Consider the following 111,315-nt stretch of genomic DNA (forward strand, 5'->3'; position numbering starts at 1 on the left):
GGTTCAGTGATCACAGCTTCACAAGACGGGAACCCAGCCCAGTCCTGCTCTGGCGTTGCATCGGCAGCGCCACGGCGTCGCGCCTCCGGTTCGCTCGGCCATCTTCGCGACGCCGACGGCGTCCGGCGCGGCGGCGCGGTATCCACGCGCGCCAGACCATCATCTGCACCAGCGCCACCATCTCCTCGTCCTTGCTCCCGGCCCAGCCGCCGCACTAGCTTGGGTGGTACACCTCCGCCATTCACTCCTCGCGCCACCGCCGTCCAGAAGGACGTGCCCCGTCAGGCGTTCCCAGGAAGAGACCCGAGCGAGAACACTCCGCTGCCGGCGCCACTCCGCTCCAGGATCGCCTAGACCCCAGTCCGTCGTCTTCCGGCCCGCGGCGTGTCTCCCCCTGGGATAATCACGGGAATCGGAGCATCTCCGACGGCCGTTGCCTCAAAAGCCCAAGTTGGATGGATCGTCCTCCTTCACCGACAGTCCGACAACATGAATTGGCACGAGGAGCGTAACCCCCGGCCGCGTATGGAGAGGCGGCGGAGAGTGGTGGCCGCAACCCGCGAGAAATCCTCCGTCTGGCGACGGCAATGGTGGAACTCGGCCGGCGAACTGGCGGGTGGCAGAGGAGGAGAACCAGGGGGCAATATGCAAAAAAGGGATCGCGATTAATAACCGTGATCCAAAAAAAGGGGTTAATGTGTAAAACTGGGATCCAATATTTACCAAAACCCCCTAATTCGGATCGCGACTATTAATCGCGATCCAAACCAGGGAGCAATGTGCAAAACACTGGATCGCGATTATTAATCGCGATCCAAAATAGGGGGTTATTCGTAAAAAACTAGCACGCCAATTTGCAGATAAACCCTATTTTGCTATTCAGTTCTTGACCAGGCTCCCCTCGCCTTCTTCCTCATCTCTCCCGCTTCGAACTCGACACGCGGCGGCGGCGGAGCTTCGGAGAGCATGCGCCCCGTCAAAGTCGAACAGACGAGCGCGGAAGGCGCCGGCACCAAGGGAGAAGCAGCGATCCGTGACCTATAGCGTCACCGCCTCCGGAAATCTGGATAGCGATGAGATGTTTGAGCGTCCGGCCCTACCCTCCATGATGCGATGGTCCGCAGGAAGGATTCGCCTGACGCCCGCCATGGATGGTGCTCTCATGTTCCGTCTGACAGCCTCTTCTCTGTTTGCGGCTCCGTGAAATTTTCACTGCAATGAGGTCTCATCTACATGTTCCAAGGCTGAAGAGCGTCAGGCGACGGCCTGATCGAGTTGGAACGATTTCATTTCATCATGCCTTGCCCGGACTTCATGATTTGGGGGTCGAACGGAAATCGGCGATTATCCCGGAGAATTCAAATTCAGAGAATTGCCTGTTCAGCACAGCAGCACAAATGATTTTAGCTATGGACTGGTGGGTTTTGGAGCAGACACTTCGGATTATTACAACTTGGCACTTGACAGAAGTGAACAGGACTGGGAGTTGGTGCAAACAACGGCTAATATGATACTATCAATATCCAATTTGCAGTCCAAAAGTTCTGAAGCTCAGGCTGTCCAGGCAAGATCAGACACTTCTTGTGGCGTTTTGCGAATGGAGCTAAAGAGGAGAGGGATGGACATTGACACGCGATGTGTAATGTGCTGTCGCCAGAACGAGGATGGAGGGCACTTGTTCTTTAGGTGCAAGTATGCGAGGCACTTGTGGCAGGCACTAAATTTGAATGATCTCAGGGAGCTGTTGAGGGAGAAACAATCAGCCAAGGAGGTGGTCAGGGAAATTCTTAAGCAGAAACAAGAACGCCAACTGCTGGCCGTCGTTCTGTTATGGCTATGGTGGCAGGAGAGGAACAGCGTAAGGGAAGGAGACAAACGGAGAGAAGCAGTTGACCTGGCGTTCATTATTCAGAAACAGGCAACTGAGTTTGGGAAGATCTCACAGAGTGTGCGGAGGGGAGTGGAGCTCGGAGGAAGGCAAAATGGTGCAGGCCGAGCAGGGATGTCCTGAAGATTAACACAGACGGCTCCAATATATCAAGTACGGCGCCGACTACTATGCAAACAAGCCTTAAAGCGTGCAAACAAATCATTAGATCCCTCAGATGGGCTGTCAATGGTGGATTAATTTTTTCCTAATAACCCCTCCCACCAGCAACCACGTTTTTTAATTAGCCCCTGCAGCCAAGCCGATCGAAGCTTATTAGCCGATCTCCATCTCCAGCTCGATCTCTAGGAACCATCGTCTTCTGTGTAGTACCCAGGCTGCCGCCCTCCAGGGAAGAAGAACGGAAGGCAGCGCCGCGCACCGAATCAACTCGATCAAGATGACCAGCGATGGTGCCGTTGAACTAGAGGAGCTGGACGACGTCGACTAAATCTCTATACAGAAGGTAGACGCTCTGGGGCTCATGAGTGCCGATTTCGATAGTGGATCCTCTCCTATACGTGAAGAGACCTTCACGCAGCAAGGTAACTGTTGCGAACAATGTACAAATTCATTATTATGCATTTATGTTTACACTGGCCTAATTTGACATCATGTCTTTCATTAGATAAAGAGACCACCATCGATATCAATGATGCATTTGGGACACCACAGAAGAAAAATAAACATGTTCTAAAGGTGACATATATTTGTATCCAGATAACCATTCATTGAAAATATGTTTACATGTTCGAAAGCTAATATGATGCATGTTTTCAGAAAGGCATGTTGTTTGATGATATGCAAGCTGCTAAAAAATTTTACAAAGAATATGCACATGATCTCGATTTCTCCGTTAGGACGGGCCAACAGAAATTAGAAGATAATGGAGTGGTTATGTGGAAGCGATTCCTGTGTGCAAGGGAAGGATATAAAACAGAAAAAGAAGCAGGTTCCAGTGGTTCATCATCAAAAGGTCGCAGAAGTAGAGAGTCAAGATGTGGATGTCAAGCTTATATTTATGTTAAGCGCACTCCAGAAGGCAAGTATATCATTGCAGCACTATTTGAGGGACATAACCATGCCTTCGTGACACCTACCAAACATCACCTCCTTCGATCCAACCGTTATGTCAGTGAGAAGGCAAAAACTATTCTTTTCAACTGTCACAAGTCTAGCATTGGAACATTACAGGCTTACAGATTACTTCAAGTTGGTGCAGGGGATTTTGAGTATGTTGGATGCACAAAAAAGGATTTGCAGAATTACTATAGTGATTTCAGGAACAAAATAAAGGACGCAGATGCTTTCATGTTTATTGAGAATTTACGTACACTCAAGGATTTGGACCCTAATTTCTTCTTTGAATATGAAGTGAAGGATGGTCGGTTGTTTCGAGTGTTCTGGGCTGATACAATTAGTAGCAAGAACTATATCCATTTCGGTGATATACTATCTTTTGATACTACTTACAGCACAAACCAGTATGACATAAAATTTGCACCTTTTACTGGGGTCAATCATCATATGCGTTCTATTTTCTTTGGTGCTGCTTTCTTAGCTGATGAGAAGATTGAGAGCTACGTTTGGTTGTTTCAGACCTTTTTTCGAGATATAAGAGGGAAGGCTCCCGCATTGATTGTAACAGATGAGGATGCTAGCATCAGAGCTGGCATCGCTAATGTTCTTCCTAACACGGTACACAGATTGTGCATGTGGCACATAATGAAAAAACTGCCTGAGAAAATTGATGCCAATCTTCTAAATGAAGACGAATTTAGGAAGATGATCAATTCATGTGTACGGGGTTCAGAAACTATAGAAGAATTTGAGAGCAGATGGCAAGCTTGGATAGCAAAGTATCACTTGGAGAACAATGACTGGTTAGATGGAAGGTATCAAATTCGGGAATCATGGATACCTGCATATGTCAAGAAGATATGGCTTGGAGGCATTCTTCGAACAACGTCAAGATCAGAGAGTGCAAACTCTTTTTTCATTCGTTTTATAGGTCGTAAACTTGCACTTGTTGAATTCTGGTTAAGGTTTGACACGGCATTAAAATGTCAGTGGCAGGAGGAACTCATTGACGATAACACTTCCATGCATACCAGCCCAAAGCTATTTACATCCTGGGAATTAGAGAGACATGGTGGTTCTGTATTTACACATGAGGTGTTTAGAAAATTTCAGGAGGAGTTGTTAGCAGCAAGGGAGCACTGTGATGTACAAAACAGAACTGAAATGGAGGATAGAACAATTGTTAAAGTAGTTGACAACTCAAACAGAATAAGAGAGGTCATTTGCTTTACTACCAAACAGGTACATAAGTGTTCTTGCATGTTATTTGAGTCAATAGGAATACCATATCGCCATATAATACGGATGTTAAGATGTGCAAGGATTCGTGAACTGCCCATGTGCTATATCACCAATAGATGGACCAAAAATTGTAAAAGGTACCTTTTAATATTTAACCCTTGTAATTTTGTAGTATGACTGATATTTCTTGAAAACTGATATGTTCACATTGATTCATTTTCAGAGAAGATGCATATGATAGTGAAGGGAATTTATTAATTGAGAAGTCCACTAGTTACATGGAAGATACTACGAGAAGGAAGATGGCAAGTGCCCATAACAAATTTGAAGATGTTTTTCAAATGGCGAAGACTTCTGATGAAGGCCTGGATATTCTTATTCAGAATTTGGAGTCTCTTTCATTGTTGTTTCAGCCTTCATCTCGCACAAGACAAGAGGAACAAGAGACTTTTATTGGGATGTCCATTCCAGAAAATGTGCAAGTGCATCCACCTAGTGACATTCGTTCAAAGGGGAAGTGCAAGAGAATACTAGGTCATGCTGACAAAAATAGAAGGACTCAAAGTTCAGGTCCGCGCAAATGCACAATATGCAAAGGCGTTGGACACGATAGGCGCAATTGCCCAAATAAAGATGCAGACACAGTTTGAGTGTTTAAATTATTGTAATCTATTTCATTTCAAAGACTTGGAAATTTTGCATGATACATACTTTTGTCAGTAGCAGTTACAATTGAAATTACAGAAATAAAATTGAACATTATTGTTCATTTCATTTGAACACTGGTCATTGCTTTGCTAATTGAAACAACAATATCAACGTTATCTTCAACCATTGCAACCGTCCTGGTCCAAGGTTCGGATGCCCGGAGTAGCGGCCCGACGCCAAGGCCGAGGGGGCATGGACGAGCATGGAGGGGGCGCGCACGCCCGGTGGGAATCATCGGGGGCGGTGGGGCGGACCTCCGCCGGGGAGGACCACGGCCAAGGCGCAGACGGGCAGCGAGTCGACAGAGCATCATGGTAGGGCACCTCGACGGCGGCGTCCTGGGGCTGGGAGGGCACCTCGATGGCGACGGCCTGTGGAGGAGGGAACCTCGACAGCGGCAACCTGTGGAGGGCACCACGACGGCGGCGGCCTGGAGATCGAGATCGGCTTGATAACGCTTCGATCGGCTTGGCTGCAGGGGCTAATTAAAAAACGTGGTTGCTGGTGGGAGGGATTATTAGGAAAAAGTTAATCCACCGTTGACAGCCTATCTGAGGGATCTAATAATCTGTTTGCACGCTTTCATTTAAGACTTGTTTGCATAGTAGTCGGCGCCTTGGCTGCCAGGTAGTAGTAGTAGTAGAGGAGTAGCGAGGAGTCGCTTTCGTCGAAGGAAGACGGAGACGCCGTCCGGCACGTTCAAACCGAAACTGCCCACCACGTTGTTCTGGAGGCCGTGGACATCTCGGCCCAAGAACATACGAGGCGGCAGCCCGGCGAGAATTTCTGCCCACGGGCCTCATCAGAATCCATTCATCATCACTCAGAGCCGTTGTCGACGTCTGAAACTGTCCATGCGATGCCTTGGCTTGAATCCGATCAGAGTTGGTGGCCATGGAGCCCATGCCTCCATGCTCCAACACTTCGGTTCCACGAGAAGATGATTGAAGCAGCAGAAGCAGCAGCTTGACAGGTTTGCCTAGCTTGGGTTCTGAACTGCATGCAAGTCTGAACGCCGGCTTGCCGGCAGGCCCACCCAACCGCAGCGGATTGATGGCTTCAAACGTGTCCCACATTTTCTTTACGTGCTCCGGTAATGTGTGCCATTCACCTAATAACCTGGTCTACTTCTTCTAGGATAGAGCTTTTACTGATTCGATGATGGCTGCCATTCAGCACAAGCACACTAGCAGACTAGCGACTACCTTATCGGCTTATCCCCAATGGCCAGTACAAATCATTTCGGATTATCCCAGCTGGCGAAACCTTTTCGAATTTCAACTTCCACACCCAGCACATATAACACATAGACTGATCATGAAAAAAAGTTCTATAATATGTAATTATTTTAATTTATACGGACATAATTCTACAGAAAACGAAATGAGCTTGGGCTAGTGTGGAAGAAGACGACGACCTTTGAGCATGACATGACTGAGAGTGCAATAATACATTGCTTCTTTAGCTTTTCAGTTCCCAGCATAAAACAAAGCACGGAGACACGTCGTTGTGGATGATCTTAGCTTGCGGCGATGGTCCATGACTTTTGGCCTTAAAAAGGCTACTATATTAAAGCAGAAATTGCAGGGTCAAAGACTAAAAAGGAGCATCTTGCCACACGTCCCAAGTCTCTCTCACTCTCGGTCTCAGCTCTCCAACCCAATCATGAAAGCAAGACTACACCAATACACACCATCCGTTCTTTTCACTAGGGAAAGCTCTATAGCCTTTGTCCCCAACCGGAAAGGTACGGTCTGAATGAAGTTTGAATAACACATGGAAAAAAAAGAGAGAACAATCCCTGTAAACAATTAACTTGGACCATTATTTTTTAACACATACTCCCTTTGCCCCCCCCCCAAAAAAAAAAAGCAATTCTTGATTTGTCTAACTTAAACTATTTTCAGTTTCACAAAAAAAATCTACAGAAAAGACTATCAACACTTATAATGCCAAATAAGTAAATATTTGATTTACCACGAATCTTATTTTCATGGTATAGATCTATCTGGTGTTACAAATGTTGACACCATTCTCTATAAATATGGTCAAATGTAAGATAGTTTGACTTAGGATAAAAGTATAATTACATTCCTTTTAAAGGGAATGGAGGAGTATACTGTTAGATGATCAAAAAGATATCTTCTTGTGTTTAAAAAACTAACTAAATATTGTCGTAAATGCAGGTGGTTAAAAGTAGTATGAAATAGTAAAAAACAAAGTTATAACTATTTTAGTCGGAATTCTTTTATCTTGCATTATCTCAAACTTGATAAATTTTGTATAAGTGCTTTAGAGCAACCTCAGCAATAACCCCTAAATTAGATCCTACAAATGCTAAATGAAAGTTGCTTCTACTTTGAGGGGATTTTAAATTTACTTTAGCTCTCAATTCTAATTTTAATAGAGAGCCTCTCTAGGAATGGAGGGTGGAGGGTAAGATTTGGATGTACCTTCCGAAATAAAAGGTCCAATAGAGTATGTGCTTGAGTGTATTTTTAAGTTTACCACTCTAAACTTATTAAACTGAGGATAGGGTTGTTTAGATCCGCGACAAGCGGCCCTATATCGACGGGCCTCGCCGTCCGTGTCCGTGTAGACGTCAATGCGTCAAACTCCATCGCCAACCCTCCGATGCGTGCGTCCAGTAATGCCCCGCGCCAACCCCCCCCCCCCCCCCCCCCCCCCCCCCCCCCCCCCCCCAACCGACGAATCCAATCTCAACTGCGAAGAGCACAGCGCGCGCGCCCGGGCTGCCTGTTAGAGAAGAAGAAGATGGGTCGGCTCTCGGCTGCAAATCTTACGAACGGGCAATCAAACGGCTCAAGGTAAGATGAAGAGTTGCCGGAGTTAAGGTTTTTGGCTCAAAAATGCATACGCCCCATTTGCAACCTGTTTGCAACAACACGGAGAATTTCTCCAAAATTTGAAAATTAAACTAACATCTATTTTCATCATTTTACATAGACCGCATTTAGTACGAGAGTCAACTACTTCTGAATTTTAGACAAAATGGCATAGTTGTGAAAAAATTGACCGGTGCAAAAAAAAAGACGCGCACAAAAAAGTGTCCGAATTCTCAGACCGAATCATTTTCATTCAAACTGATAAGAGCCGGGATGAGGGAGCAACTTTGTTCATTCATAACCTTTTTTCTTCATACGTATGCACAAATGTTCATGATCTCATATAGTCATGTACTCATGTGGTCCTGTCCTGCCCTTCACAAACTGAGCACAACTTCTATCCACCATGTGTGCCTCTCGACAACAGAACGCCTATAATCTCATCTCTTGGAGGTGCTCATACATAGATAGGATATGTGTTTGTGAGTACGATTGGATAAGCATATATACCTTGCTAATTTAAGCAGGAAGGAAACCGTGGCATCATGCGGTTGATTTTCAGCAAGAGTACCATCAAAACTGAGCAATTCTTAGCATTCCCTAGTGACCAGTGCCCCTCCAACCAAAACCGAAAGGGAGGGAAACTTGGAGAAGGAACTTCATGTGCCACTAATTATGATGTTACTGGTGCTCCTCTTTATTTCGCCATATACACAAACTCAACACCACAACGATTCACTAGTGAAGCTCGAATATTTGGAAGAAGATGGACAACTTTGAGGCATTACAACACACTTTAAACCTGGCTACCGGATAATTCAGTTGAAGTTGGAATGATCATCCAGCCCTGATCCTTTCTCGTCGTTTGGCCCAGCAAAGGCCTTTCTCAAGATTGTCTAAAATAGACACTGGTGTCTAGTGCTCTTGTTGTCGCTCAATACCGTCTCCTCCGACGCTTGAAACCGGAAGGGACAGCGAATTGATTTTGAGAGCTCTGTAGGAAGGAGATTTCAGGAACAAACATGGTGCTGTCATATGCAGTGAAATGCAAATTCCCATGCCAATTGAGCCCCGATGCTGTTGGGGGTGAGGGAACCTCAGGGACTGCCCATGAATTCTCAGGTACTCGGCTCATATATTCATCGGTGACCAATCCAGGCACCTGGCCTAATAGTTCCTCAGCAACGAAGCCTTCGGCTAAACGGCATTGTGGAGATCCCCCAGCACTCCCCAGCTTAGCATTGTCACTCTGTAAAACCAGAAATGGACAGAAAAAGATTAATGTCTCCATAAAACAGTTTATCCAGTGAGAAGATGACATTTAATAGTCTGCCTTTCAAGGATTTCAAGTGAATGAATAAATGTAGATGCTACATCAAGACCTTGACGTTCACCATGTCACAAAACACTCAACCTAGACTATTGCAAAGAGCCAGTCTTCTACATTAGAGTAATGGTCAACAAATCTAGCAACTAAGTCACTAAACTAGCTGTTTGGTAGCAGAAGCCTGAACCTCTACAGTTCATCATCAGTTAATTATCAAATGGTCAGATTAAGCTTCAACCTAAACAATCTTATGCATTAATGTTCTTCAGGTAAATGACAAAGAATGTGACTCTTAAGCTCTTAAACATGATTATAACAACAATCTGCACTATTATCACAGTAAAAGATTCTAGATTCAAATGCATCAAGCTAGTCAACCAATGGAATAAACAATTGGAATTTTTAATATCATGGAAACAAGAAATGTTCTCTATGTTCATCTGCAGTCCAAAAAAAAACTGAAAAATGAAAAGAAGATTCTAATGACATTGAGAGAAGAGAGGCAGAACATGAAGTGTATAATATGGTAACTTGCCTTAGAAGAACCATGCTCCGCAAAACTGAAGTTTGGGCCATATTCTGAGTTAGTGAAGAACTCATCCACAGGCCAATCTGGTAGGCTGTCTGTCCCATTACCACCTGAGAATGGCAAGTTGTAGGCCCGATCACTATCGCTGTTAATTTGACTGGAAAAGGCCACTGTGGCCTGGCTAGATTGCTGAAGTGTTGGACTTTCCTCTGACATGTACTTAGGCGGAGATTCTACGGATTGAATTGCACCATTGTGCATTGTCCAATCAACCACTTCCGTCCTGACTGTTGGAACAGAATTCTGTCTTGAATAGTCTCCATTTATTAAACTTTTGCAGGGAACAGAAGCAGTGCCTTCACCTGAAAATTGAACTGTTGGGTTTCTCCTTGGCAGATGTTTTGCTGGTTGATATACCAAGCCACCAACGGCATTAACATGGTTTTCAGCAATGGGTGGAACTGGATCAGCAGGATCAAGGCCCACCTGAACTCCAGTTAGCAGGAATCTCTGATGCACCGAAACAAATGAATTTACCGTGTGTATAGCAACATCACAATCTCTACAAAGTAGTGCACGGTCTTCTAGGCAGAAGAAGTATCCAGAAGCCTCCTGCAATAAGGATAAACATGAGAAATCTCTTGCAGCAGGAATCAATACAGTACAAGAAAATTATGTTGCAGTAGCTAAGTACATCACACAGTCATCAGTATCCAAATAATCCAGACTAGACCATACCTCGAAGAACTAAAAGAGTAAAATATAGTTGACTCAACATTCATACGGCGATTCAATCCTCATAGGCACAAAAGCTATGAAGTATAAAATGAAATGAATAGAAGGCACCCAGCAACAACCCTTAAGTGTTCCCTATGATTCAAAAAGCCTTTTAAGCCTCATTCTTCATGGAGGCATTCATGATCGTCTTCTGGACCATCCGGAAACATAGAAATGATCACGTTTTCAGACAGATCAGGCCTATATTACAGAAGTGGAAAGGTGATTTCATCAAGGAAATACCTCTACAATTACATAGCATGAGAGCTGTTTAAGATCTCTCCTATTCTTCTTGGTCCAATGCCCTTGTATAGATTCTAATTTTTCCTATTTTTTATTAAAAAACATTAGCCCACCTGGGCCGAGTACAGCCTTTCTTATACATATTTATACAAATATATAACAAAGTAAAGGTTTCCCCTAATGTAAAATTCAAGAAAACTCAGTGCCAAGGCTTCTCTAGCCACCAGTGAAGTGAAACAATTGCAATTTGCAGAAACAGCCACCCCGCAACTCCATTTATCTTTTCTTTAGACAACGCAGCATAATTTATCTTTTTTTAGGATGAAGGCAACTTTAACTGCTTACAGCACTCACAACTTAGGTCAATACAGAATAATGAGTATACAGGGGCTCAAAATAGAACCTTTACCATATGCCGATTGCTGCATTTACTAGGTCCTATTCAAATCAGCTAATGTGACAGCTTACAAGAAATGACAGGGCACAACGTGTTGTGATTAGAGAAAACACATGATGTTACAATTTGGCTTCCTCGAAGTAGTTACAGCTCGCTTAAGTGCACATGTGCATGTAACTGCATCTTTTCATGAACTCGTGCAAGCAAACGACACACACACATGAGCATGAGCTTGTGCATGTGCATCGTGTGGTGATGCTTTTTTCGTCTGAAGAGTTGACCAGTTTCTTCCACTGGTCATAAATAGGGTGGTGGTGAAAACGTGAAAACTTGTGCAAGCGCAATGTAAAGCCTATCAGGGTTCACTCAAGTAAAATTTCCCATTTGCCATGACCTGTACATATTCGTACCACTTCAATCCTCTTCTAAAATGGTAAGCAGTAATATTCAGGTCAACTAGATAGAATGAACAAATGGAAAGAAATCTTTTACAAATGGCTGCATTTTCATTGGTCTTCATCATTGGCCGTTCATAAATGTCAGTCCCAGTAACAATTACATTGTGGCCTAATAAAGCTACCCAGTAGGCGTGGACCATTTCTAGTGCAATATTTTCATCTAGCAAAAAACACTGGATTGAATGCTTATCCATTTCATTGAAATAAGGCTGGCCTAACAAAGCTACCCAGGTGGGGTGGACCATTCCTAGTGCACATTTTCCTCTATCAAGAATCACTGGATTGAACGCTTATCCATTTCATCGAAACAAAGCTGGAAATACAAAGCGAAACTGCATGTGCATACACATGCACAGTAACCCAGACAGTATGGTGAAGTAAGCATGCTCATACCTGGGCCCATGCAGGACAGCATGATCAACTCTGGCCAACACTAATAATTCTCATTATACTTTTAAAAGTTTTTCCTTTTGTTGGTGGCTCATGTTGGGTTTCATCTCTAGCCTGCTCCAACTTGATTGGGATTAAAAAGTTTTGTTGCTACTGGTGGTGGTGGTTATAAACCGATATGTGTAAACTTTAGAGCATAACAAGATTGATGCATAAATGAAGAATTGGACTGCTTTCTTAAACGTGCAATTACCAAAAATACAAGTATATGTAAATTTTATTGGGACATGATCAAATCAGTAACAAAATGAGAGCATCAGTCTATAATAGCATTCATCTTCGAAACCACAACCTCACCTTAGGATTAATACAACCACAAGCAAGTAGCACATCATTCCCTATTTTGTTCGTTTGAGTTTCTAATTAACTAGTCTGTACAAATATGCCCCAAGTGATAATTCGCAGTGCTCTCGATCAACAATTACATCTTCTAATATTAGATTATCATGGGTGGGAACGTAATCCCCTTGGCTGCGGGCTGCGGGAAGATAAGTTTCACCAAGCGCCATGCAGTAGCATGTCACCACAATTCAATAATTTATACCACCACAACACAACCAATCCCTTCTAAGCTCAACTCGAATGAAAGTTAATAATGAGCGTCACAGCCACAAATGAAACCAAATGGTAGTGGAGGGTTTTTACTTAAAATGTTCAGCGCAGCGTCACTAATCGCAATGTTTAGTGTAACAATCACGGTTCAGTTTGAAATGTTTCCGGATATATGAGTGGATAAGTGATGATTTGGGACCTCGGGAATGGCACACCAGTACAGCATCCAAGTCAGTCTGTTCAAAATCATAAAATCCTAGAGGAACAGCGGGAGATCAGATCATGATATCTTCCCTGGGAATTGGGATAGAGAGAAATGACATAGAGTTGCGCCACCCCACACCCACCCACCCACCCAACCCAACCCCCAATCGAGCACCAGAAACGGAGCGACCCCAATCGATCACCACGAATGGAGGAACAGGTGAGAGAGAGAGAGAGAGAGGGCAGGGCCCGGGGCCTGACCTGGCAGATGTCGCACTTGGGCACGGCGGGCGTCGCCGTCGCCACGGCGTCGGCGTCCGAGAGCAGCGGCACCCGCTGGTGCTTCCCCGCGAGCTTGTTGGCGGCGTGCACCTCCTCGTCGCAGGCCGCGCAGAGCGCCGCCTCGTCCGCGCAGCACAGCACCCGCGCCTCCGCGGCCCCGCACGCGTTGCACTGGATCTTCATCCCCGTACACGCTAGGGTTTCAGAGGGCGGCGGCGGCGGCGGCGAGGGGACTCGGCTGGATGGGATTGGATCGGGCTCCCCACTCCTCTTTTCTCCACCAATACGGCTCGCGCGAGCTTTTAAGCGAGGGGAGATACGGTTGCGAGGTGCGAGGGCGCCGCTGCGTTGATTGGGTGCGCGCTTTGTTTAATCCGTGGTGGGGTGTGGTTGCTTTCGGTGGCCGGGGCGGGCTGGTGGTGATTTTAGCAGCCGCTGGCGAGCGACTGCGAGAGGGGGCAGGCAAGGGGGGACGACGAGAATGAGACGAAGCGGTGGTCAAAGCGCACAGCAGGACCGGCGGCGGGTGCGCGGGGGAGGCGTCAGTGCCGAGAGGCCGACGCGGGCACTGGCGCAGGCTGCTGGTGCTGGACAGAGGAGGGGAGGAGTGGCCGCGTGGAACCGTGGAGGCGCTCCGCCTCCGCGTCTCGCTCGATGTCGGCACCTCACCGCTCCCGGCGGCCAACCTGACCTGCCCGTTGGCGCCAAATTTTGCCTTTTCCGGGTCGAGGGCCGGTGCCGTCTCGCCCCGCGTCTTTGATGATCTTTTCGGGACGCAATTGGCATGGCATTTGCTATGGCCTATGGATCATAAAAATCTGGATTTCGCGATCATTTTTAAGTCCCAAGTGGGCAAGTGTTACAGAAAATGCATTACGGAAGTTGTGTCATTAGCTCTACGACGGTGGTGGTTTTTTGGGGGGGGAAATCAAAGGTCGACTGGAGCCAGCATAGATATCGAGGGGTGGTAAAGGATCTCTGGATAATTTAAGTATCGTTCTCTAATTTTATATAATTTTAAATTAAAAATATATAAATATCAACTTGGATCGTTAAAAGATCTAAGACCACTAGAATTATAATCCGTTACCATCCTTAGATATCAACCATATATATTGGACTTTCGCTAAAGATATCAACATTTCCATGGTCATATATCGCACTTTCTCTAAAGATACACACATAGACCCTTTCTCCGGTGCCTTTTAAAACCTGTCGCAGCTGTTTTTGAGATTGCACGAAGGTGCGAATGGAGAATTACGCTATTGCTGGATAGCTGAAGTTGTTCCTTCGACAACTAGTCAAGTTCCAACGACCTACAGCCAGCTCAAACGCCAAGACGCGCGCCTTCCAGAAAAGAAAAAAAAAAGAACTGCGGGATTTAGCACGTGACCACGAGGGGCTATCGTGCGTTCCATCCAGGTCTCCTACACACAATATATAGCGTTCTCTTTCCACATCAAGGGCTGAACGGAGATCTCAATCTCACGAAGGCAATTGCAATGTCCTTTTCTTTTGTTAACTGCTCTACCTGATCACTGTTCTAGCGCGAATAGAGTGCGACGAGAAAGAAAACCGAGCTACCGGAAGAATCCAACAGCAAGCCGAACACATTCGGTAAAATGCACTCATCTACATAAAGCAGCAGATTTCACAAGTAGCATGACCAGGGAAATGTACATTACTCAGTGAAACAGCAGCTGAGTTTGATATGACGCGAGGCCAAACATAAACCCCAATTCAAATCCTTTTCCAACATTGTCACCGACCAACAAACCCAAGCTAATTATTCACTGCATGCATATAATGCGATTCGCCAAGTAGATGCGCAAGCCCACAGATTACTGAACCAAATGAGGTGCAAACTTAAGTGCCAAATGACCAAAATAACATATGACAAACTTAGAAACCCTGCTCGACCAGGTAGTCGCCGAGCCTCTCCACTATCATGTTGCATTGCCCTGGAGTCATTGGCTCATCATAGATACCAATGATCAAGGCTAGGGTCGTCTTCTTGACAGTGATGCCTCCAGTGCCCTGAAAGGAATGTGAAAACAACAGCGTAAATCAAAGAGCAATTCAAGTTTGTGGTTTTTACATGTTTACTGAGATCTGGGAGGAAAGTGTAACACTTCTTATATGAATAGGAGATAACACTTCAGAGTAGATTGGAAAACCACTACAGTGACAGTCCAAGGATTCACTGCTAACAAATGGTGTGCCATGCTGCATGTTCATTTGCTTAGTTAATGGCTGCAACCCTAATTTAACGACAACAAACGGAACCGCAAAGACATTCAGCCTACAGAATAAATTACTGCCCACTTCATAATGAGATCTTAAATACATGCTACATAATAGGGCTTCTACATGCAAAAAACTAACATACTTCAGCAGTAATATCAATTATGCCCGAATTCATCATATAATAGACCACAACCATGAAAGCAACATGCTCAGCATCCAGGGCATCTTTGATACAGTATAGCTCCTTTGATACTTCTATAGGTTGATCCATATCATATATAAGAACTATGGTGTTGCATACATGAACTGAGTTTGTCTCTGGTAAATTCACACAAGCATACACAAAGGTATAAGGCATTGCAGATATAACAATCTGTTTCAAACCATACCTTCTTTCCTCGGATGACAACACCAGGTTCACCTTGGATCACCATGTATTTTGTGCCTCCAAGGAAAAGACCAGTTGGTGCAAGAGTACCAGGATCATCAAAGTCCTTCATGATGGCAGCAATCTCCTCAGGCTTGTACTGGAACAAGAAGCAGGAAACATGAACATGAGAGCACAGGGCTGGGAAAAAGTAGGTGGGTCAGAATGTGAACCCAAAGATGTAAAATTGACAACACTAAGACACTCTGTATATAAGGATACCATTGTAAATTCAGTCTCTGCTAGAATAACAAATCAATTGTACAAAGCATCACACAGCCCAAGTACATGACAACACCATGGTGAAGCCTACGGGGTGAGTATCGCGATACCTTGTTTCCAAATTACATGATTTTCCTTGGCAATGGAAGAGTCTACAAAGCCAGGGGCGAAGCTACGTGCACCATGGTAAAATAAAAATCTACTTGGGGATGACTCAATTTTACCATCTAAGGTGTAGTTTTCTTCTAAAAAGTAGAGTGTGCACGAGGGTCATTTTTAACGCGGCTTCGCCCCTATACAAAGCTGTGATCGAACATGCAATGCAAAACACCAATTTCCCAACTGAAAGCCGCTTTTGATTTTAATAAGTTGCACACACGAGAGGGGGCACTACAGCACTCAGCAGCAACTATATCATCATCTAACGAAAACTAAAAGTATGTGCTTCGGGTGGGTCACACTGTTGAGACTACGTAGACTGAAATTTATGCAGTGTGCAGTCTTTGGTGACCCTCTAGCAGCCACTCTCTGAAATTTCTCCAGGCTTCCTGTCGGACCATTTCGACTTCTGAGAATAGCATAATTTCATGAGTTGAAATTCTAATCGAGCGACCAACCGGATCATACTCACACGCCAGAGAACACGATCCTGCCATCCCTAAATCTACTATACACCCAACATCAAGCTTAAACTCAACTATATTCACATCAAACGCCCACAGAAACACCCGCGGCAACAACTATAGCGAGCAAGACTTGGATCCGCATCTCGCCTCAGCGACCAAGATCCGGACCCGCCCCGATCCGGCCGGTCCCCGCGGCAAGCGGATGGCGGCGGAGGCAGATCTAGAGTCGCGCGGATGCAGATCAGCGGCAGGGGCACGGAACAGAGCTCAACAAGCAGAGCGGCCAGGGGTGGGTAGGGGTGCTACCTGGGGGAAGTTCGGGGACTGCGCCCAGATGCTGCCGTCGTGGCCTACGATGGCGGCGGAAGTGAGTTGCTGGCCTTCGATCTCGCACATGAGGTGCTCGTCGACGTACGTCTGCCACGACATCTTGCTCCGGCACTCTTCCTCCTCCTGCTCCGGCGACGACTTCGCTTCGCTGCTTCGGCTCGGGACTGCTTGGTTCGCACGCGGTCTCTCGGCTGGACGGCTGGGCTGGGCTGGGTGGGGAATATATCGGTTGCGTGTGGGCGACTAGCGTGAGGGCGAGGCCGTGGAATGGAATGGAACCCTACTTTTCCTCCACTTTTCGTTTTTTTTTTATTTTTTACAATTTATTTTGCTGCTTAAGTTTCTAAAAATGGGAAATGAACTTTTTGTGTTGGTGGGTAAGGTATAGGCGTGCTGGGCGTAAATTAGAATCTTGTATATTTTACATGTGAGTTGTGAAATAATTTTAGGTAGTCATTATTGATGAATGAGTCATAGAGATATAGACCGACAAAGAAATATAAACCATGTTATACTTGAGATGATTTAGCCGTTGGATTTGATGCAAGGTGTTATTCCTCCTCCAAACAAAGTTCTTATTTTCCATTATGTTTCTTTATTCCATCACTAAATCTAGGAATGAAAATGAACATGATCCCATCCCGCTGTCTACATTTATCTCACTCACTTTCGTAATTTGTGAAAAAATATAAAATGGGAAGAAAAGGACTAGTGTCTTTCCGAACACTTTTGTATATCCAGTATTTATGCCGGTATATCTTTTTTTACCACTTTGCTAACTTCCAAACCAAATACTGAATTGTGTCTATGTGATGTGAGTAAGTATATGTGTGCGCTTAACTATTCAAGTAAGAGTGGCTTGCCGCTCACTTAAGAGTTATAAACCGTGGTTATCATTATATCACGTTGGACACGTGGTGTGTTATGTTGACTAGTTATTACTTGTAGTTACTATTCTTGTTTTTTATGTGTCGTATTCCTTTTTTTTTCTTTTCGTTCGTGTCGGTTACCTGTGTGTTTCCTTTCATATTTGTTCTTTCTATATCCTGTTTCCCGTCTTTATTTCCAGAACAAAAATGTGTAGATAAAAATAGGAGAGGTATTTTCTCGAATGCTTTTATTCATATTCCCCACTATAATCTTGTTTGTGTCATGCTATCTTTGCCAGTCCCCTACTACAAAAGAAATCGTCAACCCCCGTTCTACCGCCACTAATCAATATGATCCAGAGTCCCCACCGCCGACATTAGGTGATCTTTCCACCTCCCCGCTATTCTCCGCCTCTGCTAAGCTAGGCTAAACTTACAGCAACAATACAGAATACTATCCTGAAAGGACTTACAGTGACAATAGTACAGGGCTGAAAACTAAAATACAAAATCATAAGGTGTTACTTTTTATTTCGGTTGCTTGTTGAGACCTTTCTGTCATCTATCAATGACATCAGACGACTAATCCGCGGATCTATTCAATGTACGCCGTATTATTTTATCTTCAGATCCGATCAGGTGATCTGAAAATCGGATGGCGACTGGACGAACAGGTGGCCAAACGTGGCAGCCGCAGAGCTGGAGAAATCCAACTGAGTAGTTTCATAGTTCAAATTGACCCTTTAGTCGTGCTGCGCACTCAAATAATACCTTTTCTGAATACCAGTCCAGAACAAACTCTATAAACAAAACCAGGTGTTTCGACTGTGCATTTGTAAAACAATTCCACAGGGAATTGTTCAATTCAATTTTCAGCTGTCCTGCAACCATTTTGGCTCATATACAAAATCGTCAGAGGTCCAAACAATGAATTTCTCATGATGAATGTACATATCGTTTCAAAATAAAATGATGAAGTATACACAGGCAAAGTGGACGAATATGGACAAGGACAATTTTATGACTCCCGAAATATTATGCCGATGCCAGCTGCCGTCCTTACAGATCTGCACACCACTTCACTCATAAACTGGTCATGGGGAGAACATGCACGCACCTCGAACACCCAATGTCCAGTGATCATTCATCAGATCCGAGAAGGAAACAAACATGACAGCATCTTAATCATTGGCCTTGACGGGGTAGTCTTCTGGCAAGACAAGCTGGCATCCTCTGTAAGAGCCACTGGGGCATCAATGCCATCCAAATCTGCTTCTGTTACCGGTACGGCGTCCCCTGCTGGAGATGCTGTTGCGGAATTGCTTGTCACAGCAAGAACCTCAGCGTTCTTCTTGCTGAATTCTTGAACCACCTGCGACAATCAAATCCGGCTAGAATACATAAGAATTTTCGTTGAATAATGAGTTAAACTGTCTTGCACTCTTCTTCCACGCGAATAAGGTTTGCAGAGGCTTTCAGGACCTTCAAGAAACATTCAGAATCCCCAGCGATAACTCGGCATTACATCTATCTAATCAATGGGATTTATTTGGGTCCATTAGAAGTAATTTGGTCCCAGCTATATAAATTGGTGCATTATCACTCACCAGAAAAGAGTGGCTGAATGTCACAATCCAAACAGCTAGCAGATTGCAGCATTACTCTGCAAATATGAGTGCCATGTTTACATCATCTTTGAATCGCAAGTAGAACGTTCTCTTCCATTAAGAGAACATTTTAAATACAGGTAGTCATGCAGTAAGAGTAACAACAATAGTATTCATGTTCCGAATGCAAACCGGATTATTTCCTTACTGAGGAAGAAAAGGCCATAGTCAGTTATATCATTAAGATAAACTGGGCAAACTGCAATTACCACAAATAAGTGTGCATCTTTCAGTGCATATAAATTATTTAAAGGAGGCCCATTCTTGCAACTACCCAAGCTCAAGAAAATCACAGCAAGGGGAGGAAGTGAAATCAGAAAATCTTCTTAGTGCAAAGAATTGGCATGTTTTAAGATGCAAGAGATGAGTCAGTGTGTGTTCCCTACCTTCCATTGCGAACGTGTCAACAGCACTCGAGCCCTTTTAGATTGTACATATTCAAAAGCTGTTTCAGGTGTCATCTTCTTGTACTTCACCTGGTGAAACCAAGAACCATAAAAATATCATGGATTGCACTAAGATGCAATTTTAAATCAATTCCAAGAGGTAGTATGTTATAACTTCATTCTAATTATGACCTGGAGTTCTCAGCTCAAATTTTGACATCATATTATTCTTACTAAAAGATAGATAATTAAATTTACCAGATAGCACAAGACAATTGTTGTACTTCGGCCCCTTCCAGCTTTGCAGTGAATATATGTTACTTTCCCAGAAGATGCATTTCCTAATTAAAAGGTGCAGATGTGTTAGTAAAAGTTTTTATATTGAAGAGAAGGAAAGTTGCTGGAAAAAAAGGAAGTGACGTCACAGATGGCCAAAAACTTAATCAGTAAATCTGGGTGGTCGATTCATAAACTACTATTAAATTGAAAAGGATCACTTTGGGCATAATCTGTGTCTCACTTACTATGAATGAAATCAACAGCTTGATTAATATCCACAAGTGAAGGAGCAAACATATAATCTCTTGTAGGAATAACAAGGTGATCAATCCCACATGACTGTAAATTTCAGCAGAGCAGCATTTATGTCACAACGTGTTTCTGATTGATTAACTTAGATTGGAGCAATTCTGTTCCCAAGTGGCATATGCTAAGATTAATGAAACTTCAAAGGACCATAGGATATGTGAAATTGCATATAACTTTTAATATAAAACGGTAAAGAACTTACAAGCCACTTGCCTGATACATTGATGATGGTACCAAAGTCTCAAATGGTTCATTTAAGGTTATCACACCATGTACCCCAAGCTTCTGCAAGCGTGAAACATCCCTGCGAAACGGAACCGCTCCAAGCAAAATGAACTGGCACAAAGGTCAATATTTGCATCTGTATAGTCAGATCAAAGATATCTATGACTCATCAAATGGAAATATCTGCTCAATCACAAAGGAAATAATATAACTCCATAACAATATGTAAACACTAAACCAAGACTAACCATAATTTAACCCCAGATACGAAGCTAAATTAATGCATACAGAATTACAGATACTGCAACTATGACATTCTTTGGAGCGGACAATAATGAAGTCAGCACCATCTGGAAAACCTAGCATGCTGCAGCTGCATTTCATCCATGATGGGCTATGCTTTACAGGTTACTCCATTTATATGCTAACGCTAAAATTGTTAAACTTAATAGCAACGAAAAGCATGGAGCAGGCTCCTAATCCTACCGGGTCGAGAATCAACAATTCTTTTTTTTTTATGAAACAAGAATCGACAATTCTAGATACTAGATAGATGTTCTAGTACTGAAACAAAATGATGCTGCATTTGCATCTGAAGTATAGTTTGACTGGCAAAAGTATTACTCATCCTTTAAATACTACCTCTTAATCGCATGCCTAAACTCCGCAAAAGCACAGCAGACTGCCCGTGCGTGTGGTTATCTTGTAACCTGAGAAGCATAGCCCATCAGTCTGCTGTGCTTCACAGGTTACAACAGAACGCATGACCCGCCACTGGAATCCTCCTAGGGTCCTAGCCTGCAGCCAGACCGCTGAGCTCTAGTTTACTAGAGAGCCTAGCAATCTAAAATTAAAACCTCATGTTAATCACTCGCTCGCTGTTAGGGGGGAAACGGAAACGATGATTCACCTGATCGACCTCGTCCCACCACCGGAACTCGGCCTGGGCCTTGCTCCGCACCACGTTGTACAGCAGCGTCGGGTAGAAGAGCACCCTCGCGGTGGCGCCCACCGCGGCCTCCTTCGCCTTCCTCCGCGCCGCCGCCCCCCGTCGGCCGGCCGCCTCCGCGGCCATGGCGAATGCTTGAACGGCAGACCCAGGTGGGCCGATGGCTTCCAACGGGGACGAAATTGGGCTGGTAGGAGAATGATAGGAGATGGTGGCGGGTTGGGATGAGACACCACCTGACCAAGAGTAAACAGGTCGGGATTAACGCTTAATTGGGAGGTCAGGAAGTGGGGGAGTTGCCGGAGGAACCAGTTTCTCCGCCAGCTCACATTGAGCCTGTATCGGACCCACGTGTCAGTGACCATGTCATGTATCCATCAACATTAGACGGATTGGGTGATAAAGTGAGACTGTCAAAGGGATGAGTAGAATGATTGGAAACAGGGTGAATACAAGAAAGGGATTGAGAGATGTGTACTATTTTTCACAAGTCCACTTCTATGAGTTTGAAAAAACCAAACACTTACTGCTACACCCTCAAACTTTTAAAATAGTTCATCTTAACGGTTGATTCTTTTCAACTAATGATTCGTTTTATACTCAATGGAATTGAAGGATTATGTAACGTTGATGTATAAATCTTCCATGCATAAATAGATAAGCCTAAAGGTGTTGGACTTTCTTCAAACAAATTTACATGTGTGTGTGTGTGTGTGAGAGAGAGAGAGAGAGAGAGAGAGAGAGAGACCAGGTTTCTCCTAAATGAACAATGGATACACTACTGCAGTAACTCTATTTTCTTGCTAGGAAATTCCTTCCAATCTTTAGAGGGTAGATGGCAACAATGTATTTGTGTGAATGTTACCATGCTTTTTATTGTGGAGAATAGAATTTGGGAAGAGTGACTTAGATGATGAAGTGGCAAATTTTGGTGTGGGTCTTTAACATTTTGTCATTCTCAAAATTCGTGTGGATTATTTTTTTTCCCCACCTTCACCTTGAATTTCACTTGTGAAGTGGCAAATTGCTATAAAGTTAGCTGACACATAAGCAAAGCTGTTGTGGTTTTGATCTTGAAGTGGTAGCGTGGACAATTTCCAGAGTTAAAGACAAATGTCAAGTTTCATCCTCTCGAGAGTCCGAACTTTTAAAAGACCTTGCTCTCTCAAATGACTTAGGCATTGGGTGGACATTATGATATTGATTTTGTGAATTTTGTTATTATGAGATTGATTTCAACAAGTGGACATCTTCTTACAATAAAGGTTAGAATGAAAAAAGTAAAAGAAAAAATGTTTTTACTTCACTAAAAACTGTATTGTTGGAATCTGGTAATAGTATGCAACTGCAAATGCTCATAAGTCATACCCAAGCATTTACGCTGTCAAGGCCTCAAAGGCTTCAAAAACTGCATGCGAAGCACATCTAGAAGTTCAGCACGAGCCTGTTCATTTTCGTAGCAGATTTGAAGTTTTGATCGGAGCCTCGGTTCAGACTCGGGTGACTACCTCTGGCTGAACGGCGACCGTCGGCAAACAAGGAATCAGGAATCTGTCACGTGAGAGGAGTACGTGCAGGTCCAGCAGCCAAGAGGGAGAGAACACGAATCTCGGGGCCCGGTCCCACACTACCTGAAAGACACGCCCGGTCCCATCAAGTGTCAGGCCGGCCACCTCTCCCAGTTCCCCGTCTCCTCCACAGGCCTCGTCGTCCTCGCCCAGTCGCCCGCCCGCATCCCATTCGCTCGTCTCCTCCTCCGGCCGCCGTCACCCCTCGTCGCCACCCGCACCCCGGCCGCCGCCGTCGCCGTCGCCGTCACCGCTTCCCCCCACAAAGCCACCCGGACGCCACCCGCAATGGATTTTTCCACCGCGTCCTCCTCCAGCGCCCATGGCGCCGCCGCCCGCGTCGCGCGCTGCTGACTCGGCCCCTGCTGATCCCAGCAGGCCCGCCGCGAGCGCGCCCGAGCCGATCACCGTCTCGAGCCCGCGGGACCACCTCCACCACCACCTGATCGATCGCCGGGACACGCCGCGCGGCCGCGCGTGGGAGCCGGAGCTGAGCCGGAGCGGAGGGGCGATGGACGGGGCGGCGGCGGTCAAGCTGGTGTCCGGCGAGGCCGGGTACGTCCTCGAGGACGTGCCGCACGTGTCGGATTACCTCCCCGATCTCCCGGTGAGTGCCGCCGTCCCGTGCGGAGGGGGTCGATCTGGTGGGTTGGCGCGGGGAGCCGCTAATCGATCGCTGCTGCTCGAGGGTGAGGTTGCTCGCTGCGTGGCATCGTGGCGGTGCGGCCGAATCGTGCGAGAAGCCGAGAACGTGGAATCTGATGATGATCCTTGCGATCTAAAGTTGTCAGCCACTTTTGTTATACTTAATAATGCTTTTTGTTCGTTATTATAGTTATTTGCGTTATGGACTTATGGCGTGGGCTTTTTTTGTGTGATTGGAACAGCGAGTGTTTTTTCTTAGCAAGCGCCTTTTCGAGCGATCCCATACACTACATTTTACTCTTTCCTAGTTTCTAATTTGGGTATTTAGATTTAGTGATAGCGATTTGCCATTAGTTATGGAGGCTACAGATGAAATGTGGAATTTGAGAGATACCCATAACTGATTTGTGATCATGACAAAATTTCATTTGATGTTGCAGACCTACCCAAATCCATTGCAAGATAACCCAGCATACTCGGTTGTGAAGTAAGCTTGAACTTACTGGCTTGATAAGCTCAAATTCTTCCCTTACTAGTTGCCGCTAACTTGTCTTTTTCTTTCTCACCTTCAGGCAGTACTTCGTAAACCCAGACGACACTGTCTGCCAGAAGGTGAATTCTTGAGGAACTTGTTGTCCACTCTGCAGCTTTTTTTCTGATACAAATACTTCACTTCTACAAAGTATTTACACCAATGCTGTGATCCGAACTATTGTTCAATGCAGATTGTTGTTCACAAGGATGGACCCAGAGGGAACCACTTCCGTCGTGCCGGACCTCGCCAAAGAGTATATGAACCTTGTGCTTTTCACTTTATGTATGCTAACAAAGCAGCAAACAAGGGGAAGATAATATTTCTAACCTCGTAAGCCTTTTTGTAACCTCGTGCTTGCCTCTGCTAGGTCTATTTTGAACCAGATGAGGTCCATGCATGCATTGTTACCTGTGGAGGATTGTGCCCTGGACTTAATACTGTGATTAGGGAAATTGTATGTGGCTTATCTGACATGTATGGTGTCACCAAGATACTTGGGATTCAGGTAAAAATCATTACATCATTCCATGAAGTCCACATAAAGCATGCAATCAATCATTCTCCTCCTGGAGTTCTTCAAGCATTCATTTGACATCCTCATGTTTATTTTCTCATAGGGTGGGTATAGAGGCTTCTATGCTCGCAACACCATCACCTTGACTCCAAAGAGTGTAAATGACATTCACAAAAGGGGTGGGACTATTCTCGGATCATCCCGAGGCGGCCATGACACCACGAAGATCGTTGACAGTATTCAAGATCGAGGCATAAATCAGGTAAGTGAAAGAAAATGGCATTTCTACTCTGCACATTTTTGTCTCATTCCTGTTACCACTCTGTACTTATCTTAATTTATTGGCACCATGACGATTCGTTTACCAACCTGAGACAGTTAAACCTGCCCATCAACTCAAATCTTTGATGCCGTGTTCAGGTCTATGTAATTGGTGGTGATGGTACTCAAAGGGGAGCAGGAGTGATATTTGAAGTAAGCACAATTTTAGACTAGCAGAAAGTGTTTTCAGACCTGCTTGAATTATAGCCTTTCTTGATGGCGTATTGGTAGCCAGCTGATCATATATTATCACATCCAGTTACTGTAATATGTTTGTAAGTTACACTTTGCTTGAATCTTCTTCAGGAAGTTAGAAGGCGTGGTCTGAAAGTTTCTGTTGCTGGCATTCCAAAGACTATTGACAATGACATCCCTGTAATACGCTTCTCCTCATTTTAGTGATATTTTGGTGGAATATGAAGTTTGATGTGTGCCCTATATTCACAAACCCATTGTTACCTATGTTTAGGTAATTGACAAGTCATTTGGTTTCGACACAGCAGTCGAGGAGGCTCAACGTGCAATAAATGCTGCTCATGTGGAAGCTGTAAGTGCTGAGAACGGTATAGGTCTTGTCAAGCTAATGGGACGACACAGTGGTAAGCTTCTATGAGAGAGCAATATGTAGTGCTGGTAACTTATGATATACTTTGTTGTACACTTTTCTGCTATTATCTTATTCTGTAAGCGCCTAAGCGGTACCTAATGAAAACTCTTGTGCCTCTATGAAATTCTTGGATGTCTGTATGTTATATGAGTTTCTCGATGAACTTCTATGGAAATTTAAATAACAGTTTCGAATCTCTTTGAATTTATATTTGAATAGATTAACATGACTGCTGCTACTATGGCTAATTGTTGCTTGTTATGTTTCGTGCTCTCTTGAGTAGAAATATTGCAATAGCTGGCATATGCGAGCTTATTGAGTTGTGGGCTTTCCACTTCCTTCTAGGCTGCATTTAACTCACTTCTAGATAACATGGATAGATAATCAACTCGATGTGCCTATGTTCCTTCCTTGAGGTTTGACTGGAAAAAGGGGGAATCCTTTGAACCTAGTTTCAAATTTGAAGTAAATCACATAATTTCTTATCCATACAGCCCTTACTGATTTCTAGATTAACCAACTTGCTCATTCATGTTTTCCTCATATGTCTAATGACATCTTTTTACTGATGCAGGTTTTATCGCGCATTATGCTACTCTGGCTAGCAGGGATGTGGTACGTTCACATCTCCATCAAGCCAAAACTATTTTTGGTTTATTTCCATGTTTGCACGCACGAATAAAGGGATCAAATGTTCTCCTTTTGTCAGGATTGTTGCTTGATTCCAGAGTCACCTTTCTATCTTGAAGGTGAAGGTGGACTTTTCAGATATATAGAAAAGCGTTTGAAGGATAATGGTCATATGGTTATTGTTGTTGCTGAGGGTGCCGGACAGAAACTTATTGCTGAAACCATGCAGTCAATTGGGAAAGATGCCTCAGGCAATGAGCTGCTTCTTGACGTTGGTCTTTGGTTATCTCAAAAGATAAATGTGAGACATGGATATTCCACTTGCACCTCCCATCTACTGTCTAGATGTTGCTCTTATCTGCAAGGGATCCCTATCTGCAATATAAGCACTTGCTTAATCAATGTTTTACTTGTGAATTCAGGAGTACTTCAAGAGAAACAAGATGACTATTAATCTGAAGTACATAGGTCAGTGGTTTTCTTTGATATTATGTTTCAGGGTCCAGAATTCCTAGTTTCACAGTAGCAGATCTCAGATGCTGTCTTCTATTGCAGATCCGACGTACATGATCCGTGCCATCCCTAGCAATGCATCAGATAACGTCTATTGCACACTGTTGGCTCACAGTGTGGTCCATGGAGCCATGGCTGGATATACTGGCTTCACCATTGGTCAAGTGAATGGTCGGCATTGCTATATCCCTTTCTATGTAAGTCACCCTCTATAGGACAGGGAGTTATCTTTACCGCATTGAGAATCACAAGCTAAGTTTAAAGCCTATTCTGCTTCAATGCCCTCTGTACTGATTGTCTGCATCACTCACTCCAGAGGATAACCGAGAAGCAGAACAGAGTTTCGATAACCGACAGGATGTGGGCAAGGCTGCTCTCCTCGACCAACCAGCCAAGCTTCCTGTGCAACAAAGTTATCGAAGAGGCGAAGAAGGAACAGGAAAGGGCGGCCCAACTTATAGATGGCTCGCCTTCCCATCGGAAGCTTGCCGGGAAGGTTGCAGGTCCCAACTCTGGTGATACGAAGTGAGGTCAACGTCCGCTTATATGGTGCGGATAAACCTTTTTTTTCAGCCTATTTAGTTGCTATGGCAACTGATGATGCCATTTTTCCAGTCCGCTTATATACCCCTGACCAATTTTTCCAGGGGGAAACCCTATCTCTAACTTAGTGCTAAATAAATATATCTTTGTATAGTTTGGCTGGCAGACTATCTGCTGTTTCTTTTGGAATAAGTTCAGGAACACCAGGGGATGTTTGGTTTGGAGGGATTTATTATAATCCCCACCAATAAATCCCTAATAAAGCTCTTTTTATCCAAACATGAAGTTTTATATATTCAAACATGAAGTCTTATAGATGAGATTTATGCTCATAAAACCCATAAGCCCCTCCAAGCGATACTTATGGGGTTTATTTTTTTTTCCATCAAAACATCCTCAATTTCCTCCTCCTACCCTTATCTCCCTTATCTACGCTACAGGAGCATTAATGAGGGTAGAAAGGTTATTAATAACTACAGGCGTTTTTTATAAGCCGCTGCAACCAAACACCATTTATCTCCCTTATCTACGCTACAGGAGCATTAATGAGGGTAGAAAGTTTATTAATAACTACAGCCGCTTTTTATAAGCCGCTGCAACCAAACACCATTTTGGGTTTACCACCTTCTCCATATGAGTGAAGGGCTCGTAGTTTTTTAATAAGTCCCTCAAAACCAAACACCCCCTTAGACAGGGGCGGACCCACAGTGGGGGCAAGGTGGGCTATCGCCCCACCTCAAATTTTGAGATCCTTTTATAGTGCACTGCAAAGTTAGGAAAAAATTAAACATTAGGTGGGGCGAAACAGGCTCTGGTGCTAAATTTGGCCTAGCAGACCACCCGGCCCACTTCTTTCCCGCGGTCCCGCCCACGGCCCATCCTCGGCCCACCATCCGGCGGCGCTTCGCCCCCCGCCCCACCCCCCACCCAGCCAGCCCGGCCCAAAACCCCCCGCCCCCGCCCACTCCCGGACTCCACCCGACCCCCGCGCCGCCAGCCGCCCTCCCCCCGACCCCCGCGCCGCCGCCCCACCCCACCCCCCCCCCCCCCGCGTGCCCCCGCCAAGCGCCGCCCGCGCGGAGCCCCCCCCCCCCGCCCCCGCCTGCCCCGCCCGACCGCCGCCCCCGCCCCCGCCCCCGCCGAGCGCCGCCCGTGCGGAGGGCCCCTCCCCCCCGGCGCCGCCCGCCCCGCCCGAGGGGCCCGCAGAAGGCCCCCCCCCCCGCTCCGCCGCCGAGCACGCAGAGCCCCCTGCCCCCGCCGAGCGCCGCCCGCGCGGAGAACCCCCCCCCCCGCGCCGCCTGCCCCGCCCGAGGCCCCCCCTCCAGCGCCGCCCGTCCCGCAGGAGCCCCCCCCCCCCCCCCCCCGGAGCGCCGCCCGTGCGGAGGGCCCCTCCCCCCCGGCGCCGCCCGCCCCGCCCGAGGGGCCCGCCGGAGCGCCCCCCCCCACCCGGTCGAGTGCCGCCGAGCGCAGCCCGCAGAGCCCCCCCCCCCCCCCCCGCCCGAGCGCCGCCCGCCCCGCCCGAGGCCCCCTAGCGCCCGCCCGTCCCGCCCCGCAGGAGGCCCCCCCCCCCAACCCCCCCCCCCCCGGTCGGGCGCCCGGCCCCCCCCCCAACAAAAAAAAGGCACTGAATCTCCCCAATTCAGCACAATTCACAGCAGATCGCCGTCCGTCGACCCCAATCCGCGATCGAGGTTAGATTATTTCCTCGCAGCCTCACGTTTACGTAATTAGAGCAGCTCTAATTTTGTTATTGTTTGTACAGGTAAATGAGGAGATTGTCGTGACCGGTCTTTTTCGCCCCACCTAGTTTGTCGTCCTGCGTCCGCCACTGCCCTTAGAATATTATGGGCCTGTTTAGATGACCTGTAAACGCAAAAAGGTGTAAACGCAAAATTGGGGGTGTAAAAGTTTACAGTTTTTTGCGTTTACGGCTCCCACCCCGTAAACGCAAAAAAGCCGCAAAATTTTCGAAGGAATCTTGCCAATTTGAAGTACTAAATGAAGTTTATTTACAAAACTTTTTGTATGGATGGGCTGTAAATTGCGAGACGAATCTAATGAGCCTACTTAATCCATGTTTGCAACAGTGATACTACAGTAACCATCCGCTAATTATTGCTTAATTATGGATTAATTAGCATCATTAGATTCGTCTCGCGATTTACAACCCATCTGTGCAAAAAGTTTTATAAATAGACTTCATTTAGTACTTCAAATTGGCAAGATTCCGTCGTAAAATTTTTTTGCGTTTACAGGGTCCAGATGAAAAAAAAAATACGCCGGTCCGTTTAGATGCGTAAAGACAGAAACACCGTTTTTGCAAAAAATTTTTGCCTTTATGGTCTGATCTAAACAGGCCCTATATAGAGAAGCTGCAACTGTAAGAACACAGTTCATGTTCATGGAATGTGATTGCGTCAAACTATTGCCGGATTTTGGATTGTGCTCCTTGCGTGTCTATGGCTCCGTACCCCCCGCCGCCGCTGGAACTCGCCGCGGAGCTGGAAGAACGGCAGAAGGAAGCCCACGGGCCGAACCACAAAAGGGCAGCTCGGGCAAAGACAGCAAGGGGCGGCCCTTCCAATGCACACATTTAGCCCAGACTGGCCTACGTGCGTGGCCCGTTAAAACTCTAATCGGCCCAACTGGAAACGCCACCCACCCGAGACTTGCGTGAAGCCGTGAACGCTCGACGGGTGGGGGGATGCCGGATGTTTTGTCCCACCTCGGAAGAGGAGAGATGCGTGCGCGGGGGAGGTGGGTATAAGATTAGGGGGTGGCCGGCCTTGGCAAACCATCTTTGCGCTTGGGGCAATGACGCAGCTAGTGAGGTAATACCGAGGCGCGTCAATTGCTGGTTGAAAACTATTTCCAAACCCCCTCTTTGGCCTCTGTGCCACTGAGAATTTCTGGAAGGGCTCCCTCTCTTCGGATAGGGGAAAGCCCTACAAATCATTTAAAATTTACTAACATTAAGAGTTTTCTAAGTTAATATATCCTTGGGCGTACCTATATGGGTTTGGAAATCCTGCAGATCAAAGAGAAGTTCTTGAAATTTATTTGTTTCGGATGTAAGGAATTTGTTGGAATTTTGGAATGCATTTGCTTTGAATGTTGGGTGCCAAAATATGAGCAAGATCATAAATTTTGGTATTTGTTTGGTTGATTTCTAAAATATTGGCATGATTTAGCTGTTTGTGTCAATTCCCTCCTCTTCTAGTACTTGTATTTTGGCAATTGTCAAAATTTTGGTAATCATATTTTGGTACCCAACCAATTGCTATTCTTTCTTGTCTACTTTTTGGCAAGTAAATTTGATATGCCCATATTTTGGCATGCCTATGATTTGGTAGGGCAAGTTTTGGAACTCAACCAATCAGGCTGTAAAACTCAAACAGCCCGCGTGCCGTGATGCAAAAATCAAAGAAGGCTTAGTAAAACATTTTATGCTATGCTGAAATGAAAATGAGTGGAAACAAATCAACAGATTACACTAATAGCTAGAGACACTTCAAATTTACACGAAAGAATAACGATAACCAAATTCACGGCAGTTTAGGCTTACTAGCAAAATGGAATATATATCGGCTGGAAGCTCAACACGGAAGCCCGTCCACTGTTAACTGGCACTATGCTACACCAATTAAGGCCTTGACCGACAATACTCTAATGTCTAACCCTAAATACCTACGGTCAGCTTTGGTAAAGCAGGCATCTTCCACGCCGGCATCAGGCTTGGGGCCTAAATATGGCGTTTATAAACTGCTTCAGGTTGTTGCAGGGCAAGATCTCGATATCCAGATTAAGCGGTTTGAGCAACTTCTCGGAGGTCTTGGGAACTACACATTTCTTGTATCCCAGCTTCGCAATAGCCATCACCCTCTTGTCCATTCTTGGCACCTTTTAAATAGAAAATTGAAAAAAAAATATTACAACAACTAGATACAGTTATAACAAACTTGATAGGGGCAGAAGCATAAGATACTGTCTTGGGAGTATGCAAGAGAACGTTATCCCGTTTGGAGTATGGCAATTTGGCCTCTTTGCTTACTGTCTTGTGTCTACTCCACAAATAAGTGACCTTTCGGGGTTGTCTTAGGTAAACGATCTTGATCTTTGGTTTCCAATTTTACACTCTTTCTAGCTAACTTTTTTGGGGCCAGGATATACGCGCGATTGACAGGATATTGGCTGGGATATAGCTTATGGAAAACTGTATGGGGATCAGAGATATAGTTTGCAGTCACTGATTACTTGTTTGGACAGTACATTTTAACAGCACAATAGACATTTGAGAAGGCCTGGAAGAATAAGATAGGCAATTCTTTTTAAAAATTCAAACATTAATCTCCGCTATTCTTTTCACCAGCACATGTTATGTACTTCCTGTCAAGTGTCAACTCAGATTACGGATAAAGCAAACAATGGAGCAGAAGAAAGCTTACAGTCCTAAGTTCACCGCCAAGACCGATCTCTCCAATAAATGCAACATCATTTGGGATAGGAAACTCCAAGAAACTGAAGACAACAAGAAAAGAGGCTTCCTTAAAATGGACAAACAGTGAAAAAATAGACCAAAACAGGTCTCCCACCTGCTTTTTATGCAGAAAAAGAATGGCAAGAGAAATCATAGAACTATACTTTGTGGTTCACCAATCTGCTTAGTTGCACAAAGTTTATCAGTCAGTTATCATGTCTAACTACACCCCAGAAATCACAAATGACTGTAGCAACATATCATAAGAACAGCAGGCTGCGAAATAGTTGAGTGACTTAGGCACCTATACTAACTAAAACGAAATCTTGTACTGGTAATGATTCTAAAATAAAGCACTAAAATTACTACCTGCTGCAAATTGAAGCTGCTATTGCCAGATCTCCTGCGGTCTCAGTCAACTCGAAGCCACTGACAACATTCAAAAAAATAGCCTGCAGCATGACCAGAAATATAGCACCAGAAGAGTATGGGAACAAACACAGAAAATAGTCACTAGTGCATTTCTGTATTATTCCCTAATCCAAAAGTTGGTAACTTAAGAGATTTAGTGAACATGGTCAGAGTTATGCCATTACCATATCACATACTCGCTTAATACAACCAGAATTCGAATGCATCAAACATGTAAGGACATCCACATATCACCTGCTCTAATGTTGATGCAAACTAGGTCATCAGACCACACTGATGCAAATAGTAAGCCTATACATATGACAGCCAACTGATTGTATCTCAGAATTAATACCAACACAATGTAAAGAAACATATATTGTATGACATAGTAATAATAGAAAAACAATCTCTTCGAACTTACATTATCCTGAAGTTTTAGGCTTGCTTGCTTCATAAGAACCTACAAAATAACAAATGAGATTATTATTTCACAAAATATAGGGAAAAAAGTATTGGTCAATTGGTTGAGTTGTGGTTCTGGGTGTACTAGGGATCAAATCTTGGTTGTGCAACTTAGTGTGAGCATCTCTATGGAAAGTGTGCGTCCGTGCTCCTTATATCTGGTTTATGCTACCCCACAGACGTGTGGAGGCATGTGTATTTGTGTGTCAATGGTTATAATGTCAAAGAACACATACTCCCAAAACATCTCATCCCACACATATATTAATGTAATCTGGAAACCACAACCTTATTTTTCTCTTATTCCAGCAGAAATGCAACAAAACATGCAAAACTAAGTCTACGAGAGGGCTAACATACATAGGCAAACTTATCAGTGTCCACATTCAAAATAAGCTACAGATATGCTGTCGAGATGACATGACATCTAATGGTATCTCAGCTTAAGGTGCTATGTTTGCAGAGGGTTATAAGCAAGCATGATCAAACTAATGTGAATTCGACTGCGACAGAATGATCTAGAGCTGAATAAAGAAGTCAGGTCTGGCACTATTTATGCAGCTCTAAAGCCAAAATAATGGTGTATCAAGCTAAGATAAACTAGCAACAATATTCATTTCACAGGATCCCATTTTTACAAGTCACCCTGCTGGAGCTTATCCATAGATTTATACCCTAAGAAGTTAACATGCAAATGGCAGTTTATCAGAGGTGTGGTACTTTATTGGCTGGATATGTTAACTTCACGCTTACAGAGATTATGACATCAGCCCTTCTTGTTGGTATGCCAACTACTTGTCCAGAACGATGAGAGCCAGAAACACACAATGCCTGCAAATGGAAGAAATTTCACCTCACGGAAGTCCATTAGTTTTTATACCAGAGCTACTGACAACTCAAGTATATGACACTATAGAACAAAGATACAATATGAAGTATTGGAAGGAAAATAATTTAGCCACTCAATAAGACCCAGTGACCTTACAATGAAGACTGCAATACCTGAACTTCGACAGCAAAAGTCCTAGATCCATCTAAAATAACAGCTACAGCAACCCCGGCCAGAATTTCAGAATCAGAGTCATGCTCGGTTAAGAACATCTGGCTAGGATTCAGAACAGCTTGCAGACCAAATTCAGCCATCTCAAATACACCAAGCTGGAACAATAAGAGGAAACGGAACAAGTGAATACATGTTCTTTAATATCTTCCATAAAGAATAGTTTGATGTCTTATGAACACAAAAAATACCTGAAATTAAAGATAAAAAGAGAACAGGTACACATATCAAATGGCAGGTTTACAAACAGCTATTCGCAACAGAAATTGTAGCAGGGTTTCTGATAGGACATTCTAAATTATGGAGTTACATGCAGTAAAGCACTATGCTCTCCTGACAGAGGATCACACTCCTGTAACAAGCAATCACTTTGTTGGCAATGGTAGATGCACTAGGATGAGTCTTATTTTAGAAGGATAAAGATGTCCACGAGCAAGACTAAAGAAGGCATCAACTGACCTGGAAAGAGAATTGGCAGAGCTCTAGATGGGCATGACAGCACATGAAAGAGAGAGAAAGGATGGATTGATGGAACAACCATGAAAAGGAAAAAAAAAACAAAAGGTGGCAAATGGGGAGGGAGGGGCTAGGGCAACGCAGCAGTCAGATCGGAAGGGGAAAACTTAATAATTATTGGTGGGTTCTTTTTTTTCACGAAACTAGGAATCGTATTGCATTTTTTTATCCATGAATAGGATAAAATCATGATCTGGGCAATTCAAAAGGAAGTCTGGCACCTCATTAAGTCATGTGCAACATAGCCCTGCGCTAGAAGATTGTTTGGTACATAAGTTTGCAGCTTCGCTACAAGCACAAGGGCACAAACAAGTTTGAATTTCTGAACGTTTAAAACAACAGAATATGAAAAATAAGCTATGACAACGATTACAGTTTACTCCTGCAATCTCTAGTAATTTGTGCAGTACGATGGTCTAGCCTTAGTTCAAATACATTAGCATTATCACAAGTAAGGGGGTGTTTGGTTCCTGAGGGCTAAACTTTAGCCCTATAACATCAAAGAGAATCTTGTCAATTAGAAGTATTAAATAAAATCTAATTACAAAACTAATTGCAGAACTCCTAGGCTAATTCGCGAGACGAATCTAATGAGGCATATTAATCCATGATTAGCGGATGGTTACTGTAGCATCACTGTTGCAAATTATGGATTGATTAGGCTTATTAAATTCGTCTCGCGAATTAGCACCCATCTGTGTAAAAAGTTTTTTAGGCAAATTTTATTTAATACTCCTAAATGACAAGATTCTTTTTGATATGACGGGGCTAAAGTTTAGCCCCTGGGAACCAAACAGGGCCTAAATTATACTAGATGAACGACTGAACTGTATCATATAGGGTTTGTCAAACTACTGCAACCATTTATCCATATAAGAATCAGGCAACAGTGTCCATTTTTAACATAACCGTGTTGTACCCATTTTACAGGTTAGTCCGGTATGGCAGTGTTGATATTTTTATACACTTGTGGAGCAAACTTGATAGTTGATAGACGGCATAGGAGTATACCTCATCTGTTGGACCGAAACGATTCTTAACCGACCGCAACAGTCGATGGGATGAGCACCTCTCTCCCTAAAATAAGAAGACAAATCTTTCATCATGTTTAACATCTATAATAAGCAGCACAATTTAAAGCTTTATTGTGTTAGCATTTTACATGTTTATCATCTTAGAGATTTACAAACAAGTATTACATTTCTATTTTCTGAAGATGATCTAGTTTTATGAACTGGATCATTCTACCTTCCATGATACAAATGACAACACATAGAAAAGCACTCGAAAGTTTCAAGAAATGTTCATATTTTCCTCCAATATTTGGAAGAGTAATTCACCAACCTCCATATACAGAACAACATCCACTATGTGCTCTAAGAGGCGAGGACCAGCGATATCACCACTTTTTGTAACATGTCCAATCTGAAAAATTAAAAAGTGACAAGATGCTACTAATGAGAAGAAAATAAAGGCAGGAATTGGTCTAGGATGTGTCCGCAAACTTCTTGCATGGTGGTTAGCTTACCAAGAAAACAGGGATATTAGTCAGTTTTGCAAATCGTAACAAGGCAGAGGTGCATTCCTTGACCTGTTGTCCACAAAAGGCAGAGATTTACAGCAACAGGCAACATAGATATGAATTATTCAGAACCATATAACATAGTCTAGTTCAACAATGTGGACTTCTATCCCATAGATTTGGCACAATCTCAAGCTCAAAGATGTAAACTGTGCTCGTTCGAGAAAAAGACGTAAACTGTGCTAGATTCTGTAATAAGACTGAAAAATAAGGTCGATTCCTACACCAGTGTCCATTGTACTAATACATATCCATGAAATAACTTTTGCTTGAATCGAGACATGTTCAAGATTATGAGTGGCGAGCCAGGCACTGTAGCACAAGATGGCTCATCTCATGTGCAATCTTGAGCCATTATGCTGCAACAGCAAGGTTGCCTCTTACGTCATTTAGCTGCAAACATAGCTTATGGTCTGGTTACTCTGCTAGTCAATCATGTCATTTGCATATTTTACATCTCTTGCTTAGTGCTAAGTTTCTTAGAGGTCAAACCATCCCAACTATATAACTCTACAAGGATGGGAGTGCATCTCTAAAAGATTAAGAACTAAGAACCCACTAAGAAGTTCTGTACTCTAACCAAGCTTCATAGATCGAACAGAGAGGCATGGAAGAAAAAACTCCCAGACAGCTCGCCAAGGCCGAAAGTTCCCCTCCCCCAGGGCCCAGGGTCTACAAAGTCAGGACCACACCAAATTATGCTCATAATATAAAGAAAAAGAATATTCCATATCAAGCTCAACCTAATGGAAAGTACTGAAAACAATGTAAGCCCTTGAATTCAGTTTGAATTGAAGAATGAACTTCATTGCCCGAACATATACAAGTTCCACGACACTAACTGTCATTATTATGGCAAAAGCAAATGAACTGATCAGTATAACAGTAAATAAATTTAACGTAAACAACTAGCCAATAATGGGAAGACATGACATGTTGACATGCAAGTCTGGTCTCAATATAATCTGAAAATTATAGGTGAACTAATAGAGGTACCTGTGCTAAATTGCCAGCACTTCCAGCGAATGATTTGACATAAACTGTTTGAATGGAATCGATAATAAGAGCCCTTGGAGACAGCGGTTGGATTTTGTCCAAGATATCCTGTGAAACAAGATTTTTGATGAATATAGATGGTATATCAGAATCAGAGGGGTTGTTAAGGTTTCTTCTGAGAAATGTTTTAATTAGGACAGATGGTAAAAAGAGATCCTATTATAACTTTATTCAGGGCCATTGTCATCTATAATAAATACATTTTAGATAACATGCAGATTGCTCAGTTTTATAAGAACAAAACAATATTGTAGAAAATCTTTGAAGCATGTGATTCTCAGGCTGCTAGTTTTGCTTTGTTGATACGAATTATGAATTCGAACAGCAGGAGTACAGGACATTAGCAGCTTTATAGATAATTACAGATGATGGTGGAATTGATGCATGTGGAATCATAAAATGGTAAAAACCAATGAGTAGATTAGCCCAGAACAAAATACCTATCTATCAGTAGTCTTATTAGCTGGTATTAGGAAAGCTCATATAGGTGAAAAAGGAGATCTGAGATGAGCAAAGAGTTTTACTACATATTTTTGGCACTCCAGAACATTATGTTACAGTAACTTTGTTCACTGGAATTATAAGGAGTTTCCCAAGGTAATAAAGACTAGCAAATGTTCACCTTACATAAAAATGGGTCTATGATCCAAAAAATAAAAATAAATTCAGGAGTATGCACAAGTGGAACCACATGAACAGATTACCTCAATATCCGTACCAGAGTAGAGGTACAACTTGCTAGACGTGATACTCATCCGATCAGCCCTGTTTCCAATTTGCTCAATACTCTGGAGCATAGTTACAAAGTTAGAAAATATAGTGTTCTAAGATTCTACGAAATTCAAATCAACAAGAAATAATCAAACGCTGAAGGCTAACAGAAAAAAGCATCATACAGATCAGTGAATAAGACAAATACAGGTGTAAGCTACGTAGATTGGATAGGCCATAAAGATTTAAGAGACTGTAAATGTCAGCCACAACTAACCTCCTCACCAGAAACATATACAACAGGAGAAGACTCCTCGACCATGAAACTCTCCAATATATTCGAAGCAAGCTACAGATACAGAAAAAACATTTGTCAGATTCCAGAGATGGGAACATCTGTAATATTCCAAAAGCTAAGGAATAAGGTTACAGAAAACTACATAACTCAAAATGTAAGAAATTAATTAGAAATATATTAAACGGTATAGTGTGGACAAATGAACACAGCGATCATATTGAATTGAATGCACCAAGACAAAAAAGAAGGTCAAACTAACACTGTATAGCCAAATGTGTATATATTTTACCTGTAACATCAATGAACTTTTGCCAACACCTGGATCCCCACCGACTAATATCAAGGAGCCTGCATAAGTTTGATGTAATAGGTGAAGCATTGATTCATGGGATAAAAAGATGTTTGTGACTTGGCAGTTGTCACATTTACTTTTCTGGAAAATAATGACCGGAACAGTGAATGCTTCTTTTTGTATCGGAACTCTCCTATGATAGGTAGTTTGCCAAATAACACATTCAGAAGAAATGTGCAAGAAGTTGTGGCATGTAGGGCAGAAGAATTGTATACTTTAAGGTGCAGCAATGAGTCCTAAGTTGACTCAAAGCAATATTGCAAGCAGATCAACAGTCTGGAATCACAGATGCAATTATAAGCATGTTACTTACTAGCACATAGCTTGCTATAGATTTGCTATGTGATACTGTAAGCTTGATTCAGTACCGTTTCAAATAGAAGAACAACGTAAAATTCTAAATAAATGACACTTAAGCAGCAGCATTTTACTGGCACATGATTCCTATAAGCAATTTAAAAAGCTTTAGTACAACTGAGAGTTTATACAAATACAAACCCTGATCTGTGCCTGGCAGATGCAAGCTAACTATCAACCTATACCATAAAAGTTAAGAGATGGTTTACCAGGAACAATGCCACCACCAAGCACTCGAGCAATCTCCACTCCAAAGCTCCCCGACCTACAAACAAGACAAATCCATATATGTCATCAGCTAATAATGAAAGAATAAAATTCCTCAGCAAGTTACCCAGCAATCGAATTGCATGGAGATAATATATTTGAAGGTAACTCCCACGTACATATAGAATAACAGCAAATTCTAACACGTACATATAGAACAATAACAAATTTCAAGATGATAGCTTCATTTATCTATACAATTACTTCCCCCCAATGTATTGGATAAGAAGCCACGGAAGATTACTCTTAATTTCTCATAGTAACACTATATTGAGCTGGGTGAGAAATGTTACAGGGGTATGCGCCACTCAGCCTGATTGACCCCCTTGTTCACCTCCTGAAGGCTCTGCGGCACAATCTCCTTGCTCTTCTGAGGAATCCACGACCGGGCGATATGGTGCGACCCCTCCGCAGAGGCATTGCCATCAGTCCCCAGGACGTACCTCTCCATGGTCCCCGCCGCGTTGCAGTGGCGGCAAAAGCCCCACCACTGCGAATCGGCCTCCTTGCAGTTGCTGCACACGAACGAGAACCTCTCCTTGCCGCCCTTAACCGCGGGCTTCCGCGGCGCCGCCAGTGACGACCACGAGGTCTGGGCCTTCGCGACACGCGCGCTCGCCCGTAGCCTCCCCTTCTCCTCGTCCTCGCCCGCACCTTCCCCCTCCTCCTCCTCCTCCTCCTCCTCCTCCGCCGCCGCCGCCGCCGCGGTGGTGGACGACGAAGGAGGGGAGCGCTGCTTGACGATGCGGCCCGCGGCGGGGTCGAAGACGGCCCAGGCGTGGGACTCCACGGGGGCCTCGGGGTCGGAAGCGGAGGGTGAGGGGAGCGCCGCGGAGGCGCTGAGACTGTCGGTGACCGGGTCGTAGGTGGCCCATCCGGCGCCGCCGGTCGAGGGCGAGGAGACGGAGGACGACGACGAGAGGAAGCGAGGGCGGGCGGAGAGCGGGTAGCTGGGGAGGCGAGGGTTCAGCGGGCGTGGGCGGCGAGGGTTCGGAGGGCGGAGGAGGCGGCCGGAGAGGTGGAGGAGGGAGCGCAGGGAGGAGGGCGAGCGCAGCATCGCGGCGGACGGGTGGGGCATGGAAGGCGGACGGGTTTCGGAGGGTTTTGGCCGGGGTTTTGGAGGAAAATGGAGCGCCGCGTGCGTGCCGGCGCGGGAGGAAGGGGAAAGGGGGCCGCCGGACTCGGGCGGTGGGCCGAGTGCGCCACGGGTGGTGTCGGGTCGGACTGGACGAACTGAAAACGCTGCGGCGCGACGAAGACGTGACGACGTCCACGATGAAGTCTGGGAAGCTAATTCGAGTCCACGTGAGATATTTGGGTGTGACCACGTTGTAAGTTGCAGAGAATAAACATTATTTTCAACAAACGTAAATGTACGTATCATTAGGCCAAGGTCCAAATTGGTCTACATGGAGGAGAGAGGGAGGGAAAAGGCAGCTCGCTAGCTGATGGTCGCGAACGCAAACCGATACAAAATATGGTTCTACCATCTCTAACGTGCACAGATCAATACTCTGACAGATCACTAGTCACGATTTTTTTTCATTTTTGAATTATTTTGAACTCCACGTATGCTAGCAATGTGGATAGCTCCTTTGGACAAGGCCTTAAGGTCACCCGAAGTTTCATATTTATATTTTCAAAATGCCACAATCAAGAGGGTATCTAGTTCACGAATAAAATAGCTCACACAATACATATATATTTGTTGTTTTCAAATCTATATGCAAGGCATAAACTGCTTGGAAACAGTGTACGCATGGTTTTCATCCTATGGCACTAATTTCTTCTCTCACCTAGTAAATTGTGTGTTATGTCACTCGCTACAATTCCTACATGGCAGCTCATGTATTATACCCATAAAACTGCTGTTGAGAATGACCTCAGCGGGGAGCCAGGGGAAAAGTGTCGATGCACATATTGTCTTCGAGAGCGAGGAAATAAAAAAAAGACCAAAGCACAATTTTCTGTTCCACAAAAAATGCAATATTAATATTTCAAAAGTGGTTGTTCCTATATTACACATTTGTAGTACAATTTTTCTGTTCCACAAAGAATGTAAACTGGTTGTTCCTATATTACACATCTGTATGCTACATTTTGCTTAGCAAATGCTTGTTTTTTTAATTAAATCTTAGTCCCCCGATTCCAATCTTTTTTTTTAGGAGGAGGTCCTCAGCTCCGCATCACTAGGTTGCAGGCTCGCAATTTTCACGTGAAAACATAATATTTTTAGAACAAAGACTAGCTTGGTTCTGCTTTTACTAAAAGTACGTAAAGTTTCTTTTGGGATTACCAGCTTACAATAAAGCAGCACAAACATGTCCAGAACATAGGCAAAAAAGTACGCACTCCACCTCACAGCCTTCAGCCTAAAGATAGAACAAGCTAGAGCACACAACACAGGAATAGAGGAGAACTAGACCACCAACGCCTCCTTCAGATTTGTTCGAGCCCTTCCTTCAGTTTGGACAACACGTCCTCCATAGTCCGCGCTTTCCTGGTCGATAGCGTACTCCACTGCTAAAGAAAGCCCAAAGATTTGTAAGCAATAACTTTAGGGTTACATATCAAGAAATCACAGAAAATCTAATCATTCCTGGTGCGCCAAAGCGCCTAGTTCACTCCAGCAAGAATAAAAATCAGGATCGAGTTGGGATAGGAATTCTGTCGAGCTCGAAAGCTCTTAAGAAATTAGGGCTACACTCCCAGCCCAAGCTCTCCCGAACCCAACCCCACACGAAAACAGCCAGGGGGCATCTGAAAAGCAGGTGGTCACTATCTTCAGCCCTGCTACACATTTGCAAGTTGGTGACCCATTCCAATTCCTCCTACAAAGTTGCACAGCTGTTTTTAGTTTGTCATGCTAGACCATCGAAAAGAAGATCTTAATTTTCAGAGGGGTTTTCAGCTTCTATATATCCACCATCCTCGTGTCTACGCATCCGGGATTGACAATGAACTTGTATAGTGATTTTGTAGACTATATTCAGTTTCTCTCCAGCTTCCATATTTGAGAGTCTTCCTGCTCATCCAGCACTACAGTCCCCAGATCATTGCGCAGCCTTTGCCATTCGTCAACCTCCGAGGTAAGGTTTCTTATAAAAACCATGGCTTCCTCATCGTTCACTGCTCGCTCAACTGTTATATCAGAACCTCCCACAAATTGTGTGTAGGTTGGGGTACCTCACCCTTAACGGGCAGTCCCCTAACCATACATCATCCTAAAACCTGGTCCTCTTCCCATCTCCAACGACCTCACCACTACCCTGCTGAACTTAAACCAGCTCTTGCACTTGTTCAGACCAGACCAGAATTGCAAGCTGCCTCTAGACTTGTGTTGGAAGAAACTCTTGCCGTTCAGGTATTTCTTTTCTCAGCAATTCTATACACAGACTCTGGTCTCCACTCTCCAGTCCATGTATCCATTTCCCTAGTAAAGCAGTATTCATAGCTCGTGTCTCCAAGAACCCCAAACTGCCACATTCTTTTGGTTTGTCGAGCGCATCCCACTTAATCACGTGATACTACTTCTTCTTCTCCTTTCCTACCCATTGCCAGAAGAATCTTGCCCTAATTATATCCGATACATCCTCTGATGGTTGCCGTCGTAAAGCAGGTAGAAGCCCATCGTATGCATGGGGATGCTAGTCAAACTTGTGTTAAGAAGGACCGCTCTCCCCCCATACGAGAGCTGGGTGCACTTCCAAGCAGCCGGCCTTTTATCAATCTTGTCCAATGGTTCACTCAACCGTGCCTCTGTCAGCTTGATATCAGTCACAGGAATCCCCAAGTACTTCATAGGTAGGGAGCCTACCTTGCACTTCAGAGCCCCTGCCCCCGAATCCTAGCTCTGCTGGCCACTCCCTAGAACAAAGACCTCGCTCTTGTTGCAGTTTATTTTCAGGCCCGACAACTTCTCAAAACAGAACAACAGGAACTTGATCATTGACATATTTTTAGGATTATTTTTCAGGAAGATAACCGTATCGTCCGCGTATTGCAAATGGGTCAGCCCCCCTCCACCAAGCGAGGCACCAAACCAGAGATTAACTTGCTCTCTCTTGCATGTCTCAACATCTCGGGTAGTGCATCCCCAACCAAATTGAATAGCAAAGGGGACAACAAACCCCCTGCCTCAAGCCCTTATAGCTCCTAAAGAACTCCCCTCTGTCTCCATTTAGGTTCATAGCCACTCTACCTCCTTCTACTGCTCTGGTCATCCACTCAATCCATTTCTCTGAAAAGTTTTTCCGTGTGAGAACCTCTTTCAGAAAACTCCAGCGGACTTTGTCATAAGCTTTCTCAAAATTCAGCTTGACTATGATGCCATCCTTCTTCTTAACCCTCAACTTATGCAACACCTCATATAAAATTAGCACTCCATCCAAAATGTTACGGCCAGGGAGAAAGGCAATTTGGCTTTCTCCAATCACTCTCCCCGCCACCCTAGTCAATCTGATAGTCAGAATCTTTTTTATAATTTTGCAGACTAGGTTAAGCAAACAAATGCACCTTGGACCTTTGGAATCAGGGTGATCACACCATAACATAATTTTTTTTTTAGTTACGCATAGGCCGGCCCAGCAAAAACTACAACACTAATAAACTAGGGCCAGCTGGAATAACTAACGATCGATCAGGTGGGCTCTTGGGCCTGCAGCAAAGAAGACGGGAGGCGGAGTTTGCCCCAGTTTCTGCTCCTGCTGCGACGGCCCATAAATTTGTCCGTGGGCCTGTTCGACGTGGAAACACACCCACACTCTTTTCTGCTCTTACTCCTCTCCCACACGCCGCATCCTCTCTCTCGGCCCCGGCGTTCCTCTTCTGATCTCCTCCGGGCGGCGATTGGGCGAGTGGCGCCGCGCCACCCTTGGCCAGTTCTTCGCTGGGCGCTGCGCCGGCGACGAGCATCCGACAGGGGTATGCCCACCCATTCCCTTCCCTTCCTGCTGGTCGAAATTGAACACCCACCCTAAAGCATGCTATTTGTATTTGGATCTGACCGTGTATTTTACCTACTAACTTCGATTTGCTTTTGCAAATACCAAATATTGGTGTGCATGTGTACACCCATGTCCTTAGGTATTTCAAAAAAAAAAGTCCTTAGGTCGGCCCCTGCCTAGATCCATACCTCTCCGTCGTACCTTGTAACTTGCACCGAGCCTACACGCTTAGATAATCCTAGTATGTCCTAATAGTTGGGAATATAATCTTTTTTTTTGATTTTGGATGAATTAAGTTTTTACATGAGAAGATAATAATGTGTGCTTATGCTTTTATCTTTTGGGTATCATGGTACGATGTATTCAGTGAGATGTTGCTCTTCATAAAGCAGTGAATACATATTGGTCTGGAAACACAATAATTTACTGGTTCATGACCAGATTGAATCATTGGACATGAACTTTCGGATGATACTATATGCATTTTCACCGTATTATGCAAGTTGAGCAAAAGGAAGCGACACTGAGTTGACATTTGAGTGCATTATATTGAACCCGAATCACAAAGAGATCTTAATCGAAAAAAATCCATTCAGAAAAGTTGCTGCACTCTCTAAATGTCTATTTAGCAGTATGAGTTCTTACTAGTTGCCCGTTACTGTTACATGTATAAAGCATTTCACGGGGTTTCGGGATGTTTCTCTGCAGCTGATAGAGGAAATTTACCTTTATCTATCTACTCCACATTCTTTTGCGACTATGGCACTAGCGGCTATCTACAGCCTTTTCATCATTAACAAATCTGGTGGCCTTATATACTACAAGGTATGTTCTTGGGCTCCCCTTTCTCTTCTTTCTTGAGTTCTTGTAGACCTAGAGCTTTGGTCTGAAGAACCTGCAATCTCTCCAGGACTATGGTTCAGCAGGGAGGATGGACACAAATGACAGTCTAAGATTGGCAAGTCTCTGGCATTCAATGCATGCTATCTCTCAGCAACTCTCCCCTACCCCTGGCTGTACTGGCATTGACCTCCTACAAGCCCATAATTTCGATCTTCATTGCTTCCAATCCCTGACAGGTATGTAAACTGCTTGATACTTCCGAACTAGAGTATATTTGGGGCACTGTTGGTACGCTTACTGGATCAGTTCAAGGTTTACAAGCTCTGACTATGCAGTAGGTCCCTAACTTGCACAACTTTGCCTTTTTCTTGCTCTTCATGTCAAGAGGCTTTGCATGTAGCACCGAAGCGCATGGTCATGTGCTAGACCATCTGCCGACTGCCGTGTAGCCTTTGCATGTGTGGGAAACCTCCATTATCTACTATTACTTTGCCCCTGTCAGAATTATGGCGCTAGGTAGCAGCATTTGTCAAGCTCCAGATTGGGAAGATTTTGTAGCACATGAGATATTTTTCCGGCAGTACCGAGGGTGTGAATGCTTATGGTTTACTCCCTCCGTCCCATGAAGAGTGCAATTCTAGATATATGCAAAACATTTTTTTTTGTTGTTAAAACTATGGATAGTTTCATTTGGACAATTGTGCAGCTAAGATATATGCACCTGCCAATTTATCTTCTAGAGTATGTAACAATTTAGTAGTAAGTTGCCCAAATTGGCCCGACTCATTCTCCTACGGTGTGTCCAGCCACTTGGATGTACCATTTGATATCATCAGGCCCAACTGATGTCATAGGTTATTGATTATTTGGCTAAGTTTCTTTTTTTTCATATTTGGCACCTGTGCTGTTATTGATCTGCTCTGTTTGTTTCACTTGCTTCAGGTACAAAAATTTTCGTTGTATGCGAGACTGGCGCGCCAAATATGGAAATGCTGCTGAAAGTGATCTATGAGTTGTACACTGACTTTGTCTTGAAGAACCCGTTCTATGAGATGGAGATGCCAATTCGGTGTGAGCTCTTTGATCTCAACCTGGCACAGGTGATCCAGAAGGACCGTGTTGCACTCTTGGGTCGGTGAAACTTGAAGACTTAAATGGTCTAACCCCCATCATGTATCTTGTAGTTTCTCCTTTCTCTAAACTACACTCAGATTTGTGCAGCTGGAATTCTAAGATCTACCCGTGTGTATAATCGATAACTACATCTGGAATGGTCTGTTGCTCATCTGTAAAATTCCAGACATGTGATGGAATGAAGAGTTTTGCGTACAGAAAATGTTGCTGCCAATAGCTACTCCACGGAAAGCAGCTTTTGTTCCTGCTGCCTGCATGTTTTACCTGTGAGGAAGCTCGCATGAGCAATGGCCATAGTTCTTCGCTGGGATCCCCTGTAATAACCATAGGAACAGAGCAGCAGTGCCATGGAACAGGCCATGGTCACTTGTGTTCTTCTGCCTGCGAGGCTGCGACAATCCATCTCAAGCCACCAGAAAATTCAGTGCCAGTGAAAACTGAAAACGATATTGTTGCATGCAATTGCTTCTGAAATCCTTTTTTCGAGACGTATACTAGCAGCATCGATAGTTTGAAACTGTCCTTATCCTACCTAGATAAACTGATTTTTTTTTTGCTCTACTAATCCTTGGGTGCATTTGGTTCCCGAGTATCGCCTCCCAAATTCAGGCGCGCTGGGTGTCAAATCGACAGGTTCATCGGCCCCGTGCTCGACGAAGCGGTCGCCGTCGCGCTCGCGCAGCAGTGATTCAAGCAGCGGAACCGCGGCCGTGCGGAGCCAAGCCGAGCCGCCCTCCTCCGCGGCGGCGCGCCGAGATGAGCCTCTCCCACCGCCTCCCGCCGGGGGCGCCGGCGGTGGACCCCTACTACGTGTACGCGCCGCACCCGGAGCCGCACCGGCAGGGCATCCTCACGCTCTTCGTCGCCGGCCTCCCCGACGACGTGAAGCCCCGCGAGATCCACAACCTCTTCTCGCACCGCCCCGGCTTCGACCACTGCCTCCTCGAGTATACCGGCCGCGGCAACCAGGTCCGTCCCCCCTCAGCCTCTCGCACGAGCCTCGGTACCCGCCCCGTCCTCCTCCGCCTGTGAGCCTGTGAGCTCATCTAAGATTTCACTGTAGTTGAGGGCACAATCCCGATTGATATAGCAAAGGAGAAGATAGATTGCTTCAGATGGATGTGTGCGTCGACGCAATGATGCTGTTTACTGAATTCTGATTCTAATCCTGCAGGCTGTTGCTTTTGTGACGTTCTTCACTCATGAGGCGGCCCTGTCGGCAATGACTTCTTTAAATGTGAGTTAAACTACCGAGCTCAGCTTTTGCTATATCTGGAGTAACTAGCATTCTAGCAACCATGAAGTTGGTTGCCTTCAACCTTCTTAGTGATGCAAGGACTAGGGAGACAAACAATCAAGTTCCTTTTGTATCTTCTCATAGCGTGCCACATGATGCTGGTGCAGATAAATAACTGAATACTTTACGAAACCAGGCCAGACCATATTACCTAGTTCCATGTTCATTGTTCGTTCATCATGTGACCCTGACACGTGATCTAAACTGAGTAGAAATTTTAAAAATTAAAGTGTATGAAGCTGAATCATTAGCAATTAGCATAAGAATTTTAGAAGTGAGGCTTTATTGGACACTTTGTGGACTATAGCTCATATCACTGACTCACTAGAACTAGGTAGCCTTACCATTCATCCAGTTACAAGGTGACAGGAACTCGGAAGCTTATGTTGTTTTATCATATGTCACTTCAAGCTTATTAATGAATTATGTTGTCTTAATGTTGTGTGGTTGCTAGCACCTTCAGTTTAACCGCCATGTCACTCACTATTTAAACCCACCTCTTTTGTAACTATGTCTGTAGTCAGGTAGCTTGTAAAATTTGCCTGGCTTGCGTCCATACGTAGACGTGGAATACAAGAATATGTTCAAAATATCGGGATACTTCTTGGCCAATTACCAGTAAGAAAGTCAACTTAAATTCTATGAGAAAACATTGCTCTGGTTACACAGAGCTATAAACCTACTTGGAGCTTTAGCACTGCTGCATAAAAGAATATCCATGCTTGTCAAACCTAACCAAATTGTAAACTTTTACTTACAGTATGTAAAAAGCATAAGTTTAACATATGCTGTAGTTGATAGAAATTAGCCTACAAATTCAGAAGACTTTACTTTGTAGCTTGCAACTGTCACTTATCTAATATTCTGATCCATTTCAGGGAACAATTTTTGATCCGGAGACTGGTGACCGTTTGCACGTTGAGCTAGCTAAATCAACTTCACGCAGACCTCGTGGAGGTGTCTTTATATGCCATTACAAATTTTCATAATATTAGAGTTTCCTGCCTGCCTGGATTGTTATTTATGTTAACATCACTTTATCAATTCTTGTATTTAATGTTAACATGCCACTACATCAATTCTAATCAGTTGATGGTAATATTTTTATTAGGTGGCGATGTCTACCGAGTTATTGACAAACGAGCTAAAAAAACAGAAGGAAATGCTGATCATGAGAACTTTGGTGATGAAGAAGCATGGGAAGAGGATGAGGATGGTGGCAATGATGATAGTGGTCAGCCTTATTGCTTGATATCTTTATAAATCACTTGTTATTTTTGTTAATGAGCTTACATGAGATGCTGTTTATGTGGTGCAAGCCCTTAATTCAGTGGTGACATTCTAATCTTGTTAGTAGGGCATGGGCAAATTCAAACCCCCAATTGTATTTACCTTTTTCTTTCTCGTATTACAATATCAGGTTGTTCATGACTTTGTTGGGACCGCTAAAATTGTTTTTATTATTTGAAACGTTTCGTGTTTATTGCTCATTGTAACTAAAAGGACTGAATTAGGATTGAAATAGCACCAAATTATGGGGTGGCAACTTTCTCACTCATGTAGTAAAACAATGCAGTCTAGGATTTCTGAAGGCACTATAACTACAAGATAGCATAAAACTCACCTGCACATTTTTGTTGGCACCAAACGTTTAGGTGATGGAGGATCAGATGAGCCATCAGGCACAGAAAATGAAAATTCCAGTGATAAGAATGAATTTCCTGCGGATCAGAGGTTGGCATGTACATCACTTCACACATAGTTGGAGATGATGTCCTTTCTTTATCTTTCATCTTAATAATAACATACCAAAGCTGCTTCTCTTGTGTTATCAACTTACATTTGATCTTTTAGTGGTTTATCACTAATGTTCCCCTTAATGGGCAGTGATCAATCAGCGCACAAGCAGCAGAATGGGCAATCTCCCTCAAATGTGAGTTTATTGTTATGGTTTTACTTCACATATTTATACCTACCACCATAGTTGTAATACCAATGCACACTGCTACAAACCTGTGGAAAATTGCAAGTAGTTGTAAATTTGTCATTAGATTGGAACTGGAACGACATGCATTTGTGCCTGCGGGAGCTATTAATTTTACTTACAGCTAGAGAATGCTTGCCAAACTGTTCCTAAAATGTGGATATATGCATGTCTTATTTGAAGAATCATCTGGTATTTTGACTTATCCACCAACTAACTAGTGGGTGGATTTGTGAGAGCTGACTTATTCTTGTGTTTCTTACTTAAAAGCTTGCTTGACATGGTTAAAGCTTGCGATAATATGGCATGGTTGGTGCAGGATGGACGAGACAAGTCTTCAAGTGATATAGCACCTTGTTCTACTCTCTTTATTGCAAATTTGGGACGTACATGCACAGAGGACGAACTAAAGGAAGTTTTATCCAAGTATGATGCGCAAATTCTTCTTTTTTTTGGTGATGTGGATTCAAAGCAAAGATATTGACTATCATTGTTTTACATTGTCAGGGAACCCGGGTTTCATGTCCTTAAGATGCGTCGCCGTAGTGGAATGCCTGTAGCTTTTGCTGATTTTACGGTATGCCTACCTATACTGTTATTGTTTTAAGCTACCGAGCTACTGCTGTTTTATGGTGCAAAAAATAAAAATGAAGTATATATCCACATTTTCTCCTTGTCTGTTACTCATTTAATGAAGTTTCTGAAGATCACCTAGTAAGTTAGTAAGCGAATGCAGAATGCTGGTTCTGTTGGAATAGTAGATAAATAAGGACCATTCTGTCCTAAGGCTATAAGGAACACAATTCTTTTCAGTAGAGTGACACCTCATTATTTCTCCGTAGGTTTAATATTTTTTTTATTTTTACCAAGAGCCTGAGACAGACACTTGCAATATGCAGGATATCGAATCATCTACAGCTGCTATGAATAGCCTCCAAGGCACTGTACTGGCTTCTTCTGATAATGACGGGTTTCACATTGAGTATCCTCAATACAATGCTTGCTTTTATTGCTCTATTTCTGTTCCTTACCTATATATTCATGTCAATACCCATAAGATATCCCGCGGTACAAGACAATTTCTCTTTTCTTGTTCCGGATTTCAGTGGGTTTGACATGGCTTGCATCTTTGCATTGTTCACTTCTGAGTTTTGAAGACCATCCGGTGGCTTCCCCGTTTATTGCATTTGCCATGATTGCCGTGAAATGGTAACCAGTTGTTCGATCCTCACTTCAAATAGAATCCTAATTGCTTGCTCGAGAGCCAAGCTGTCGATGTGGTTAGAGCTGCTGTTACCATTTATATCTTATGGTTGAAAATAAATCCTTTGCCATAGGCTCATAGCGTGCAATTTGCTACATCGAGTGGAAATCAGATACCATCTTATGTCCTTGTTTTCTTTAACTCTAGCCTACAGGTACGCAAGGTCAAAGATGAGGAAAAGCTAAGCTAGTTGGACGTTGATGGACTGCAAGGTTTTGCATGTGATCTCCGCTCATCCTGGGTATCAGTAGTAGGCAGGCATCCCTGCACATGTAACTATGTAAGCTGCCTGTAGCATTCGGATTTTGCTTTATTTATGAAAGCATGAGAACCGAGAGCGGTGCCGATTGTCTTATGCTAGAATAGCCGGGTTATTGTAGTATTGTTGAACGAACTTCCCTGTCTGGAAACTGCTATGATCAGATCAGGCACGATCTGTACTTCACCAGGACAGATTTCACATGACTCAGTTTTGTTCTGAAAAAAGAGCGATTCGAGCTGGGATCAGAGCTCAGATCTCTTGCCTTGGATTAGTTCGGTTGAACTGGTTGCCAGGGAGCAAGCAGCGTCGGGTGATCTTGGCAGAAGACGGGTTGCTGACCAACTCCAGTTCCGTTGTGGCTACGTTTCGCTAAATCAACTGAGGAACTCATGTTCCCAGGCTCCCATCTACTCCATATGTACTTTCTAGAGTCTAGGTTACTGTGCGTGCAAGCTGACAGCTCTCCCTCTCTCCCCGCAACTTGGCATGAATCCGTGGTTTTTAATGCTTTCTACGCCTTCAAATCTGCAAGATTTCCAATGAAATTTTGATTTTTAGAATGTTCATCTTGAGTTGGTGATAATCAAAGTTGTCTATTAGGCAAATAGTTTTAATATTTATGTTAAATGTTTTCAGTATGTACATTTGTAATATTTGCGTGCAAAAAATGTGCATCCTAATATGTTACACTATTTCTTAATTTGTTTCTTGGTTTATAAAGAAAATTGTGCATCGATTATTGAATTTTTTTCACATAAATATGTGCATCTCATACGTTCAATAATTTAGTGATTTTTATTTGCACAAAAATATGTGCATCTCATCCGTCATATTTTTGAAAATTTTTGTTTAACTATTATTTATAGGGATCAAATCAGAAGTGCATCTTGAAAAATAAATAATTTTAAGATTTTCTTGTGTGCAATTATAAGTGCATTTTGTGTCCTCGGAGAAAATGTGCATCACCGTAGATTTATTTTTTATTTTGCTTGCGTACATCTTAAGCATTTGAAAAAGAAATAAATATGTGCCTCCAGTGCAGCTACCGTCGGTCTCCGTGTTTCTCTCTCCACGCTCTGTCTCTCTCTACGCTATCGGACAAGCTGACACCCACCTCCTTCTTTTCCACGTGTCGCAAATCCACGATCCCCAAGCTGCACATCTGGACGGTTGTACAGATGGGAGCCGGGGATCCTAAGTTCCCCGTTGCTCTTTCCGGCAAAGCCGAGATGGGTCAAGGAGACACAAAACCGAAAAGGTGACAGTAGACCACACAAAAAACAAACAGTCTTTCAAAAAAAGGAAAACAAGAAGATGGATGCGAGTCTTTTTTTTTTTAATTACCGGATCATTTTATTTGTTTGCGAGGGCGTGTATTTTATGTTTTGATCATAGACCGACAGAATTAGTACAGCGGGTCGGTCCTTTTCGAAAAAATTATAGGGGTCGGTGACTCGGTGAACCTTCACTTCTCTTCCATTGGCACGAGAGAGAGAGACTGCCACAGAGCAGAACGGTAGAAGCAGCTGGAATTGGACACACGTAAAGGCAGGAGGAGGACGCTCATAATGTCCGCGTACGGGTGTGACTGCGACCACACCACTCAAACGGAAGCCTGGGAACATGAGTTCCCCAGCTTTGCCGCCGTGGCCGCCTCCTCGTCTACACACTACACCTACACCCGTGCACGGACGGGGCTCTCCATTCTCACCCACGATCGGCCGCCTCCCGACGTGGTCAGCGCTCGGCCAAGCTGCCAAGTGCGAACTCTCCTCTTCAAGACTTCTTCAGGTGTCCAAGTGCTTCCAACCATTTCTTCATGCGTGGCTCTATGCTTCGTGCTGCGGCCTCGTGATCGTGCCTCCACCGCCAGCCGCGCACTCCCCCTGCCTCCGACACCCGGATCCTCCACGCCCGCGCCCGACGGAATGCCGGCCGAGCGCGTCGACGTCGCGGTCCTCTCGCGGACGCTGGTGCGGGCGTCCGACCCGCCGCGGGGCTTCCCCGCGGTCCTCCCGGTCTCCAACCTCGACCTCATCCTCGGCTCCTTCCACATCTACCTCGTGTCCGTCTACCCCGCCCCGGCCGCGGGCTTCCCCGCCGTGGCTGCGGCCGCGCGCGCCGCTCTGCCGGCCTTCCTCTCCCGCTTCTTCCCCTTCGCCGGCCGCATCGTGGCCGACGCCTCCACCGGCGTGCCCGAGGTCGCCTGCGACAACGCCGGCGCGGAGCTCGTGGTGGCGGAGGCCGCGGCGCGGCTGGCGGACGTCGACTTCGCCGACGCCGACCGCTCGCTCGCGCGCCTCGCGGTGCCGTTCCAGGAGGGCCTCGCGCTGTCGCTGCAGCTCGTCCGGTTCGCGTGCGGCGGGTTCGCGCTGTCGTGGGGCTCCGACCACCTGCTCGCGGACGGCCACGGCCTGACGGCGCTGCCCAACGCGTGGGCGGAGCTGCTCCGCACCGGCGGCCTCTCATGGGAGCCGCACCACGAGCGGGCCTCCCTCTTCCGCCCGCGCTCGCCGCCGCGGTTCAGCCCGTCGCTGGACGCCGAGTTCACGCGGTACGAGCCGGCGGGCCTCCCCAACGCCCTCCTCACGGCCACCCTCGTGCGCCGCAACTACGTGGTCTCCGCCGCGGACGTCGCCCGCCTCCGCGCGGCGGCCAGCACCCCGGCCCGCCGCGCCACCCGGCTCGAGGCCCTGTCCGCGCACGTCTGGAAGCTGCTCGCCGCGGCCGTGGGCGGCTCCGACGCGCGCTGCCGCATGGCGTGGCTCGTCGACGGGCGGCGCCGCCTCGACCCCGCCAGGTTCGACGCGGACGCCGTGCGCCGGTACCTCGGCAACGTGGTCACGTACGCTTCGCGGGAGGCGGCCGTGGAGGCCGTGTCGTCGTCCCCGCTGCCCGACGTGGCGGCGATGGCGGGCGCGGCCATCGCGGGGGTGTTCCGGTCGGAGCGGTTCGAGGAGCTGGTGGACTGGATGGAGGCGCGCAAGGGGGTGTTCCGGGAGGGTGGCAAGTGGACGGAGGCGGTGGGAGCCGGCACGGGGAGCCCCGCGCTGGTGGTCTCGGCGTTCGTGGCGTTCCGCGTGGAGGGGGACTTCGGATTCGGGCGCCCGCGGCTGGTGATGCCGTGGGTGCGCCCCGGCCGGCTCGGGTCGGCGGCCATGACGGTGGCGCGTAGCCCGCGGGGGGACGGGTCGTGGGTGATCACCGCCAGGCTGTGGCCGCGGCTGGCCAACGCCGTAGACGCGGACCCGGAGGCCGTGTTCAAGCCGGCCGCGGCCGCGGCGCTCGGGTTCGGCGACCTCGAGCCGGCGGACGGGGTGCAGCATGCGAGCCGCTTGTGAGGGTGGGGCGTCTGGCCGTGCCGACGTGGCGCGGACGGACGGCGTCGGAGCTGTGCCGCTGACACGTTGTACAGTGGCAATTCTTGTCGACACCATCTCAGGACAAAGTATTTTTTGGACCTACTATTGTTGAGTTATTTTTTCCCCTGTCGATTCATGCGATAAGTTTCCGTCGTGACCGAACAAGTAGCTGTGAGACCATCCAGACCTTTTGCAAGCTGCATCTATGCAAGTCAAGGGGTGATGTCTGTCAGGAGATTATTCTGTAATCACCTTTCTCTAGAGCTGAATTATTCCAGTCCCTCAACGGTAGACGAAAAGAACTTCATTTTTACCGGACGTGGAGGATAGCGATTTTCGTTGGACATATGGGAGCACTAGTTTGGAAGAAATCTAGGAGCAAGCCGCCGTGGTTTCTTGAACACGTTCCAACAGCCGCCATGGGTAACGCTCTCCGAACGAGGGTGAGCACAAGATCCACCGGAGTCCAAACAAGCTGCTCGCCAATCAGCACGACGATGCGCTCCGCGGCCACCAGGTCCCTTGTGAAGCAGCTTCTCAGCTTATTTTTAAATTATTTGGCGAAACGCTTGTACACAGGAGAAGCTGAACGAAACTACGATCTCTAGCTTATTGTAAGTTATAAATAGCTTTATCAGGTGCTTTATAGATGAAGCTGCTGGAAAAATATTCTTTTTTATAATTTTATATAATTTTTTTAAAGCTCTTTAGAAGCTTTGCAAAAGAAGCTCTAATTGTTAATTCTGCACTCAGAGATAAAATAAGCGAGATACCAGAAACCAGTTAAAATAAGCGAGATTCTAGAAGCCATAGCGAGATTCGTCGTCGTCCGAGCAGGCTCAAATCACAAAGGCTCAGGAAGACAGCGAGTCAGCATGAAAGCTTCCGTCCGGTAAGCCCAGCCCAGCCCAGCCGGTTAACAGCTCCGGGTCCATTCGCTTCTTTACTGCTGGAGAAGCGACGACGCGGACGGTAAGGCAGAGGAAGTTGAAAGAGGCAGAGAGAGGCAGTCGGTTCTGGCGACCTCGCGCGGGATCCCGGAAGCCTACGCGCCGTCCCAAACGACTCCCCGGCTGGCAGGGTTTGGGGCACCTCGTCCTCATCCTCCGCCTCCGCGGTGGCACGCAGATCTTTGTCAAGACGCTGACAGGCAAGACGATCACCCTCCTCCGAGGTGGAGTCGTCTGACACCAGCGACGCCAAGATCCAGGGGAGGGCATCCCGCCGCACCAGCAGCATCCCATCTTCGCCGGCAAGCAGCTGGAGCACGGCCGCACCTTGGCCGAGTGCAACATCCAGGAGCAGTCCAACTTGCGCTTCGCCATTGTTACTGGTTGAGCTCTGCCGTCCGTCAGTCTGTAAGGTCGTTTCTTCAGGCTGTGCCTGTGTTCATCTTAGTGGAAGTAGTGCGATTGCGTTTGCGTATGTTGCTGCCTCTGCTTTCTTTGTTGAAACAATTTGAGATGATGTGTTTGGTTGTCATAGTATTATTCTGTTTAGTCTTGTTGACCTTTTGGCTGTCATCCTAAGCTATGTTTGTTTTGGCGAAACCGCAAGATAAAATGTCTGAAACCATCAACCTCATTTGGCAAAGCATAAAATGGACACCTTTGGTGTTCTTTGCCTTTGACACACTGTCCTCTCACAATCATAGAGCTGAATAGAGTGACGAAGATTTTTTTTTTTTGAGCAATTAGTGGCAGGTGCTCTGCCTATTCATTGATAGTAGAAGAGAGTATTGTTACATTTACAGGCATCATTTAGCCTGATGTGAAGACGAAAGAAACTACTGACTACAGGGACAAGTAGTTCAAGTGACCTCATTGTTGTATGGGCTGCTCTGTAGTTGGCAATGTCGCTCTTGATGATGCTCATCAGCTGATCCTGCGACATCGCTCTGTTGTCAGAGTTGCGGCGACAGCGTTCCTTCCAAAGGTTCCATGCTGTCGAAGAATTTTCAGCTACTCCCCTACCCACCCACGTTCTCGCCATTCCCAATTCAAGCATGGAGAATCTTCCTCGCCTTCATAGTCCTTGCCATAACGAGCACCCCCGTGAGTGAGAGCGGCACACCGTGCGATGCACGAGGCAAAGCTCCCAGGGTGAGCTCACAGACGGGATCCCGCCGGCGTCGCCAGTCCCAGGTTCGCTGCCGGCTTCAGCAAAGAGTCGGATTCGATGACCTCCATGAGCCGCGGCCACACCCTCGTGGCGCCGACGAACCACGACCCGTCGCCGCTCGGGTCGGGCACGATCGTCACGGACGCGGAGCCCAGCCGGCCGTGCCGCAGCCACGGCACGACGAGCCTGGGCTTGCCGAACCCGAGGTCTCCGTCGATGGGGAACGGGAGCAGCCCGGAGATGACGAGCGCCGGGCTCCCGAACCCCAGGTTCACGGCCTCCGTCCACTTGCCGCCGTCCCGGAACGCCGCCTTGCGCTCCTCCATCCAGTCCGCCAGCTCCTGGAACCGAGCCGCGGTCATGACCCCCGCGATGGCCGCGCGCACCGCCGCCGCCACGTCGTGGAGCGGCGCGCGCAGCAGCTCCGCCACGCTCGCCTCGCGGGACGTGTAGGTGACCACGTTCCCGATGTACCGGTCCAACAAGCCGTCCGACGGCTCCACCTGCTTCCGCCCGTCCACGATCCACGCCATCCGGCAGCTGGGGTCGGCGTCGCCGACGGCGCGCGCGAGGAGCTTCCACACGTGCGCGCACAGCGCCACGAACCGCGAGGCGCGGCGCCCGCCGCCCGGCGGGGTCGCCGCGTCCTGGAGCGCCGCGAGGTCGGCCGCCTCGATGTGGTACAGCCGCCGCCGGATGGCCGCGGTCAGGAGGGGGTTGATCATGGTCTCCGGGGTGAACCGCGAGAACTCGGCGTCCAGCGACGCGCTGTACGACGGCGGCGACCGCGGCTTGAAGAGGGAACGGTCGAACAGGGGCTCGCGGGAGAGGCCGCCGTCGCGGACCATCTCGGCGAGCGCGCTCAGCAGGACGGTGAACGCCCTGCCATCGGCGAGGAGGTGGGTCGTGCCAATCGTCAGCGCGAACCCCCCGCAGGCGAACCGGACCAGCTGCAACGACATGGCGAGGCTCGCGTCAAAGGGAATCTGGATCAGGCCCAGCGACCGGTCGACCTCCGAGAAGTCAACTGCCGCGAGCGGCACCGCGGTGTCGGCGACGACGAGCTCGGCGCCGGCGTTGTTGCACTGGACCTCGGGGATTTTGGTCTTCGGGTCCCGCACGACGCGCCCGGCGAAGGGGAAGAAGCGGGAGAGGTACGCCGGGAAGGCGCAGCGCACGGCGGCGAGGACCGCGTCGAGGCCGGCGGCGGGGGCGGGGTAGACGGAGACGAGGAAGATGTGGAAGGGGCCCAGGACGAGGTCGAGGTTGGATAAGGCTAGGACGGCGGGGAAGCCCGGCGGCGGGCGCGAGGCCCGGACCAGCGTCCGGGCGGCGATGTCGAGGTGGAAGCACCTCGCCGCCATTTCGCCGAGCAGATTCAGCGTGCTGCGGCGGGGATCTTGGACGGGGATGGGTAGCGAGTGTTGCTGACCCGGTGACGTGGCCATTGGCCAATAACCACTAGGCGAATCCGCGATGAGCCAACACTGTTATTCCTCGTATATTCCCTCCGCCCCTAGAAATACAGCTCTCGTCTTCCAAAGATCAAATAATTTCAAATTTAACTAAATTTATATAAAATAGTATTAATATGTATATTATAAAATAAATATTATTAGTTAATTATATAATATATTTTTATATTAAATTTATATGGAGATATAAATATCAGTATTTTTATAAATTTAGTTAAATTTAAAATTATTTAACTTATTCAAAAAAGAGAGTTGTACTTAAGGATGGAGGGAGTATATTTTAAGATGAAGATGGGATGGCCGGATGGGTCATCCGTAGTACACTTTTTGCTATTGGCCGAGGAAAGGGAAATGTGTATTTATTTTACACGTCTATTTTTTTGATTTACGAAAATACATACACTACCAGTTCTTAAGCTTAGGAGAAGCTAGCCAGTTCAGTTTTGAATTAATTAGGTTGTTTACATATTTATAAAAACTGAAGAAGTACATTTTGCTAAGGAAAGAACAATTTTTTACAACTTTAATATATATTTATGATTCACGATTTTTCAACTTCATAATCAAAACTAGATGAGTTGAATCTACAATTTTAACTCATAGAATCTACGTTTCAATGACTTTTATATATGTTTATCATTCTCGATTGCAATTGCATCAAGGCTTTCTATTCAACTTGAATCTGCAGTTCTAACATCCTCGTCCAAAAGATTCGTGCAAACGCAAGTGAGCCAGCAAGTTTCATTTTTGAATGACGAGCTGGCAAGTGTGTGTGTCACGCAGCAGAACGCAGGCCTCTCACGAACCACGTCACACATCCGACCTGGTCTCCTCCCATTGGCCGGTACGTCCCGAACACTCCCTCCGTCCTCCGATCGCATGACGTGTACGAACGGACGGCGCAGAACTCACCCGCCACATGGGCACGCGCCGGCCGAACCAACCCCTGGCCGCACCGCTTCAACCTTCGAGTCCTCCGCCTGCTGCCGAAGCCGAACACCAGCGAGCCGAAACAAGTGAGCTGAGCAGAGAGAGAAACCCATCGGAGATGGCGGGACGCGCCGTCGCCTTGCTCCTCGCCGTCGCGCTCGCGGCCGTCCTCCTGCACCCCGCGGCGGCGAGGCAGAAGAAGCCGGCGACGGCCGCGAGGCGGGAGGACATCCCGTACATCCGGTGCCGGGTGTGCGAGCGGATCGCGCGCGAGATCTCCGCGCAGGTCGCCAAGAAGCAGCAGGCGCTCCCGCCCTCCAAGAAGGTACTCTTCTGCTCCGGCTCTGGCTCGGTTTCGCGCGGTGGGGTTCTCTGGCTGGCTGGTGTTGGGGTGGTGCGCTGACGACTTGGGAATTGACCAATTGGGGGGTTGCGTGCAGGTGCCGGAGATCGAGATCATCGACATCGCGGAGAATGTGTGCAACCTGAAGAAGCAGGAGGCGGATTGGATGCTCCGGATCGATATCGTCGAGAAAGGAGACAAGCTGGAGGTAAATTTGCACTCTCTGTTGCCTCTTTTTTTAGTTGAGGTTGATGCGGCCGGATTTGATGCCTGCTGATGCTTGGTACTGGCTAAATCTGCAAATTTTCAAGCTATTCTCGAATGCGAGCAGCTCGTGTTTGAGTAATTTGCTAGAGTAACTACCAAGTGCAAGTAATTAATCCATCAGGAAACGACTTAGCAGTGGCTAAACATGTTGAAATCTCAGTTTGACTCGCTTTATGAGTATGTTTTTCAGTAACTGCCGTAGTTCCTTTTTTTTGGCTATACATAACTCGATGTGAGTGAGCATCCTAAGCTCAGCAGCTTTAATATGGATGGAGTTCTATGCAAACATTGTCATTTATCGGGGAGTATAACTGACTGGAATTGTTTTCAGACTAGTAGCTGCATGCCCATATTTTTTTCCCCCTTCTTTGCTTGGGGCAGCGAGACAAATAAAAGTGTGTCTACATGATTCTGAATTTCTGATTGATGTAGCTTTTTGTTTAACTGTGAGACTTATGAAAATGTATCATCTAAGCCTAGTACTAATGCGTAAAAGTGTTTTGCAGCTTGTTGAGCAAGATGAGGAAGGGCATTGTAATGCAGAATGCAAGACCATTGAACGTGCTTGTCAGGAGGTGAATTAATATTATCTGTCATGGAGCTTGTTAAAGTTTGCATTCCAACTTTTCGCTGATTACTGATTGTAAAGCAGGAGCCATAGAACTATTTTTATTATATTTGTTTTCACTTTTCACATTGTAACTGAATTCTGTGCAGGTGATTGGATATGCTGATACTGATGTTGCTGAGTTTGTGTACAAAAACAACCCCTCAGTTGACCAGCTGATGAAATTTCTCTGTAAAGATCTATCCAAAGCGTGTGCCAAGGACCCACCACCGGTTCCAAAAGTGAGCCCTTCATGCCTTGTTTGTGCATTTTTAAATGGTTGTTTTGCATGATACCCTGATTATCTGAATTTGAGTTTTAGCTGCTATTTTCCCAAGCATAAGTTGGATACTTACTGACAAGCCCTGTTTTAGTTTGATAATGCCTTGGGTATGGTTAAGCATTGATGTAAGATACTATGGAGCAGCGTCTAAAAAAACGAATTGATTTTGTTATTTAGTCAGTGAACTCAGTTATTTTCTGATTTTTGTTTTACGAAATCAGAATTACATGTTGCATTGCGGTGGTGCAAATGTGGTGACTACAATATTTTTTTTTCTAAAGGAGGAAGAAAACATAGTTATGATTTTTTTTGGTAGCAATTTTAGTGATAGGATCAGGAAATTGACAAATGTATATCATGTTTTGATTTTGAAGGTGGGCATTGCATGATTTAGAATCTTATTATAGCTATACCTGTTACATGACATATTTGGATGTTTCACTTGTAAAAAAATGGTAAATAGAAAAATAGTAAGGTTTTGGTGTCAAGATATAAATTTATTTCTGGGACATCATCAATTCATCATTAAATTCACAGGATCGGGTCCCTGGAGAACCATTTGCAAGAAAGCCATCGAAAGATGCTGAGATGGACAAGATATTGAGATCAATGGAGGTGGACATTCTAACTACAGCTAGTATTCCTTTTTTTTTTATGGGATACAGCTAGTATTCCTTTATTCAATAATATTCAAAATACTAAAATTACCACTGATGGCTATGGCAGGGTATGCCAGGAGCCCCAAGCATGAAAATGTACTCTAGAGACGATCTGATGAAAAATAACTTCGGCACCGAAGACGATGACGATGAGGATGATGAAGATGAAGAGGATAACTTCCCAAAGAACTTGGTAAGTATTCAAACGGTTTGAGCTAAAATACATCCAATCCAGTTTTAACAAATAATCACACCTATTCCATTACTGCCAGGGAAAGGTTCTGAAAGACAAAGGTTCTCAAAAGAAAGATTTGAAACAGCAAGTCGTGCAACAGCTCAAGGATACCAGCAAGAAATTGAAAGGGTATTTTAACAAGGTGTCCAAGATGGTAAAGAAACGGTGGCAAGGGACGAAGAAGCCTGCAAAATCTGGCAAAAGCAAAACTGAACTCTGAAGACCAAGTGCTGGCAAATCAGTTCAGTCAATTCATCCATCTTCCGCTTTCCTGGAGCAAAGTTTTAGATAATCTTCGGAAGATAAGCCACAGATCTTTTGATACAGAGTTTAGCTACATAAACGTGTACAATTCTTTTTTCCCTGGTTATTTTCAGTGTACACTAGAACTAGAATCTGGAGCTCAACTGGGAACTACAGATAGTTTACCAGGTTAGTAAAGTTTGAGACTCGTTGTTGGTGTGACACATACTTCGCTGTAAAACAATTGGCCATACCAGTAAAAGTTACGTTATTGGCTACCCATAATTCAGCTGTTCACCCACTAATTTTTTACTGTCAACATCATCTGAGCTCCTGGAGGTTTACACAGGCAGGCATTGTCCAAATTTGTGCCATAACATCTTTTTTTTTCTCTCCCTAAAATTAGCTTGTCCCATTTAATAACGGGAGCGGAGCATTACCCCAGAGCCACACAACCTGAAACCGAACCGGCCCTCTCCAGTTTCCAATTTGGAAACGGGAGGTTGCCCCGCCTCGCGGGAATAGAAGCTTCCGACGAGCAGGTCGCCTCATTCTTTCCCGGCAGGCAGAGAAATAACTCTCCCCTCGCCGGGATCCCGCCGGTGACAATGGTAAGGTGGCCGCCGCCGCCGCCCGACGGCGCGCAGGCCTTCGGCCATGACCCCATCGCGCTGTCCTTCTTCGTGATGTGCGTGGCCGCGACCGTGGCACTGACGTCGTCCATGTGCTCGGCGTGCGGCCGCAAGGCGAAGCCGGCCGCCGAACCGGACCCCGCCGCGTCGGAGCAGCCGGCCGGGACGGGCTCCGTCTCTGGCGGCAGCCAGCAGGAGGCTGGCACCGAGGAGGACGACGCGGAGGTGGTGAGGCTGTCGCCGGAGCTAGCGACGCACGGGGCAATCGACCCGGTGGCGCTGCCGTCGTCGACGTCGAAGCGGCGGCTGTCCGTGAGCATGAGCAAGAACCTGAGCAAGAACATCCCGGACAAGCTGCGGCTGAGCCGGCGGGAGCGCAAGGACCACCAGCACAAGGCGGAGTCGGAGGACACGCTGTGGAAGAAGGGCATCATCCTCGGGGAGAAGTGCCGGATCCCCGGGGAGAGGGAGGCGGAGCAGGACGACGGCGTCGACCCCGCCGACGAGATCACCGCCGGCAGCTTCCGGCGGACTAGCTACTCCCAGCCCATGTCGCGGTCGAGCTCGTTCGCCGTGCAGCAGCAGCCGCCGCCGCGGCTCGACGCCCCGGCGCGCGCCTCGGATTGTTGACGCTCCCGTAATTCACCGAGAGGGGACGCTGCTGCGTGCGTAGGGGCAAAAAGGGGGGAGATGCTGGTGCGATTTCAAGCGCACTCGGAATCTCGGATTCAGGTGTGGCTGCTCTTTGACTTTGTCATGTCATGTCTCATGGACGTTCGATCCTTGTGAAATTTTTTGGTCTGGATGCATTGATGTTCTTTGGGAGCAAGACCCCTGTTTGGAGTGCAGGAATTTCGCATAAATTTCTTAAAAGATATCACGCCAACAATTCAAATCCTGCAGCAGCTCGCCGGACGTCGCGCGCAGGTCAGCCGCCTCCGCGTCCGTCGGCCCAACCCGATGCTCGAACGGCCCATGCTCACAACACTTCCGGCCTCGGAATGTGCTTGAAGTGTTGAGCATTTGTGCGTGCCGGCGGCCACCTGCCTCCCGTGCCGTGCCCTGGCGTGTCGCTGCGCGACACCGCCCTTGAGCTTCCGGCACGGCACTGGTTGTGGACCGTGGCACGCGTCCGCGCTACTCCGGCCATGGCTCCTCCCCTGTTTTGCAGGCCAGCCTAGGAACGAACATTCTCGTCCGCGCAAACTTTACGAGCCGCGAACAGGTGGAGAATGGTGATGAACTGACGATGACACGCTTGACATGAAGGAGAACAAGTACTAGTACTAAGTGACAATGCACGGTATATGCTCTAATGCTCCAGGACTCCCCTCTTGGTTGTTTCGTGGGAGACTGGCAAAGCATCATGCGTGCGACGGTGCAAGCCGTGGCATCATCTATTGCTCGAAATGGCTTCCTTCCATGGATCGTGGGGCGAAGGATGCCCTTCCCGATTCCCATTTCGAGCTAGACATTTCGTATAGCATTCAGCTCGATCCTTGGTCGATAAACCACAATAAACATGCTAATAAGCTAGACAGCGATCGACGTGCCAAGGAGGAGGCTAGCTAGTCATGCCCGGCGAAGGCGCCGGCGATGACCAAGAGAACCGCCGTGCACATCAGGCCGAGGAAGAGCCAGTAGTAGACGGCGACCTCCCCGTGGACCTGTCCTCCGCCGGCCTGGAGGATGAGGACGACCGGCCAGGCGCTGTGGGCGGCGAACGCCAGCGCAGAGCGCGAACGCCGGCGCCGGCAGGCACCTGGCGAGCGAGGACGCGTACCACGCCGCCATCGCGGCCGCCGCCAGCGGCTGCGGCAGGCAGGCGAGACAAGTTAAACAAGAGAGCGCGCTGCTTGCGGGCGCAGCAGCGGACGAACCATGACGAGGCTCATGGTGAAGATGGCGAGCATCCACGCCTTGACAAGGGTCGTCTTCAGTACCTTCACCGCCCGCGCGCTCACCGGCCGCCGCCGCCGCCGCTCCTGCCCGGAGAGGACGAAGAACGCTCACTGTTACTGATCAGTAACAGGCTAGCGATCGAAAATAAGAGAAACTCGGATGATTAATGGGTAACTAAAAATGCTAGGGAGCTGATGTAAGACTACCCTGGGGCGCCATGCGAAGGCGAACAAGAAATCGAAAGAAAGTGTGCATGGTGATCAGATCAACGAGGAATCAGAGAGGGGGAGAGGGAGGCAGCTCACGAGCGATGCTCCTAGGATCCATCGATGACGCCAGAGTAGTGTCTGGCCGGAGTGAACAGAAGGGACTGGGTGTTGGGCCAACTGAAGTACCGGAACCTGCAGCTTGCACTTTGCAGACGCAGACGGGTAACTAGTTCTACCACGTACGCCAGGCAGGATTGCAGGAATGCAGGATGCCACTGGGCATACACGGCCGCGGGGCTCGAATGTCACTGTCTCTGCTTGTGCTCCATCACTTCCAAAGTGAACACGCCCCAACTCCTTTTGAAGCCAAACTGATCCAAACGGAAAGATCAAAACCGCCTTGCTTTCTACTAAAATGGTGTGGAGTAGCCGGCCAGCTAGGTGTGGACTTGTGACAGTAGGACAAGAGAGATTCTTGCGGTCTTGTTACCACTCCCAGGCAGCCCGTTCCGTTCCGTTGTGGATTAGTATTTCTTTAGGCACTAAATATTGTTCCGTGGCAGTGGTATGTCACCATGCTGATTCGTGAACTCGCAGCAGCTGTCCATTTTTTTTAAAAAAAAGAGATGCTGTCAAAAATATTCACCAATCACTTTAACTTGCACAAGCTATATACACGCGCTGGGCTAATGACAGACATGTCAGCATGGTCACTACTAGCAGGTCAATGAATTAGGAGACTAAAACTTGTATAGCTAACAAGGCTCACTTGCCCACAAACAAAAGGTAGCATCGCTATATATTTTGTATAGCTAAACCCATCATCTTGCTAATTAAGCTAGGCGTGGTGATGTGGATGCCACCACTAGCATGCTAAAAACGTACTGCTAGCCGAATCAATGCGGTCTGCTCGAGCAGTTCTGGTAACAGATGCTGATGGATAACTGCGGGCGGGACTAGGGTCGATGCCATGGCAGCTGCCCTACGCGTCACTGCGTCAGGCACCACCAACCACGGTGACCCCGAATGAAGCCGGTTCGGCCAGCGAGGATCACCAAACCCGCCTGCGCCATGGACATGGCGGTGCCAGGTGGCACGGCACGGCAGGGGCGCCTGCAGCAAGCGGCGCATGAAGGCCCGCCGCCCGCCGCGGCTTCGGACGCCTGCGGTGGCAACAAAACAGCATTCCAATCAACATCATCAAAAGTTTGGATCCATACAACTGAAAGTTCAATTTGAACTAAAAATTTAATTTCATCTATTTATATGTTTCAAATAGTTTCCCACCTAATATTTAGTCCACGAACCTAAACGGGCATGGACTAAAATTTAGTTACCTAGGTGATGCAAATATGGTTTTAATTTAGTTCCAATCGGCATAAAAAGCCATCCGCTGAAGTTGCTCGCTGCAAAATCCACCTCGTCTGCGAGGGGACGGGGATGGGACCGGGCATATATGCGCGCCGCGCGTGGCAATGTCACCGTGCACGTTGTACCTGTACTTGAGAGACCTAATAGCGAGCCACGGCGAATACGTGAAGCTGACCCACGGTGGCAACCAGCGAGCGCGCAATGAAGAGAGCCACGAGGCTAGCCTCCAACCGCCCCAATCGCGGAAGGCAGGCGGCGGGGCCGCAGCCGTGGGGACCCCCTCGGCTTCCATGCTGAAAATGGCAAGGGCTCTCATGCTTATTCTGGGGCAATGCTTGATTTGGGGCGAAGACCGCGAGGCTGGTTTCGCGGTGGTAGCGGCGCGTGCTCGTCTAATCTTTGTGATGTTCAACCGCTGCATGTGATCGAGAGATTCATGGATGAGCGTTCTGAGCGATATTTCAAGGGCTAGCACAAGGTATAAGGGCCGGAGAGTGACATTCTAAGTAAGGGGAAAAAATTGTGGATGTGCCAGTAAAGCAGGAGAGGGCTCAACCGCTCGAGCGATCAAAAGAAGTTGAGCCACAAACCAAACTGAGGGCTCGAGATGTCACCGGCAAGGGGCCAGCTGTCCGGCACGGGCATGGCAACCTCACCCTTCATCATCCTATCAGGCAGGCGGTGGCAGCAGCAGCGGGAGACCCTCCACCTCAATGCGCTCCAAGCTGACAGCAGCTACCACTGATCTCATGGATGTATTCATGTATGTAGGTGTGGGCTGGGCAACTGGCTACTGGACTTGCTCCTGGACCTTCCTGTGAGTGACCGACCATACACATGCACTTGCACTGTACGGTCTTGATATTCTCTCAAGCTTAACATGATAGAATCATCCAGTGATCTTCTCTCTATTCTGTACTCTCCTTGGCATACTGCGTGAAACGACTGATCCCACTGCTCTGGTCTACATAACTGCAACACAACATTTGCACTAGTATTATATTTTTGCTTAGGTAAAAGATACAAGATATATGGACTTCATCATTAGCTGATGCAGGATTGAGGATTTCATAAAAAATAAATAAAGTACCATTTGATCACTTCAAATTCTGTTCTTTTTTTCTTTGGTTTTGGCTTTTTTTTTTGTTTAGCAGCGGCGGGTGATTCTGCAGCCGGGCCGACTGGACCAACGAACCGAACCCAACCCCGACTCCAGACCGACGACCGAGCCCATCCCCGCACCCAGCCCGCGACCGCGCTGTCCCCGATGGCGACGGACCCCACGTCGCCGGCCGCGGCGGCGGCGCCGCGCTACTCGCTGCCTCCTGTCCGCCTCCCCGCGGAGGACATCCTCTTCTGCGTCGACGTCGACCTCGAGGCGAGCGCCGAGATGAAGTCCGCCGCCTCCGCGCCGTCCTCCGGCTCCGCCTCCACCGCGTCGCCGCCGCCGCCGCCGCAGCCGGGGCCGCGGCCCGTGGTGAGGCGGATGGACGCGGTCAGGCAGGCCCTTCTGCTCTTCGTGCACAGCAAGCTAACCATGTGCCCCGACCACCGCTTCGCCTTCGCCTCCATCGGCGAGACCGTCTCCATGGTACGGCGGCGTCCCTGACCTGAAATCCCTTCATTTCTCGGTTACGCTTTGCGGGATTTCGCGTTCCTTGCGCTTTTTGGATGAGAAATTTTAGGGGGTGTGGGTGGGCGAGATAGAGGAGGGGGGGATGCCTATAAGTCATGATTCCTTCTGTGATTTGTGGTACTATATAGTTGTTTGAGCGTCCAATTCGAGATACGAGAGGATCCACATGAGAGAATTCTGTTTAGGTTCGGTTTAAGCTAGCAGTTGGGTGAGATATCGGCCCCAAATTTCCAATTGCTGTCTACTGTTACTATGAGGTGATCCACATGAGGGAATCCTGGTTAGGTTGGTTTAGTTTAGCAGTTGAGGGATGTATTGGCCAAAATTTCCCCAATGCTATCTTCTGTTATTCTGTAGTTCTTGTCAGAGTTGTTGGTGAATATACTTGTTTTTGAGGGCTTATTGGTGTGTTTTTGGTTTCTAGAATGCAATGATTAGTTGGTTAATATACATGCTCCCCCCCCCCCCCCCCCCCCTGAATTTTAAGATTAAGAAGGACTTCAGCAGTGATGTTGGTTCAGCAATGGAGGCAATCCATTCCTTGTCTGCTTCAGAATCAAGATATGCAACGGCTGATCTCACACAGCTCTTCAAGATAGCTTACCATGAAGGGAAAATAGCAGAATCGCAAGGTCGGCTTCTCAGGGTGGTAAGCTTTTTGTAACTGTGAATCAGGGTTCCATTGCTTTTAAATAATGGCTGGCTGGTAATTTTCTTACATGTTAGTGTTTGGTAACCAAATAACACATCAAGGAGAAGCAGTGGTGTCACAGAACCTTTTTGATAAGAATTTGTGTTTATTAGCACATGCATGTGATTTGAATTTAACATAAAGGGCTCATTGTAAATTATTGTGCTCTGCAAATAGTTGTTTGTTTTAGTATATGTAAAATACCAGGATCACTTGAGATCCTTGAGGTGCTAAGTTTGACCGGATCCCTATCTATCCTACTGTGCACAGCGTGTTGAACATGGTTTATTTGATCATGGCACAGTGTTTCATATGAAGTAATTTACTTTGCATCTCTTCAATTACAATGTTGTGGGTCTTGACTGCGGCAAGGCTAATTGTTTCAGGTACTTATCTACTGCCGTTCCTCTACTAAGCCACACCATCAGTGGCCTGTAAAGCCAAAGAATTTCACACTGGACATAATCTATCTCCATGACAAGCCAACTGCTGATAACTGTCCACAGAAAGTATATGATGCGTTGGTTGATGCTCTTGAGCATGTCAGCCAGTATGAGGGGTACATTCTTGAGACTGGTCAAGGGCTTGCTCGTGTTCTCTTTCGTCTGATGTGCATTCTTCTGTCCCATCCCTTGCAACGCTGCATCCAAGATGACCTTGATATTCCGAAACAAGTTGCTAAGAAAACTCTGGCAGTTGAAGCTGTGCAGAATGAAGATGGAACTCCAGTCTCCAGCCAGCAGTAAGGTCTTCTCGTTGAATGTTATGCAAACATGAAGTAACTTGCAAGTTCTTTAGCATCATCTCAGAAGGCTGTTCTGTGTGATAGAGATGCCGTCTCAGAATTGTGTACTATGCTGTAAATGGCCAAGGGGATATCCTTTTGTTGCTGTCCCTTGCTTGTCTGGGCATTAAGCCTGTAACTGCACATGATTCAAATAACTCAAATCTTTGGCAGTTAATGTTTGCAAACTTTCAGTTGCACATGCTCTACCTCTACTTATCTGAGAAAACTTTACTGATTTTCGGCTTGTGCAAGGGGAACCTTTTCTGTCATGTAACCATTGATCCATAATCGCCATACATCATGAATTCCAGCTACAACTTACATGATGAACCTGTGATGTCCCACTTGTTTTACCTTCAGCTCTTGTTGCCAAAATACCTTCATCCCTGGCCTTTTAGAGTCCAGGCACCGATACCCTTGCTTATGTGCAACAAGTATGCAATACTGCATTTTGAACTGCAGCATTTACTCTTCAACTACAAGTCTACTTTCAGGCAGATCATTACAGAAACGCGAAAAACGGCTTCAAATTTTTCGGTCTCCCCATAGTACATAAAAAGATCGTTGCATTGCCAGTATAGCCACTCTGAATTAGACATGTATACTTCCATGCCAGAACCTCTGCTGCCCCAACACCATTGCTGCACCAGGAAAACGTTTAGCCCTCACACCCTGCATTTCTGCACACGCGAAGCCACTCATCGCGCCCTAAACCACTTCACTTTACATAGCGCCCAAGAGGCCACTTGCACAGGCGACATCGTGCCATTTCGGCTCGGGCATCGCATTTTGCTCGCTTATCAGCAGCAAGGGAAGCACGAGAACAAGCCGCCCTTTCCTCCCTCCGGCTTGCTGCTTGGCTGGCTCTTCGCCTCCTCTTCCGCTTGTGCCGGCGCTGGCGCCGCCTCGGCCGGCTCCATTGGCGCGGCCGGCTCCGGCGGCTGCTCCTCCTGCGGAGTCCTCCTGGAGTAGTTCCTCTTGTCCTCTATCAAGCTGCACGATTAGGTTTTGTTCATCAGCCGAGAACAATCTTTGAAACGAAGCACGTATTTGTATGCGATGGAATATTGGAATGGCGAGATGTGCGTACTTTGGGAAGGCGAAGGAATAGTTGCCCTTCATGGTGTTCTCGGGGAGCTCCGGGATGCTGTCGAAGGGCGGCGAGATCACGTGGGGCGCCTTGGCGTCGGCGTCGACGACCGCGCTGGTGCGCGGAGGCGAGGCGACCATGCTGGAGCGCGGCGGCGTCGAGATGTCCATGAGCTCCGGGTGCGCCAGGAAGAAGCCGGTGAAGTCGCTGGACGGCGCGACCTGGAGCCCGAACACCGACTCCGTGGACATCATGCTCCAGTCCTTGTTGGGCTCCGACGGGTCGTCCCGCTCGAACACCGCCGCGGGGATCCTGTCCGGGTCGGCCGCCGTCCCGGCGCTGTCCAACGACGGGTGCCGGTCCATCAGCTGCGTCCGAGGCGGCGAGGCGGCCGGGCAACCCTCGCGCTCGAACGACATGGCCGACGCCTCCGAGGACGACGAGGAGGGTTGGTGACCGGACGAGGCCCTCTCCTCGGCGGCCGTGCCGCTGGCGTTCTTGTCGCGGAGCTCGGCGTCGGCGATGTCCTACAGGGGCACCGCCGCCGCTCCCCGATCTCCGCGCGACCAGCACGCGGCCGCCGCGCCTGTCGGACGACGGAACGGGACGCCGCCGTCTAATCCTCGGTCGCAGTCGGTCCGGACGCCTCGTCACAAACCAGCATCCACGCTATTTTTGCACCGCCAGCACAGCCGTCCGACCGGCCTCGGACGGCTGGGATCTTCCCGCGCGGCAAACGCGGCGGCCTCGGCCTCCGGCGAGCGTAGGGAGGGCAGGGACCACACGCGCGCGGGTCGTCGCCGATCAGACGGCCAGCCTGGTTCCTCGCCGCGCCGCCGTCTGGAATGGCGTGGCGCGCGCACGGGACCGCGGGGAGCTGGGGCGGCTCGGGTTCGACGCTCTCTCGTGGCCTGGTTAATTTTTGGATGCAATGGCAGCTCGGCCCTGCGCGCCGCGCCGGCGAATAAATAAGGCGGCGAGGGGAAGGAGGAACATCGGCGCGTGCAGGGAGGGCCGCGCCCAGATTAGGAGAGGGGGCGCTTAATATGGCTCGTACGGCGTGGCGTGTCAACTCTGGCTGGCAGCTGTTGCGACGGGCGCGGCGGCGCTGGCCGGGTTAGTTGGCGACAGGGCGGCGGCGGACGACGACGACGGCGGTGCAGGTGGCGCGCGCGCGGCAGCGCCTCGTTTTGGCTCTCGTGACAGCGGGAACGCGACGGCGCGCCGCAGGCGCTGGACGAACCATGAGCGGACCAAAATTATAGGGCACGGACAGAGTAAATAAATACTTTATGAAGATAAAAATACATAGCACATTCGTTTATTTTTTTTCACTCACTCTGATTCAAAATACTTATATTGTTTTAGATTTATTACTGGGTTTACCATGAAAAGTACTTCCACAGTATTTCATTACATGTCGTTGAAATGTCATATTTTCTTAGAAATTGTTGCTGAAAGCTTCAGCTTCTTCATCTTGTAGCTTGTAACCATGTCCTAAACAATGTGTATTTTGATTTTTGAACACGATACACGAGGGAGTGAAAAAGAAAAGTGCCAGCATATCAATTTGGAGGAAGTTTGATGGCTATATTAACATATAGCCTGGACGATAGACAGTTTGTGCTTAGAAAATGATACGATCAAGTAAAATTTTGAAATAAACCTGGGGCACGTTACTTCCCCAATTGGTCCTCCAGTTAGTTCATACAAATTTCTTGAATATGAATTCCATAGCAAAATACACAATTCATTGCGGTATCACCGTATATGAGCTGCTACATATAGCAGATGCCGATTGGGTGTTGGCCGCTACTTGGAACTTTGGAAGACAGCCCTCTTCTGAATAAGTGATGAGATCAAAATGTCATGGCAATACACTCCTCTCTCACATCTGCAAATAGGTCGGAGTTCATGTATCTCTCGCCCCCGCTTGGAAACACGGTGACAATCATCTTCCCCTTGTTTTCCTCTCTTGACGCGACCTAAAGGCACATTAATTTGAAGGTTTGCCGCTAAATTTCAATGGGTGATGAAAATTCATGGAAGAGCCTTTTGTTAGGATATGGTGCAAACCTTTAGGCAAGCTGCCAAGTTTGCTCCAGAAGATATGCCCACAAGAAGGCCTTCTTCCTTGGCCAGCCTCCTTGCATTGACCATCGCCTCCTCAGTGGTCACCGTGACAGCCTCATCGATAACAGAGGTGTCCAGTACTTCAGGTATAAATCCTGGCCCTATTCCCTGGATCTTATGTTTGCCTGGTTCTCCACCTGAAGGATAGCAATACTATCTCAATATGTCATTGCCAATCAATGTGCACATTTGATTGCTATTGTTCATTGTAGAAAACATCGTCCTGTGCTCGTCAGAACAAAACATGCTCCACAATCTAGACATATATATACAGTGTGGGGCATGTAACTCTGTTTCCTCCTAAACAAAACACATTTAGTGATACTCCTCTATGCTTAATAATTGGCATAGTGCATTCAAGTTTAAAGCTGAAAAATTGATGGACAATCAATAAGGGGCAACTATACTGCTAAGTAAAATATTTCTAGGCAAACATTAGCTACTTGATGGAAAGCTTTCTGGGAACACAGAAACACTCATCAATGATAAATTATTCTCTGGCTATCTAACTTCCTATATAGACCATAATCATGAGTTCTAAAGATCATGTTCAACTAACTGGTGTTTCTGAATGGTGTATTACCTGAAACAACTGGACTCTCTGCAGGCTCAACACAGATGATCTTGATACCTGGGTTTTGCATCTTCAGATACTTTCCAACACCAGATACCGTACCTCCTGAGCCAGAACCAGCTACAAATATGTCCACCTTGCCAGCAGTGTCCTTCCAAATCTCAGGTCCTGCATATCAGAAATGTAAATAACATGTAATATATTATAACAGCATGTAGAAACAGAACAGTGGAGCTGTACTAGTTCTAGCAATGCTTTGGTTTCTGAAAGATCAATGACAATTAGGGTCTATAAAAATGGCACAGGCAATCAGGTTATGATATAATGATATTTGCATTATTAATATGTGAGCAGGAAAGAATTGAAGTATGCGCTTAGCACCATCTTGTAAGTTGAAACATAAAAAACAAAGTATCAATTTTCAGAAAAGAAGTAATTAGTATGTATAAGCTAAAAACTCTGAAATAAAAACATCATATCCAGGCTCATTCAATAACCATACCAGTCCATCTAATATGCGCGTCAGGATTTGCTTTGTTAGAGAATTGATCAAGTACATGTACATTGGGCAATTCTTTTTTGAGCTGTTCAACCTTGTCAGTTATGCCCGGAAACCCAAGGGCTGGATCTGCATATTTCATCCAATGGGAGAAGGTCAGCCATACAATTCCACTGAATTTACATTGGCACTGAGAATTTAAACAAAATCCAAAACAAAAAAAAACGGCAAATAAGGTGACGCCAAGGCTTCCAAGAGCTCATCTTACCAGTCAAGTACAACTCAGCACCCATGTATCTCAACAGGATCTGCTTATCAAGTGAATATTGACCCGGCATAACTGCGACGAACCTGTAGCCTTTGCGAAGTGCAATTAGGACAATTCCTAATCCCAAGTTGCCGCTTGTCGGCTCAACCAGTGTTGTGACACCAGGTGAAATCAATCCCCTCTCCTCTGCATCTTCTATCATTCTACAGAAGAGAATAGAAGTGTTAATGTGCAGCCTGTGCTCGTACAATTGTATAGGAACTATAATGGAATAGGTAGTTAGGTGCAGCATGGATCCAGATTCTGGTAGTAAAAATTAGGACCATGAAGTGGGCATGGGATTGCAATGCAAAAGTGCAGGCCAAACATGTCTGAACTTGGGAGACATGTGCAGGGCACACACAAGATTGCCCGCTGACTTGGTGTCCCCTCCTCTCAGTTTGCTCTTTTTCAGCTAAAATTCAAATCAGATGATCCAGAAACAGTAGGGTAACTGAAACTGGTCAGACTTCCATATCCACTCCCTAGCCAGTCGAGTAAAAAAAAAAACGGAGGAAAAGACCAGACCTCAAAGCGCTGCGATCCTTGACGGAGCAGAGGGGCTGGTACGCTTCGACCTTGCCGACGATCCGGGCATCTACCCCGTCCTTGCCGGTGATTCGCTTGAGCTCGATCAGAGGCGTCCATCCGATGAGCTGAAGAAATCGTTGCACATGAACAATCAATCTCTCGGGGCACCTGAATCCGAAAGAGCAGAGAGGAGACGGAAGCGACAGAGAATGAGGAGAAGATAAGGGGCAAGGGGCTTGACCTGTGTGACATCAGAGGCGATGTGTTCGTGCTGCCCTTCGCTGGATGACGAAGACGGGTTCAGCAGGGAGGGAACACCTCTCCTCCCAGCCTCCTCTCCCGCCATGGATGCTGCTTCCACTCTCGTGCTTCTACGACGGGGAGTGGACGTCCTCTTGCGGGCAGTCAGCGAAGACTGAAGACGGCAAGCTGCAGAGGAATACCGTTTTGTAGCTGCACTCGCACTCTGACCATGACTACTTGTACTATTTTTTGTTTCTTTTAGGATACGGTATGATACGGTTCGCCAGTGTCCATGTCATATAATAAATTTGAAAATTATTTTTTGGATTGGAGGTTTGCGATTGGTTGGTAGCGAGTCTCAGCTCGAGATATGTGACATGTTCGGTGACTGTCTGGTTAATTGTTTATCCAGTAAAGCATGTCTAGTTGTGCATAGTCCATTTGGCAACATGTCCAGGGCAATCGTACTTTGATGAGTTCTGACTTCGCTAGAACCAAGGAGAAAGACCTCGGGAGAAGAGATGAAGGGTCAGCCAAGCAAAGCCGTGGAGCAAACTGAAGATGAAATGTTCAGTAGTAGTAACATGCCCGCTTAACTGTGTGCCACATAATCTGCGTCTGCAATACATTGTGCTATCAGCAACACGTGGTCTACTTAAACCTTTTACACCGAAGATAGAACTGTTCTGATAAACTGATGAGATCAAAATGAGATAAAGAAAAGAAAAGGAATCAAAATGTCATGGCAGTGCACTCCTCTCTGACATCTGCAAACAGATCGGAGTTCATGTATCTCTCGCCACCGCTAGGGAACACGGTAACGATCATCTTCCCCTTGTTCTCCTCTCTCGATGCGACCTAAAGACCCATTTGAAGGCTCACCAAATATCAGAAAGTGAAACGACAATGGTAGAGGCAATCAGCATGGATTGTGCGAAGTGTGAACCTTCAAGCAAGCTGCCAAGTTTGCTCCTGAAGAAATGCCCACAAGCAGACCCTCCTCCTTCGCTAGCCTCCTCGCGTTCGCCATCGCCTCCTCAGTGGTCACCGTGACAGTCTCATCGATGACTGAGGTGTCCAGGACATCAGGTAGAAATCCTGGTCCTGCTCCCTGGATTTTGTGCTTGCCAGGTGCACCACCTGAAAAATACCGATATCATGTCAATTTTTTCATTTTCATGCAACAAGCAAATAAATATTTACTACATACTACTATTCTTATAGCTAAGCCACTGCTCATGACTTCCAAAAGTTTAATGTCAAGTGTTAAGTTCCTGCAATGGTGTGTTACCTGAAATGACTGGGCTCTCTGCAGGCTCAACACAAACAATTTTGATGCCTCGGTTTTGCATTTTCAGATACTTCCCGACACCGGATACAGTACCTCCTGTGCCTGAAGCAGCCACAAATATGTCCACTTTGCCGGCTGTGTCCTTCCAAATCTCAGGTCCTGTGTTTGTAAACAATAGGCACTGTATTGTGGTACGATGCAGAGAATATATGGTGGAAATACAAGAGTATTTGTTGTTGTAGCATACAAAGTTCTTGCAGTGTTTATAAAGTTCGATGGTCTCTAAACTATGATGACAATCAGGGTCAATAAATGCATCGGTGCACCCATTATTCAGGTCGTGAAATTCTGGTACAGTTATATTTACATCTGTGTGAAAGTAAAAAATAGCAATGATCAAAATCAAGGAAGTACATATATGATATATCTTAGGAACAACTAATCCACAATAGCTAATTCATATTTATCTAAACAAAGCAGCTAGTAAAAGTATAACATTTGAACAGATCTTATAACCATACCAGTCAATCTAAAGTGTGCTTCAGAATTTGCTTTATTGGTAGCTTGATTGAGAACATGTACATTGGGCAATTCTTTTTGGAGCTGTTCAACCTTGTTGTACATGCCTGGAAAGCCGAGGGTGGGATCTGCATACGCAACCGCAAAGGGAGAAGGTCACCCATACAATTTCTACTGATTAAGGATTGTCTAATCTACATGAAAGAACAAGCAAGGTGATGCTATAACTTGGAACAACTTATCGTACCGGTTAAATAAAGCTCAGCACCCATGTATCTCAAAAGGATCTGTTTATCAAGCGAATATTGAGCCGGCATAACAGCTATAAACCTGTAACCTTTATGAATAGCAATGAGAACCAATCCTAACCCCATGTTACCACTTGTTGGCTCGATTAATGTTGTGACACCAGGTGAAATCAGCCCTTTCTCCTCTGCATCTTCTATCATTCTTCAGAAGAAAACAGGAGAAGTGTCAGCACAGATGTGCATCTTCTGTCATTCTTCAGAAAATAACAGAAGGAATTGTCAGCACATGTGTCTCTTGTGTCATTCTTCAGAAGAAAACAGAAGGAAGTATCAGCACAGAGGTGCATCTTCTTTGTATTCTTCAGAAGAAAACAGAAGGAAGTGTCAGCACAGACGTGCATCTTCTATCATTCTTCAGAAGAAAACAGAAGTATGTGGCAGCATAATTGTACAAATTGGTACAGTTTAGGAACAAATAATAGGTGCACCATAAATCCAGGTGCTACTAGTAGCATCAAGACAATGAAATGACTTGGAATTGCAAGGGAGCAATGCAGACCACACTTGTCTGAACTTGGTACGCATGTTCAGAGGCACAAAGGATTGTTAGTTCACTTTGTATTCTCTGAGTCTGCGATTGTTAAATGAAAACTGTAGAGCAGATGATCCATAAGCTCTCTTTTAACCGAATCTTGTCAGAGTTATATGTAAGCTGAACTAGCTCAATACAACCTCAAAGCACATCGGTCCTTGACGGAGCAGAGTGGCTGGTACGCCTCCATCTTGCCGACGATCCGCGCATCTACTCCATCCTTGCTGGCGATTCGCTTCAGTTCGATCAGCGGCGTCCATCCTATGAGCTGAAGAAAATTGTTGCGCACGAACAATCTCAAACTCTCGTGCCACCAAGAAACCCGTTGCAGCAACAAATAGGAGCAAGGAGAGAGAGAGCCGAAAAGAATTGCCAAATAATTGAAGACGAGAGAAGGTAGGAGAGGAGATCTCACTTGCGTGATGTCAGAGGCAATGTGCTCCTCCCGCCCAGCACCACCATCGCTGGAAGAAGAAGATGGCTTCAGGAGAGAAGGGATCCCCCTCCTCCCTACCTCCTCTCTGTCCATGGATGCTGCTCTACGCTACTGCTTGTTGGCTTCTTCTCAGGGGAGGAGCAGCAACATACGAAGGAGGCTGGCGCGGGGCGAGTGGCCGGGCCGCCGGCGGAGGTCGACGGCGTTTTGGCCAGGAAAGGGCGCGGAATGCACGGGGATGGCCCGACGACGCCGGGTCAACGTGGAGGGGGCAGCGGGATAGGACGCGGCGGCCGGGAGGTCGCCGAGGACGAGGGCAGGCCGCCGGTGGTAGCCTGGTAGGCGGGGGCAAGCGGCGCCACTGCAACACGCGACCGGAGCAGAAACGAGGATGAAGATGAACAGAAGCGCTCTGACGATTGGGATTGGACGCCTGAAAAAGGGGGGAAAAAATAGGCTCCTGTAGGATTTTGTAACAATCATTTAGAATTTTGTTCCGGAGGTTCCACATTTTTATTTTGAGGGCAGTCCGGAAGTTCCACTCGAGCAGCGGCGAGTCGCTAACCGAGCGAAATGAAATGTTCAGGCCCCATTTAGAACACCGGGTGCTGTGTTCATCATGGTGGTTGTACATAGCCCACCTGTTCATTTGTTCAACAGGACGGGAGGTTTGGTAGTACTTTGATGGTTCAGAGTTTTGGTATTTGAGGGAAATTAATACGTATTGTGTCATATTGTTCGAACAATAATGACTGTCCATGGATTTACATTTCTTTGCTGAACGTTCCATGGCAATGTGCAAAATTAGAAAGCAAACAAACACGCCCAACTACAGCAACAGTCAACAAAACTCTAGAGGTCCTAATCAAGAACATATATTGATCTTTCCTGAATCTTGATCCAACAACTTGCATGTTATGTATGCTGAGCCATGCCAGACCAACCCTAGGTGGCACACAAGCGCTGTGATCAGAAGGTCATGGCGATGCATTCCTCTCTTACAGCTGCAAAGAGGTCAGAGTTCATGTATCTTTCGCCACCGCTTGGGAACACGGTGACAATCATCTTCCCTTTTTTCTCTTCTCTTGATGCCACCTAAAATTTTATTTCGAAGAGAAGGTAAGGTAAGCAAAGAAGAGAAAGAAATGGAGGTAGAATCCAGTCAGAAAAATTAGTGTAATGGAGTAGATTCCAGTCAGAAGAATTGGAGTTTGCAACAGCTCAAACCTTCAGGCAAGCTGCCAAATTTGCTCCAGATGATATGCCAGCTAGCAGGCCCTCTTCCCTTGCCAACCTCCTTGCATTCGCCATCGCATCTTCTGCAGTTACCGTAATGATCTCATCAATGAGTGAGGTGTCCAAGTTCTTGGGTACAAATCCTGGCCCAACTCCCTGGATTTTATGCCGAGAAGGCTTGCCACCTATAACAAAATGAGCAAAGCTATTATGAAATCAATTAGCTGATGAAGTATTTTTTTTGTAAATGATGATTAATAATATTTTATTTTATTCCTTGTAGCATTTAATCATTCAGTGGGGTGTTTACATTATTGTATTTTAACCATTTACCTGAGATAACTGGACTCTCAGCAGGCTCAACACAAATGACCTTCACAGCTGGGTTCTTCATCTTCAAATATTTACCAATACCAGAAATAGTACCTCCAGTGCCTGAGCCAGCCACAAATATGTCTACTTTGCCTGCCGTATCCTTCCAAATCTCAGGTCCTAGTTACAAATAGACACAATATTCTCAGAAACATATCTTTTTCTGATATATGATCTGGATCAAAAGATTAATGTAAATCACTATTAATTTTCAGAATAGGTACCAGTCCATGTGAAGTGTGCTTCAGGATTAGCTGCATTTGCAAACTGATCGAGAACATGCACACTGGGTATTTCTTTCTTGAGTTGTTCCACTTTGTCAAGTTGTCCCTGAAAGCCGAGTGAAGGATCTAAAAAAAGCATAGCATATAAACACATTGGTATCGAGACTCTATGGCATGACGAGCTTTGTGGCTGCAAACCCCTACCAGTTAAAACCACCTCTGCTCCCAGATATCGCAACAAGATCTGCTTGTCAAGTGAGTACTCAGCAGGCATGACTGCTAAGAACCTGTAACCTCTGGCCACAGCGATGTACGCCAGACCTATCCCCATATTGCCGCTAGTTGGCTCGACCAGTGTTGTGACGCCAGGTGAGATAAGCCCTTTCTCCTCTGCATCTTCAACCATTCTGCAAAGAATGTGAGGTTAATGATAACTGGGTTGCCTTGTGATCAGAGGCTTAATAACTCGATCGTGCTTCTGCAAATGGCGGAAACTTGGGGTTTTTTTGAAACACAAAAGATAAAAGGTCAACAAATTGGATCCAAATAGGGCTCTGAAGGTGTACAGGTAGCCTCAAGATTGTAGAGTTTTATGACTCGGTACTTCACCTCAGAGCGCTGCGGTCCTTGACAGAGCAAAGAGGTTGGTAGCACTCCAACTTGCCAACAATTCGGGCATTGCCCTCATCCTTCTGGGTGATTCTTTTCACTTCTATCAGTGGTGTCCATCCTACAAGCTGAAAACAAGCAAGCTACTTGTACATGATAGTTCTTTTTCTGAGGGAATTTGTGCATGGTAGTTCTACATGAAAAAGAAATCAAGGAAACCAACTGGAGAGGAAGGGGGAGAAACAAAAACATGTGCCTGGATATGGAAACTAGAGATGACCTCACCTGGGTAATATCAGAGGCGATGTGTTCCTGCTGCAGAGAACCAGCTTCGGTTTCAGGCGGCAATGGTGGTTTCAGCAGGGAAGGGATCCCCCTCCGCCCCTCCTCTTCCTCCATGTTCTCTTCTTGCTCCTTCACAGAACGGTGGAGCAGACGGTTCGATCTGCCTGCACTTCCACTACACACTATACCCTACTTGAATATTACTGCTTTTCACTAAAAAAAGATTGCTTCTTGGCCATCATCCAAATGTAATCTTGTCCCGTGTGTTGCAAGGACAGGAAGCACGTTGCTATCAGTTGCCCTCTCAATAATGACAAAAATTATTCTTCAAAAAAATAATGACAAAAATGCTGCGTTCACGGTCAGTGTGTTTCAGACGGATCTTTCAGATCACGAGGCACACTCACTGATTCCTGCAGCTTCGTCGTTTCCTCCGTGGCTGCAAGGTTTGACTTATTATTCAGTACTCCCTCCGTCTTAATGGCGTTTAGGACAATTTAATTAGATCATTTTGAAACTAATAAGCTTGTTCTAAACATCATATATTTATATTTAAAAACGGAGGGAGTACATTTTTATATATTGGTACTTACCTGTCATATCATACAAAACAGCCCAAGCATATATGAGAGTATTCTGTGATTTTAAGTAGCGTTTGTTTATTGGGAGTAGGTGGAATGAGAGCATTCTGATAAGTGATGAGTCTTGCATGTGAAAGGACAACGTTTGAACTGCATGAAATGCACAGAGCCTTCAGCTCACTCTTCATATTAGCATTAAAAGAACGCCCATAATTTCCCGCAAGAAAAGCAGCACATAAGACAACTGTGTTACTTATATTATGTCGGATCACACAGTATAGCTTTGGAAAGCAACACAGGGGACAACACTGTTCCTTATGTTACCAGATCGATGAAAACTTATTTGCAACTCAGTGCAACGATCATTCATGATTATCTAGCAAAACATTATCGCCTTCAGGAAGCTTGGCTCGCTATCTGATGATGCTAAACACTGCACACTGCATGGAAAAGGTGCGACAGAGTTTCATGCTATAGAAACCTATTCCTCCCCGGCATCGGATCCTGCAGATCGAAAAGGCCAACATTTTTATTATCACCAGATGCATTGAAAAGTCATATCTATACTAGTAAATTGTTCACTTTCAGTTTTTCACTACTATTTTTCTATAAGCATGCAAATTGATGTGATGCTATGATGTTGATAATGAGTCAACCAGAGATTTCAAAAGCTAAGTCGAGAAGGCATGGCAACCTCACTGAGCATGAAGGAATAAGTTTTCAGATGAGATTGCAAATCTCAAGTTTGAGGCACGGACTGCATGATTACCTCACAATTTCGACAAAGAATAAACTCATTTTGCACATCATCATGGTTAAGTACCAGTACAAGGTGATTCAAGCTGCCTAATACATAGACAAGGACACGAGCATAATATTCAAATTCACAGCAATAGAAAGTAGAAATCCATCAGGTGCATTCTAAGCTTTTGACGTAGTATATCATTTAATGTGGATGCGAGTATAACCTAAGCATTCTGAACGACAAAATCATAGAGCTCAAAAAAAAATGCTAACTGGACAGGAAATTTCAAAAGGATAAGTGATAACCAAATCGCAAACTCCTCTACAAGCAGCTTTCTTAGACGTAGCTCCAACAGAAACACCCACAAACTGAATTCTAGGTTCCAGTTGGCATTGGATGATGTGTTGTTAAGTCCCTACTGTATTCAGAGTTCAGACAGAAAACCGTGCATTTAGTACAGTATGTGGGAGATGCCAACATACTACTGCAGCAAAGCACCTTCAAGCTTCAAATGCCTAATTCATGGCAAAGAGCATAACCTATACACTTAGAACAGTGAAATCCCCTACCCAGTTTAGTGATATTTCGACCTACTATAAGCATGGTCAGATGTAGAAAAAAAAAGATACCTGCACTTGAACTACCGAACTAGTATACGCTTCGATGTCAATCAAACAGGCAATTTTACCGGAGCAGTATCAATCTCTGGTAGAAGGAAAAAAAAGATACAATCACATCGCTGCAGCGAGCACTGAGGCACCCACCTGGCTGCTTGGGCGCGACGGGCGGTGCGACCTCCTCCTCGCCGTAGATGTGGCGGAGGCGGGAGACGGAGATGGGGGAGGAGGGCGCGGCGGCGAGGGAGAAGAGCTCCTCCCGCCAGGCCCACATGGCGGTGGACATGGACGCTTTGGCGGCGCGGAGGGAGTTCTTCTCGGCCTCCAGGCCCTCGATCTCGCGCTGCTGCTCCGCGGACCGCCACCCCAGCGCCAGGAACGAGCCCAGCAGCAGCGCGCTGATCACCTTCTCCCGGTGCTCCGTCAGCTTCCCCCTGATCCCGCGCAGCGCCGCCTCCATCTCTCCTCCCTCTCGCCTGCGTCGACTGCCTAGCCAGCGGCGCGTCGGGGCGGCACGACGACACGACCGGCGCGGTTAGTTGGGCCAGATGGGGACTTTCGGACAGCCCACGGTGGACGCTTCGGCTCAGTGAGCCGTGTGCTGGGTCAGCCCAGTTCAAAAGCAAGGCCGGAATTATTTACAGTACTCCAATTATTCACATCACGGCACGCGCAAATACTAGGAGTCACACGTATGGCCGGCAGTTAAATCATCACACAAAGCAAAATATTTTTTAAAATTACAGTTATTGTTTCCTCGTGTAAAAGGAAAAAAAATCATAACCACATACACTCCTAGCTATTGCACGTGAAGCTTTCGGCTCAATCCAGATGGAGTTCATAGGTTCCATCAGTCCATGCAACTTTGGGTAATATTGCCGGTTCACCAAATCATAATCATAGTATGCGCTAACTTTACCCCCATCTCCATCCTCATCACTCCATCCAAACTTTGGCAGGTACACACCCTGTTGCACAAACTGTCCTCCGGTTGTGGGACGATCACAGCGCCCCAATTGTCCACGAACATCGTCGCGTCGTCCAACCTCTCCAACTTCGCCCAAGCCATCTCGCTCCTATCGAGTCTGAGGGTCCCTTTGGTTGGGCGTTCTGTATGATTCGCGTCCAGAACGCGAAAATCCGAACCAAACGGGTTCACGACGCGCAGCGATTTTGGTAACGCAGCCGCGTTTCCCAGTTCACGGAGAGAATCGCCCAATACCCCGATTTCACTGCGTTTCGCATGAAATTACCCGCAATGCCATCGGTTATGTGCGTACCGGTTCGCGTTTTCTTTTCCCCGCGGCCGCGCCGCCCCTGCGCCGCCCCCGGCCGTCCGCGGCCGCCCCGCCCCTGCGCCGCCCCCGTCCGAGGCCGCGCCGCCCCCGGCCGACCCTCGAAACGAGTTCCCCTCGCGGACCTAGTGCTCCCCCACCACCCCTCGCCGCCGGCCGAGCCTCCCATCGCCGGAATTTGAAGCTCCTCCGGCGCGCAGCTGTGCTCAAGGACCACATTGCAAAGATCAAAATCTTTTTAGGGTTCTCGGTGCATAAAGTCAGGGACCTAGTTGTATTTAAAACTGTATAGAGTTGTATAGAACTGCAACCTGTAAATTCGTTTAAAATTCAAATCATAAAAATACAACGTAAAATTTATGGAGTCTCTCTACAAGCTTATTGGCTAGTTTTAAAATAAAATTTGTTCTAAAATAAATAATAGTTTTGCATATGCTACTTAAGTACATATAAACGTTAATACTCAACTCAGGGACATAACAGGGGCATAACAGACATTTGTATCTAGAATCCACAGTCGACAGCTGTTTCGCCAAACAGCTTTCAGCTTTTCCACAGCTGGCAGCTCACAGCTGATTTTCCACAGCTGGCAGCTGAAATCAGATTCTCGTAAATCCACAGCTCAACTAAAAGGACCCTCAACTAAAAGGACCCTGAACATCTCAACCGGCGCGCCGCGCTGGGGCACAAAAACAGCGACCAGCTCCCCTCCGAACTCCGCGATGTGCCCACGGCTGTCCGAGGTCCGAAGATCGTCGTCGTCGTAGATGCACTCCGGCTCATCAAGAACTCTCCACTCCGAATCCGACGGGTCGAAAACTGCCAGGTTGCCACGGCTTCCGATGCAGTAGAACCGGCCGTCGAAGAACGCGGGGTTGCTGTAGGTCAGCTTAAATTTGGTATCAAGACCAAGCTCGAAATCCAGATGGGTCCAGTCGTCGTCCCCGGCTCGCCACACCAGCACCTTGACCTGGCTGCCATGGCGGTGCTTGTAGAACATGAGGACCATGGAGTCCGGGAGCGGCGGGGGCGACGAGAAGGACACGCCGTGGAGGTCGAAGGCCGACTTGGCGAACGGATTGAGGGCGATCACGCTGTCGTCGGTGCCCTCGGTTATGAGGACCCATCCGCACTTGGAGAAGAGCACGATCGAACAGACGGTACTTGTCTCCTGAGTTGGAGCAGATGGTCATGAGCATTGGGTACGATCTGCCATCTTGAATTGGCGCGCTGCTCCCATCCAGCACGAGACTCTGGGCCACGCCGGCAGCGGCTCCGTCAGCGGGGGGAGGGGGATCGTTCACAGGGAGGCGAGGTCGAGCAGGAAGCAGTCCTTGGTCTCCTCGTCGAGCATCAGCGACCAGTCCCCGGAGCAGCGCAGGCACGTCGTCGTCGACCCCTCGACCGCCGGCAGGTCCACGTCGAGAGAGCTCCCGTCGAAAGGGTTGAGGAGCAGCGTGGTTCCGCGGAACCTGATGAGCCATGGTTTCTCACCGAACTCCGCCAGACCGGAGGCGTCGCCCCGACGATGATCCATGCCGGCGTGAGATCGGTAGAGAAGAAGATGGAACAGAGACGGATTAAAACGGACCTGACGCCTTTTGTGTTTGCAAGCAACTCGAAGAGACTCTCTTTATCTTTCCACACTGTTAGAAATAAAGATTTTAATAAAAAAAATAGTTTCCAATAACTTTTCTAAGTGGTTATATAAATATAGTCATCCTTCATTCTATATTTATCGCAGCCAAAGATAGATAATAAAAATAGCTTTCTAGAGTGTACACAATATATAGAAAAACTGTTGGAGAGTAAAAACATATACAAAACGATTTTTATGCAGAAGTCTCTTTAAATGATAATTTAGAGAGTGGAATTTAAAAAGACTTTTAGAGATGCTCTAAGCAGCAAATTGAGAGTATTACATGGATCAAACTTTGTTTTATTCCAAAAACAGAGTTTGCATTTCTTTCTAAAAAACAAAGTCTGCATTGGACGCACCGGCACCGCCGCGGGAGCCGTTGGGACTGTGACTAGGGGTTTGCAGGGCACGGCCGCTGCAGCTTGGACCGAGGCTTGCGCCGGACGTCCAGCGGCGGGAAAGGAGAGTCCGGCGGTGGCGACGCGGCCTCGCCTAGCGTAGTTCGGACTTCCCCCAAGGCACCCCGGATATTTGCAAACAGACCTCTAATTTGATCCAATTATTTTCATAATAATCCCTATAATGTACACAATACTCCCTCAATCGGATCGCGATGCCAAATATTTGCAAAATTAACCCTACTATTTACGAGATACCCCCTAATTGGATAAAGGCCCTTGGAGTGGCCTGGCCTGGCGCCCTGGCTCCATTGCAGTTGCTGCTCCTGCCGGCCGCCGCTACCCTTCCCCTTCCCGCCCTCCGCCCTAGGTGGAAGAAGTGCAGGCAAATATCCCCGCTCTCCACCGCCGCTCCATTTTAGAGAACAAGTGATGGTTTATTTTGCGAATTGAGGGTGAGACGGTGGGTTGTCACCTATGCGGAGATGAGGATGGCGCGGAGCCGCCGCCAACGGTGGAATCGAGTGATTCCGGAGCAACGCCGGCGGTGACAATATCTGGGGACGATGTTTCCCTCGTTGGAGACATCGTTTGGGAGGATCCCTCGGCGGTAGTTCTAGTATCTATCTTTTGGAGCGGTCGTGGATGGGTTAGTTGTGGTGTGCTAGTGGTGGTCGTTGGTAGTGGTCACGAGTCGTTGTTGTTGAGTTTGAGTGGTGTGGTTGTGTTGATGGAGGATCCCTCGGCGGTAGTTCTAGTATCTACCGTTTGGAGCGGTCGTGGATGGGTTAGTTGTAGTGTGCTAGTGGTGGTGGTCGCTGGTCGTTGTTGTTGAGTTTGAGTGGTATGGTCGTGTTGATGCCCCAATCCAGGTTGCAAGTGTTGAGTTTGAGTGGTATGGTTGTGTTGATGCCCCAATTCAGGTTGCAAGTCGGAGCTCCTTAGGTCGCAAGTCGGAGCTGCTTGGAGCTGAGGTTGCAAGTCGGAGCTGCTTAGGTCGCAAGTCGGAGCTACTTGGCTACAATGGGCACTTTAGCCTTGTTTGCTAGTTCTAGGTGTTTAGCCTTGTTTGCTAGTTCTAGTGTTGTAGTTGCTGTATGGTTTTAGAGCCCGATTTACCTATAAATCGGATCAATTCTCTTCTTCTCATAAATATATGCCGAACCACAAGGTTTAGGGTCTTTCAAAAAAAAAAGAATCAGTACAGGTTTGCAGCATATCGCGCATCACTTCAGAATTCGGAATTCTGATCTCGCAGAGTCGAAGGTTACACTTTTATATCATCTAACGAACAAGAATGAAGGCTTAGGCAGAGTGCAAAGATAATTACACAATCATATAATACCATCCGATTGCATACAACCGAAACATAAGACGCTAACAGAGAAGTTTCAAACCATTAACCATCCACCAACACAGCACTAAGGGCTCCAGACAGCAGCCTCGCCACCTAATAACATCTAACCCGCTCACAGAAACAACCGAAAAAGCTCCTGGGCAGTTCAATGGAAAATACTGCATCAACCAAGCACCAATGGAAACACATGGATAATGGGGGCAGTTTACTGCTGCTTGCACTCTGCTGGTTGATCAGCGTTTCCATGCGGCACCTTCTGTGTTACCTGCAACATACCATGTGTTAGACATGTGCATTGAGTGCTACCAGGAAACTAGGAAAAAACAAGTATCAGGAGACGTCGGTTATGTGTGGAATTTCAGAGCTTGTACCTTTTGTTTGCGGCCCGAGCCCGACTGCTCAAACAATTAGAAAGGAAATGTATTAGCAAGGGACCAAGGCTGAATTTCCATATTTTAACAGATTGCTTTCCTGCTAAAAGCCTACCTTCCTTGCTGGTTTGCTTTCTTCTTCCTCATCCTCCTCATCCTCATCCTCTTCCTCCTCTTCATCTTCATCATCATCCTCGTCCTCATCGTCATCCTCATCATCGTCACCCATGTCCTCAAAATCATCAGCTTGCACAGCCTCACCAGTAAACCAAGAAACAGCATGAGGGATGATCTTATCCCTTATGGTGGTCCTGAAAGCCAGTTTCAGTAATACAAGGAAATGAGCCACAAGACACAATACACAGGAATACCATTAGCAGGTGCAATGGATTCAGGGTGCACTTACCCAATGTCATAATCATGCTCCATTTGACCCTGCAGCTCATCAGCCTACAGAGAAAATTGAATCTAGTTATTACAGAGAATAGAAAGTGTGATAACTCAAAAAAGTTAAACGACACGTACAGTTTCTTCATCAATGTCTTCTTCATCATCAGGGACCTGTGGGGGATTGAAAAAGTTGAAGAAACTCTCACACACTTCAGTTTTAGTAATAGGCTTTGCATTCTTTGAACCTTTCTTCGGTTTCTTTTTTAGAATCTTCTGTGTAAGATTTTTCCCAGGATACCACTCAATTTCAGTTCTGCAGTCAATAATGTGTGTTTAATAAGGCAAGCACACACAGGTCGACAACGATAAAGAACAAAGCGATAGAGCACAAGATGAAAAAAAATACAGAACATCTGAGTACCGACCCAATTGCTTTCTCCAGAATCGGATCATCTTCGTCAACCATGTGGTAGGTCTTTGATAGGATGGAGTTCTTGAAGAACGGATTTGTATCAAAGAAGAACTCCAGCTTGAAACCCTTAGGATCCTCAATTCTAGACCACTTGATATCTTTTATATATTTCAATGCAGGTTCATCACGCTCTTGTATCTAAAAAGCAGAAATCAAGTCAACAATACAGCAGCGTATCTAAAAAACACACAGGAAGAAGGAAGGCACAATATTACCTCCTCAGATAAGACTTCATTAGTTTTCATAGCAGTAAGCCAAAAATCTGGAACTCCTTTAGCTGATAAATGGTGCAAATATAAATCAGATATCCAGAATGGGAACTTATGCAGGAGTTAAAGTTCAGTCTCATACCATCTGATTCTTTTCCCTCTTCAGCATTATCGCTGGTCGGTTCATCACTGACGCCATCTACCTCCACTACTCCATTTACAATTTCATACCTCTGAAAGAACGCAAAATAGATAAGTCCAACAATTTGCGCAAACAAGAACACTCTAGATCTTTTAACAAATTATTGTGAAACAATACAGGCATACAAACATAAAGAAAAACTATACCTTTGTGTACAAAGGTTCATACAGCTTCTGGTACTTAGCTTCAAGTGCAGCTCGTTCTTCAAAAAACTTCGCCTCAATCTCATCATGTTGACCCTGTGTCATTAGTGAGGAAAAATTAGTTAACTGCTTCAGCTAGTACCCTGTAATCCAGTTTATTTGGCTGCCCCCATTAATTGATAAAAAAAAGGCAGATAAAAAGTTATTGCAATGAAAAGCTTGCGACTCATCAAGAAAAATGAAAAATGGGAGATTTATAAACTACATTGCTACTTTGAACAAGCTGTTTCTTCAATTATGTAATAGAACTGTCCTAGCAGTCACCATGAATAAAGATGTGAGATAGGACATCACAGAAGACAATGGATGAATCATCACAAATTCAGTGCAAATACTAATCTAAAGGGAAAATGAAAATATGAAGGGAGTGCAGCTTCCTAGGGAGGACAAGTCTGACTATTTCCATTTCCATTATTTGGTACAGCAACTTGATGGAATCTACAACATCACTTATTCATACATATATTTGACAGATCAAAACACAAGGAAAATATGAATGGCCAAAACTATATGTTAGAGAGGTTTCTTATTCAAGTACACAAATTCTGCCAAGAGAGAACACATCTTATCAAAGAAAACATCATGGTAAATCCAAAAGCAAATAGAATATTTCTATAGCAACAAAAACGAAAGAGTGTGAGATGTATTACAGTCAACAGTAGCCACATACACCAGAGACAATTTGGATCTCTCTTAATTGATTCAAATGAAACATTCCACTAAAGAAATCATTTTCTGAGTTCTATACATGGTCAACAAAAGACAAGACTGATCAATCCAACGAATCAACAAATTGTTGTTGCCCTTCATAGCACAGGGACGACACTCTGATTACTCTCAGCTACAATTATAACTAAGGTAATTGACTAAAAATCAGCTGAGCATGTAAACCATTTCATCAACGCATCCTAAAAAGGCAATGCAAAGGAAATAAGCTAAAACTTAAAAATTATAACACTGCATTCCTAGTGACGTCGTGAAAAAGTTGGTACCAGATTTGTATGAAAATAGAGAAAGGGATTAGGGAACAGTCTCAAATTTACCTGGATTTCTCTCAAAAACTCGACGCGCTTCCTAACGTTGGGCGAGAGTGTCTCTAGCACATCGGCGTGCTGACCTGCCAAGCTCTGCAGCTTGTCCTGAAACCAAATCAGATCACAGATGAAGGGAAGGGGATAAAATACATCGGAATAAACGGGATGGAAATTACATAAACCATCACAACCCAAAAGAATCGAGCGGCAATTACATGCGCCCAATCACCCAAATCGACGTACCTTTAAGGCATTGACGAGGCCGGCGCGGTCCTCGGCGCTGAGAGCTGAAGGCAAACCACAAGAGGACACGGATCGATTAGGGGGTAACCCAAGGGCTAGCGGATGCGATTCGGTGTCGGCGGAGCGGAGGTTACCTGCGGCGGCGGCGGGGAGGGCGGCGTTGAGGTCGGAGAGGTCGATGGTATCCTTCTCGCCGCCCATCGCCGGTTCTTCGGTGAGGCTCTGATCGCGCTCGATTCGGACTTTGCCGCCGCGGCGCCGCCGGAGAGAGGGGCGCGGAGCTGGGCGGCGAGAGGAGAGAAGGGATGCAACTAAAACCCTAGTCTCTCGGGTATAAGAAGGGTGAGAGGCTCCTTAAGGAAGAAGCGCGTGTGTTTTGCATTCAGGCCCTTCGATGTGTCTGAAACTACCAATGTCCCCCTCCACATGGAGAGAGAGAGCATTTGGAAATGCCGTGCCGTGCTTTTGGAGGTTTTTTTTTCAAAAATAAAGAAAATATGTTTAACTCTAGATTTCTCTAAAATTGCTCAAACAAAAGATAAAAGTGTGATTGAATTCTCTAGGGTTCCAGATTTATCTTAAAAGTTCTTTTACTCAACACGATATCTCCCACACAACATGTTTAATTACATTCGAAAAATTATCTAAAGCTATGGCAACCATTAATAATCTATCCATTATATGGACATTCGGCTTTCAAAACCACATTCAAGCTATTTCATTTTGTGAATCTTGAGGAGTTACTATATGCCCTGTCGTTAGGTACACACCTCCTTACATTCCTCATTATTGAATAATACTCTTTAATGTACTAGCTCTATGTTATATGCTTCAGGAAGCACCCAAGCGAGGATGACCTGGGAAGCAAAGTGCATGATTAGATGCTACTTATGATTCACAAGCATCCTAAAAAATTCTTTATATTTTTTTCATGCTACATCTATTAGACGAGATGAGTTTTAATGTGCTATAAGAATTACTAGAAACTAAAATATATAAAAAAATCTACTCTGCGCCATCATAATTTTTGCCACATGACAAAATTGCGAATAGTTTTAAGAATGTTGAGTGTTTGGTCCACATTGTCATGTGGATCACAAATCTTGGGGTTTATATCATGTTGGTCAAAATGTTTACTCTAGATTGGCTCAATTTTGTCTTTGGAGAGTTGAATTTTAGACCCGAATGGTGGCATAAATGCAATAGAAATATTTTCATGAGATAGATGCTCAAATTTAATGGTTCTAGGTGACACATATGAATATATAACCCGGAATACCTTAAATATATGCAAATTACTAATTAGCCCTTCTCCAAATCCCTTCCTCTTCCCCTGTTACGCTATGGTGGAACCATTCAACGCCTCTGTCTGAAGGTCTCTTACATCAGCCCACTGCCACCGCCAGCCGAGCGCTGCTATCCGCCCGCCGCGGCCGAACGTGCCTGCAGGTTTCCTCTCCTCCCGCTGGTGAGTATCCCCTTCCTTCCTTGCTGGGATGTCCTGCTTCTGCTCGTTCTATTATGCGGGATCAGCTACGCTCTTAAACCCAAATCTCATTTCCTGGTTCGATTCTTCAGGCATAGTGCTGATTAGGATTTCAGCCGAAATCCAATTCCCAACTTTAGCCCACGCTGCCCAATTTGGCCCCACCGAGGAATCCAATTTGCCCCTAGGCGTAGTGCTAGCTTGGATCTCGAAGTGGAATATGTTTTACCTGTAGTGTTTGCTCGGGTTTGAGTTTTGGGCCTTGGGTTAGGTTTGGCTGCAATAGTCATGAGGCAAACATGCTCATGTACTTGTTTCTTAAATCAGTTGAAACTAGTTTGGCTGTTCAAGTGAAGCTGATTGGTGCCCTGAGGCAGATCATCTTGCACTTTTGTACCCAGAGCCAGAACTGTGTTGTCTCATATTGGTCATTTGGTGGATATGGTTAGGTTGTCTTACCCTGGTCATCTAGAAACAAAACGTTGGGGGAACCTGTGAGCGCTAAGTTGGTTGGCAGCAGTGATGGACGTAGGATTATACAAATAGGTATACATATATTCTTAATTTTATTTTTAAATATATATTATGCTATTATATGATTGTTAAGTAAGTGTAGATTTTATTTTCACGTGATTATATGATTATACAAGCCGCTAGTCTTCTCGTCTCTCTCATCAGCGGCGGTGGTGTCCCCTCCCCTCCTCTCCTCCTCTCAAGATCCGGCGTGCCGGCGTGCCAGCGCCTCCACCCGTATGACGATGACGGTCTGACGCGTGATGAACTGGGCGGGGCCTTCGTCGGCACGAGTTCCCCTCAGCCGGACGACCCTACCAGCTCACGGTCCCACCAACTGGCAGGAAGCCGGCGATGGAGCAGCAATGCCTTCTGCTTTGACGGGCAACACGCCCACACAGCAACAAGGCTCGCTCCGTCGGCTCGCTCCGTCGGCATCGCGACCCATCTCCTCCTTTCGCTCCCCCAGCGCCTGCCGCTCTCCACGCGGTTGGCCCGTGCGCCGCCGTCCACGCTCCCCAACCTAGCTGCAACTCGAGTCCGGCTGGTGTGGCAGCACCCTCCCTTCCACGACTTCTGTTCTTTCTCTCGGCCTCAGTCTTCCTTTCCTAGCGGCGACGACAGGGCGAGTTGCGCTGCCCGTTGTTCGTCGAGCGACGAGCGCTTCGTCGGCGACAAACATCCGACGGGGGTATGCCTGCCTATTCCCCTCCTTTCCCATCCTGCTGCGCGAAATCAAACATCCAAACCCCTGACACATGGTATTTGTATTCGGATCTGACCATGATTTTACCTACTAAATTTGATCTTTTTGCAACAGTTATTGGGTGTACATGTGTACACGCATGTTCTATACTGGTTCCGTCCTGGTTGGCAAGTAGTCCTGAGTAAAACAAACTATGAAGAATGTAAGCCTTGCAATTCTTGGCCAGTTACCTAGGTTTGATGTACTGTATTTATAAATCAGCATGAATGCTTGATGCATTGCAAACTTGTGGCTTTATGCTCACCAGGTCTTACCACTAAGGCCGCTCATCAGGTCTTACCACTAAGGCCTTGTTTGTTTCCGGCTTATATAATCCACTTATGGATGGAAACAAGTCAAAATCCCATCCAAGCACTTTGATTATTTCTTGTTGAGTACACCGCCGGTTCTCGAACATGGTTGAAGGTGTCATCCTGGTACTTAAATTTTCAAAATGTACATTCAAATTCTTAAAAAACTTGCTAATCGCATCGCGTGAAGTTTAAATCATCACTTTAAGTCATAAAGTGGAAGTGTTTCAACTTACGTGGAACTTACACGTGTTTCAAATTTTATTTTTTAATTTTTCTGATCAACTCTTATATTTTCTATTTTTTCCTAACATTTTATTTTTATTTATGCTGAATATTTTCTTTTCCAATATTTCTTCCAAATTTTTCCGTTTTTATTTTCTGTTTTCTACAAATTTGGTCATATGAGTTTTTTTACAAATTTTTTATACAGATTTTTTATATTTAAATATATTTGTACAAATAATTTTTGGTATTTATTTCTATATGTATATAATTTTTCATTTAAATAAATTATATAATTTTTGATTTAGCTTGGATCTCGCGTGATGTGATTAACAAATTTAAGAACTTTTATTACCGAATGACACCCCGATAGAAGTTCAACGACCGATTATGTATTTTACTCATTTCTAGCATATTTGAAGCGAGCCCGTTTTTCCTCGCTTGCCCTCTCCTCCCTCTCGACCCCGACCCTGCCCATCTTCGTGCGCCGCCCTGTCTCTCGCCGCCGACGCCGCCTCCTGCCCTCTCCCTGCGCCGCCGCCACTGCTCCGGCCCTCCTCTCCCTGACCTCGACCTCCTCCTCTCCGCGCGCCGCCTGCCTGTCTCGCCGCCGACGCCTCCTCCTGCCCTGTCCCTGCGCGCTCCGGCCCTCCTCTCCCTGCGCCGCCGCCACTGCTCCGCCCTTGCCCTCTCCCTGCGTCGCCACTGCTCCGCAGCCGACGCCGCCCCTGCCCCCTTCCGCCGCCGCCGCCGCCGCACCTCCCTCCCGCCGTCGCCCCTGCTCTCCCCCGCCTGCCTCCAGATCCGCCGTGACCTTCACTCCCGTGACGTCGCCGGCCTCCGGATCCGCGCCATCCTGCCCTCCCCCTGCCTCCTGAGCCGCGCCGGCGCCCCTGCAGTTCACCTGACGCCGGCTACCTCTCCTTGCTGTGCGCCTGGCTCCCCTTTTGGCAGCTGTAAGTGGATGATTGTGTAGTTTTGATGCTATTAGTACCTTGTAGTGGATGTTTGTGTAGTAGATTATTTGCCATTTTATGTTTAGCTACTAGATGATTGTGTAGTGTATCTCTTGGTATATTTGTGACCTTAACTTACATTTGATATTATTGTAATATAATTATGTAGTCAAGATACTAAAAAAACCTAAGAATTTTTGACTTCTGCTCGTATTAAGTGAAAAAATGAGATGTCATCAGCCTCAGGGGTACTTCAGACATTTTACCACTCAACTTAGAGAATCGACTCAGAATAATCAGGATTGCCAAACACCCAGCTTATCTAGACAGCCAATTCTGTAGACAGCTGGCTTATTTCAGAATCTTGAGTCTCAGAAAAGCGAGGTCCATATAAGCGGAAACAAACATGGCCTAAGTTTTCTCCATCTTCTTGTATGTTAGGTGCCCCAATGTATTTCGCATTACACTGCTCTATCTCAGTTTACTTACTGTAGAACAGAAACGCCATCTTTAGCATTCACTGTTTTTCCCTTTCTTAAGCAGTACCCTGGCTAGCCCGTATCTCGTCATCTATTGCTTCAGCTGGCCACAAACATGATAAGAAAGTAACTGCTTCCTGCTAAAAAACACAATTTCATTAGAGTCGAGAAATGACGGGATTAGCTAAAAGGGAACACCATGCCAGTGAAAAAACTGTAGGTTGTACGATCATTACTATTCTTTTACCTGTAAGTTATCACTGAGCTGAGGGGAAAAAATGTTTACAATTTACTAACATTGAATGCGTTCTGAGAAGTGTGATGCTTGCATTAAACTTGTTCTGAAACTGCTGATGTATGCTTAAATTGCTTCAGGAATATACCATGGAGGTCAGACCGATGGTAGCTCTACGTGCTGCTCTAGTTGGTGGGATAGCAGCATTTGCGAAGATTGGTGGGGCGATGAAAGCTGCAGGAGGTGTCAAAATTGGTGCAGCTGCTGCGGCTGTGACAGCGGCAGCATCAGCTGCCATATCCGGAAAAGACACAAGCAAAGACACTTCGAAGGCAGAAACAAAATGATATAAATCATGGATTTGTGGAGAAGTATGAAATTGCTTCTCCAGAGGTCTAGAAGTGAAAGGATGGCCGCAGCCAATAAACTACAGGAGCAGTTTTTCATGCTCCATGTTTTTTTCAATCTTGGGAATAAGAATGACAGTGTTGAGTTTTCCCCAAATTATGGTACCCCCCATGCAATAGTTTTGTTTGCTCAATGTCATGAGCTACCTGTTACTCACACTGTATGCCTAACCTGATTTCTGCTGCCATATTGTGAGGGCAATGCATCGACTATGATCTGTTTGCACTATGCAGGTGGATCCTGAAGCTCTTTTGCAGTTTCCAAGTGTAAGATCCTAGTTATTTACATCAGGAATCCAGATCCCAGGATATGTACAACTGAAGTATCTCCAATTGTAGATTGTAGAATATTGTTAATGTAACTCTGCCTCTGGCTGTATCTCTTGTTTACTGGGCATGGCCCTTTTTTAATGGATGAGACAGTGCTGTTCAAATATCAAATGCAGAGTTGCAGACAACACAAAGCTGTAGCGATGCTTGGCAGACTGCCAGTAAAATGCAGAGCAATGGCTCCAACTCTTCTCCTTGAGACTTGCTCGCAGAATTTTACTGGGCCGACTCATGGGCCTCAATCCAGGTTGCCGATTTGTTTCAGCCCATTAACCAATTTCAGTCGCACACAGCACCGCTGCACGCTGGATTCCCTTTTCCGTTCTCGCGGCGGCCACCGTTCCCTCCCGCCGCTCCGCTTCCCGAAAATGGCTCCCCTCGAAGACCTCACCCGGGTGCTGGCCGAGCTCGCCGCGCGCCTCTCCCGGCCTCCCGCCGGCGGCGGCAATGCCTCCTACGGGGACGCCCTTTCGGCCTCCATCTCCTCCCTCGCCGCCACCCTCAACCCCAGCGGCGGCAGGGGCGGCGCCTCATCCGGAACCAGGGTTCTGGACGCCGCGCTCTCCCTCATGTGCTTCGACCCGCTAGAGGCAAGGCGACACCCTCGTCGTGTTCCCAGCTCGATTGTTCCCGCTGTTCATTTTAGCTAAACCCTCGTGCTGATGGAAGTGTGTGTGTGTGGGTACAGGTGAACAGGGCTCGCGTCGACTGCCTGGTCCGCACCCTCGTCTCCGCGCTCTCCGCGTCAGTCTCGTGCGGCGTGGTCCGGCCCGATGGGGGCGCTGGTGAGGAGATGCTCTGTGTTGGGAGCTCCGTCTCGCCAGGGGATTGCCGCGAGCTGCTCCGGTCGTGTGCAGCCCTTGTGCAGAAATTGGGGGATTCTGATGGTGAGGTTTTTTTTTACCAGGTTCTCGTCCGATGCGTTGCAATTAGGCTTGTTTGGTGTTACAGGAAATGCCCATCAATGTCGTGGTCACCAAACGACTAAAAGATAATGCGACATTCTTAGTGTTTATTGTGAGCAATTTTGCAGTTGAGATTTGAGAGATTAGCTTGTAAATGCTACGTTATCCCCTGTAGGTTGATTGTCTGTCTTATCTTAATCTGTCTTATCTTAATGTTGTCACTTATTACTTCTTTACTGCAGCTGGAAGGCATTCTTATGATCTGTTGTATGCTGTTGTGAAAATGGCGGTGTTGTCCCCTCACTACCAGAGTCTTTTCCCATTACCATATTATAAGGAAGAGGGAGAATGCGAATATGATGTTGGAAACGTTGCTGCGGAGTTAATAAACCATCCTTCCAATCATGCCCCTCCTACTGGTAACTCAATCCCACTGAGGTATGCCTGCATACTAGCAGCTATTACTTGTGGATCATCGTGTGCCACTGGTGAAAGATGTGTTGGTGTTGTACTTTCCTGTGCTGTATTATACGTACATTATTCCTTTGCTGCAAGTGTGTAGTAGGAATAAGAAAATATTTCCTCTGATTCCAAATGTAAGTCATTTAGGACATTGGCATGGTGTCCAATGTGTGACTATTGCTTTCCATGAAAATATGTTATTTCAGATAAAAAGAATTATAAATTGTGAATGTATTTGTAATGAGGGGCAATTTTATATATTGATGGTTAGAATTTTAAAAGTTTGACCAACCCCAGATCCTAAAACGACTTACATTTGGAATCCAAGGGAGTACTTTGTAAAATCCGCTCTTGAAAGCTTGGAGTTAAGTTTTTTGCTTACCGGATAATACTTCTGTGGTGTTGTTCGCCAGGATACCTCTCTACTTCTTTTTTATCTGTAGTACACTGACAGGCAATACCATCTTAATTATGCTTATGTGCATCTTGCTGCTGCTGCTGCTGCATGGACTTCAGAAAATCTTCTTTGCATTTCTTTACATAGTATACTGATTTAGTCACATATTTTGTATTTTTGTTTGTGGTAGGTTATTTTTATGGCATCTTGATCCATCAATTATTAAGGATGATCTGTCAGCGATGCTCCAGGAGGTAACTAGAAGGCCCTTACTTTGCATCAGAAAGGAATTACATAATCGGATGGAGTGGCGTATCATCATAATTTGCCTGGTTTGCTCCCCAACAATGTTTATGGAGATGGGATCATTATTGCACTTCTGGTTTCTAGCAACGTAAGTTCATACCCCAAACATTTGTATGCAATGCTCCATATTCTCATTAACACTAAGTTTGATGTGTCTCAGTCCATTGGCTTCTACAAGCACTTTATTTTTACAAATAATAAAACTGCTGAGCAGTAGATGACTGCTGGTAAACTCTGGCTCGCCACAATGTCCACCAAACAGATATCTAAGAAACCCTGGCATGACTAAGCTTAGGCGTGACAAAGTTAGGCAGTGGACCAAAACCAAACAGGTCGTGAGTTAAAATTTATCTCAGTAAATTGGTTTGGAACAGATGTCATGGTAAACCCTACTGAAATATCTCTTGCAGAGGTTGATCCCAAATTAATTTTAACCTTACACATTTGAAAGAAATAAAATTGATTGATATTTAATAATTTCTGTAGTATTGCTTCCTTTATGTCTAAATGATATTTTACCGATAACACTGTTATGGATGTTACATTTACACAGCTCTGTATACTTTCTGGATCAATTATACTATGGGCTCTTTGTTTAAGGGCCGGTTCTTGTAAAATCTATTTACTCATCCTTTATTTGTGCAGGGGTTTGGGTTCCGTATTAGAACTTCACAGTGCATTGGTATCTTCAGCATTAGACATTCTTCTCAAGCCAATGTCATGGGGAATATCCATAGAATTGGGACAGAAGTTCCCCTTTTCACATGCTTACTTCCCAAGCCAACATAGTGACTTGCTTGCGATACTAACTGGACCCTTATCATGTAAAGCCTTTTTGGACCTAGTTTCTTGTATCAATGCGTTGGTTCATTTGGATAACACAAGAAGCAGGTGCTCTTCCCCAAAAAACTCACAACTACAACCTGTAAAGGGATCGGTAAAATATAATTCTGCTTGGTATGTGTTTTTAAATACACAAGAAAGCTAGATGTTTTGGATTTTGTCTGACAGAAGTTAACTGCACCTGCTGCAACTGTATCTCTGCAGGTACATGATTATAAATTTCCCTTTCTGGTTCAATTTTGCAAGTGCTTTACTTTTCCACCGAGAAGGCTCACAAGATTATTTATCAGAAACATTATCCAAAGAGACACTTGCTGATTCTTTAAGTGATGTCAGTCTTGCTCAGAAGGCAGCCTTTTACCTTTCTTGGGTCCTATGCCCTTCTAATGATGATCAGTGCCAGATGCTAGCTAACAATATTTTGGAAATATCACATTCTTGGGCTAGGAACAACAAAAAGCACCCAAATATTACTGTAAATCATAGGAGGAAATTGCGAATACCCACAGCCATGGACTCAGAGAAACTCCATGTGCCAACCAACGCTGTAAGCACCCTGATTAAGGAATTTGATGATCGCTGTGTCAAATTTTGTAGCACAACTGCCTTTCCTCAAGTGCAAGCTGAAAAACTATCAGACTTCCATCCCTCATGCCATAATCTATTGCATCTGTTGATTCCGTTAGGAGTATTGCTTGTATCGTCTAGTTGTGTTAATGAGCAGAATTGCAACATGCTTCTGCACTACGCAAGCACTGGGCAGGTTCTGAAGTCAACTGAAGTGGAGACGAAAACAAAAGATCATGCTAGTAATGATGGTTTCTCGAGCAGCTGCAGTGGTACTGCTCAAAGATGGGCTTTGAGTGGTGCACATCTCATCTTTGGCTGGCTTGGTGCTGTTGAGGATATGTCCTCACTGATATTTGATTGTGAAGATAGATATCAGCATTTTGTTAATCAACTCAAAACCAAGACAGGCCCATACCTGCTCAAGTGTGTAACATTATTAGTTGAGATGCTGGATGATGCAGATCAAGATAGAGATTTTGCAATCGATCTTCATAATAGGTTGTTAAACTGGGATAAGAATGGGCAGGGCTGTGAGATATTTGGCGATGTTATCCTCAAAATGAATAAAAGGTTTAAAGTTACTTTGTAGCAGTGACCATGGATTTTTTGCATCTATTGAATATTTGAATGGGTCTAAATTGGTTGTCAATCTCCATTCTGATGGTAATGGTAATATGGTTGAAGGAAGCACAATACTCTGAACTGTTGAGTTGCACCGGATCCATTGCAGCTAATGATCATTTCCTTCCAGAATGGTAAGTCCTGTCCATCAAAAGAGTGCCATAAATCCTGAATTCCTGATCAGTTCAAGATAATGTAATTTAATAGTATATGCCAGTTATAGATAATTTAAAGTAATACCTGTAACACATACAAATATTGAAATATGTCATGGACAAGTAAGTGGTGAAATCAACTTTTCTCTTGGATATGTAGCTGCTGGCTCCAATCTGGAACTTTCCACTGTAATTTACCGTCAAGCTTGTACACTGCACCTTGTCGGCTATCTTTCTGATTACAATATCAAAGGATCGCTCTTACTTGGCCAACTTCTCTTGACATGCTTACTACAAATGGTACTTCTTGTTGCAATGTGGAAGCTTTGACCTGCTTTTACATGAACCAGGGTATCAAACTGTTTTTGAGGAACAAGTTATTTTACCTATTTTCTCTCTGAGCTATAGCTTATTTTCCATACCTGCATACATGCTTCAAAGTGACATCTAACGTCACACAGAGAGGACATAAGCCAAAATATCCTGGAGGACTCTTAATGTATTTGAGTCAAACATAACAGCGGAGACAAATTTGAGTTGATGCAGTTTTTTTAGTTGTGCCTTGCCAGACTGGAGAAATAGTTCTGGCAAGTTATGAGTTCCATGTCTTCACTACATCTTCGACTTTGCTATCCTGAAGTTGCATATGGTAGCTTAGAACTTTATGTTAAAGAACTTGAATTTTGTGCAGTTGCGGGTTAATGTCATTTAATGTGGACCTGATGCCTCTTTTTTTCTTCTCTGCCATGATCCCAGTAACTGTTGACATCTCCACAGATGCTGCACGGTGGTCTGAGTCATTGATTATGTGTCGGTCGGCCTCAACTGACAAGCAATTTAATAATTAAGCACTTGCTCAGTGTCATGAATGCTAGCTATTCTTTATAGTTAAGGTTTATCACGTGCTAAACTGCTAATTTTATTTTATGTGCTAGCATTCTCCACTTCTGATGAGTTGGTTTCTATTTTCACGGTTTCAGATTCACATGGCTTACTGCTACTTCAGAGTTCAGACGCCCTTTTACTGCAAAGTTGACTGGTCCCTGTTAAGAGGAAACATCAAGTAGGCGCATGATTGAGCTTCCATTCAATGCGTATTTCAGTCTACCAGGTTTTCATTTCTTCTGGCTGCACTCGGTGATACATCTTTGTGTTAAGAAATCTTTAACTGCTCTCCAGGAACAATGGAACCTGCTTGACATGTGAACTGAAGTATGGGCGGCATAATGTCTTCAGGTGCAGCATTCATTGCTCTGGTACGGGTTCTGGGAGAATTGTCAATTCTGCAACAGGGATGGTCTGCAGGTAACATGATCTTTTCCTTCCTGAGTTAATGCAAGCGAATGAATTGTGTTTCCTTGGGTCATGAGCGTTCATTTGACTGCTGGATTTGATATACACATGTACTTGTGTAGGCTGTTGCACTTACGGCACGTTCGTTTCTTAGGGTCTAAAGTTTAGACCTGTCACATCAAAGAGAATCTTATCATTTAGAAGTATTAAATAAAGTCTAATTACAAAACTAATTGCAGAACCCCAGGGCTAATTCGCGAGACGAATCTAATGAGGTATATTGGTCCATGATTAGCGGAAGATTACTGTAGCATCACTGTGGCAAATTATGGATTAATTAGGCTCATTAAATTTGTCTCGCGAATTAGATGGCGCACCCATCTGTGCAAAAAGTTTTATAAACAGATTTTATTTAATACAATTTGTCTCGCGAATTAGATGGCGCACCCATCTAAAACTTTTTGCACAGATGGGTGCGCCATCTAATTCGCGAGACAAATTTAATGAGCCTAATTAATCCATAATTTGCCACAGTGATGCTACAGTAATCTTCCGCTAATCATGGACCAATATACCTTATTAGATTCGTCTCGCGAATTAGCCCTGGGGTTCTGCAATTAGTTTTGTAATTAGACTTTATTTAATACTTCTAAATGACAAGATTCTTTTTGATGTGACCCCTCTAAACTTTAGACCCCAGAAAACGAACACACCCTTAGTCAGTTTATGGCTTGTTGGTAATAGTTTGTCGTTGGCTGCTGGTGTTGTTTGGCTCTTATACAAACTCAACTTCAAAGTGCAAGCAAACGAAAATACATATGTTATTAGTAAATATAGTATGCTATTGGATGAGAAGTTTCAGTCTATTTGCTGTTAGTTTCTTGCATACCTAAAATGTCATGGTCATATAATATATAAGTATTAATGCCCCCATAACATTGCTAGGAAGATAGAGCTCCTGCATTTGTGAGCTACTCCCTCCATTTGAAATTACAAATGCTTATTTTGTTTCGTTAGGACAATCCTTTGTGATTATGGTTTCGTGTTGCATTAATGAAATACTAATTGAGTAATTATTAGTTAAATCATCATCCTAACGAAATGGAATAGGTATTTTATATAGAAAAGGAAAATGGAGGGAGTACAATCATGATCACGAGGCCACGCCTCAATACTTTTTTATAACACATATACAAATTTATATATAGGAAAACACGTTGTATAACAATATTACTAAAGTGGTCGGACCGGCCGTGCAACCGCACAGGCTATTTAACAGTATACTGTAGTTTTCTCGGACGGAACAGGAAACCGATAAGCAGCAACACATGCATGCATGGTTATGGCCTACTGCCTTGTCGCTGCAGCACCTGCAGCTGCTGTGTAGTGCTCTAGTTTATTCACGCCATTACTAGGTGACCAGCTCGATGCCGGCTTCGACCATGGACTCCGCCATGAAGACGTTGGCCGCCTCCGACGGGTGGACGCCGTCGAAGAAGACGTAGCTGCTGGCGTTCCGGCACGTGCCGGCCGTCGTCGGGTTGCAGAGGTACACCCTCGTCTTCGCCGTCCCCGTCCGGCAGCACGTCCCCCTCGCGTCGGCGAAGCCTAAGAATAAGGTCCAACCACGCAATCGTATATGGTTATCAAGTTCCAGCACGCGTGGGAATCTTCACATCGTAATTTTTCTTTTTGTTTTCTATGAATCCAGCACGAGTACCTTGCTCCACCGGCGCTTCGGCAAGCTTCCGGAGGGGCGTGTAGATGTCGAAGACGGCGATCTTGAGGTCAGCGTGCCGCCCCTTGAGCGCCTCGACGGTGGCGTTCAGCTTCCCGTTGAAGGTCTCGGCGTCGCGGTTGAGCCTGGCCACGCACGCGCCGCGGCCCTCGCCGTACAGCCTGATGGACGCCGGGAAGCACCCCAGCGGCGGCATGGACGTGACGCCAATCCGCCGCGCCCCCAGCTTATACAACTTCTCGGCGAAGCCGGAGAAGATGCTGACGAGGAGGTCGCAGTACCGGCCGACGTCGTAGCGGCGGGACAGGGAGGCGTTGTGGTAGTAGTTCTGGAGGAAGTCGCCGGTGCCCGTGCTGACGACGTACAGCGCGCCTGTGAGGATGGAGCGCGCCGTGGCGCGCCCGGCCACCGCAGCCAGCTTGGACTGGTACTCCTTGTAGTACTCGAGCTGCTGGGTCAGCGTGATCGCGTCCTGCACGTGTGCTCAAGTAGTAGCACAAGTACTTGCTGCTGTCAGTTGTCACAGTCCCATCGTGCAAAATCTTGTGCTGCTAAAAATGGTTGCTGTACGGACCCAAAGCCTTTTAGTCTATATGTAGCAACATGCTGACATGGAGAGCTGAGCTTATGGTACTTACATACATGGCCGCCGTGTCGTCGTGGTAGCTGGACGCCGCCGAGGCGAAGTTGGCGCCGATGAGCAGGTTCTTCCCCGACGCCTGCGGGCTGAGGTACGGCGGCGCGTAGCTCTCGAAACCCAGCGTGTCAGCTGCAACCACACGCGCGCGGTCATCGTCAGGCGTTCGTCACGGCCGCCGGCCGGAGCATCCATGTGTGTATGTGTGTGGCAGCGCATCGCAAACCAACCGGTGATGTCGGTGACGATCTTGCCGTCGGAGAACCGGCCGGTGGGCTGGTGGCGCGCGAAGCTCTGCCCGTACGGCGCGTAGTCGGCCTTGAACACCGCGCGGGGGAGGTAGTTGTTGTTGCCGACGTCGACGGTCGAGTCGCCGAAGGAGATGACCGCCGGCACGAGCGGCTGCGCCTGGGCGCCGCCGCCGCCGCCCATCGCCGATGCCGCGAGCAGGAACAGGGCCAGCGGCGCTGCCGTGGACGCCATGCTACTAGCTCTTCTGGCTCGTCTGCACTGCATCCGTGGCTGACATACTGGCCTGTCAAGATACTTATAATATGCGAGTTAGCATAGTACTACATGGTACGACGCGTCCACGTCGATGTAGCTCGCGGTTGGGCGTGGAATTGAAGGCGTCGTCCAAGCTGTACCGACGGGAGCCCTGATTATGCACGTCTTTTTATACCGTTAATGCATCTGTTCCTAGTACTGTAGGCTATGAAATGAAGTTCGTAATGCCATTTCTTTGTGACAGCAGCTGTTATCTGCCAACTGATGACATGATTATTTTGAAATGTAGCACGCGCACCCCTAAAAACACACTCATGGAAACCCTACTTATTTTTTTTTGAAAGAAATGTAGAGCCCACTTATACCAGCTGATCTTGAGATTATCAAAATCGCATACGTCTTGCGGTTGATAGGCATGTCGCCTGCTACTTAAGAAAAAATAGCTATAAGTGTGAGCACATAATTGAAAAACTATCTATAATGGACAGGTTACTCAAACAAAAGGGAAAAAGAAATCTGACCGACGGAGCTACCTGATGGCACGAACTGAAAGCGCGAGGCTTATGATTAACGGTTGGTGATAGTGATACCCTCGACAGATAGTACCTGCAGTTATTTGGAGCCATCGACCTCTGTTTGTTGATAGAAAGGTTTGGGTTCAAGAGCATCTCCAGCGATGGTTTTCAAAACAGACTCTCTTCTACCTTTTTAGCAAGGGCTCCTTCTATTTCTTAAAGGCTAGCTTTTAACTTTAACTCTAGCAATAGTCTCTAAATCTCACCATCTTCTTTTAATATAAAGGGTGGGACCTATTTATCAGTGGATAGGGGGCTCCCTGGACACTCTCTAAGAATAGAGGGTGGAGGAAGAGATTTATAGACCTTTCCAAAATGGAGGCTTTAGTAGAGAGTCTACTGGAGTATTTTTTATTCCACCCTCCAAATTTAAGATGATGACTTATTTAGAGGCTTATTTAGAGGGTTTGCTGGAGTCGCTCTAAGGAGGAATAGTCACAAGCGCAGATGTTGATGTCGCAAATCACAAATGTTTTCAGAGGATGACAACAATTTAGAAAGATCCTATGTAAAGGTCACTCACTCACTGCCTTAGTGATTTAATATGGCAAAATAGGCATATTCATACCTCAAATATTGTCCGAGGGTCAAGTTGGTTCCTCAACCCTTAGCTTTTAATTTGATCAATTTAGTCCTCCAACTTCTAGTTTCGGATCAATCTCGTCCCTTTCCCTAGTTGGTTGTCCATATTAGCAGGCCACATCATTCTAGACATATTTTTCGCTGACTCATCACTAGCAAATGTCATATATAAATTTCATATATGTCTCCTCCACCTATTACAAGATCACTCAAATTCCATCCACTTTATTCCCTCTCATCTTGCAATCAGCCTAACATTGAGTAAATTGGAGAGCAAACCATATTTTCAGAGAAAATAAAGGATCAGTGGTGGCCTCAACAATAGATGTAGGAGAGAGAGGATGCAAACAAAAACAAAAGGTATATAGAATATTTTGGTATTGATATTTTCACGCAAAACACTCCTGATGTGGCATGCCAACGTGGACGGCCACCTAGGATGAGGTACACGATTAACCCGAAGACAAAAGCTTGAGGATTAAATTGGTCCAATTTAAAGTTGAGGAACGAATCTGACACTCAGGTGATAGTTGAGGGACGAAAATAGCCATTTAATATCTTCCTCATCTTGCGCTTGTTCATACGTTGTCTATCCAACAATCTCAGCAAATTGCTTGATGCCCAGCCCAAAACAACAATTGCATACAAGTGCCTATCGGGAGAATGGCGCTAGGACTGCCGTGGATGGCCGTGCGCTCGCGCCAGCTCGGAGATGGGCGGAGCCGGCGTCTACGGCGCCCTTGCCGCAGTCCAGCAGACTCCAGACGACGAGATCGAGCGATCTATGGGCCGCGTCGTGCCGTCTCACATGTTCGCGGGAGTCTTCATGAATGGAAGGGCTTTTGAGTGTAGTGGCCCGTCGCAGCGTGCAATGGGCCTATACGCCCTCGCGCAAGCTAGCAGTGGCCCGTGCCAGCGAACGGCGTTTCCGCCATGGATGGAGACGTCCCTAGTGAAGATATACTTTGTGGTATATAACACTTGTCAGAATCAGACGATATATACCACCAGAAAAGGATCAGATTAAAACTCAATAGCCACCTATTCTGGTTAGTGATCTCACCGTAGCACCGGGAAATAGATCATAGCATCATGCATATAGAAATGTAGGAGGAGAACCACAAAATTCGGTTACAGCAACCATGATGATATGAAAGTTGAAAGGAGAGAATGCAAGCATTCAGGTCAAACAAATGGCTGTAACTCCATCGTCGACGAGCTTATTACATGAAGAAGAGAAGCATTGCGAAAAAAAGGGATAAATCTGAACTTAATATAGAGCTAACTGAACTTGCTTGTTGAAATTTGTTCTGAATGGACAATAAAATACTAAAATAACTTAAGACTTTTGCTAAATATCTGTCAACAGATTTTCTTCCAAAAATCTGTCGAATTCTGGTTCGTTTTGTTAACGGGTGCCGCCGCCATCGTCCGAATCCACAAATCTGGTGAATATTTTGAAAACCGCGCGCTTTGTATTCCCGCAGTCTCCTTGTTTTTTCCCCAATGATATTTTGGCCCTGTTCGTTTCCTACCCTCTAAACTTTAGACCCATCACATCAAAGAGAATCTTGCTATTTAGAAGTATTAAATAAAATCTGTTTATAAAACTTTTTGCACAGCTGGGTGCTAATTCGCGAGACAAATTTAATGAGCCTAATTAATCCATAATCTGGCACAGTGATGCTACAGTAATCATCCACTAATCATGGACTAATATACCTCATTAGATTCGTCTCGCGAATTAGCACTGGGATTCTGCAATTAGTTTTGTAATTAGACTTTATTTAATACTTCTAAATGACAAGATTCTCTTTAATGTGACCCCTCTAAAATTTAGACCCCAGGAAACGAACACCCACTTTATCTCTTTCTCCAATCCTCCGGAGCCATCCCCTTCCTCCTCCTACCTCAATCAACTGAAAGGAGCAGCTGCTTGTGTCGCCGGCAACGACGCAGCCATCTTTGGGAAGCGAAGGAACGGCAGCGCGCGTCTCTCCGGCTTCCCCTCCACCCCCGGTACCAGCCCCTCGCCCTCCCCTGCCCAGTGCCCACTTTCGCGGCAGCGCGCTCCCTTTCCACTCCCCTTTTTTCCAAGGAGCATCCGAGGATTTGTTTTCACTGATTCGTGTTACCATTTCCACTGCTTTGATTTGTGTGATCTGTTCTTTTTTTTATGAATCCAGGCTGCTCGTGGTCGCTGTTCGTCCTCCCCTCTCCGTCTGCCCTCTCTATCCGCCCTCTCTATCTGCATGTTCATTCTCTGTGATTTTATTAGATTTCCATTTGATTTTTGGTGCGAGCCATAGAACTAGTTGGTACTTGATCTATTCGATTCTTCGTGCGATTTGATGTTTCATTGTGTTTGTGTGTTGTTTGGCGCAGGTGTCATATTTGGAGACAGTGCTTGAGTAGAAATAGCGGCTGGGACAGGGTCCTGCAGTGCTCGCTGCAGGGGCGTGCCCTCTGGTACTGCTTCTCCAAGTTTCTTCAACCCAATTACCAATGTAAGTAGCTTCTGAATATTTCTGAACGTGCCCCTTAAGTATTCAGATGTGACTATGCTCTCGGACTATGATGTGCAAGCTCTGAATGTTTCTACAGGATCTCGTATCTTGATCCTGTATCTATTTGTTTGATGGTTGCTACTAAATGTTCATTCATCTCAGCTTATTACCTGTTCATAATTAAGATTTTTAACGAACTGTTCACTTTAGATATGGTAACACTTCTTTTTTTTTCCCCGATCTATATTCTGATGTTCTTCTTCAGTATAAACTCTCATGTTTGAGCTACGAAAAACAAACATATTTTTGCTACTGTACCTCTGAATCTCTTTTGTATGTGTGATAGCATGTCAATTCTTATGGTGCCCCCACCCCCCACCAAAGTGATTCTGCTTTGCAATATGAATATGTTTGCATCAAGTGATAGTTTATATTTTTAGATCATCATAGATCATCAGGTTCTTTTTTGTGTTGTATGCAGGCTTTTCGTGGTCACCATTCACCCTATCTGCTCCAACTGCCCTCCCCATCTGCAGCTCGTGTTTGCCGATCAGATGCTCTAAAAAAACTTTGAAAGTATATAGCTTCTTACTTTATCTTAAGTAATATTATGTGCTTTCGGTGCCTTCTGCCGCAAGTTTTGATTTGTTTTTTGTGATAGGTTATTCTAAAAGAATCTCTTAATGTATGTAGATTTTGACTTAGATCTCAAATAATTTTTACAATCCTTTTTGTTACTATATCCATGCGTCTACTTTGAGTCTCTCCTCTCCTCTTCTCTAACTGAGCTCAATTTGTCTCACAGCCCCGTCAAGGATCCCCTTGACTGCAACTAGACTTCAATTAACCAAGCGTGCCCCTGCAATTCCGCTCCCAAGTCAGATTTCAACATTTTGTTGGTTTTTATTTCTGCAGCTTGCTGTTTTGTTCCTTCCATGCAGCTTCGAGTGTGTCACAACTCTGAGATCATATTTTTGTCCTAGCCAACTGCAGAAGCTGCGCGCAGCAGGCGCAACAACAACTTCATTGTGTCTGTTAATTTGCCTTCTCTCACTAATTCAGAGTATATTGTGAATTTTTCTTCTCTCGGCAGCTAGTGTTTCTGTACTTTTGAATGACGATATGAATAAAGCTGCAGCTCATCTCTCTAGCATGGATTGTTTCTATCGGCTATTTGTCTCATGCAGGAAAATTGAGATAATCATCTTATGTATTTTTTGACTCTTGATTAGTTAATTTTCTTTTATGCATGTGTGGCCGGTAGCAGCACTTTTGATATTGCTTTTGTTCTGTTCACTTTGCTTTTTGTGGGTCTGAATCTTGCTTTTGTTTTGGCGAATTTCAGTACAGTACCTACTTGTTTTGGCGAATTTTAGTACAGTACCTACTATCCAATCCTTGCAAGAGTATGTACAATTTGTTTACTTGTTTAGCATAGTTTTGGCCTTTAGCGCTAATCATGTGCCTTGGTTACTGTTAGTTCAATTGGCTAATCATGTGCACCATACCAAATTTATTTTTGTTGCTGTCATTTTGCTATCAGCCGGGTGCACCAAAAATTTATCATTTGATTCCTATCTGTTGGTTGCTATCTGAATTTTCCTAACTTTGTAGGTTCTGAATTTTCCTATCATGTTTTTTGAGGTGTTTCATCATCACATTTGTGTTTTCTATTTTTAAAAATAGTCGCTTTTTATGTACTAATGAACACTTGAATAATTGGTTCAACTCTAATATATTAGCTTGTAATAAATCTGTTGTTTTTTACAATATCTTTATATTTATAGACCTCTTTATTATCTATGCATTTGATTTGTTTTTATTGATTGTTCGTATAACTAATATTTTTTGTTGCTTTAAATTATTTTTAGATGGCTTCTCGAGATTGTACATCGATAAGGAGTGAGAATAGCTATGATTATTGTGATGATGACATGGTGGTAAGTTATTCATGATTATAAGCCTGGTGAAGCTGTCTTTGAGTTCTATAAGAAGAGGTATTTCGTTTGTAATTTTTTTTATTTTGTTGTTTGTGGTTTTTGTAATAGTAATATGTATATGCCTATAGTTGAGTTATCTACATTGTGGGAGTCATTTTGTTTTGCTTTATTATTCTAGAAAATTAAGCAACTAAAGAGCATGCTTACTCCAGCTGAGTTGAACGTTATTGTGAATGATATGGGCTATCTTTATTTTAGTAGTTTGTGTAGCTTTTAATAGTTTTTACGCAGAAGCTGTAATCTGTATTTGGTTGTATGTAATTAGTTCCTTTGAAGAGAAATAAAAGATGTATAATTTGTTTTTTATAATCCTTGTCGGATCAGGTTGCATGTGCCACCCGTTAATCGTTGTTTGTCCTATTAAGAAATTGACAGATATGATATGCCTAAATCTGTCAGATTTCTTTTGGTTACGTATCAGCGTACGACTGGTGCAAAAATTGACAGATTTTAACCGGTAGAATCTGTCGACAGACAACTAAACATACCCATAACTTAATTAAGGTGACTAACATAAGCAACGAAATAAACTTAAGCCAAGCAAGGCTTCCAGCTAGAAGTACACAAATACGAGAATCCTGAAACAACAAAGCACGCCATGGTGGATGGAATCCGGATCACACAGCTCCGGAAGGGAAAAACCATGTCGGACACCCCTGGGCAGCACGCCGCACCACTGTCGTCTCCGGCAGCAGCGGCGTGACCATACGAGTCCTCATGTCGAACACGCCGGAGTCTCGGAGAGGATCCGGAGGAGGACCCCGGCAAGTTCTGGCGTAGTCGCACGTGAAGTAGATGCAGTCCTCCGGAGGTAGACCGCATTCCGCTGCAGGGACGGACTTGGAGTAGGCGCCGATGAAGAGCGCCTGGCCTGCCAAGGAGCTGAGCCTCCTCCATTGGCGACAGGAGTTGCTGGTCAGGTCGACCTCGAACACCTCGAACGAGAGAGTGCGCCCGTGCTGCAGTGCGTCGCGCTCCGGCAGGGGGAGCAGGACACCAACCCTCCGGACCACGAGCAGCAGCCTACCGGCAGACTCAACTAGGTATTCCCAAGAGGGGCAGAAGTACCTCCCATCATATGGATCAGCAATGGTTAGGTTGCAGATGTTGTCAGATATGCATCTGATGGATGAGATCTTTGGCTGACATCTGTGCTTCTGAACAATCTCAAGGACGATGAGCTTCCCGGAAATGAGGGCATACAGCTTCACATCGAAGAAGGCAACGTCGTAGATGTGGTCACAGTTGTTCTTCCTCAGTTTGTCAGTGGCACCCGGGGGCTGGCAGATGCAGATCCCGCTGCGGCGAGAGCCGTCTACGATCATTGCAGCTAGTAGGGAATCCGGCGACGCATCCAGGGATGATGGCCCAACAAACTTCAAGAACACTGGTTGCTCTGCAGGGTTCCCCATTTCATGAGGCCAGATAGTGGCTAGCTTAGGAAGCTGCAGCATAGTCTTGGAGAAAGGGTTCATCAACGAGCACCCGCCATCACTGTGCACGAGGAAGAGCCAGTTGTCGAAGGATCCATGGCAACGAGCATCACCTGGTACTGGCATGCGGTGAACTTCACCACCCGGGAAGCTGAGGAATGTACCATCAAGGAGGGACAGCCATGGAAGCGGTGGGGGCAGGAGGTGCAGCTGAGCATTGTTGCGCCATGACCGGCACACTGCTCGCACCCGAACACGATCAGCAAGGGAGGGGACTCGCTTGAGGACGAGGCCCAGAAGTTCTGGCCGGAGGTCTGACCAAGATGAAGATTGTGGAGCAGCCATCACGCAGGATTGCAGGCCTGAGAGAAAAATGACATAGGGTTCAGAGTAAACAAAAAAAAATGGTAGTAATTGAGTCTCAGATGGTGGGATGTGCGAATGAGCGCTACTCTCTACCCACTGAAGGTCTTATTGGGCTCATAATTTGGCAATTTTAGTTTTCTTGATAAAAATATACTCCTACAAAGTACAAACTTCGTAAGTTTATTTAACATAAATGATGGTAATTTTCTCAAAACTAGTTTCAGTAGTAGATGCTTATGATATGACATAACTAGTTCCTTACAGGATATCCTCTGCTTCGTTCAGAATTTGCAGCATTTCATTGAAGCTCTTATATT

General features: G+C 46.0%; 21 protein-coding genes, 2 long non-coding RNA genes and 1 other non-coding gene across 30 annotated transcripts; 11 read left to right on the forward strand and 13 right to left on the reverse strand.

The window, feature by feature from the left end:
- Positions 1-8,330: 8,330 nt before the first annotated feature.
- LOC112889523 (B-box zinc finger protein 22-like) lies at positions 8,331-13,490 on the reverse strand. The gene is made up of 3 exons (XM_025956212.1): positions 13,002-13,490; positions 9,666-10,271; positions 8,331-9,052 (listed from the first exon to the last, which is right to left on the reverse strand). Exons 1-3 carry the CDS (start codon positions 13,203-13,205, stop codon positions 8,738-8,740), a joined length of 1,125 nt encoding a protein of 374 aa, XP_025811997.1. The 5' UTR covers positions 13,206-13,490; the 3' UTR covers positions 8,331-8,737.
- A 1,165-nt stretch (positions 13,491-14,655) lies between these two features.
- On the reverse strand, positions 14,656-17,118 carry LOC112889906 (profilin LP04). Its single transcript, XM_025956703.1, has 3 exons — positions 16,851-17,118; positions 15,659-15,796; positions 14,656-15,059 (listed from the first exon to the last, which is right to left on the reverse strand). Exons 1-3 carry the CDS (start codon positions 16,971-16,973, stop codon positions 14,925-14,927), a joined length of 396 nt encoding a protein of 131 aa, XP_025812488.1. The 5' UTR covers positions 16,974-17,118; the 3' UTR covers positions 14,656-14,924.
- A 1,453-nt stretch (positions 17,119-18,571) lies between these two features.
- LOC112889001 (putative dual specificity protein phosphatase DSP8) lies at positions 18,572-21,836 on the reverse strand. Of its 2 annotated transcripts, XM_025955457.1 has the most exons (7): positions 21,520-21,836; positions 20,598-20,720; positions 20,321-20,414; positions 20,055-20,137; positions 19,797-19,886; positions 19,351-19,406; positions 18,974-19,115 (listed from the first exon to the last, which is right to left on the reverse strand). In XM_025955457.1, exons 1-6 carry the CDS (start codon positions 21,682-21,684, stop codon positions 19,386-19,388), a joined length of 576 nt encoding a protein of 191 aa, XP_025811242.1. In that variant the 5' UTR covers positions 21,685-21,836; the 3' UTR covers positions 18,974-19,115; positions 19,351-19,385. The 2 variants fall into 2 exon arrangements, with proteins under 2 accessions (XP_025811241.1, XP_025811242.1); XM_025955456.1 differs by lacking the exon at positions 19,351-19,406 and having other exon boundaries at positions 18,572-19,115.
- A 1,416-nt stretch (positions 21,837-23,252) lies between these two features.
- On the forward strand, positions 23,253-27,638 carry LOC112889000 (ATP-dependent 6-phosphofructokinase 6-like). Its single transcript, XM_025955455.1, has 14 exons — positions 23,253-23,733; positions 24,212-24,258; positions 24,344-24,383; positions 24,497-24,559; positions 24,674-24,811; positions 24,924-25,082; positions 25,241-25,294; positions 25,448-25,516; positions 25,611-25,740; positions 26,323-26,363; positions 26,458-26,679; positions 26,801-26,846; positions 26,934-27,088; positions 27,208-27,638. The coding sequence occupies exons 1-14, from the start codon at positions 23,449-23,451 to the stop codon at positions 27,418-27,420; spliced, it is 1,662 nt and encodes a 553-aa protein (XP_025811240.1). The 5' UTR covers positions 23,253-23,448; the 3' UTR covers positions 27,421-27,638.
- Positions 27,639-30,230: 2,592 nt separating this feature from the next.
- On the forward strand, positions 30,231-30,379 carry LOC112891264. Its single transcript, XR_003228487.1, has one exon. It is a non-coding gene; the product is annotated as a U4 spliceosomal RNA (small nuclear RNA).
- A 521-nt stretch (positions 30,380-30,900) lies between these two features.
- On the reverse strand, positions 30,901-40,210 carry LOC112888722 (DNA repair protein RadA). Of its 3 annotated transcripts, none has more exons than XR_003227908.1 (15): positions 39,280-40,210; positions 38,929-38,984; positions 38,300-38,358; positions 37,990-38,061; positions 37,706-37,789; positions 36,942-37,049; positions 35,892-35,954; positions 35,708-35,788; positions 35,375-35,440; positions 33,790-33,945; positions 33,541-33,618; positions 32,747-32,785; positions 32,281-32,340; positions 31,880-31,952; positions 30,901-31,334 (listed from the first exon to the last, which is right to left on the reverse strand). XR_003227908.1 is itself a non-coding variant. In XM_025955022.1 (15 exons), the coding sequence occupies exons 1-15, from the start codon at positions 40,062-40,064 to the stop codon at positions 31,164-31,166; spliced, it is 1,974 nt and encodes a 657-aa protein (XP_025810807.1). In that variant the 5' UTR covers positions 40,065-40,206; the 3' UTR covers positions 30,901-31,163. The 3 variants fall into 3 exon arrangements, 2 of the variants coding, with proteins under 2 accessions (XP_025810807.1, XP_025810808.1); XM_025955022.1 differs by having other exon boundaries at positions 32,281-32,363; positions 39,280-40,206; XM_025955023.1 differs by lacking the exons at positions 30,901-31,334; positions 31,880-31,952 and adding an exon at positions 32,040-32,091 and having other exon boundaries at positions 32,281-32,363.
- Positions 40,211-43,751: 3,541 nt separating this feature from the next.
- Positions 43,752-46,092, forward strand: LOC112888725 (trafficking protein particle complex subunit 4-like). Its single transcript, XM_025955025.1, has 4 exons — positions 43,752-43,909; positions 44,641-44,757; positions 44,843-45,011; positions 45,718-46,092. Exons 2-4 carry the CDS (start codon positions 44,692-44,694, stop codon positions 45,912-45,914), a joined length of 432 nt encoding a protein of 143 aa, XP_025810810.1. The 5' UTR covers positions 43,752-43,909; positions 44,641-44,691; the 3' UTR covers positions 45,915-46,092.
- Positions 46,093-46,253: 161 nt separating this feature from the next.
- On the forward strand, positions 46,254-50,968 carry LOC112888724. Its single transcript, XM_025955024.1, has 10 exons — positions 46,254-46,878; positions 47,084-47,146; positions 48,085-48,163; positions 48,318-48,440; positions 48,862-48,940; positions 49,094-49,139; positions 49,510-49,616; positions 49,698-49,767; positions 50,090-50,172; positions 50,609-50,968. The coding sequence occupies exons 1-10, from the start codon at positions 46,666-46,668 to the stop codon at positions 50,637-50,639; spliced, it is 894 nt and encodes a 297-aa protein (XP_025810809.1). The 5' UTR covers positions 46,254-46,665; the 3' UTR covers positions 50,640-50,968.
- A 1,400-nt stretch (positions 50,969-52,368) lies between these two features.
- LOC112888908 (putrescine hydroxycinnamoyltransferase 3-like) lies at positions 52,369-54,396 on the forward strand. The gene has a single exon (XM_025955300.1). The coding sequence runs from the start codon at positions 52,645-52,647 to the stop codon at positions 54,055-54,057; it is 1,413 nt and encodes a 470-aa protein (XP_025811085.1). The 5' UTR covers positions 52,369-52,644; the 3' UTR covers positions 54,058-54,396.
- Positions 54,397-55,763: 1,367 nt separating this feature from the next.
- Positions 55,764-57,631, reverse strand: LOC112888907 (hydroxycinnamoyltransferase 2-like). The gene has a single exon (XM_025955299.1). The coding sequence runs from the start codon at positions 57,561-57,563 to the stop codon at positions 56,187-56,189; it is 1,377 nt and encodes a 458-aa protein (XP_025811084.1). The 5' UTR covers positions 57,564-57,631; the 3' UTR covers positions 55,764-56,186.
- A 905-nt stretch (positions 57,632-58,536) lies between these two features.
- On the forward strand, positions 58,537-61,526 carry LOC112888909. The gene is made up of 7 exons (XM_025955301.1): positions 58,537-58,929; positions 59,045-59,155; positions 59,721-59,789; positions 59,932-60,063; positions 60,642-60,719; positions 60,831-60,956; positions 61,036-61,526. Exons 1-7 carry the CDS (start codon positions 58,594-58,596, stop codon positions 61,216-61,218), a joined length of 1,035 nt encoding a protein of 344 aa, XP_025811086.1. The 5' UTR covers positions 58,537-58,593; the 3' UTR covers positions 61,219-61,526.
- Positions 61,527-61,708: 182 nt separating this feature from the next.
- Positions 61,709-62,694, forward strand: LOC112888910. The gene has a single exon (XM_025955302.1). The coding sequence runs from the start codon at positions 61,850-61,852 to the stop codon at positions 62,501-62,503; it is 654 nt and encodes a 217-aa protein (XP_025811087.1). The 5' UTR covers positions 61,709-61,849; the 3' UTR covers positions 62,504-62,694.
- Positions 62,695-66,559: 3,865 nt separating this feature from the next.
- On the forward strand, positions 66,560-68,654 carry LOC112888807. Of its 2 annotated transcripts, XM_025955142.1 has the most exons (3): positions 66,569-66,946; positions 67,479-67,640; positions 68,069-68,654. In XM_025955142.1, the coding sequence occupies exons 1-3, from the start codon at positions 66,623-66,625 to the stop codon at positions 68,426-68,428; spliced, it is 846 nt and encodes a 281-aa protein (XP_025810927.1). In that variant the 5' UTR covers positions 66,569-66,622; the 3' UTR covers positions 68,429-68,654. The 2 variants fall into 2 exon arrangements, with proteins under 2 accessions (XP_025810929.1, XP_025810927.1); XM_025955144.1 differs by lacking the exon at positions 67,479-67,640 and having other exon boundaries at positions 66,560-66,946.
- Positions 68,655-68,793: 139 nt separating this feature from the next.
- LOC112888808 (proline-rich receptor-like protein kinase PERK13) lies at positions 68,794-70,553 on the reverse strand. Its single transcript, XM_025955145.1, has 2 exons — positions 69,560-70,553; positions 68,794-69,462 (listed from the first exon to the last, which is right to left on the reverse strand). The coding sequence occupies exons 1-2, from the start codon at positions 69,976-69,978 to the stop codon at positions 69,270-69,272; spliced, it is 612 nt and encodes a 203-aa protein (XP_025810930.1). The 5' UTR covers positions 69,979-70,553; the 3' UTR covers positions 68,794-69,269.
- Positions 70,554-71,179: 626 nt separating this feature from the next.
- Positions 71,180-74,028, reverse strand: LOC112888806 (cysteine synthase-like). Its single transcript, XM_025955141.1, has 7 exons — positions 73,845-74,028; positions 73,601-73,728; positions 73,034-73,236; positions 72,769-72,894; positions 72,276-72,434; positions 71,636-71,829; positions 71,180-71,544 (listed from the first exon to the last, which is right to left on the reverse strand). Exons 1-7 carry the CDS (start codon positions 73,947-73,949, stop codon positions 71,419-71,421), a joined length of 1,041 nt encoding a protein of 346 aa, XP_025810926.1. The 5' UTR covers positions 73,950-74,028; the 3' UTR covers positions 71,180-71,418.
- Positions 74,029-74,392: 364 nt separating this feature from the next.
- Positions 74,393-77,376, reverse strand: LOC112888805 (cysteine synthase-like). Its single transcript, XM_025955140.1, has 7 exons — positions 76,912-77,376; positions 76,637-76,764; positions 75,904-76,106; positions 75,659-75,784; positions 75,138-75,296; positions 74,793-74,986; positions 74,393-74,704 (listed from the first exon to the last, which is right to left on the reverse strand). The coding sequence occupies exons 1-7, from the start codon at positions 77,023-77,025 to the stop codon at positions 74,579-74,581; spliced, it is 1,050 nt and encodes a 349-aa protein (XP_025810925.1). The 5' UTR covers positions 77,026-77,376; the 3' UTR covers positions 74,393-74,578.
- A 251-nt stretch (positions 77,377-77,627) lies between these two features.
- On the reverse strand, positions 77,628-80,085 carry LOC112890922 (cysteine synthase-like). The gene is made up of 7 exons (XM_025957808.1): positions 79,659-80,085; positions 79,374-79,501; positions 78,969-79,171; positions 78,765-78,890; positions 78,502-78,660; positions 78,160-78,353; positions 77,628-78,027 (listed from the first exon to the last, which is right to left on the reverse strand). Exons 1-7 carry the CDS (start codon positions 79,770-79,772, stop codon positions 77,902-77,904), a joined length of 1,050 nt encoding a protein of 349 aa, XP_025813593.1. The 5' UTR covers positions 79,773-80,085; the 3' UTR covers positions 77,628-77,901.
- Positions 80,086-80,469: 384 nt separating this feature from the next.
- Positions 80,470-82,151, reverse strand: LOC112890923. Its single transcript, XM_025957809.1, has 2 exons — positions 81,749-82,151; positions 80,470-80,743 (listed from the first exon to the last, which is right to left on the reverse strand). Exons 1-2 carry the CDS (start codon positions 82,059-82,061, stop codon positions 80,721-80,723), a joined length of 336 nt encoding a protein of 111 aa, XP_025813594.1. The 5' UTR covers positions 82,062-82,151; the 3' UTR covers positions 80,470-80,720.
- A 4,019-nt stretch (positions 82,152-86,170) lies between these two features.
- On the reverse strand, positions 86,171-89,747 carry LOC112890955 (nucleosome assembly protein 1;1). Its single transcript, XM_025957843.1, has 12 exons — positions 89,549-89,747; positions 89,415-89,458; positions 89,181-89,276; positions 88,081-88,173; positions 87,875-87,965; positions 87,739-87,800; positions 87,477-87,661; positions 87,187-87,364; positions 87,068-87,111; positions 86,777-86,972; positions 86,662-86,685; positions 86,171-86,555 (listed from the first exon to the last, which is right to left on the reverse strand). The coding sequence occupies exons 1-12, from the start codon at positions 89,613-89,615 to the stop codon at positions 86,496-86,498; spliced, it is 1,140 nt and encodes a 379-aa protein (XP_025813628.1). The 5' UTR covers positions 89,616-89,747; the 3' UTR covers positions 86,171-86,495.
- Positions 89,748-93,052: 3,305 nt separating this feature from the next.
- Positions 93,053-95,062, forward strand: LOC112888393. Its single transcript, XR_003227809.1, has 2 exons — positions 93,053-93,650; positions 94,505-95,062. It is a non-coding gene; the product is annotated as an uncharacterized LOC112888393 (long non-coding RNA).
- A 371-nt stretch (positions 95,063-95,433) lies between these two features.
- On the forward strand, positions 95,434-99,177 carry LOC112888491. The gene is made up of 6 exons (XM_025954712.1): positions 95,434-95,691; positions 95,790-95,988; positions 96,249-96,444; positions 97,056-97,259; positions 97,817-98,128; positions 98,219-99,177. The coding sequence occupies exons 1-6, from the start codon at positions 95,470-95,472 to the stop codon at positions 99,171-99,173; spliced, it is 2,088 nt and encodes a 695-aa protein (XP_025810497.1). The 5' UTR covers positions 95,434-95,469; the 3' UTR covers positions 99,174-99,177.
- Positions 99,178-101,395: 2,218 nt separating this feature from the next.
- On the reverse strand, positions 101,396-103,533 carry LOC112888493 (GDSL esterase/lipase APG-like). Its single transcript, XM_025954713.1, has 4 exons — positions 103,259-103,533; positions 103,030-103,160; positions 102,374-102,863; positions 101,396-102,261 (listed from the first exon to the last, which is right to left on the reverse strand). The coding sequence occupies exons 1-4, from the start codon at positions 103,509-103,511 to the stop codon at positions 102,065-102,067; spliced, it is 1,071 nt and encodes a 356-aa protein (XP_025810498.1). The 5' UTR covers positions 103,512-103,533; the 3' UTR covers positions 101,396-102,064.
- Positions 103,534-106,560: 3,027 nt separating this feature from the next.
- Positions 106,561-109,505, forward strand: LOC112888412. Of its 3 annotated transcripts, none has more exons than XR_003227814.1 (3): positions 106,561-107,199; positions 107,681-107,775; positions 108,005-109,505. It is a non-coding gene; the product is annotated as an uncharacterized LOC112888412 (long non-coding RNA). The 3 variants fall into 3 exon arrangements; XR_003227813.1 differs by having other exon boundaries at positions 106,564-106,711; positions 106,879-107,199; positions 107,681-109,505; XR_003227812.1 differs by having other exon boundaries at positions 107,681-109,505.
- Positions 109,506-109,816: 311 nt separating this feature from the next.
- LOC112890635 lies at positions 109,817-110,977 on the reverse strand. Its single transcript, XM_025957488.1, has one exon. It carries the CDS (start codon positions 110,975-110,977, stop codon positions 109,817-109,819), a length of 1,161 nt encoding a protein of 386 aa, XP_025813273.1.
- Between the last annotated feature and the right edge of the window lie 338 nt (positions 110,978-111,315).

This window comes from Panicum hallii, chromosome 4, assembly GCF_002211085.1.
Source record: "Panicum hallii strain FIL2 chromosome 4, PHallii_v3.1, whole genome shotgun sequence".
Lineage (NCBI taxonomy): Eukaryota > Viridiplantae > Streptophyta > Magnoliopsida > Poales > Poaceae > Panicum > Panicum hallii.

Bases quoted from the DNA above. Each gene is read 5' to 3' on its own strand.
- LOC112890955 (XM_025957843.1), bottom strand. From the start codon at position 89,615: ATGGGCGGCGAGAAGGATACCATCGACCTCTCCGACCTCAACGCCGCC. The intron at 87,662-87,738 runs GTAATATTGTGC...TCTGCTTTTTAG, and splicing joins ATGAAGTCTTATCTGAGGAG to ATACAAGAGCGTGATGAACC. The intron at 87,365-87,476 runs GTCGGTACTCAG...TATTGACTGCAG, and splicing joins ATTCTGGAGAAAGCAATTGG to AACTGAAATTGAGTGGTATC.
- LOC112888808 (XM_025955145.1), bottom strand. From the start codon at position 69,978: ATGTCGTTCGAGCGCGAGGGTTGCCCGGCCGCCTCGCCGCCTCGGACG. The intron at 69,463-69,559 runs GTACGCACATCT...CTAATCGTGCAG, and splicing joins TATTCCTTCGCCTTCCCAAA to CTTGATAGAGGACAAGAGGA.
- LOC112888724 (XM_025955024.1), top strand. From the start codon at position 46,666: ATGAGCCTCTCCCACCGCCTCCCGCCGGGGGCGCCGGCGGTGGACCCC. The intron at 48,941-49,093 runs GTTGGCATGTAC...CTTAATGGGCAG, and splicing joins GAATTTCCTGCGGATCAGAG to TGATCAATCAGCGCACAAGC. The intron at 49,768-50,089 runs GTATGCCTACCT...TGCAATATGCAG, and splicing joins TAGCTTTTGCTGATTTTACG to GATATCGAATCATCTACAGC.
- LOC112889001 (XM_025955456.1), bottom strand. From the start codon at position 21,684: ATGGCCGCGGAGGCGGCCGGCCGACGGGGGGCGGCGGCGCGGAGGAAG. The intron at 20,138-20,320 runs GTAAGTGAGACA...CCTTTTAATTAG, and splicing joins AGCTGTTGATTTCATTCATA to GAAATGCATCTTCTGGGAAA. The intron at 19,887-20,054 runs GTAAATTTAATT...TGGTTTCACCAG, and splicing joins CAATTGTCTTGTGCTATCTG to GTGAAGTACAAGAAGATGAC.
- LOC112888807 (XM_025955142.1), top strand. From the start codon at position 66,623: ATGGCGACGGACCCCACGTCGCCGGCCGCGGCGGCGGCGCCGCGCTAC. The intron at 66,947-67,478 runs GTACGGCGGCGT...CTGAATTTTAAG, and splicing joins TCGGCGAGACCGTCTCCATG to ATTAAGAAGGACTTCAGCAG. The intron at 67,641-68,068 runs GTAAGCTTTTTG...TAATTGTTTCAG, and splicing joins AAGGTCGGCTTCTCAGGGTG to GTACTTATCTACTGCCGTTC.
- LOC112890635 (XM_025957488.1), bottom strand. From the start codon at position 110,977: ATGGCTGCTCCACAATCTTCATCTTGGTCAGACCTCCGGCCAGAACTT.
- LOC112888491 (XM_025954712.1), top strand. From the start codon at position 95,470: ATGGCTCCCCTCGAAGACCTCACCCGGGTGCTGGCCGAGCTCGCCGCG. The intron at 95,692-95,789 runs GCAAGGCGACAC...GTGTGGGTACAG, and splicing joins TGTGCTTCGACCCGCTAGAG to GTGAACAGGGCTCGCGTCGA. The intron at 95,989-96,248 runs GTGAGGTTTTTT...TCTTTACTGCAG, and splicing joins GAAATTGGGGGATTCTGATG to CTGGAAGGCATTCTTATGAT.
- LOC112889000 (XM_025955455.1), top strand. From the start codon at position 23,449: ATGGCGCCGCCGCCCGCGTCGCGCGCTGCTGACTCGGCCCCTGCTGAT. The intron at 23,734-24,211 runs GTGAGTGCCGCC...TTGATGTTGCAG, and splicing joins ATTACCTCCCCGATCTCCCG to ACCTACCCAAATCCATTGCA. The intron at 24,812-24,923 runs GTAAAAATCATT...ATTTTCTCATAG, and splicing joins CCAAGATACTTGGGATTCAG to GGTGGGTATAGAGGCTTCTA.
- LOC112888493 (XM_025954713.1), bottom strand. From the start codon at position 103,511: ATGGCGTCCACGGCAGCGCCGCTGGCCCTGTTCCTGCTCGCGGCATCG. The intron at 102,864-103,029 runs GTAAGTACCATA...GCACACGTGCAG, and splicing joins ACGACACGGCGGCCATGTAT to GACGCGATCACGCTGACCCA. The intron at 102,262-102,373 runs GTACTCGTGCTG...CCTTATTCTTAG, and splicing joins CGAAGCGCCGGTGGAGCAAG to GCTTCGCCGACGCGAGGGGG.
- LOC112889906 (XM_025956703.1), bottom strand. From the start codon at position 16,973: ATGTCGTGGCAGACGTACGTCGACGAGCACCTCATGTGCGAGATCGAA. The intron at 15,797-16,850 runs GTAGCACCCCTA...TTCTTGTTCCAG, and splicing joins AGTCCCCGAACTTCCCCCAG to TACAAGCCTGAGGAGATTGC. The intron at 15,060-15,658 runs GTATGGTTTGAA...CATTCCTTTCAG, and splicing joins TTGTCATCCGAGGAAAGAAG to GGCACTGGAGGCATCACTGT.
- LOC112888805 (XM_025955140.1), bottom strand. From the start codon at position 77,025: ATGGACAGAGAGGAGGTAGGGAGGAGGGGGATCCCTTCTCTCCTGAAG. The intron at 76,765-76,911 runs GTGAGATCTCCT...AATTTTCTTCAG, and splicing joins TTGCCTCTGACATCACGCAA to CTCATAGGATGGACGCCGCT. The intron at 75,297-75,658 runs GTATGGTTATAA...TTACAAACACAG, and splicing joins AGCACACTTTAGATTGACTG to GACCTGAGATTTGGAAGGAC.
- LOC112888907 (XM_025955299.1), bottom strand. From the start codon at position 57,563: ATGGCGGCGAGGTGCTTCCACCTCGACATCGCCGCCCGGACGCTGGTC.
- LOC112888725 (XM_025955025.1), top strand. From the start codon at position 44,692: ATGGCACTAGCGGCTATCTACAGCCTTTTCATCATTAACAAATCTGGT. The intron at 44,758-44,842 runs GTATGTTCTTGG...CAATCTCTCCAG, and splicing joins GTGGCCTTATATACTACAAG to GACTATGGTTCAGCAGGGAG. The intron at 45,012-45,717 runs GTATGTAAACTG...CACTTGCTTCAG, and splicing joins TTGCTTCCAATCCCTGACAG to GTACAAAAATTTTCGTTGTA.
- LOC112888806 (XM_025955141.1), bottom strand. From the start codon at position 73,949: ATGGCGGGAGAGGAGGCTGGGAGGAGAGGTGTTCCCTCCCTGCTGAAC. The intron at 73,729-73,844 runs GTCAAGCCCCTT...CGATTTCTTCAG, and splicing joins TCGCCTCTGATGTCACACAG to CTCATCGGATGGACGCCTCT. The intron at 72,435-72,768 runs GTATGGTTATTG...TCTGATATGCAG, and splicing joins CGCGCATATTAGATGGACTG to GACCTGAGATTTGGAAGGAC.
- LOC112890922 (XM_025957808.1), bottom strand. From the start codon at position 79,772: ATGGAGGAAGAGGAGGGGCGGAGGGGGATCCCTTCCCTGCTGAAACCA. The intron at 79,502-79,658 runs GTGAGGTCATCT...GCTTGTTTTCAG, and splicing joins TCGCCTCTGATATTACCCAG to CTTGTAGGATGGACACCACT. The intron at 78,354-78,501 runs GTAAATGGTTAA...ATTTTGTTATAG, and splicing joins TGAGAGTCCAGTTATCTCAG to GTGGCAAGCCTTCTCGGCAT.
- LOC112889523 (XM_025956212.1), bottom strand. From the start codon at position 13,205: ATGAAGATCCAGTGCAACGCGTGCGGGGCCGCGGAGGCGCGGGTGCTG. The intron at 10,272-13,001 runs GTCAGGCCCCGG...TCCTTATTGCAG, and splicing joins CCAAGTGCGACATCTGCCAG to GAGGCTTCTGGATACTTCTT. The intron at 9,053-9,665 runs GCAAGTTACCAT...CTGGTTTTACAG, and splicing joins CGGAGCATGGTTCTTCTAAG to AGTGACAATGCTAAGCTGGG.
- LOC112888722 (XM_025955022.1), bottom strand. From the start codon at position 40,064: ATGCCCCACCCGTCCGCCGCGATGCTGCGCTCGCCCTCCTCCCTGCGC. The intron at 37,790-37,989 runs GTTAGTTGTGGC...ACTATGCTCCAG, and splicing joins TATATGTTTCTGGTGAGGAG to AGTATTGAGCAAATTGGAAA. The intron at 31,335-31,879 runs GTAAGCTTTCTT...TCTATTTAAAAG, and splicing joins TTGGCGGTGAACTTAGGACT to GTGCCAAGAATGGACAAGAG.
- LOC112888909 (XM_025955301.1), top strand. From the start codon at position 58,594: ATGGGCACGCGCCGGCCGAACCAACCCCTGGCCGCACCGCTTCAACCT. The intron at 59,790-59,931 runs GTGAATTAATAT...AATTCTGTGCAG, and splicing joins TTGAACGTGCTTGTCAGGAG to GTGATTGGATATGCTGATAC. The intron at 60,064-60,641 runs GTGAGCCCTTCA...TTAAATTCACAG, and splicing joins ACCCACCACCGGTTCCAAAA to GATCGGGTCCCTGGAGAACC.
- LOC112890923 (XM_025957809.1), bottom strand. From the start codon at position 82,061: ATGGAGGCGGCGCTGCGCGGGATCAGGGGGAAGCTGACGGAGCACCGG. The intron at 80,744-81,748 runs GTGGGTGCCTCA...TTCGATCTGCAG, and splicing joins CGTCGCGCCCAAGCAGCCAG to GATCCGATGCCGGGGAGGAA.
- LOC112888910 (XM_025955302.1), top strand. From the start codon at position 61,850: ATGGTAAGGTGGCCGCCGCCGCCGCCCGACGGCGCGCAGGCCTTCGGC.
- LOC112888908 (XM_025955300.1), top strand. From the start codon at position 52,645: ATGCCGGCCGAGCGCGTCGACGTCGCGGTCCTCTCGCGGACGCTGGTG.